The sequence below is a fragment of the Mytilus galloprovincialis genome, chromosome 3 (genome assembly GCF_965363235.1).
Source record: "Mytilus galloprovincialis chromosome 3, xbMytGall1.hap1.1, whole genome shotgun sequence".
NCBI classification, from domain to species: Eukaryota; Metazoa; Mollusca; class Bivalvia; order Mytilida; family Mytilidae; genus Mytilus; species Mytilus galloprovincialis.
The window spans coordinates 94682199-94804094 of record NC_134840.1 but is presented as its reverse complement, the minus strand read 5'-3'; the positions used below and the strand labels follow the sequence as shown (position 1 = coordinate 94804094).

General features: G+C 32.0%; 5 protein-coding genes and 1 long non-coding RNA gene across 9 annotated transcripts in view; 4 read left to right on the top strand and 2 right to left on the bottom strand.

The window, feature by feature from the left end:
• The first annotated feature begins 22389 nt into the window (after positions 1 to 22389).
• On the top strand, positions 22390 to 26560 carry LOC143069442 (GPI-N-acetylgalactosamine transferase PGAP4-like). 2 transcript variants are annotated; one of them, XM_076244078.1, is made up of 2 exons: positions 22390 to 22490; positions 25122 to 26560. In XM_076244078.1, the coding sequence occupies exon 2, from the start codon at positions 25189 to 25191 to the stop codon at positions 26407 to 26409; it is 1221 nt and encodes a 406-aa protein (XP_076100193.1). In that variant the 5' UTR covers positions 22390 to 22490; positions 25122 to 25188; the 3' UTR covers positions 26410 to 26560. The 2 variants fall into 2 exon arrangements, with proteins under 2 accessions (XP_076100193.1, XP_076100192.1); XM_076244077.1 differs by lacking the exon at positions 22390 to 22490 and adding an exon at positions 22759 to 22899.
• Positions 26561 to 27566: 1006 nt separating this feature from the next.
• LOC143069441 (histone acetyltransferase KAT5-like) lies at positions 27567 to 52647 on the bottom strand. The gene is made up of 12 exons (XM_076244075.1): positions 52609 to 52647; positions 52449 to 52506; positions 47522 to 47590; positions 46293 to 46456; positions 44968 to 45042; positions 41286 to 41438; positions 38331 to 38414; positions 34686 to 34775; positions 33712 to 33852; positions 29615 to 29708; positions 28941 to 29103; positions 27567 to 28049 (listed from the first exon to the last, which is right to left on the bottom strand). Exons 1-12 carry the CDS (start codon positions 52645 to 52647, stop codon positions 27833 to 27835), a joined length of 1347 nt encoding a protein of 448 aa, XP_076100190.1. The 3' UTR covers positions 27567 to 27832.
• Positions 52648 to 52814: 167 nt separating this feature from the next.
• Positions 52815 to 67227, top strand: LOC143069440 (DNA-directed RNA polymerase III subunit RPC6-like). Its single transcript, XM_076244074.1, has 9 exons — positions 52815 to 52969; positions 55971 to 56088; positions 56732 to 56799; positions 58646 to 58713; positions 59122 to 59234; positions 60440 to 60583; positions 65226 to 65333; positions 65928 to 66113; positions 66815 to 67227. The coding sequence occupies exons 1-9, from the start codon at positions 52911 to 52913 to the stop codon at positions 66890 to 66892; spliced, it is 942 nt and encodes a 313-aa protein (XP_076100189.1). The 5' UTR covers positions 52815 to 52910; the 3' UTR covers positions 66893 to 67227.
• A 4451-nt stretch (positions 67228 to 71678) lies between these two features.
• On the bottom strand, positions 71679 to 80179 carry LOC143069439 (solute carrier family 25 member 45-like). Of its 2 annotated transcripts, none has more exons than XM_076244072.1 (6): positions 80080 to 80179; positions 78289 to 78391; positions 77805 to 77848; positions 76144 to 76224; positions 75102 to 75354; positions 71679 to 73861 (listed from the first exon to the last, which is right to left on the bottom strand). In XM_076244072.1, exons 2-6 carry the CDS (start codon positions 78332 to 78334, stop codon positions 73398 to 73400), a joined length of 888 nt encoding a protein of 295 aa, XP_076100187.1. In that variant the 5' UTR covers positions 78335 to 78391; positions 80080 to 80179; the 3' UTR covers positions 71679 to 73397. The 2 variants fall into 2 exon arrangements, with proteins under 2 accessions (XP_076100187.1, XP_076100188.1); XM_076244073.1 differs by lacking the exon at positions 80080 to 80179 and adding an exon at positions 79445 to 80066.
• A 70-nt stretch (positions 80180 to 80249) lies between these two features.
• LOC143069438 (uncharacterized) lies at positions 80250 to 112476 on the top strand. Of its 2 annotated transcripts, XM_076244070.1 has the most exons (25): positions 80250 to 80424; positions 81567 to 81677; positions 81971 to 82036; positions 82447 to 82540; positions 82756 to 82835; positions 84271 to 84365; positions 84790 to 85014; positions 85333 to 85412; positions 85715 to 85821; positions 87259 to 87276; positions 88681 to 88753; positions 90736 to 90830; positions 94676 to 94770; positions 96380 to 96515; positions 97006 to 97791; positions 98314 to 98504; positions 99198 to 99291; positions 99688 to 99755; positions 100353 to 100512; positions 101671 to 101839; positions 102948 to 103010; positions 103833 to 105377; positions 108563 to 108664; positions 109209 to 109355; positions 109775 to 112476. In XM_076244070.1, the coding sequence occupies exons 1-25, from the start codon at positions 80422 to 80424 to the stop codon at positions 109804 to 109806; spliced, it is 4635 nt and encodes a 1544-aa protein (XP_076100185.1). In that variant the 5' UTR covers positions 80250 to 80421; the 3' UTR covers positions 109807 to 112476. The 2 variants fall into 2 exon arrangements, with proteins under 2 accessions (XP_076100185.1, XP_076100186.1); XM_076244071.1 differs by lacking the exon at positions 87259 to 87276.
• A 9120-nt stretch (positions 112477 to 121596) lies between these two features.
• The window catches only part of LOC143069437 (uncharacterized), a 3175-nt gene continuing 2875 nt past the window's right edge, over positions 121597 to 121896 (top strand). Inside the window, exon 1 of the long non-coding RNA XR_012976396.1 lies at positions 121597 to 121849. This is a non-coding gene — a long non-coding RNA (uncharacterized LOC143069437). The remainder of the gene's footprint in view (positions 121850 to 121896) is intronic.

The following is a 121896-nucleotide window of genomic DNA, read 5'->3' as shown; positions in this document are numbered from 1 at the left end:
ATGCCAATGTTTTAAAAGGTGTTTTCGTAATTTGCTTATGCAAGGATTATATTTAGTAGCCATTACAAGAGGAATTTCCTCTTTACGTTTCCCTTCCTTAGTTGAAAACAAATGTTTTCTCTCTTTGGTTAAGGCTTCATTGAAGCTAGACATGATTTCAGTGTCAGTGTAACCCCTATTTATCAAATTCTGTTTGAACTTTAAGAGAATTTCTCTAAGGTCATTATCATTGTTTGTTGATCTTCTGTAACGAATTACTTCTCCCCGGATAAATGCTTTAAACACGTGCTCCGTATGAGAGCTATTTCTGTGCAAATATAGAAAAGAATTCGTAGGTTTGAAATGGGTTTTCATGTCTAATATATTATCTGCTATAAATCTTCTGCCCTTGAATAAATGAACGTCTAGAAATGTTGTGTCAGATTCTGAAATTTCATATGTGAATTTGAGAAATTTGTGATGGCTATTAGCCAATTTAAAAAATTCTTCAAGTTCAGGTCTTTTACCGTGGTGTATTATTATTCCATCATCCATGTATCTGGCATAATAAAATATGTTTGTCTTGTAAGGAAATGACGAAATAATTTCTTTCATTATTTGATATAATAAAATATTACAACATTCCGGTGCACAGCAGGCCCCAATTGCAGAACCTAGACATTGTTGATATAATTGATCATTAAATTCAAAGATATTATGTTGCAGAACATATCCCAAGAGGGAAACTAAATCATCTGTAGAGGGATATTTTATAGTGTAATGCGATTTATCAAATGCATCATATGCTGCTCTTACTGCTAAAAGAATTTCTTCAATTGGACAGTTGGTAAACATCTGACTTATGTCAAAACTACATAATAGGCAATTGTCTAATGGTTTGATTGTTTCTATTTTTTGTATAAAATCAGATGAATCTCTGATGAAAGTATGGTGTTTCTTAACTATTGGCACAAGAAAATAATCAACATAACGACCTATGTATTCAGTGATCGTACCAATCTGGGAAATGATAGGTCTCCCTGGAGGAACTATTAAATCAATATTAAATCCTTTTCTCATGACATTGTCATAATCTACAAAATTTATTTTGTGTATTTTCGGTAATATATGCATTTGTCCCGGTCCGTAATTTTTCTGATTGCCATTTATCATGTATTTGAATGAAATTTCGTCAATTTCATTATGAATGTGCATTCTAGTGACATAATCATTGATATTATTTCTGAGAACCTTGAAGTCAAAACCGTCAAGACTTGTGTAGTGATGCGATTGTAATTGCCGATAAGCTTCGGATAAGTAAATACTCTTATCAAGAACAACAACATTGTTGCTTTTATCAGCTTTCTTAATAAGAATTGATTTGTCTCGCAAAAGTGAAGATATGCTTGACCTCTCACCAGGTTTCAGATTGTCTCTAAATCTCCGAGGCTGCATTGACGACAACTCATGTTTTGTTTGGAAAATATAATTTTCAAGTGCATCACAGCTGTAGTGAGGTTCATATTTGCTATTCTCCCTGAATGGGTGTATATTTTCATTCTTTGAATAAAATAGAAATTTACATCTTAATTTTCTAGCAAATTCATTAAAGTCTCTCATTAAATCATTTTTTGCCCCTTTCAATGCGGGAGCAGGTATGAATTTCAACCCTTTTGAAAGCAGCAAATATTCATTGTCAGTTAAAGTTTTCATTGACAGATTAACCACATGCTGTTTAGCCTGTTTTATTTGGAATTTTATTTTTGATTGTTGCATTGCAACTTTGTTTCTTTGGCGCTTGCCATACTTTTTCTTTTTCATATGAACATTAAAGCGTCTAGCCATGACTGCCGCAATATCGCAGAGATGAAATTGTCTTGTGTGTCAATGCAGACTGGGAAACTCAATGGGGTGTGGCTGGATAGCATAGCTATTATCTGATTGGTCATTGATATAAATTTACTGATTGACAGGAAGTAACGAAAACATTGGAAGTTTAACACATTTTTATATTGATAATTATCCCATATGAAAAATATCAAAACAATAAAATATTTACTGTTCATCATGCGTTATGGAATACAAAAAGCGACTAAATAATGTCTGATAAAAAAGAATAACATACCATTAAATAGAAAATTAATCTCAATGTGAAAAAAACAGGGCAACAACAGGAGAGGAAGACCATACTAAATAACTGTGTAATAAACATTATACTGTGTAAACATGAACATATTGGTTATACCTACTGGATGAGTGCGTAAAATTTTGAACGTGATTATTTGACAGACTATATGTTTTTTTCACATTGAGATTAATTTTCTATTTAATGGTATGTTATTCTTTTTTATCAGACATTATTTAGTCGCTTTTTGTATTCCATAACGCATGATGAACAGTAAATATTTTATTGTTTTGATATTTTTCATATGGGATAATTATCAATATAAAAATGTGTTAAACTTCCAATGTTTTCGTTACTTCCTGTCAATCAGTAAATTTATATCAATGACCAATCAGATAATAGCTATGCTATCCAGCCACACCCCATTGAGTTTCCCAGTCTGCATTGACACACAAGACAATTTCATCTCTGCGATATTGCGGCAGTCATGGCTAGACGCTTTAATGTTCATATGAAAAAGAAAAAGTATGGCAAGCGCCAAAGAAACAAAGTTGCAATGCAACAATCAAAAATAAAATTCCAAATAAAACAGGCTAAACAGCATGTGGTTAATCTGTCAATGAAAACTTTAACTGACAATGAATATTTGCTGCTTTCAAAAGGGTTGAAATTCATACCTGCTCCCGCATTGAAAGGGGCAAAAAAATGATTTAATGAGAGACTTTAATGAATTTGCTAGAAAATTAAGATGTAAATTTCTATTTTATTCAAAGAATGAAAATATACACCCATTCAGGGAGAATAGCAAATATGAACCTCACTACAGCTGTGATGCACTTGAAAATTATATTTTCCAAACAAAACATGAGTTGTCGTCAATGCAGCCTCGGAGATTTAGAGACAATCTGAAACCTGGTGAGAGGTCAAGCATATCTTCACTTTTGCGAGACAAATCAATTCTTATTAAGAAAGCTGATAAAAGCAACAATGTTGTTGTTCTTGATAAGAGTATTTACTTATCCGAAGCTTATCGGCAATTACAATCGCATCACTACACAAGTCTTGACGGTTTTGACTTCAAGGTTCTCAGAAATAATATCAATGATTATGTCACTAGAATGCACATTCATAATGAAATTGACGAAATTTCATTCAAATACATGATAAATGGCAATCAGAAAAATTACGGACCGGGACAAATGCATATATTACCGAAAATACACAAAATAAATTTTGTAGATTATGACAATGTCATGAGAAAAGGATTTAATATTGATTTAATAGTTCCTCCAGGGAGACCTATCATTTCCCAGATTGGTACGATCACTGAATACATAGGTCGTTATGTTGATTATTTTCTTGTGCCAATAGTTAAGAAACACCATACTTTCATCAGAGATTCATCTGATTTTATACAAAAAATAGAAACAATCAAACCATTAGACAATTGCCTATTATGTAGTTTTGACATAAGTCAGATGTTTACCAACTGTCCAATTGAAGAAATTCTTTTAGCAGTAAGAGCAGCATATGATGCATTTGATAAATCGCATTACACTATAAAATATCCCTCTACAGATGATTTAGTTTCCCTCTTGGGATATGTTCTGCAACATAATATCTTTGAATTTAATGATCAATTATATCAACAATGTCTAGGTTCTGCAATTGGGGCCTGCTGTGCACCGGAATGTTGTAATATTTTATTATATCAAATAATGAAAGAAATTATTTCGTCATTTCCTTACAAGACAAACATATTTTATTATGCCAGATACATGGATGATGGAATAATAATACACCACGGTAAAAGACCTGAACTTGAAGAATTTTTTAAATTGGCTAATAGCCATCACAAATTTCTCAAATTCACATATGAAATTTCAGAATCTGACACAACATTTCTAGACGTTCATTTATTCAAGGGCAGAAGATTTATAGCAGATAATATATTAGACATGAAAACCCATTTCAAACCTACGAATTCTTTTCTATATTTGCACAGAAATAGCTCTCATACGGAGCACGTGTTTAAAGCATTTATCCGGGGAGAAGTAATTCGTTACAGAAGATCAACAAACAATGATAATGACCTTAGAGAAATTCTCTTAAAGTTCAAACAGAATTTGATAAATAGGGGTTACACTGACACTGAAATCATGTCTAGCTTCAATGAAGCCTTAACCAAAGAGAGAAAACATTTGTTTTCAACTAAGGAAGGGAAACGTAAAGAGGAAATTCCTCTTGTAATGGCTACTAAATATAATCCTTGCATAAGCAAATTACGAAAACACCTTTTAAAACATTGGCATCTCATAAGAGATAATGTGGTTTGCAATGAAGTATTCACAAAAACACCGATAATTGCTTATAAAAGGCACAGAAATTTATCAGATATTCTGACATCGACCAAGGTAAAGAAACCATAATTTTTTAAACATATAGGACAATCCCTGATGATGGCGGACCTATATAACAATATTTTATTTATCATAAAAAAATACCGCCGAAACGCTATATTAGTGTAGGATTGATTGCAAACATATAAAATTTATAAATAGCATATATAATACAAACCTGATAATTTCTTATCAGAAGGAATCTATCTCTATATAAACATAATTATAGATTATGTGATATAATTATTGCAAAACATTAGTGAAACCAATATATTTCGATTTGGTTCCGAACATGAACCTTGCAATGTTCTATGAAAACAATGATAGTAATTGTGTGAAGATGAAGAGGGAAGCCATGGACGTTGGGTTTCGCTTTTTCTTAATTGTTTATGTTGGGTTTTTGCCCACCGGAACTTACCCGAGAATAATCATTTAGTTGATTATCCGGTTTTCCCATACTTCACTCAATTAATGTCATTGCATTGTAATATTTACAAAGAGATCATAATACATATATAAACCATGTTATAAGCTCTATTGTTTTAACAAAGACTCCATGACTGTATTTTATTACAGTCAATTGTTTGCTCAAACCAGCCTGATAGTGCTTCGGTGGCCTTTGAAAATTTCAACCGTAACAAATTTATAATTACCAACAAGTAGCAAAATTTGTCGATTTTGCCGGTCCCCCTTTCACCCTCATAAGATTTATGAGATCCTATAAGACAATGTACTTCCTGCCATTCTAGTGATCTTTGACACTAGTAGACTTTGGTCATTTATACTTTGAACGTTTAATGTACTGCACGCCATTTCTAGTAAAGATGAGTAAGCTGTCTCTAAATAAATCCAAAAAGGAGGAAATTCCACCAACACAGGATGACTTCAAGGACCCTATTGATACGGAGGATTTTGACCTATCTCTTCCCCTGACAAATATTTCGTCGGCATCGAAGAAGGAGGAGGACAAAACTGAAAGTGATTTCTCGGATGTGGTATCTGGCGCCGTCAGGGATTTGAGGACTATTATGAACAGCAAACTGGCCATAGCTAAGGCCAGAGAGGGATTGGCCTATGGCCTGCAAGAGGATGGGAACATTCCTCCATTCTGCAAAATCCTTCTTGATTGTAGACCGGACCTCCTGAATAGAGATTATTCAAAGGAACTGGTTGAAATATGGACAACCAAGCTGAAGGAAACCAAAACAACCCTCCTTACAGAGTCCGTTAAATTCCTAGACAATAAAATTTCTGACATTGATGGGGAAATTAAGAAAAAACTAGATAACACCAAAACTATCATTGGTGCAGCAACTAAATGTGCTGGCCTGGCTCGATCCGATTTGGCTAAGAGATTCTTGGACATGAAGGAACGCCAGGAGAAGGATCTAGCAGAGTTCAAAACCGACATACGTGCCAAACAACCCATCCCTACATGGAAGAGATCCAACATCCATTTCAAAAAGGGCAACAACAGGAGAGGAAGACCATACTAAATAACTGTGTAATAAACATTATACTGTGTAAACATGAACATATTGGTTATACCTACTGGATGAGTGCGTAAAATTTTGAACGTGATTATTTGACAGACTATATGTTTTTTTCACATTGAGATTAATTTTCTATTTAATGGTATGTTATTCTTTTTTATCAGACATTATTTAGTCGCTTTTTGTATTCCATAACGCATGATGAACAGTAAATATTTTATTGTTTTGATATTTTTCATATGGGATAATTATCAATATAAAAATGTGTTAAACTTCCAATGTTTTCGTTACTTCCTGTCAATCAGTAAATTTATATCAATGACCAATCAGATAATAGCTATGCTATCCAGCCACACCCCATTGAGTTTCCCAGTCTGCATTGACACACAAGACAATTTCATCTCTGCGATATTGCGGCAGTCATGGCTAGACGCTTTAATGTTCATATGAAAAAGAAAAAGTATGGCAAGCGCCAAAGAAACAAAGTTGCAATGCAACAATCAAAAATAAAATTCCAAATAAAACAGGCTAAACAGCATGTGGTTAATCTGTCAATGAAAACTTTAACTGACAATGAATATTTGCTGCTTTCAAAAGGGTTGAAATTCATACCTGCTCCCGCATTGAAAGGGGCAAAAAATGATTTAATGAGAGACTTTAATGAATTTGCTAGAAAATTAAGATGTAAATTTCTATTTTATTCAAAGAATGAAAATATACACCCATTCAGGGAGAATAGCAAATATGAACCTCACTACAGCTGTGATGCACTTGAAAATTATATTTTCCAAACAAAACATGAGTTGTCGTCAATGCAGCCTCGGAGATTTAGAGACAATCTGAAACCTGGTGAGAGGTCAAGCATATCTTCACTTTTGCGAGACAAATCAATTCTTATTAAGAAAGCTGATAAAAGCAACAATGTTGTTGTTCTTGATAAGAGTATTTACTTATCCGAAGCTTATCGGCAATTACAATCGCATCACTACACAAGTCTTGACGGTTTTGACTTCAAGGTTCTCAGAAATAATATCAATGATTATGTCACTAGAATGCACATTCATAATGAAATTGACGAAATTTCATTCAAATACATGATAAATGGCAATCAGAAAAATTACGGACCGGGACAAATGCATATATTACCGAAAATACACAAAATAAATTTTGTAGATTATGACAATGTCATGAGAAAAGGATTTAATATTGATTTAATAGTTCCTCCAGGGAGACCTATCATTTCCCAGATTGGTACGATCACTGAATACATAGGTCGTTATGTTGATTATTTTCTTGTGCCAATAGTTAAGAAACACCATACTTTCATCAGAGATTCATCTGATTTTATACAAAAAATAGAAACAATCAAACCATTAGACAATTGCCTATTATGTAGTTTTGACATAAGTCAGATGTTTACCAACTGTCCAATTGAAGAAATTCTTTTAGCAGTAAGAGCAGCATATGATGCATTTGATAAATCGCATTACACTATAAAATATCCCTCTACAGATGATTTAGTTTCCCTCTTGGGATATGTTCTGCAACATAATATCTTTGAATTTAATGATCAATTATATCAACAATGTCTAGGTTCTGCAATTGGGGCCTGCTGTGCACCGGAATGTTGTAATATTTTATTATATCAAATAATGAAAGAAATTATTTCGTCATTTCCTTACAAGACAAACATATTTTATTATGCCAGATACATGGATGATGGAATAATAATACACCACGGTAAAAGACCTGAACTTGAAGAATTTTTTAAATTGGCTAATAGCCATCACAAATTTCTCAAATTCACATATGAAATTTCAGAATCTGACACAACATTTCTAGACGTTCATTTATTCAAGGGCAGAAGATTTATAGCAGATAATATATTAGACATGAAAACCCATTTCAAACCTACGAATTCTTTTCTATATTTGCACAGAAATAGCTCTCATACGGAGCACGTGTTTAAAGCATTTATCCGGGGAGAAGTAATTCGTTACAGAAGATCAACAAACAATGATAATGACCTTAGAGAAATTCTCTTAAAGTTCAAACAGAATTTGATAAATAGGGGTTACACTGACACTGAAATCATGTCTAGCTTCAATGAAGCCTTAACCAAAGAGAGAAAACATTTGTTTTCAACTAAGGAAGGGAAACGTAAAGAGGAAATTCCTCTTGTAATGGCTACTAAATATAATCCTTGCATAAGCAAATTACGAAAACACCTTTTAAAACATTGGCATCTCATAAGAGATAATGTGGTTTGCAATGAAGTATTCACAAAAACACCGATAATTGCTTATAAAAGGCACAGAAATTTATCAGATATTCTGACATCGACCAAGGTAAAGAAACCATAATTTTTTAAACATATAGGACAATCCCTGATGATGGCGGACCTATATAACAATATTTTATTTATCATAAAAAAATACCGCCGAAACGCTATATTAGTGTAGGATTGATTGCAAACATATAAAATTTATAAATAGCATATATAATACAAACCTGATAATTTCTTATCAGAAGGAATCTATCTCTATATAAACATAATTATAGATTATGTGATATAATTATTGCAAAACATTAGTGAAACCAATATATTTCGATTTGGTTCCGAACATGAACCTTGCAATGTTCTATGAAAACAATGATAGTAATTGTGTGAAGATGAAGAGGGAAGCCGTGGACGTTGGGTTTCGCTTTTTCTTAATTGTTTATGTTGGGTTTTTGCCCACCGGAACTTACCCGAGAATAATCATTTAGTTGATTATCCGGTTTTCCCATACTTCACTCAATTAATGTCATTGCATTGTAATATTTACAAAGAGATCATAATACATATATAAACCATGTTATAAGCTCTATTGTTTTAACAAAGACTCCATGACTGTATTTTATTACAGTCAATTGTTTGCTCAAACCAGCCTGATAGTGCTTCGGTGGCCTTTGAAAATTTCAACCGTAACAAATTTATAATTACCAACAAGTAGCAAAATTTGTCGATTTTGCCGGTCCCCCTTTCACCCTCATAAGATTTATGAGATCCTATAAGACAATGTACTTCCTGCCATTCTAGTGATCTTTGACACTAGTAGACTTTGGTCATTTATACTTTGAACGTTTAATGTACTGCACGCCATTTCTAGTAAAGATGAGTAAGCTGTCTCTAAATAAATCCAAAAAGGAGGAAATTCCACCAACACAGGATGACTTCAAGGACCCTATTGATACGGAGGATTTTGACCTATCTCTTCCCCTGACAAATATTTCGTCGGCATCGAAGAAGGAGGAGGACAAAACTGAAAGTGATTTCTCGGATGTGGTATCTGGCGCCGTCAGGGATTTGAGGACTATTATGAACAGCAAACTGGCCATAGCTAAGGCCAGAGAGGGATTGGCCTATGGCCTGCAAGAGGATGGGAACATTCCTCCATTCTGCAAAATCCTTCTTGATTGTAGACCGGACCTCCTGAATAGAGATTATTCAAAGGAACTGGTTGAAATATGGACAACCAAGCTGAAGGAAACCAAAACAACCCTCCTTACAGAGTCCGTTAAATTCCTAGACAATAAAATTTCTGACATTGATGGGGAAATTAAGAAAAAACTAGATAACACCAAAACTATCATTGGTGCAGCAACTAAATGTGCTGGCCTGGCTCGATCCGATTTGGCTAAGAGATTCTTGGACATGAAGGAACGCCAGGAGAAGGATCTAGCAGAGTTCAAAACCGACATACGTGCCAAACAACCCATCCCTACATGGAAGAGATCCAACATCCATTTCAAAAAGGGCAACAACAGGAGAGGAAGACCATACTAAATAACTGTGTAATAAACATTATACTGTGTAAACATGAACATATTGGTTATACCTACTGGATGAGTGCGTAAAATTTTGAACGTGATTATTTGACAGACTATATGTTTTTTTCACATTGAGATTAATTTTCTATTTAATGGTATGTTATTCTTTTTTATCAGACATTATTTAGTCGCTTTTTGTATTCCATAACGCATGATGAACAGTAAATATTTTATTGTTTTGATATTTTTCATATGGGATAATTATCAATATAAAAATGTGTTAAACTTCCAATGTTTTCGTTACTTCCTGTCAATCAGTAAATTTATATCAATGACCAATCAGATAATAGCTATGCTATCCAGCCACACCCCATTGAGTTTCCCAGTCTGCATTGACACACAAGACAATTTCATCTCTGCGATATTGCGGCAGTCATGGCTAGACGCTTTAATGTTCATATGAAAAAGAAAAAGTATGGCAAGCGCCAAAGAAACAAAGTTGCAATGCAACAATCAAAAATAAAATTCCAAATAAAACAGGCTAAACAGCATGTGGTTAATCTGTCAATGAAAACTTTAACTGACAATGAATATTTGCTGCTTTCAAAAGGGTTGAAATTCATACCTGCTCCCGCATTGAAAGGGGCAAAAAATGATTTAATGAGAGACTTTAATGAATTTGCTAGAAAATTAAGATGTAAATTTCTATTTTATTCAAAGAATGAAAATATACACCCATTCAGGGAGAATAGCAAATATGAACCTCACTACAGCTGTGATGCACTTGAAAATTATATTTTCCAAACAAAACATGAGTTGTCGTCAATGCAGCCTCGGAGATTTAGAGACAATCTGAAACCTGGTGAGAGGTCAAGCATATCTTCACTTTTGCGAGACAAATCAATTCTTATTAAGAAAGCTGATAAAAGCAACAATGTTGTTGTTCTTGATAAGAGTATTTACTTATCCGAAGCTTATCGGCAATTACAATCGCATCACTACACAAGTCTTGACGGTTTTGACTTCAAGGTTCTCAGAAATAATATCAATGATTATGTCACTAGAATGCACATTCATAATGAAATTGACGAAATTTCATTCAAATACATGATAAATGGCAATCAGAAAAATTACGGACCGGGACAAATGCATATATTACCGAAAATACACAAAATAAATTTTGTAGATTATGACAATGTCATGAGAAAAGGATTTAATATTGATTTAATAGTTCCTCCAGGGAGACCTATCATTTCCCAGATTGGTACGATCACTGAATACATAGGTCGTTATGTTGATTATTTTCTTGTGCCAATAGTTAAGAAACACCATACTTTCATCAGAGATTCATCTGATTTTATACAAAAAATAGAAACAATCAAACCATTAGACAATTGCCTATTATGTAGTTTTGACATAAGTCAGATGTTTACCAACTGTCCAATTGAAGAAATTCTTTTAGCAGTAAGAGCAGCATATGATGCATTTGATAAATCGCATTACACTATAAAATATCCCTCTACAGATGATTTAGTTTCCCTCTTGGGATATGTTCTGCAACATAATATCTTTGAATTTAATGATCAATTATATCAACAATGTCTAGGTTCTGCAATTGGGGCCTGCTGTGCACCGGAATGTTGTAATATTTTATTATATCAAATAATGAAAGAAATTATTTCGTCATTTCCTTACAAGACAAACATATTTTATTATGCCAGATACATGGATGATGGAATAATAATACACCACGGTAAAAGACCTGAACTTGAAGAATTTTTTAAATTGGCTAATAGCCATCACAAATTTCTCAAATTCACATATGAAATTTCAGAATCTGACACAACATTTCTAGACGTTCATTTATTCAAGGGCAGAAGATTTATAGCAGATAATATATTAGACATGAAAACCCATTTCAAACCTACGAATTCTTTTCTATATTTGCACAGAAATAGCTCTCATACGGAGCACGTGTTTAAAGCATTTATCCGGGGAGAAGTAATTCGTTACAGAAGATCAACAAACAATGATAATGACCTTAGAGAAATTCTCTTAAAGTTCAAACAGAATTTGATAAATAGGGGTTACACTGACACTGAAATCATGTCTAGCTTCAATGAAGCCTTAACCAAAGAGAGAAAACATTTGTTTTCAACTAAGGAAGGGAAACGTAAAGAGGAAATTCCTCTTGTAATGGCTACTAAATATAATCCTTGCATAAGCAAATTACGAAAACACCTTTTAAAACATTGGCATCTCATAAGAGATAATGTGGTTTGCAATGAAGTATTCACAAAAACACCGATAATTGCTTATAAAAGGCACAGAAATTTATCAGATATTCTGACATCGACCAAGGTAAAGAAACCATAATTTTTTAAACATATAGGACAATCCCTGATGATGGCGGACCTATATAACAATATTTTATTTATCATAAAAAAATACCGCCGAAACGCTATATTAGTGTAGGATTGATTGCAAACATATAAAATTTATAAATAGCATATATAATACAAACCTGATAATTTCTTATCAGAAGGAATCTATCTCTATATAAACATAATTATAGATTATGTGATATAATTATTGCAAAACATTAGTGAAACCAATATATTTCGATTTGGTTCCGAACATGAACCTTGCAATGTTCTATGAAAACAATGATAGTAATTGTGTGAAGATGAAGAGGGAAGCCGTGGACGTTGGGTTTCGCTTTTTCTTAATTGTTTATGTTGGGTTTTTGCCCACCGGAACTTACCCGAGAATAATCATTTAGTTGATTATCCGGTTTTCCCATACTTCACTCAATTAATGTCATTGCATTGTAATATTTACAAAGAGATCATAATACATATATAAACCATGTTATAAGCTCTATTGTTTTAACAAAGACTCCATGACTGTATTTTATTACAGTCAATTGTTTGCTCAAACCAGCCTGATAGTGCTTCGGTGGCCTTTGAAAATTTCAACCGTAACAAATTTATAATTACCAACAAGTAGCAAAATTTGTCGATTTTGCCGGTCCCCCTTTCACCCTCATAAGATTTATGAGATCCTATAAGACAATGTACTTCCTGCCATTCTAGTGATCTTTGACACTAGTAGACTTTGGTCATTTATACTTTGAACGTTTAATGTACTGCACGCCATTTCTAGTAAAGATGAGTAAGCTGTCTCTAAATAAATCCAAAAAGGAGGAAATTCCACCAACACAGGATGACTTCAAGGACCCTATTGATACGGAGGATTTTGACCTATCTCTTCCCCTGACAAATATTTCGTCGGCATCGAAGAAGGAGGAGGACAAAACTGAAAGTGATTTCTCGGATGTGGTATCTGGCGCCGTCAGGGATTTGAGGACTATTATGAACAGCAAACTGGCCATAGCTAAGGCCAGAGAGGGATTGGCCTATGGCCTGCAAGAGGATGGGAACATTCCTCCATTCTGCAAAATCCTTCTTGATTGTAGACCGGACCTCCTGAATAGAGATTATTCAAAGGAACTGGTTGAAATATGGACAACCAAGCTGAAGGAAACCAAAACAACCCTCCTTACAGAGTCCGTTAAATTCCTAGACAATAAAATTTCTGACATTGATGGGGAAATTAAGAAAAAACTAGATAACACCAAAACTATCATTGGTGCAGCAACTAAATGTGCTGGCCTGGCTCGATCCGATTTGGCTAAGAGATTCTTGGACATGAAGGAACGCCAGGAGAAGGATCTAGCAGAGTTCAAAACCGACATACGTGCCAAACAACCCATCCCTACATGGAAGAGATCCAACATCCATTTCAAAAAGGGCAACAACAGGAGAGGAAGACCATACTAAATAACTGTGTAATAAACATTATACTGTGTAAACATGAACATATTGGTTATACCTACTGGATGAGTGCGTAAAATTTTGAACGTGATTATTTGACAGACTATATGTTTTTTTCACATTGAGATTAATTTTCTATTTAATGGTATGTTATTCTTTTTTATCAGACATTATTTAGTCGCTTTTTGTATTCCATAACGCATGATGAACAGTAAATATTTTATTGTTTTGATATTTTTCATATGGGATAATTATCAATATAAAAATGTGTTAAACTTCCAATGTTTTCGTTACTTCCTGTCAATCAGTAAATTTATATCAATGACCAATCAGATAATAGCTATGCTATCCAGCCACACCCCATTGAGTTTCCCAGTCTGCATTGACACACAAGACAATTTCATCTCTGCGATATTGCGGCAGTCATGGCTAGACGCTTTAATGTTCATATGAAAAAGAAAAAGTATGGCAAGCGCCAAAGAAACAAAGTTGCAATGCAACAATCAAAAATAAAATTCCAAATAAAACAGGCTAAACAGCATGTGGTTAATCTGTCAATGAAAACTTTAACTGACAATGAATATTTGCTGCTTTCAAAAGGGTTGAAATTCATACCTGCTCCCGCATTGAAAGGGGCAAAAAATGATTTAATGAGAGACTTTAATGAATTTGCTAGAAAATTAAGATGTAAATTTCTATTTTATTCAAAGAATGAAAATATACACCCATTCAGGGAGAATAGCAAATATGAACCTCACTACAGCTGTGATGCACTTGAAAATTATATTTTCCAAACAAAACATGAGTTGTCGTCAATGCAGCCTCGGAGATTTAGAGACAATCTGAAACCTGGTGAGAGGTCAAGCATATCTTCACTTTTGCGAGACAAATCAATTCTTATTAAGAAAGCTGATAAAAGCAACAATGTTGTTGTTCTTGATAAGAGTATTTACTTATCCGAAGCTTATCGGCAATTACAATCGCATCACTACACAAGTCTTGACGGTTTTGACTTCAAGGTTCTCAGAAATAATATCAATGATTATGTCACTAGAATGCACATTCATAATGAAATTGACGAAATTTCATTCAAATACATGATAAATGGCAATCAGAAAAATTACGGACCGGGACAAATGCATATATTACCGAAAATACACAAAATAAATTTTGTAGATTATGACAATGTCATGAGAAAAGGATTTAATATTGATTTAATAGTTCCTCCAGGGAGACCTATCATTTCCCAGATTGGTACGATCACTGAATACATAGGTCGTTATGTTGATTATTTTCTTGTGCCAATAGTTAAGAAACACCATACTTTCATCAGAGATTCATCTGATTTTATACAAAAAATAGAAACAATCAAACCATTAGACAATTGCCTATTATGTAGTTTTGACATAAGTCAGATGTTTACCAACTGTCCAATTGAAGAAATTCTTTTAGCAGTAAGAGCAGCATATGATGCATTTGATAAATCGCATTACACTATAAAATATCCCTCTACAGATGATTTAGTTTCCCTCTTGGGATATGTTCTGCAACATAATATCTTTGAATTTAATGATCAATTATATCAACAATGTCTAGGTTCTGCAATTGGGGCCTGCTGTGCACCGGAATGTTGTAATATTTTATTATATCAAATAATGAAAGAAATTATTTCGTCATTTCCTTACAAGACAAACATATTTTATTATGCCAGATACATGGATGATGGAATAATAATACACCACGGTAAAAGACCTGAACTTGAAGAATTTTTTAAATTGGCTAATAGCCATCACAAATTTCTCAAATTCACATATGAAATTTCAGAATCTGACACAACATTTCTAGACGTTCATTTATTCAAGGGCAGAAGATTTATAGCAGATAATATATTAGACATGAAAACCCATTTCAAACCTACGAATTCTTTTCTATATTTGCACAGAAATAGCTCTCATACGGAGCACGTGTTTAAAGCATTTATCCGGGGAGAAGTAATTCGTTACAGAAGATCAACAAACAATGATAATGACCTTAGAGAAATTCTCTTAAAGTTCAAACAGAATTTGATAAATAGGGGTTACACTGACACTGAAATCATGTCTAGCTTCAATGAAGCCTTAACCAAAGAGAGAAAACATTTGTTTTCAACTAAGGAAGGGAAACGTAAAGAGGAAATTCCTCTTGTAATGGCTACTAAATATAATCCTTGCATAAGCAAATTACGAAAACACCTTTTAAAACATTGGCATCTCATAAGAGATAATGTGGTTTGCAATGAAGTATTCACAAAAACACCGATAATTGCTTATAAAAGGCACAGAAATTTATCAGATATTCTGACATCGACCAAGGTAAAGAAACCATAATTTTTTAAACATATAGGACAATCCCTGATGATGGCGGACCTATATAACAATATTTTATTTATCATAAAAAAATACCGCCGAAACGCTATATTAGTGTAGGATTGATTGCAAACATATAAAATTTATAAATAGCATATATAATACAAACCTGATAATTTCTTATCAGAAGGAATCTATCTCTATATAAACATAATTATAGATTATGTGATATAATTATTGCAAAACATTAGTGAAACCAATATATTTCGATTTGGTTCCGAACATGAACCTTGCAATGTTCTATGAAAACAATGATAGTAATTGTGTGAAGATGAAGAGGGAAGCCGTGGACGTTGGGTTTCGCTTTTTCTTAATTGTTTATGTTGGGTTTTTGCCCACCGGAACTTACCCGAGAATAATCATTTAGTTGATTATCCGGTTTTCCCATACTTCACTCAATTAATGTCATTGCATTGTAATATTTACAAAGAGATCATAATACATATATAAACCATGTTATAAGCTCTATTGTTTTAACAAAGACTCCATGACTGTATTTTATTACAGTCAATTGTTTGCTCAAACCAGCCTGATAGTGCTTCGGTGGCCTTTGAAAATTTCAACCGTAACAAATTTATAATTACCAACAAGTAGCAAAATTTGTCGATTTTGCCGGTCCCCCTTTCACCCTCATAAGATTTATGAGATCCTATAAGACAATGTACTTCCTGCCATTCTAGTGATCTTTGACACTAGTAGACTTTGGTCATTTATACTTTGAACGTTTAATGTACTGCACGCCATTTCTAGTAAAGATGAGTAAGCTGTCTCTAAATAAATCCAAAAAGGAGGAAATTCCACCAACACAGGATGACTTCAAGGACCCTATTGATACGGAGGATTTTGACCTATCTCTTCCCCTGACAAATATTTCGTCGGCATCGAAGAAGGAGGAGGACAAAACTGAAAGTGATTTCTCGGATGTGGTATCTGGCGCCGTCAGGGATTTGAGGACTATTATGAACAGCAAACTGGCCATAGCTAAGGCCAGAGAGGGATTGGCCTATGGCCTGCAAGAGGATGGGAACATTCCTCCATTCTGCAAAATCCTTCTTGATTGTAGACCGGACCTCTTGAATAGAGATTATTCAAAGGAACTGGTTGAAATATGGACAACCAAGCTGAAGGAAACCAAAACAACCCTCCTTACAGAGTCCGTTAAATTCCTAGACAATAAAATTTCTGACATTGATGGGGAAATTAAGAAAAAACTAGATAACACCAAAACTATCATTGGTGCAGCAACTAAATGTGCTGGCCTGGCTCGATCCGATTTGGCTAAGAGATTCTTGGACATGAAGGAACGCCAGGAGAAGGATCTAGCAGAGTTCAAAACCGACATACGTGCCAAACAACCCATCCCTACATGGAAGAGATCCAACATCCATTTCAAAAAGGGCAACAACAGGAGAGGAAGACCATACTAAATAACTGTGTAATAAACATTATACTGTGTAAACATGAACATATTGGTTATACCTACTGGATGAGTGCGTAAAATTTTGAACGTGATTATTTGACAGACTATATGTTTTTTTCACATTGAGATTAATTTTCTATTTAATGGTATGTTATTCTTTTTTATCAGACATTATTTAGTCGCTTTTTGTATTCCATAACGCATGATGAACAGTAAATATTTTATTGTTTTGATATTTTTCATATGGGATAATTATCAATATAAAAATGTGTTAAACTTCCAATGTTTTCGTTACTTCCTGTCAATCAGTAAATTTATATCAATGACCAATCAGATAATAGCTATGCTATCCAGCCACACCCCATTGAGTTTCCCAGTCTGCATTGACACACAAGACAATTTCATCTCTGCGATATTGCGGCAGTCATGGCTAGACGCTTTAATGTTCATATGAAAAAGAAAAAGTATGGCAAGCGCCAAAGAAACAAAGTTGCAATGCAACAATCAAAAATAAAATTCCAAATAAAACAGGCTAAACAGCATGTGGTTAATCTGTCAATGAAAACTTTAACTGACAATGAATATTTGCTGCTTTCAAAAGGGTTGAAATTCATACCTGCTCCCGCATTGAAAGGGGCAAAAAATGATTTAATGAGAGACTTTAATGAATTTGCTAGAAAATTAAGATGTAAATTTCTATTTTATTCAAAGAATGAAAATATACACCCATTCAGGGAGAATAGCAAATATGAACCTCACTACAGCTGTGATGCACTTGAAAATTATATTTTCCAAACAAAACATGAGTTGTCGTCAATGCAGCCTCGGAGATTTAGAGACAATCTGAAACCTGGTGAGAGGTCAAGCATATCTTCACTTTTGCGAGACAAATCAATTCTTATTAAGAAAGCTGATAAAAGCAACAATGTTGTTGTTCTTGATAAGAGTATTTACTTATCCGAAGCTTATCGGCAATTACAATCGCATCACTACACAAGTCTTGACGGTTTTGACTTCAAGGTTCTCAGAAATAATATCAATGATTATGTCACTAGAATGCACATTCATAATGAAATTGACGAAATTTCATTCAAATACATGATAAATGGCAATCAGAAAAATTACGGACCGGGACAAATGCATATATTACCGAAAATACACAAAATAAATTTTGTAGATTATGACAATGTCATGAGAAAAGGATTTAATATTGATTTAATAGTTCCTCCAGGGAGACCTATCATTTCCCAGATTGGTACGATCACTGAATACATAGGTCGTTATGTTGATTATTTTCTTGTGCCAATAGTTAAGAAACACCATACTTTCATCAGAGATTCATCTGATTTTATACAAAAAATAGAAACAATCAAACCATTAGACAATTGCCTATTATGTAGTTTTGACATAAGTCAGATGTTTACCAACTGTCCAATTGAAGAAATTCTTTTAGCAGTAAGAGCAGCATATGATGCATTTGATAAATCGCATTACACTATAAAATATCCCTCTACAGATGATTTAGTTTCCCTCTTGGGATATGTTCTGCAACATAATATCTTTGAATTTAATGATCAATTATATCAACAATGTCTAGGTTCTGCAATTGGGGCCTGCTGTGCACCGGAATGTTGTAATATTTTATTATATCAAATAATGAAAGAAATTATTTCGTCATTTCCTTACAAGACAAACATATTTTATTATGCCAGATACATGGATGATGGAATAATAATACACCACGGTAAAAGACCTGAACTTGAAGAATTTTTTAAATTGGCTAATAGCCATCACAAATTTCTCAAATTCACATATGAAATTTCAGAATCTGACACAACATTTCTAGACGTTCATTTATTCAAGGGCAGAAGATTTATAGCAGATAATATATTAGACATGAAAACCCATTTCAAACCTACGAATTCTTTTCTATATTTGCACAGAAATAGCTCTCATACGGAGCACGTGTTTAAAGCATTTATCCGGGGAGAAGTAATTCGTTACAGAAGATCAACAAACAATGATAATGACCTTAGAGAAATTCTCTTAAAGTTCAAACAGAATTTGATAAATAGGGGTTACACTGACACTGAAATCATGTCTAGCTTCAATGAAGCCTTAACCAAAGAGAGAAAACATTTGTTTTCAACTAAGGAAGGGAAACGTAAAGAGGAAATTCCTCTTGTAATGGCTACTAAATATAATCCTTGCATAAGCAAATTACGAAAACACCTTTTAAAACATTGGCATCTCATAAGAGATAATGTGGTTTGCAATGAAGTATTCACAAAAACACCGATAATTGCTTATAAAAGGCACAGAAATTTATCAGATATTCTGACATCGACCAAGGTAAAGAAACCATAATTTTTTAAACATATAGGACAATCCCTGATGATGGCGGACCTATATAACAATATTTTATTTATCATAAAAAAATACCGCCGAAACGCTATATTAGTGTAGGATTGATTGCAAACATATAAAATTTATAAATAGCATATATAATACAAACCTGATAATTTCTTATCAGAAGGAATCTATCTCTATATAAACATAATTATAGATTATGTGATATAATTATTGCAAAACATTAGTGAAACCAATATATTTCGATTTGGTTCCGAACATGAACCTTGCAATGTTCTATGAAAACAATGATAGTAATTGTGTGAAGATGAAGAGGGAAGCCGTGGACGTTGGGTTTCGCTTTTTCTTAATGGCGGTAGTTGCTTGCAGATCGTTTCTTTCTAGCTACGCCCCTGTTTGATTTGATCTAAGATGATCAACCGAAAATAAGTTAATCTGACTTGAAATTTTGTAAAGTATAGTGCTGTTTTGCAAAAACTGAAATTTTCTTCAAAACACTGCAAAGTGCTTGACTAATGAGGGCCCTCATGGGGTTTTTGATTATGTGATTACTTGGCCGTTTTTTTAATGATTATTTGATTATTAAGCCAAATATTTCATGATTATTTGATTACCTAGGACTGTATTTTTAGTTTATGATTATTTGATTACTAAAGATAAGCAAATATTTAATGATTATGTGATTATATTGGCAAAAAAATGGTGATTATGTGATTACTAGGACCCCCCCATGAGGGGCCTCACTAATTGAATAGCACAAAACTTCCTTAGGACGTGACGTGATCATCATTATGACGTTACGTCATGTCATATAAATAACGTTATTTTTTGAAAAAAAATAAACATCTATACTTTATGTTTCGTAATTCTTCAATTATTTGAGTTAACATGCTGTTATACAAGACTGAATAACAATTTATTGTTTTTGGTATTTTTTACTGAAATTGACCCGTTTCTGGACAATGTTTTGAAATTTAGCTACGCACTAAGAGGGGTATTCCTTCCGTGTTATTTTTTGGAACTGAAATAAATCATAAAAGGCAATGTATTATCGTCATGCAATCGATAAAAAAGAAAACAAAACGTTTAAAGTTGCATGAAACCGAATTTTTCTGGATCTACCTTCATCAGGAACGTCAAAAGGCGAATAATACTATTTGGTTTACTGCGAGTTGGTCAGTTCTCACTGTTACTTCTAAATATTGGGCACTGGGAACACCAAATAGCTCTGAATTATTTATCTCAAACGTTAACATTATATATAAGAGATTTAAATCAACTTATTCAATTCCGGTTTAAAAAGGTTTAACAATTTTTTTTTGATAGATGCACAACCTTAAAATTTCAGGATACTGTTATCCCATGTGATGTCTAATATTTTTTATATAAAAAAAGGCTTCTTCTTTCCATTATTTATTTTGTAATTAAAAATGATTTGATATATTTCGTGCTATTTATTTATAACTAAGAATTATTGTTATCAGAGCCGTGCTTACATCAGTGTTTACAGGTACCCCTCTTTTCGCCCCTTTTCTATTTTTAATATTTTAATCAAAAATTTAAAAAATCAAACTTTCAAAAAGTGAAATAATCAAAATTGCACGTTAGGTTTAGTATTTTAAAAGTTAGATCAAATTCCTAAACTATCAAATTTATAAACGATATTTAGAATTTTATTATTTTAATAATTTGGTAAAAATTTCCAAATTTAAAAACTTTTACACAATTTTGAAATTTTGATATTTTAAAACTTTGATCAAAATTCCAAAAATCTAAAGTTTCAAAACTTTTTAAAACTTTGAATTGATAAGTGTTACACGGACCATATGGAAATGTTGCATCAAATCAAGGATTTGTATAGTACGACCTTCCTTTGATTTCAATATAAAAGTCCCAAATAGTTACATTATAGAATCAACCTTACAGAGTCTAATTACCGAGAGTAGAGTCATTTTCTAAAACCAAAAGTCATTGGTAATACAGACAACGCATGTATCAAAGAAAATGAAATAATTAAAATCCACGAAACACTAGGGTTTTAGCAACATTATTCCATACAAAGGAAGACAAATTATAACAGGGGGAAATCAAAAATGCTATCAAGTTCTGAAAATTCAGTTTAATTAAAAGTGCGTACTTAGTGCTCAAGTGTATTTCAAATACAAATTGAAAACCTGCTTTCGATTGTCCTAAACTGAAATATTTCAAAATATGCAAAGGTTCTACGGTATAAATTGAAGTTTCAGTGGCGGATTTGTTAGAGGGGCCATATTTCAAAATATGTCAAGGTTCTACGGTATAAATTGAAGTTTCAGTGGCGGATTTGTTAGAGGGGCCAGGGTGACTCTCCCTTTTTAGGACAACATTTGATTGATTATATAGGAAATCACTGGAGCAGGACTGAAGCGGGCTCCCCTTAGGCAGTCAGTGTCCCTACTTCAACGAAAAATTTTGGATCCGCCACCGAGTATTTCATAGTTCTCATTACGAAAACTAATATTTTCTTTTTCGTTTTATGTAAAATGTATTCATACTGGGATTAATTACATAATGACATGAATAATATGGTATTAACTTTGAAATACCATACATAGCTTATGTAATTATGTATCTTCACCGGTATAAGAGCAGAAATATCAGAAATTTACAGGTAAGAAATATACATGAAGTATCAGATTTTAACTAGAACTTGTCAAAACAACAATAAAAAAAATTGACCACAAAATTTGAAATTCATGATTTTAACCCTCAATCGACGTCATGCAGTTCTTAGACCGTAACGGAGACGAACAATTAAAATGTCGCGAGTGGTTCTTCGTATCTCAAAGTACTCAGTCGTTTTGTAAAATATGGAGTCAGGACTTAATAATTCAAATGTATTCTTTATTTACATTAACGAAAACAGTAAATGGCTCATAGGTCACGTCGCATAAATGACCTTACTAACTTTATTCATTTTGACAAATTAAATTATAAATGTATAATTTAGCGGATAGTTTCGTGTTACATAGCTATACACCATTTAAGATTGATGTAAAGTCAAAGTAATAGACGACCAGGTAAGACAGTCTAAATTAATTTCCATGTTTATAACAAATTAATTATTCTTTAAAAGTCTCAGTCTATTTATAGAATGTTTGCTATTAACACAGTCTTATTCGCAGGTTTTAAGAAAACTTATCAAGGGATATACACATATATGTATATACATGTCTCGGGTTTAAGTCAATTTTTAAAATATTTTAGTTGCTGAAAGAGCAAATCTGTAGGATCAGACAAGTTTTAACAAAGTCTGAATACTTTTCCATCACATATTAGGATCAATACCTATACAGATCTAGAGTAAGGGCATTTGAGAAGAAATATATAAAGATAAAATTAATGTAATTAGATGCAACTACACATAATCTGAATGCAAAAAATAACACACCAAACACACATTTTAATAATTATGTCTTTAAATATCATACGATGATTATGTTGGTTTATATATAGTTTGATTGTTTTCGACAAAGTTCTGCGTGCTCTTATGCTTACATATGCTATTATAAAAAAATAACTTGGGGAATGAATCCCTTTATTATTATTATAGACTGTCCCTGTTTTTATATTAATATTGTCAATACAAATATCGTCGTGATCTTTGATTTCAGCTTATTAGCGCTGAACTTGCTTAGCATCCAGTCGCAAATATTAGATGCATATTTAAAACGAAAAAAGGTATTAAAAGAGGTGTCGTATATCTATAAACGGTCCACAATGTAAAATTGTGCTAGTAATAGCAAGAAAACCATAAATAATGGAAAATTAAGTTATGTTGAAACATTAAAGAAATTATATGAACATATCTGCAACAAAGAAAAAGGGGTCACATCTTCCAAGCACTCGTGATTAAATCACAACAACCTGCCGCAGTATCGTAGAACCTGGAAAATGCTTTAAAACCATAACAATCTGCTAACGTAGATCTTGAAAAACACATAAAACCATAACAACCTGCTATCGTTGAACTTGGAAAACACATAAAATCAGAACAACTTACTATCGTAGAACATGGAAAACGCATACAACCATAACAACCTGCACATTCTCTTGGAAAACACACATGAAAACCATAACATATTATAATTGGTTTTAATCAAAGTTTTTCAAGAAGAAGAAACACCACTACTTTAAATTGCAGTACTCTACTTGCTTTCGGCGTGATTGGCACATGTTAAGCTTAGTCTTATTAATCTGGCTTCGATATGTCCTTGACGTAGAACCAGCAACTGTCGATTTTTAAGTCACTACGAAACCCCTGCACTGCAGGCGAGTTTTAAGTATAGATACAAAACTTAGTTAGTGCTCGTTTATTGTTTTATAATTACATAAGATGTATGTTTCATTATGATACTTTATTCTGATTGGCTAACTGCACATCACATGTTATTCCGTAAGCAATTGCATTGCTCAATAAAACTTTTCATTCATGATAACACGTGGTCCCACAATAAAGTGCACAGGTGAATTAAATAAAACAATAATAAAATTCGTGTTTTCATGATCATTGCTAAAAAAATGTAATTATAAGTATTGAATGCTTCTTTTAGTAACTTCATAGGGTTGTAAAAGCGTTGACCGTGCGCACATATTTAGTATGAAGCGCTTCCGCGCTTCATACAAAATGTACTTCGTTCAACGCTTTTACACCCCAATGGAGTTACAAAAAGAAGCATTCAATTCTTAAGTACAATACGGCGCCAAAATAATTGTTTTTTTTTTGGTTTGGCAAAATAAGCGGTTGAAGAGTGGGTTTCATAGAGTTCTAGTGTTTTTGTGATGTCTCATTAACCAAACATCTATTACATCATGTGCATGTACTAGTATTCATACAAGAGGATTAGAGCAAAAGGTCAAGCTTTTAAAGCCAGCATTTTTTTTACTTTGAAAAGTGTTTATTGATGCATGTGTGAGCCTCGATTCCTTGAGCAACAATCAAAATCTACCATACTCTTTTCACTACAAACCATATCCAATAGGGATATCAATAGCAAACCATAAATCAAACATCTGAATTCCTAACTTAGAAGACTCATTATCAGAAGATATCGTTTGAGTAAACACGTTTAATCGTCCCATATAAATGACAGTTTTGAAATTCCACAATTTGTATATTTCATTAATAATGGACACACCAGAAGTCTTTCATATTTTGCTCTTGAAAAGAATACCATATATGTTCTCAATTTTAGTAGGATAAAATGTTTACTGCATGTTCAGATTTTTTTTATTTTTGCAGATTTTCCTTCAATACTTAATATGGATTAGACAACTGGTTTTAAAGTAATGGAAGGGAGGAAAATACAATGGCTGCTTCATCAAAACTTCTACCACACATGATATTGTTTCTGCTAAGTTTTTCCATCATTCTACCTGTTGTGGTATTCTATAGCCGGAATAAACCATTTTCAATGGTATTTACTTTATTCCATGGAGAAGATTCAATAAAAACATGGGCCAATACACTGAACAATCAACGTCTGGCAAAGGCAATGCAATATTTGGCAACAATCAATGAAACCTCATTGCCTGAATATATTGGAGAACCTGAACTAGCTGTTGTCATAGTGACCGTAAACAGAACAAATCAAGAGTACGATAAATCTGGATACATATTGCAGACCGTAGCAGCTACTCATAAAATGTTTGTTCAGGATAAAATCTTTCCAAATAAAATTATGATGATATGTAACGTAGATGTGTTTCCTCAGAATTACACCGAAGTTGTCAAATTAAAGTCCAGCATTCCGGTAATTCAAAGATATGGGTTGTCTTCTTTGCCAATTACATATGATTTTGAGCGGAGATTTTTATACGGTACTAAAATTTATCCAAACAATTACTACAAAGAAACAGTTGATTACATGTTCTGTTTGGAAACTGCACATTCTCTTCGACCAAAATATGTGTTGATGATTGAAGATGATTCAATGCCAAGGTCAAATGCTTTAGAAATAATTCATAATAAATTACAATATTTGAAAAGGAAATCTAGGAGTACCCTGCAAGAAGAATTTGCATACATAAAACTGTTCTACCCTCCAAAATGGCAAGGATATGGTGTTGAATTGACAAGATTATCAGAAATAATATGTATAGGATGCATAGGGGGCAGCACTTTGGTTGCTATAAATTTAATGACGTGTAAATCTAGATCTAATTTTATACGAGATGCCTATTTTTTATATGGTGTTTGGTTATTTGTATTAGTAGTTTTAACAATAGGAAGACAAAATGTAATGGAGTTTTTCAGTTCATCTAAACATTTTTATACTTTGAGACCTTCCCCTGGCTGCTGTACACCAGCCATGTTGTTTTCTAGTCAATTCATACCTGAAGTGGTCAACTTTCTTGAAAGCAATTACAAAGATTTGCATACAGATTTGGCTCTCCATACTTTTATTAAACAATCTGGTATACCTGCATATCAAATTGAACCAAATTTGTTTAATCACATTGGGATGTATACGTCATTATCATCAAACACACATAAAAGTGCAGAAGAGTTTATATTTGACGATTCTTAATGAAAATTGATACAGAGAAATCAGAAAGTAATATAAATGGGTGATCCTGCATATAATTTAAAAGTACTGTTTTCTAAAATGATATGTTGAATATTATTCAAGTTAAAATTATGATATAAACAGAAATAAATATTTGCCTTCAAATTGCCATGGAAACTTTTGTTGCACATTTTGCTTATTAAAAAAATGCAGAATTTAGTTTTAAATACATTAATAGTTACAAAGGTCTTATTTTGTCTACTTTTATGGCCATTAAAAAATGTTCAATGTTAGAAATATAGTAACTAATTCAAGAATAAAATGTCGAAAAAATTTAAACTCCAAAAACAAACTATACATACATGTTTCATACACTGACTCATTTGGTACTTGTAATTGTGAGTTTATGTATTGTTCTGTCTCTTTTTAAATTCTTTTCAAAATTTGAATTTTAGATCAGTTATTTTATAATTTTATCTTTTATTCAATCATCTAACCAAGTACATCCATTCTGTGAAAATTAATATTATGCAATTTTTTCTTGTTACAGTAATTTTGTTGTTTTTTCTTATGTATTTGTGTGATAACATTTTTGTACACAGATGCCTATAAAGAGTCTCCAGGGAATGTTGTGTATCATACATAATATACTGATGATTATTTTTTTCAGTTTTTATTTCCTTTGATTTTGTCTTCATCATTCATATTCTGACTATGAAAGTATTCTTATACAGTAACATTTTCTTTAATATTTTGATGTAATCAAAACTTCAAATATTAGTATCCAAGATATGAATTTTCCACAAATTTAAAACCAACACACAAATGATCTTTCCGTTAACCATAAAAATTGGAACCTACAAAATAAGAATATGTGTCCATAGGCCTAGAACACTATGCCCCACATGAACTCACATTTCTATGTATAGTGACCTGTAAAAGCTACGTCAAAACTCTAATTTGAAATATACATGTATTTATACATGTTCTTTACAGAAATTTCATAATGAATATCTGTACCTATTAGTTTTAAGTTGATGTGACCAAAAACATGACAAACTATCTTAAACCAAACCCTTAACCTAATAAAGTACATATGCATAGACCAGAGCAATATAATGACCATACTACTGTAGGCAAGCCATACACACAATATTAACAGTCACATAGAATAACAGTTTTATCATTCATTTTTATTAGTTATTGTGTCACAAGAATATTCTCTCCCAACACTTGTTTTAACTAATACCAGACTGTATCCATGGAAACAGCCATTCGAAAAAATCGTCTGTCTTTACAAATCTATTGCTGCCTTCATCTGACAAATCACATCTTTTAAGTATACTACAAATCTTCTCACTTCAATGACACTCTCAGATCTAAATAATTTGTTCTCTATGCTTGCCATACAATATTGAACACAATACATGGGAGATAACTCTATTCACCACTTGCCCCGCTTACTCCAGTCTTTCGGTTGCCAATGTAAACATTTAGAATCAATCCTAATTTTGCGTTTCTGTAATGCTTTGTTATGAGTGTCCATGTGTTCCTTAGCTAAAGTCACAATATATTGTCCTTTGTAATAGTTTATGAGGTTTAAATGTTGTAACGTTGATATCACATCTTCTTTCTTTATACTGGTTAATTCTGAGATCTCACTGTAATAAAAAAAAAAACAATATCATCATATTGAATAATCTTCTTATTAAGTTCTTAACTTCTTTTCAGTAGGTCCTAAGCAAAATGTTGGAATCTATGTTTTGTCTAGAAACAAAATGCCTTTGGAAGAAGAAATCGCCATACCATTATTAGGCAGCAAATGATTGCAGTTATATAAAAAAATTTGATAGAATATCTTAAATAAGTCTTAAACAATTTTTATAAAAATTAAATGAATATTCTGAATTACAACAAGTCTGAAAGAAACAATTAACAATGCATGAACTTGATGTAATGTATTAGGATTTCATGTGTTTTTAAGTCATGAACAGAGGCGGATTTAGGGGGGGGGCCCAGGGGGCCTGGGCCCCCCTTTTGGGAAAAAAATTGGTTGCTCATATAGGGAATCATTGAAGCGTGACTGGAGTGGGCCCCCTCTTAGGTCAGTCAGTGGGCCCCCACGTATGTAAATTTCTGGATCCGCCACTGATGAAGCAATCAAATTACCCCAAATGAATGCTGACTGTTACGTAACCCGATAAAACATAAATGCAAATACATTTTTAGTAAGCGACAACCACATGCAATCTTATGCTGATAATCTTCTAGGTCTGCTTGATTTCATGTTTATATAGGTTAAAAATATATGTAAATCATTCCTTTACATGGATTAGAATTATTTTGTAAATCAAATCAGTCAACAAAATGAGTATTCCTCGTGTCTCCCTTGTCTCACTATCCAAAGTTTGCATTCTTTTCTTTTTAAAGAATGAACTTGCTGACTAAATGCACAAAATTTAGATTTTTTGTTTAATTTGTAGCTTATGTCCCTTTGAGAACTTGCTGTTTGCAGCAAACCAACACAACCCTAGGTTTTCTTATCTACTTACTTTATTGTAATAATAGGAGTTTCATTTCCTTCTGTTGGTTTCAGACCTATGAGTATTTCTAAAATTGTCTGGGACCAGTAACTTCTGTATGATAGCAAACCGAGATCAGACAAAGGTTTCTCTGGGGAACCAGTTTTTCCTTCACACTTTGATAATTCATAACCTGTAAAACACAAAGAATATCTAATCCTAAAAGTCTGACAATTAAAACATAAACAGAATTTTTTAACATGACACACTTAATTTGATGTTTAACCTCCTGGTCATTTTTGCTGGTGCTTAACCTGATAGGCTAAAAGACTGTTTAGATTGCTTTATTTGAGTCAATAGTAAAATCGATGATGATGTGTTTTTGTTTTCTAGTACTTTACAAAATATATTACTGAAAATTTTATAAGACATGAGCAGGACCATATTGTATATGATTTATAATATAATATGAAATAATACATAGTTTTTAAATTGAAATAATATGCTAAAATAAAATAGTACCCTAGGCAAAAATGCAGTTAAAATCAAAATATTGTTAAATTTGCTTGAGTTGTATTAACTGTATTCTTCAAGTCAGAATTTTTGTATCCTAAATTAAAACACTACAAAATTGACTGAAATTTATAGTACAAAGCCTCAAATTGGCCAACACTTTTTGCACAAAGATAAAATGTTTGACTTACTAAATTCTATAAGGAGTTTACCATAACCTTTCCGCTGGTATGGAGGTAGTGATAAAATACAGGCTACGTTGTAGTCTTCTGATGATTCTTTCTCCTAAAACACAAAGAATTTCATATATCTATACAAGGAGATGTAGTGTATATGGAGCTGAGAAAACATCACAACATTAAACAACAAAAATACAAATGTTCAATTATTAAGCATACCCCTGTTTGTAATTCAAAGTACTAGAAAACATGAGGTTGTTGTTCGGACAGATCCTTAAAGCATTTGAATGTTACAACTAATTCTAATATGACGTGCTTCTTTCGCTTTGTAAACAACAATGTGATCAAATTCTTAATATATCGATACAAAGCACAGAGATATATATAATAATGGATGTTACAATATACCTCCCACGTAAATCCACATGTATTCGAACCTATTTCACTATTCCGATTTTATGTTAAATAAATTGCATTTATAAAAAGACTACAAAACTTTTATTCTCATTTAGATGCATAACAAAAAGAACAAATGCACAAATGCTTGTCAGAAGAAATCTACGAAATCCAAATAAAACAAAATTCCGTGAAGTCTATTCATGCCTCTTGTGCATTTAAATCCTTTCAAAACATGACGTCATACAAATAATTACGCTAAAGCAGAAGGTTTTTTAATGAATGGCTATTATTTATTTTTAATTTATTGAACCATAAAATTAATTTTTGACTCTTCACATTGAATAATCCGCGATGCGGATTATGTAAAATGTGAAGAGTCAAAAATTAATTTTATGGTTCAATAAATTCAAAATAAATTATTGCCATTCATTATAAATAAATTTCTATCAAAAATAAAGCTCAAAGAACTTTTTATATTATTTATATTAACAATAACAACGTACACACATGTTGGCGTATGAATACACAACGTCAGCGGAGTGGGCGTGTCGCCATAAAAATTGAAAACATCGAAAATAAAACTAATAATTTTAACCAATCAGAAGACAGTAAATACACCAAATTTATTTATTCCTTAATGTTAACTATCAAAATTTGTATAATATTGCATTACGGTAGGTTTTGTTTTGTTTTCTATTCTATTACATTATTGGCATATTTTCAGCAAGTCAAAATGGCGGCTCCTTAGTTACGAAATGTCAACTCTGGATTTGACGTTAGCTTACGAAAAAAACATGTAAAGTAAAAATGGCAAATGGTTTGAAAATTTAAAGAACAAGAATGTGTCCATAGTACACGGATGCCCCAATCGCACTATCATTTTCTATGTTCAGTGGACCGTGAAATTGGGGTCAAAACTTTAATTTGAAATTAAAATTAGAAAGATCACATCATAGGGAACATGTGTACTAAGTTTCAAGTTGATGTAACTTTAACTTCATCAAAAACTACCTTGACCAAATACTTTAACCTGAACTTCGCACTATCATTTTCTATGTTCAGTGGACCATGAAATTGGGGTGAAACTATAATTTGGCATTAAAATTAGAAAGATCATATCATGGGGAACATGTGTACTAAGTTTCAAGTTGATTGGACTTCAACTTCTTCAAAAACTACCTTGACCAAAAACTTTAACCTAAAGCGAACGGACGCACGGACGAACGGACAGACGAACAAACAAACAGAGGCACAGACCAGAAAATATAATGCCCCTCTACTATCGTAGGTGGGGCATAAAAAACTAGATACTATTGAGATGGGAGCCATCTCTGTGGGCCCCGCTGTCAATAATGTGGGGTAAATAAGTTGTATGGATAATCTGATATGAAGCATGAAATATTAACGGTTCTCGAGAGGTAGAGCGGACACAATTTGTCAAGAACAACGAACGGATGGACAGACCGACGGACTGACCTTTGACCTAGGATGCATACATTATGACACATTCTCTGGTGTTGGTTAATATATATGTTAAGTTGAAAATGTTTGTCAGGTATAAAGAATGAAATAATAACAGCTGTCCTCTCAAAATATAGTGTGGATCAAATTTGTTAGCGATGGACAGACCAACAGACAGACAGACCTTTGACCTAGGAAGTTGTACATACATCATGACACACCCTCTGGTGTTGGTTAAAATGGGTGTCAAGTATAATATTTGAAATCATAACGGTTCTCAAGATATAGAGCGGACACGATCTTCACCACAGGACACAGGGTTGTCAGCTGAAACCAAAGTTTTTTTTTACCTTGACCTTTGACCTAAGAAATTGTACATACATCATGACACACCCTCTGGTGGTGGTTAAAATGGATGTCAAGTATAAACTTTGAAATCATAACGGTTCTCAAGATATAGAGCGGACACGATCTTCACCACAGGACACGGGACAACCGAAACCAAAGTTTTTTTGACCTTGACCTTTGACCTAGGAAGTTGTACATACATCATGACACGCCCTCTGGTGGTGGTTAAAATGGATGTCAAGTATAAACTTTGAAATCATAACGGTTCTCAAGATATAGAGCGGACACGGTCTTCACCAAAGGACACAGGGTTGTCAACTGAAACCAAAGTTTTTGACCTTGACCTTTGACCTAGGAAGTTGTACATACATCATGACACACCCTCTGGTGTTGGTTAAAATGGATGTCAAGTATAAACTTTGAAATCATAACGGTTCTCAAGATATAGAGCAGACACAAAGTTAAAGTGTTACGGACGGATGGACGGACAGACGGACGGACAGACGGACGGACGGACGGACGGACGGACAGACTGATCACTATAGGGCGACCCGCCTGAGGCGGGGCCCTAATAATGTGTCTGAGCAGGGTTTCCCCTGGGTCAATTATTTTTTTCGCCACCTCTTTAGCCAAATCAATATATTTTTCGCCACTTCATTATTTTTTTCGCCAAGTATCATAAATAAATTTTTCGTTTAAAATTTACCTTTTTTTCTACCCCTCTCTTAAATACGATGATTTTGCCCTATTGTGTCTATGATTATTCTCTCAAACTTATTTTAGAGTCTACATTTTAAGGAATAAACACTAGCCATTAACTTTAAAACAACAGAATTTTTTTAACTTAACAGGGAAAAATATTCATTGTAATTTAAACAACTTTTCTGAATGAGGGAGGCCACTATACTTTTAATAATAAAGAAGATACAAGTCTTGGAATATAACAAAATTAATGGACATGCTTTCATCATATAATACCAGTATAGTTCGTAGGGAAAGTTTCTTTAAAAGAATAATACTGATGTGCCCTTTTGTACTAAGAAGTAGTTTTTACAACAAAACAAAAGCTTTTATCACATGAAATTGATCCGTCGTTTCCTGTTGAGTCATTACATTGAAGGGTTACTCTCATTCGAGGGGTTGTTCCCAACCTTTCACAACCTTTTGGATAGATTTCTTCATAACAACAGTTTTCTTTTCTTGACCATCGTAAATGAAAAAGTTGAGACGTAAAACTATGCTTGTGTGTCACTCAAACGACTTTAAAGTAGTCTCCCTAATCAATTACCTAAAGTCAAAGGATAATTAAAGTTTTAAAGTTTTAAATCGGAGATTTTTCTTGCTTTTGAACATTTTTCGTCACAAAAACAGCTTTCTTTTCTAAACTATCTTTAAAAGGAGAGGAGACGTCAAAAGTTTGCATCAAACATGTGCGTCGCAAAGTGGTAAATAAATTCTGTATGTGACATTTAGCGGAAGCCATTTAACCATATCATTTTGTCAAACAATTCAATCAACAACTTTATTAATTAGTCCTTTGTTGTCGATAGCTATAAAATGCAATCAGCTGATTATTGATTTTCTGTCCAAATCTTAATGAGGTCAAGGTGAATTCCGAGTATTGTCTGATCGGCTAAAGTCAGAGAAACTCGAAAAAAGTAGATAACAAGATGGAGTAAAATAAATCGCTATATATATATTTCTTTCGCCAAATTCTTTCGCAAATGCTGAATTTTTATCGCCACAATTATTATTTTTTCGCAAATTGCGAAAATGGCGCCGTCAGCGGAAACCCTGTGTCTGAGGATACGAATGTCTCTGCTCATGTTACAGATAGAATGTTATAAGCTCTCAACCTGCAACCTTTGGAAATGTTTATGTTCTATATATGCAAATCTTACCTTTGAAAAATATCCTACTATATGGTATCCTTTGATATCTATTTCACACATACAATAAAACAGGAATGGATCTGTGTCGTAATACAATGTTTTGTGGTCCAAAAATAACTTGGCTAGCAGACATAAATTTTGAGCATATGCCTGTAAAATAATATGTTATCATAAACTCAAAATAACATTTCACTGAATACTTTATCTTAGTTATACTGAAATAAAAATATAAATCAAATCCAATTGATTTTACTGAATCTTGTTGAATCCAAATCAATCACCATCAAGCCAGAACAATAATGTTTACGACTTATATGAAAACAAATTTCTCCAAAACTATTCATTTTTTTATATAAATAAGGCTGTTAGTTTTCTCGTTTGAATTGTTTTACATTGTCTTATCAGGGCCTTTTATAGCTGACTATGCGGTATGGACTTTGCTCATTGTTGAAGGCTGTACAATGACCTATAGTTGTTAATGTCTGTGTCATTTTGGTCTCTTGTGGACAGTTGTCTCATTGGCAATTATACCACATCTTCTTTTTCATATTTGGGTTTACAGTGAGCACACAAAATTTTGGAGTTGAAAAATTCCAGATGTTATAGAATTGGATGTGTCTTTATTGATTGGTTTCTTTATGACCTGATACCGAAACATATCAATCAATATAATAAAAGTGGTGTATTGGGATGTTGTTTTTCTTGTCCTTTAATCAATGTTTTAATGTATCAACCGTGAATACATTCGATATCCAATTCAGGGTTTAAAAGAACCGCATTATTTCACTGTTTAAATTTCATTCTTGGTTTTAAAATTTGCTGAGATACCACACATTTTTTGTAAAATCTTAACACCAAAAATAGTGAGAATTCTTTACTATCTAAAGTGTTAAAAGTATGTTTTTTTTTGTTTAAACCAACAAGACTCAACCGAATGTACCATAAGGGAGGTAATTCATGCAAGTATAGTTTAAAAGTCTTACTTTATTTTTCCGACCATCTATTTCAAAGAATGATATGTGTCCTTTTCTGTAAATTTCATTTCCTGGCGGATGCTTCAATAAACATTTCGACTGTAAAAAATAAAAGTCAAACAAAATAACAACTTGCATTTCACCTTCTTTGATTATTTGTTCAGATTAAATATCGCTTTCTATATATTCACACAGTGTGTAAAAAGGTAACCAGTTTTATATATCAAGAATTTACATAGAAAAAAGACTTTCCTAAAGAAACCCCTAACAAATTTATCAAATATAAGTGACTGAGTGCTACTTGCCATTTTGAATATAAGACTAAGATGGTCTAAAAAGAAATCAAGTATCTATATTCTAAAACCAGGTGCTCCGCAGGGCACAGCTTTATACGACCGCAGAGGTCGAACCCTGAACAGTTGGGGCAAGTATGGACAAAACATTCAAGCGTGATACAGCTCTGAATTTGGATTGTGATCAAATTTTTGACATTACATGGTTTTTTTTAACACAAAACAAATGTCAAGATTTTACAAATCAATTAAAGATTTCTTCTTCAAACTTTTTAAATCTAAAATTAAATAGTTGATCATGACACAGCATAGGTTTCTGACACAGAACGAATGTGGTCTAATGAACTTAAAAGTTTATTTTTGCCTTTGAGCAATTCACTATGCTGTTGAATATTAATCCTCTCAAAAAAAATGTTTGAAGAAATTTTCTTTTTATTTATGAAATCTGAAATGAGAAAAATTTAACCCCCCCCCCCCCCTTTTTTTTCACATCCCCGTTTCCCTTTTTCCAAAACTGATATCAATTCAAATTTCTAATGGAATTTGCAACAATAACTACTCTTTTAAATACATCATAAAATATTAAAATGTAAAATATAGTGCTTGTTATCACTGAATGGTAAAGATTGGTTGGTAGTAAAAGTGAATATACATTGTTTATTGTATAAAACAATAAAAAAAACTTCATCAGCAACATTTTATATTGGCAAATTTCCAATGAAGTTATTTACATAAAATTATTGGCAAATAAAAATAGAAAATTACATCATAGTCATGTCTGGCAAATGTCCAACATACAATATCTAAAAACATTTTAGATAAGATAAGGAAAAAAAAGCTTCATCAGCAACATTTTATATTGGCAAATTTCCAATGAAGTTATTTACATAAAGTTATTGGCAAATAAAAATAGAAAATGACATCATAGTCATGTCTGGCAAATTTCCAACATATATTATCAACTACTATTCTATACAAAGAAAGATAACTCCAATTGAAAATTAATTGCTATTGCACAATATTGTGCAATTAGATATTTCTTGCTATAGTGCAATACTGTGCAATTGAAAATTTCTTGCTATTGCACAATACTTGATATGGAATCCTGATTTGGACCAACTTGAAAACTGGGCCCATAATCAAAAATCAAAGTACATATTTAGATAAAGCATATCAAATAAGCCCAAGAATTTAATTTTTTTTAAAATCAAACTTAGTTTAATTTTGGACCCTTTGGACCTTAATGTAGACCAATTTGAAAACTGGACCAAAAATTAAGAATCTACATACACAGTTAGATTTGGCATATCAAAGAACCCATTTATTCAATTTTTGATGAAATCAAACAAAGTTTAATTTTGGACCCCCATTTGGACCAACTTGAAAACTAGGCCAATAATTAAAAATCTAAGTACATTTTTAAATTCAGCATATCAAAGAACCCCAAGGATTCAATTTTTGTTAAAATCAAACTAAGTTTAATTTTGGACCCTTTGGACCTTAATGTAGACCAATTTGAAAACGGGACCAAAAATTAAGAATCTACATACATAGTTAGATTCGGAATATCAAAGAACCCCAATTATTCAATTTTTGATGAAATCACACAAAGTTCAATTTTGGACCCTTTGGGCCCCTTATTCCTAAACTGTTAGGACCAAAAATCCCAAAATCAAACCCAACCTTCCTTTTATGGTCATAAACCTTGTGTTTAAATTTCATAGATTTCTATTTACTTATACTAAAGTTATGGTGCAAAAACCAAGAATAATGCTTATTTGGGCCATTTTTTGGCCCTTATTTCCTAAACTGTTGGAACCAAAACTCCCAAAATCAATCCCAACCTTCCTTTTGTGGTCATAAACCTTGTGTTAAAATTTCATTGATTTCTATTCACTTTTACTAAAGTTAGAGTGCGAAAACTAAAAGTATTCGGACGACGATGACGACGACGACGACGACGCCAACGTGATAGCAATATACGACCAAAAAATTAAAATTTTTGCGGTCGTATAAAAAATTAAGTTATAAGCAAATAATAAAATTCTTCTTTATTGAATAAGAACAGTTTCAGAAATCTTTTGTAACTGTTTTGTGTGTTAAAACTTCATTTAAAATTGATCACAAGGGGTATGAGTTGAATTTCTCAAACTCAAAGTCAACTACATTTAAAGTATATATATATAAGATCTCTAAATTGATTGTTTTTAAACAAATTTGTAACAACATACTGTATTGTTTTTTAATGTTTGCATTAAATTTATATCTGTCAACCAAATTAAAGCTAATTGTGGTGTAATTCAAGATAAATGAGATATGATACCAAGAAGAAATCTTAAATCACAAACAAGGGAGACAGAAAAAGTAGGAATCATAGTAGGAATCATGGCAAAATAACAATTCTAATGCAACAACGTTTGTAACGTTCATTTTAATTGGAACGTCACTTTCTTACATGACATCAATTGACAATTGATGCTATGGGACGTACGCGCAAGTGCAGACAGCATATGACAGATTTTAAATACATGTTTTAACGTTGTTTTCTGTCAGTTTCATTAGAATGGAGATAACAATATTGTATTTTAAGCTCCGATGGCATCAATTTGGGATTTGATGGTCACAAATACCGGTTTACTGTCTCCGCTAACGCGTCGCCAGTAAACTTAATTTGCGACAATCAAATCCCCAATTGATGCCGTCAACATCAGGCACAATCCTTCCCGTTAGGGGTTTAGTATCATACCATCATAACATATATGAGAAGAACATAACCCGTGTCATGCCAACAACTGGTTTTTGAATAAATGTGTTTAGTTCCGATGCAAAGACCCTATAAGTGAATCAATATTAACGCCAAAATATGCAATCTTTAATGACCTGACAACAGTATCGTAACTATATCCCTTCTTAATAAGTCTATTCAAAGGTTTTGTTAGTTTTTGAGGTGAATACTGACACCTTTGTGCTTTATAAAAAAATATTTTCAAAAAAAATTGGATGTGAAATACCTGAACGTATAAGAAGTCTGCATGTTGAGCTATATTTACGAATGATGTCCTTATACCGATGATAAAATTTAGTAAATGTTTTGACTAGTTTGTGATATCGAAAACCCTGGTGTAATAATTTTTCAGTAATACATAAATTTCTCTCGTTAAAATCTAAAACATTGTTACATACACGAGCGAATCGTACTAGTTGAGATATATAAACCCCGTAAGATGGTGACACCCTGAACCTCAATAAAAACCAGATGTGAAAATGATGTTCTCTGGAAGGAAAAGATTTTTTTTCAAAGTTGATATTTATTACATTTTACTTCAAAAACAATCTTAAAGATACATTAAACATTACTTACCAGATGTCGCTCTAAGCACTTTTTACTTTTCACATACTTTAAACAATATTCACATATATACACTATTGATGCGGATGTTAATTCCTGAAAAAGATATCTAATTGATTTTAAAAAATTAACATTGTTTTTATTTTTCACCTAAATGTGTATTGCTTAGTTCTAATGTCTTTACAGAGAATGAAACGTTTCAAATGACACTGAATTATTATATGATTAGTTGATGACAGAGCTTTGGAAGTAATCTAGTATGACATATTGTGAAAGACATGTCTAAAATTGAGGAACATATGTATATTGGTTTGTTGGTGTTGCAGCTATCTGTATCACTCTGCTAAGCCCTTCTCAAAATTACATATCACATCTGGGCACTCGACAAAAAAATTCAGATTGTGACTCACATATGATATTTTAAGATATAAATATGTAGACAACCTGACGTTAGGTTAAACGAATACCTTATATTTCAGTGTTGTCATGCAACATAATTTATTCTTCCTCTTTCTATTTCTTTTTTAAAACAGCATTTGTAATAATCTTTTATAATGGCAATAAAGTGTGCAATTTTAAATTGAAATATTTGAACTTAAACATGGTGCTCCACAGGGGCAGCTTTATACAACTGCAGAAGTTGAACCCTGAACAGTTGGGGCAAGTATGGACACAACATTCAAGCTGGATTCAGCTCTAAATTTGGATTGTGATTAAATAGTTGACACAGCATAGGTTTCTGACACAGAATGAATGTGTTCTAATGAACTTCAAATTTTTGTTTCTCTTAGAGCAATTCACTATGCTGTTGAATATTAATCCTCTCAAAAAAATGTTTGAAGAAATTTTCTTTTTTATTTATGAAATTTCAAATGAGAAAAATTGAACCCAATTTTTTTAATCACATCCCCCTTTCCCTTATTCCAAAACTAATCTCAATTAAAATTTCTAATGGAGTTTGCAACAATAACTACTCATTTAAATACATCATAAAATATTAAGATGTAAAAAAACTGCTTGTTATCACTGAATGGTAAAGATTATTTTAATTTATCAGTTGGTAGTAAAAAGTGAATAAACATTGTATATTGTATATAACAAAGATTTAAGTTGATTCTGGACAAAGAAAGATAACTCCAATTAAAAAAAAATCTTGCTATTGCACAATATTTTGCAATTAGATATTTCTTGCTTACTATTCTGGACAAAGAAAGATAACTCTAATTAAAAAAAAAATTGATATTTCACAATATTGTGCAATTAGATATTTCTTGCCATTGCTTGATACAGCTCTGAATTTGGATTGCAATCAAATTTTTGATATAATATGAGTTTCTGACACAAAAAAAAATGTCAAGATCTTACAAATCTGTTGAGCAATATTGTGCAATTAAAGATTTCTTCTTTTAACTTTTCAAAAATTTGTAATTTGAGAAATTTGAAAGAAGAAAAATTGAAAACAACTACCAACCCCATTTTTTTGGAATTAGTCCAAAATCTGACATATCTTTATACATACATTGTAATATACAAGTAGTGTAAGGGAGGTAAATCCGAACATAATCAACATTGTATGTTAAATGTTTTAAAATTACCTCCCTTACCCTGCTTTTAAATTGTTTTAATTGTCCATTGACCAGAAATACTTAGTTTTTCCCCTCCCCCCCCCCCCCCCCCAAAAAAAAAGTCAATACTAACCATCCCTTCATGGTATGGAAACTTGTGATTTAATTTCAGAGAGATTCATAACCTTAAACATAAGTTATTGTTTAAAAACTACAAAAATGATTATTTTGGGACCCCTTTTTGGCCCCTAATTCCTAAACTATTGGGACAATAACCCCCAAAATCAATCCCAACCTTTCTATAGTAATATGGAACCTTCTTCAAAAAAGAGATCCATGCACTTAAACACGAATTATTGTCTGTAAACTATAAAAAATGTAAAAATGCTTCTTTTTGGCCCCTTATTCCTATATATTCGGGAAAATTAACCCCAAACTGAATCCCAGCCTTCCCTGTGTTATATGGAAATTTGTGGTACAATGTCAGAGAGATCCATACAGTTACACACAAGTTATTGTCTTGAAACTAGAAAAATGCTTGTTTTTGCCCCTTTTTTGGTCTATTTGCCCAATAACCCCTTAAAATAAATCCCAACATTCTACTTATGGTATTTAAGATTGCTGTACAATTTCAGAACAATTGAAATAATAATACACAACTTTTTGTCCTGAAACTAAATAAATGCTATTTTTGGCCCCCTTAGGGCCCCTAATTCCTAAACCTTTGGGACCATAACCCCAAAAATCAATCCTAAGCTTCCTTTTGTGATTATAAACATTGCGTTCAAATTTTATTGATTCGATTTTACTTATTCAAAAGTTATTATCTGAAAACAATTCAGAATCAGAAGCCGCCGACATGATACCAATATATGACCAAATTTTTTTTAATTTTTGCGGTCGTACAAAAAGCAGAATACAGTGGAGGATCAAGAACTTTTCAAAAGAGGGGACCCACTGACTGACCTAAAAGAGATACGCTCCAGTCATGCTTCAGTGATTCCCTTTAAAATCAACCAAATTTTTCCCACGAAAAAGGGGGGGCCAGGCCCCACTCCATTATCTGCCTATGGAATAAAATATTTAAAGCAACACAGGACCCTATAATATTTTAATTAGAGACCCAGTTGGCTACCAAGATTTTGGTTGCAATTTCCATTTAGTGAGGTGAAATTCTTGAATCACAGCATTTCATGTATCATAAGACTTCATCATCATAGAATGTTAAAATTGTATGAATGAATCTATTGCAAAAGCATGGACATACTATGGCAAAATTAACAACATATATTACATAATATCAAACATGAATAAACAGGGAGAACAATAATATATACAATGACATATAAAGTTATGAGAATATATTAGATCAAATATATGGGAGACAACTCCTATCAATTACCTGTGGATAAGGTGAGAAGTACCATGGTTTAATTCGATTTTGTCCTAATTCTATTAATTCTACATTTTTCATTCGAGTGACGATATCATCATTATGGGCAACCATACTTCCTGTCTGTCTTGGCTTCTTTTCTGGTGGAACAGCTTCATCTAGCTATATTTAAGAAAGAAATAAAGTTAATAACAAATATGTATTTGATCTGAAACAAAGTATTTCCTCAATTTATCATATTAATTTTTTGAGGAATCCTTTTTTTCAGTTTTGTTTGTAAAAAGAAATTTTATTATCTTTATATTGGAAATTGTTTATACATGCAGCAGTAAAATCTTCCATGGATTATTTATTATGTGTTGAAACAAACTTAATGGCACATATATATACAACTCGTCTAAAAATCAACCCAACAATGTTAGATCTGTAAATTTGCTTTCGCAAATTTTTGGTTCTTCCCTCGCCGGGATTCGAACCCATGCTACTGTGATATCGTGACACCAAATCGCCTGCACTGCAGCCGTCGTGCTAGACCACACGACCACCTGGGCTCTCAAAAAAAGAGCTTTCGCTGGCCGTGTGTTACCTTTCATCGTCAGTTTTAATCTAGCGGCGTACTACAGTACATGATATATAAGGCATGAAGATGTTATTGTTGCAGATCAGCTAAATTATCTATAGTAAAGGATCCTACAAATTAATGTAATATACAGTCACAGAAAATAATTATATTTATAAGTACGTCTGAGTCAGTGACAACTCTACAACAGATGATTCCATCGGATCGCCATCAATGATGGTGATACATGGCTGTGTACATAATGTATATACAACTCGTCTAAAAATCAACCCAACAATGTTAGATCTGTAAATTTGCTTTCGCAAATTTTTGGTTCTTCCCTCGCCATGATTCGAACCCATGCTACTGTGATATCGTGACACCAAATCGCCTGCACTGCAGCCGTCGTGCTAGACCACACGACCACCTGGGCTCTCAAAAAAAGAGCTTTCGCTGGCCGTGTGTTACCTTTCATCGTCAGTTTTAATCTAGCGACGTACTACAGTACATGATATATAAGGCATGAAGATGTTATTGTTACAGATTAGCTAAATTATCTATAGTAAAGGATCCTACAAATTAATGTAATATACAGTCACAGAAAATAATTATATTTATAAGTACGTCTGAGTCAGTGACAACTCTACAACAGATGTATCCATCGGATCGCCATCAATGATGGTGATACATGGCTGTGTACATAATGTATATACAACTCGTCTAAAAATCAACCCAACAATGTTAGATCTGTAAATTTGCTTTCGCAAATTTTTAGTTCTTCCCTCGCCGGGATTCGAACCCATGCTACTGTGATATCGTGACACCAAATCGCCTGCACTGCAGCCGTCCCGCTAGACCACACGACCACCTGGGCTCTCAATATATATATATCAATTTTAAAACTTCAAATCAACAGGAAACTATTATCCCTGTCTTGTATAACTTTGCTGAAGGTTGAACTTGTGTTATAATAAGATATGGTGTTAGTTTATTTCGGTGTAGGTTACATGTGTGCAATTTCTTTATTTACTTAAAGCAAGTATGCACTTCGGGAAATTCAATCTTTGTGGCTTCCTTAAACCCATATGGAAATATGAATGGATAAAATTAAATCAAAGCCTTAAAGGCTGTAAAAGCAATTGCTGCCATGTTAATGTTTGGGGACTTTTATTTTTCATCCACATATATACAAGAATTAAACCTGACATGAGTGTTGTCTAGTTAAAAGTAAGAAGGTTTTAACTTTATATAAATAAAAGACTTTAGCAGAAAGTCATTTTTAATATGTTTTATATTTCACAAGGAGACAACACGTTTCCCAGGCTAAAGTTGGGGTCAAATATACATGTGCTGAAACATATAACTCAAAAAGAAATCATCATGGATTATCCCCTGGTAGTGTTTGTAACTTCCTTGGCAATAATTTCCTTTATTGATTTAATTTTAACAATTTTCATTATTAATTTATATTTAACCATTAACACAAATGATTAAGTTAAAACATTTCAACTTTCCAGACGCAAATGTTAAAAAACGGGAAAGAAATAAAATATCTTACAAGACATAAACATGTAAAGAATAAATGTATATTTCAGCTTAATAAAAATATTTTCATAATGTTACTTTGTCATCATTTTTAAAACTAAGTTCCAAACATTATTGCTCAGTTGATATGTGTCCTTCTGATGCGGTACGAGCACAGGCACTTGTTTCTATCCATAGGAAGGTCGATTATCCATATAAATAGTTTTATATGGATAGTCGACCTTCCTATGGATAGAAACAAGTGCATGTGGGTACGAGATAACTACAATTCTCATGCAATCCCGAAAAGGGGGGTCATCACAGAAAAACATGACATTAAATCGTTATCACTGAACTAGTATATATATTGTATAGGGGCCAGCTGAAGGACGCCTCCGGGTGCGGGAATTTTTCGCTGCATTGAAGACCTGTTGGTGACCTTAATTCTGCTGTTGTATGTTTTTCTATGGTCGGGTTGTTGTCTCTTTGACAAATTCCCCATTTCCATTCTCAATTTTATTATACGAACAAGAACAAACAGCTCTACGTTGCTTTGATATTTATCAATTTTCAGGAAACATTGCGAAAAATGATCTTCAATATTTCGAAAACATGTGAAATAAAATTGCTAACAGGGTGGACCTTCGAGTGTCAACAAACGTAGTAGACTTGTTCACTGAAAAGACGAGGATAATGGTTTCATCTGACATTTGTTATGCAAACCCAGTTTTGATCATGATATTTAAAAAGACGTACTTTTTTTCAATCTATGTATTAATAAACTAGAAAATTCCAAATTGTAAATATCTCTTCATCTGGACCGACTTGGCATCTACTACGTTTGGACGGGTCCATTTCATTAGTAAGGTGATCGATAAATATTACGGAGTTCTTACAGAAAAGGAAAACGAACTTATTGTTATGTGTTTTCAACAAGGGTTTCGTTCCGCTAAATTATTTGCGCAAATAAAGTTTGTCTATTTTTAGATTACAGGTAATAATTTGACACTACGCATTAACCTGTGTAGTGATTTTGATTTTACGATAAATGTATGAATGAACGATAATTTTATGAATGAACAAGAGCACCTGACCTCTTAAAGAAACACAAATTAAACATAAAAAAACGTATTTATTAGGAGATAATTCAGTTAAATTTTCAATACTAAATCAACAACTGAAATGAATCCATATTTTGTTGAAACATCGTACGAACGGCGGAAAACGGAATCGCATTTATAAAAATGTACTTTTTTTCACTCGGACTTCTATGTTATTTGATAGTCAAACGGTTGACCCTTTAAATACAAAAATACATCTACAAGAACATATTCTGAAACTTCTTAAATCCACTAACTTTTTTTTAAAGTTTCAAGCTATGTATTGCATTAGAAAACATACATAGGTGTTAAAGAATGACTGACCAGGAGCCTGTTTAACAAAATACTATGGCTTGATCTGGGCGGAGTCTCTGATCTGGGTCACAAAGATGGCCATACGCGACGGCATAAAAGCAATTGCTTTAAAAACACAGGTATTTAAGTTTTGGATTAAGTGCATGAAAGCAGTGTATCATTATATTCCTATTGACAGAAATTTAATTTTTACCAGTATATCTTCTTCAGGTCTTGGCCTTTTTCTGTTGACTATTGGGGCCTTTTTATTGGTGGTTGAGTTACCATTCTGTAAAAAGTAATACAAGAAACTTAAATTTTATTTAAAAAGAAGATGTCTTAGTATCATGGTAAATAGATTGTATGAAAGTATTTAACAAATTGTCAACAAACCCTGAGATTTGAAATAAATCCACAAATTAACAGCAAATCAAGGTTTTCTGTAATTTGAAAACATTTCAGTCTTGTTTGACGTACCACATGCTGTGCCTTTTTTCAATTTATCAAGGACCATAACACCTGAACAGCACAAGTGAACATCATAAACTTGAACATCATACATGTATAAAAATTTGCAATGATCAAACATTTCATAGATTGTTACACAGAAACGACATAAAAGTTTAATTTAAACATCTATTAACGACCATAACTCCTGAGTGATAAAAGTGAAATGCATTAATATTGAACCTGACCTCCATTTTGTAATCACTAACAAAAAAATTTAAAAAGCATTGGTTGAACAGTTCTTAAGTTATTGTACAGAACCAACATAAATTGTCATTTTCCAATCTATCAAGGACCATTATTCCTGAACCATAAAAGGGTAAAGTGTCAATATCAAATGATTTGAAAGTTTTTGCATAGAAACTGTTGGCAGTCTCCTGTCCTAACACCAATTTGATAACCACATTTTTTTCTTCATAAAACCTTATTTTAAATGAGAAGAATCAAATTTGATTGAGTAACCAAGACCTTTTAAATTCTAATATTTTTATCTTCAGATACACATTCACTGGGGTAAAGCTGATGACTGTAATCAGATTCACGGTCATCTCAAGATAACGGATGAAAAATTAGGTCAGTATCTGTATTGTCTATTAAAGTGTTTCTATATTATTTCTATACAACACACACATTGGTATGACGTAAATTTATACAAGATTCACAAGGAAATCATAAATTACTACAGAGAAATGTGTATGAAACAGGAAATTCCTAACCCCACAACTTTAACCTGAAGCGGGACAGATGGACGCACAAACCCCAAAACGTAACGCCCCTAGGTAGGGCATAAAAACAACAGTTAAATATTTGGTGTGGTGACTCCCCAATACAAATGGCATTCTTCCTATTTTCCTTGAAAAGCAAAAATATGTATAATGAATTAACTAAAATTTTGAAATTCCATTTGGCTCAACAATTACATTCCATAGAAGGAAACTAATTTTTTCATATGTCTACAGAATATGAATCTTTTTATGTATAAAATATAAGCCGACAAAGCCTACAATTTATCATGCCCTCAAAAATTCTTACAACTATAACTATTTCCCTTTCTGGACTGGAAGGTCTTGATCCTGGACCAGATCCTAATTTACTGGCAGCTTCTTTCTTGGGAGTTTTCTGGTCTTTCCTTGGTGGTTCTAACTTGTTCATGTCCATCCTTTCCTCTGGAACCCATTCGTCCAAACGTTTGTTGACTAAAAATAAACAAAGAATAGAGGATCGTCATATAACTGTTTTAACAATAATTCGTTTATTAAATACACAAAAGAGGCAATGAAAATAGACCGATTGTAATTTCAACCAACTAATTAATACAAACAAAATTTAGGTTCTGCAGTTTGTTTTGAACTTTATGTTGTCACTTTAATATTAGATTATTATATTGGTATCTAAATATAAACAACCTCCTTCAGTCAAGGGACACTATGACAATGCAACTGAGACAGTTAGGTACGATAAGAAAACACAATTCCCAAAAAGTAATTACTGTACAAACATTCATTTTCGTGGGGTCAAAATTTCATGGTTAAGTCCCTATATAAGATTTCATGGGGATTTAATTCCATGGTTTCCATTAAATAGAAATTTGAAGTGTTATATTATATTATTACATTGGTTGCAATGAATTACATTGATTTCCCAGTCAAATAAAAACCGATAATTTCACATGTGAAATAAACGTGGTTATTTCACTCTCTGACGTCATACAACAATAGGCGTTGTCAAGACATCGATAACGTCGGATCAAAACATGCGTAGGAAAAACATATAGTTCCTTATATTTTCTACATTAATTTCATAAAAAGAGCCATTTGCCAATGTAATAAAAAGATTAACTAATCAAAGAATTCAAATATCGAAAAATATTCAACTCGTGACCGAACAACACTGATAATTAACTCATGCGCTACGCGCATTCGTGAATTAATGTGTTGTTCAGTCACTCTTTGAATATTTTTCTCTATTTGAATTCTTCGATTAGTTATTCTATAATGAAGATTAAATTTTGTGGGGTTTTTAATTTCGCTGATATATTCTTTCCAGGAAATAAACGAAATTAAATCCTCAATGAAAATTTCTACTTTTACAGTAGTAAAACCTCATTTTTCTGTTGTTGCTGGTGTTGAGTTATGTACTCAGATTTACGACCATGTCATATGTAGCACATGTACAAACATATGCCAAAGTGAATCACTCATGATCACCATCAAGACTGACTTTTAATTGAATAACCTTCCGTGCACTGCAAATATACTTACAATCTTCATAATGAATATAGAACATGTGCTTTCCATTGACTTCTTTTTTTCCAAGTATCTCAGCAAAATCTATAAAATATGTAAAAATCTTTTATAAATTTCAATGCAACACCAAAATGTTTTCTGACATACTACTGTCAGATTTCTCCCTTATGGACACATAAAGCCAAAATAAACAATAGGATTTCTACATGAAGAACCAGGTGCTCCGCAGGGCGTAGCTTTATACGACCGCAGAGGTTGAACCCTGAACGGTTAGGGCAAGTATGGACACAACATTCAAGCTGGATTCAGCTCTAAATTTGGATTGTGATTAAATAGTTGACACAGCATAGGTTTCTGACACAGAATGAATGTGTTCTAATGAACTTCAAATTTTTGTTTCTCTTAGAGCAATTCACTATGCTGTTGAATATTAATCCTCTCAAAAAAATGTTTGAAGAAATTTTCTTTTTTATTTATGAAATTTCAAATGAGAAAAATTGAACCCAATTTTTTTAATCACATCCCCCTTTCCCTTATTCCAAAACTAATCTCAATTAAAATTTCTAATGGAGTTTGCAACAATAACTACTCATTTAAATACATCATAAAATATTAAGATGTAAAAAAACTGCTTGTTATCACTGAATGGTAAAGATTATTTTAATTTATCAGTTGGTAGTAAAAAGTGAATAAACATTGTATATTGTATATAACAAAGATTTAAGTTGATTCTGGACAAAGAAAGATAACTCCAATTAAAAAAAAATCTTGCTATTGCACAATATTTTGCAATTAGATATTTCTTGCTTTCTATTCTGGACAAAGAAAGATAACTCTAATTAAAAAAAAAATTGATATTTCACAATATTGTGCAATTAGATATTTCTTGCCATTGCGCAATACTGTGCAATTGAAAAGACTTGCTATTGCACAATACTTAATATAATAATTTTAGATCCTGATTTGGACCAACTTGAAAACTGGGCCCATAATAAAAAATCTAAGTACATTTTTGGATTCAGCATATCAAAGAACTTCAACATTTCAATTTTTGTTAAAATCAGACTAAGTTTAATTTTGGACCCTTTGGACTTTAGTGTAGACCAATTTGAAAACAGGACCAAAAATGAAGAATCTACATACACAGTTAGATTTGGTATATCAAAGAACCCCATTTATTCAATTTTTGATGAAATCAAACAAAGTTTAATTTTGGACCCTGATTTGGACCAACTTGAAAACTGGGCCAATAATCAAGAATCTAAGTACATTTTTAGATTCAGCATATCAAAGAACCTAACTGATTCATTTTTTGTCAAAATCAAACTAAGTTTAATTTTGGACCCTTTGGACCTTAATGTAGACCAATTTGAAAACGGGACCAAAAGTTAAGAATCTACATACACAGTCATGACAGTTAGATTCAGCATATCAAAGAACCCCAATTATTCAATTTTGATGAAATCAAACAAAAGTTTAATTTTGGACCCTTTGGGCCCCTTATTATGTTGGGACCAAAACTCCCAAAATCAAACCCAACCTTTCTTTTATGGTCATAAACCTTGTGTTTAAATTTCATAGATTTCTATTTACTTATACTAACGTTATGGTGCGAAAACCAAGAAAAATGCTTATTTGGGTCCCTTTTTGGCCCCTAATTCCTAAACTGTTGGGACCTAAACTCCCAAAATCAATACCAACCTTCCTTTTGTAGTCATTAACATTGTGTTTAAATTTCATTGATTTCTATTTACTTAAACTAATGTTATTGTGCGAAAACCAAGAATAATGCTTATTTGGGCCCTTTTTTGGCCCCTAATTCCTAAACTGTTGAGACCAAAACTCCCAAAATCAATCCCAACCGTTCTTTTGTGGTCATAAACCTTGTGTCAAAATTTCATAGATTTCTATTAACTTAAACTAAAGTTATAGTGCGAAAACCAAGAAAATGCTTATTTGGGCCCTTTTTGGCCCCTAATTCCTAAAATGTTGGGACCAAAACTCCCAAAATCAATACCAACCTTCCTTTTGTGGTCATAAACCTTGTGTTAAAATTTCATAGATTTCCATTCACTTTTACTAAAGTTAGAGTGCGAAAACTAAAAGTGTTCGGACGCCGGACGACGACGACGACGACGACGCCAACGTGATAGCAATATACGACGAAAATTTTTTCTAAATTTGCGGTCGTATAAAAACATTTTATAAGGATAGATATTAGAAAACTCATTTTTCAATTTCCTATAAGGTGAATATACCAAACAGAGCTCAAAATGGTTAAATATAGACCTAATTACCCTTTTTAGTGATCAGCTGAATTGTCCACGAATGACCAAATATCTATCTTTAAATAATTTTCTGACGTCATGCAACAATTTCAATTCTGTTTTTTTTTATATGGTGTTTATTCAAGTTTTGAAATATTTGAATCAATTGAATAATGTAGTAAAATGTTGAAACTTTTCGATTAAGTTGAGAGGTGGATGTGTTTTGAGCTCTTACAGTGGCTTTTCAATGCAGATTCTCTGTTGTTTGAAACGTCTTACTCTTTCACTTTCAGACAAAGGCTGGATTTGCCTTTGCATTGCTACTCCCCCTCACAAGCCATTTTTTGTACTTTGCCTCTCTGGGTTTTCCAACCATTTTAACTGAAAATGGCAGTAACCTGGCATTTTTCTCTTGTATCAACTGATCAATGACAAGACTTTTTAAAAAATATTCCGATAACTGGTATCTTACACTGATAATGTTATTGAATGAAGCAAACTGCAACAATTTTTGGCATACAGGGAACCAGATTAAGTCATATATTTTTACCAAAAATTATGAAGAAACGAATTTTAAAATCCTCATTTTACATTTACCAAGACTGGCTATCAAACATGGACATTGTTTGTAGCTCTATTGAGGAAACAGTTTTGACAAAAACTACGTAAAATGTTTATAGAAACCTAATAAAGTTAACAGTTCAAACAATAATAACTTTCCAGGACTTTTCACTAAAATAAAGCTTTCCATGACTTTTAAAGGCCTTTTTCCCCAAAAAATAAAAATCCATGACTTTTCCAGGATTCAAGGACCCATACAGACCCGGCTATACATCTTATCGCTATTTGTCCGCCATTCCTGGACATCACACAGGTTCCAGTAATATGGGATAAAAAAAATTAAATCAAAATTTAAAAAATTCGGGAAATTTTCCAAAATTTTCTTTCTACTAATGAGCTCAAAATTATTTTCAGACTTTTTTAAATTCCTGCATTTGCTCAGAAATCTACTTCCTTTTCCGGTCTAGTTGTCAGGAGAATTTGAGTAAAATATTTATTTATCAGTCTAGTAAATTATAAGAAGGAACACAATACCAATTTCATTTTTAATAATTCTTTGATATGAAAAAACATTACCTGGTGATAGGATTTCTTTGTTTACATTGAATATGACGTCATAACATAAAAAACATCACAACTAAAATCACTAACAACAGAATTAAAATCTGAAACGTTACGACAAAAAAAAATATGCATACAGACTTTGTCCCTTTTACAGGTAATGCCTGCCTCATATTATTTTGACTTCTGAATACAAAATATCTGATACCACAATGAAAAAGTGATTGTTATATGGGGACGAAGTCCCCAATAACAGTAGAAAATTCAATAAAAAAAAAATCGGGAAAATTTTCACGATATTTTCATTGTACTAATGAACTCAAAATCATTCAATTTTTTTTTGTCCCGTTTTTGAATTTCCGGATCTGCGCAGAAATCTACTTCCATTTCCGGTCTTGTTTGCATGAGACTTTGAATAAAATGTATATTTATCAGTCTAAGAAAGGAACTCAATACTAATTCATTTTTAAAAATTGTTTGTTATAAAAAAAAAACGTTACTTGATGACAGCGTTTCTTTGTTTACATTGAATATGGCGTCATAACTTAAATAACGTCACAACTAAAATCCCTAACAACAGAACCAAAATCGGAAACATTACGGTATTTCCGTTTCTTTTTTTTTAACAAATATTTAAGTTACAAAAAAATAATTCATTCGTCCCCATTTACAGGTACTGCCTGCCTCATATTATAATGTCAATAGTTAAAGCTGGACAGATTCTCGGGTCAGCCTGGATTAGCGATAAAAGGTGTATACAGCTTTACTATAGTCGCCGTCAGCTGAAATTCGTAGCGGTTATCGGTAAAAATAATCTAAACTATCAATCGCGTTCACTCGAGATATAGTTTTTCACATTCCATTCATAAATCGCATAAAGAAAAACCACTACTGACCTACCTTTTAAGTGATCACACTGTAATAATCCTGACCTTCACTTTTTCATAGACGATTTTGAATGGTGGAATCAGCCATTGTTTTTACCGGAAGTGTTTCCGTGGAGTTCAATTTCATAAAATTTGCATAAAGCGCGGGAAACCTTATCACATCAATGAAAGGAACATTTCAGGAATCTGCGTACAGTGACGAATGTCATATGTAAACAAATGATCCTCATAGAAACGAAGATGGCGGAATTACAATGGAAAATATTCTGGAAAATGTGAAGGTCAGGATTATTACAGTGTGATCACTTAAAAGGTAGGTCAGTAGTGGTTTTTCTTTATGCGATTTATGAATGGAATATGAAAAACTATATCTTGAGTGAACGCGATTGATAGTTTAGATTATTTTTACCGATAACCGCTACGAATTTCAGCTGACGGCGACTATAGCATGATGGATAATCTGAGAAAAAATGGTCACATAAATCAGAATGATTTCCATGTCATTATGGAAGGATTTGGTTTTAAAAACTATATTTTTTAAACAGACAAAGCATAAATATTTTAATTACTATAATGCATTAAATATTTGCACACATTTGAATGTTCCATATTATGACCCCAGTGTAGTGTTTACATGATTTGATTGTCTCCCTTAGCATAACTTACGCCATCCATCGCCATTCTTCAATAAAACTGGCACTCTACACCCTTCTACTATTTCAGTCTGAAAAATATAAATAAAAATAATTTCAAAGATATAACTTGACATGACAAAATAGGTCAAAATAAGGGTTAAAGGCTTCAAAATTGAAAAAATATAAGGGACCTGCACTTCCGTCATCACGGTCATATTGTAGCTCTGCATTGAATGCACAAAACAATTTTTACGCATGGCTTCTTTTAAAAAAATTAAAAGTAATAATTGTAATAATGAAATGAATATTTATACCTTCATTCGATTGTTTTTATTGACAAATTTCCATTTTATTAAAAGTTTAAACAATATTAGTTAGAATTATTGCGTGCGAGTCTGGAATTACACATAACTTCCTGTTTGTACTTTCACTTTGTCCACATGCCTTTCGACTTATTATTTTTGATTTTCGTACATAAATAAAGGACCAAATTATGGCATCAGCTGTGGGTGTGAAGGAAGAACCGGCTGAAACTTTGGATTTTGAAAACAGGTTAAATTTTGCCTAAAATCTTTAAAATGAAATCAGTTTAAAACTTTTTATAAGCTTGCATTAAAGTTGAAAGTTGCATAGACCAAGGATTTGTATAGTCAGATCTTACTATACAAATCCTTGCATAGATCATAGTATAACCATGAGGGTAGTAATGCCCTTTAACGTCAGGCTTCTGTAACCCTAGAGCATGAATTTCATTACAAAATTGCTCGTCTCCAACGGGACTCAAACCCTGGACGTGTTACTAGCCAGCGCGTTAACCGACTGAGCTAAAGAAGTACTTCCCTAGCTCAACCACTTATGGTTGACTAAGTATCGAATAAGTTTTCTAAGGGAAGCAATCCCGTCACACTTCCCCCACCTCAAGAGTCATTATACTCTATAATGATGATGTCTTCATCTTTTTCATATTTATTTTTTACCTGACTAGGTATTTCTTCTAACCGTGGGTTTTTATTGTTGGGCGCCAATGTAACAGGAGAGCATGAATTTCATTACAAAATTTCTTGTCTCCACCGGGACTCGAACCCGGGACCTCTGTGTTACTAGCCAGCGTGTTAACCGACTGAGCTAAAGAAGTACTTCCCTAGCTCAACTGCTTATGGCTGACTAAGTATCTACTAAGTTTTCTAAGGGAAGCAATCCCGTCACACTTCAAACAGTAATTTTTGGATACAGTTAGCATCAAATTCATTGTGTTTAGATTTTTATGGGCTATTATCGTGAAAAAAATCACAGCTCCAAAATTAAACTTTTTTTCATACTTTCTTTAAAGATGAAGTGGACCAATCTGAATAAATTTTACTTGAAAAACTATAGGTAGGTGTTAATATAAGAAAGTTTTATCATATTTTGATGCTTTTTTGTGTTAAATTTCTGTCTATTTTGTATTTTTGTGATGTTTCTTAGTTTTAAGAACAAAATGCATATTATTTCAACTTTTTTGTTATAAATGATTGAAAAATACATATTTCAGAAATTTGAAAACACCAAAATATTATGGGATGTACATGATTCTTGTAAAATCATTTTTTGTATCCCTAACCCATTTTCTCAAAATTTTGGCTAAAAATACTGACTTGATTGGTTGTAAAATTTGAAAACTGGATTACTCAAAAACCATTCATTGTAAATACACACTTTTTTCACAGAGTTATGTTTGATTATAATATTTTTAAAATTCATTGATATTTTCCCCTTGTATCACATATGTTTTGGAAATAATTCAAGAACGAGATTTCAACGAGACTGAACGAGACTGAAAAGTCAGAGGAATACATCCTGAAGGTCATTTGTTAAGAATTTTTACGGTTATTGATCATGAAGGTACCCCATTACAAGTTACAACCCCCAGCCATAGACACACATCTTATTTCTGAACTATGACACAATTCATAAAGTATGTGAAGCAGGAACTTCATGATGAGTAGTTGGTTCTTCATTAATAGATATTGAAAGTCTGTTTTTTTTTAAACTTTTTTCAATCATTTTAACAACTGTGCAGAAAATTATAGGCACTCTTTTGGTGTAATCAGATCTATACAAATACTTTTGTTTTAAGATAGTCTTTTCCTGGCACCACAATTTCCAATGAACCAGAGAACTGATAGATATTACCTGATAATTTTACCAATATTGTAGTCGTACTCAAATAATAACAATGTACTAAGGGGATCATACATTTTTTGTTTTTATTCAAGTGAAATGTTAAAGTACCGTATATGGCCGTGTAAGGTATGCATTTATGTATAGTCTGCATCCCCTCTTCGAGAATTTTTTTTTTTTTTTTTATAAAAGTCTAGTTCACTGTCATTGAAATGGACCTATTCTCAATGTATTTTAAAAAAAATAAATTTTGTTTTATTCATTTCATGAAAAATAATGAATGATGAGCTTTACATCAGGTAATTAATATTTAATAATTTTATAAAGTAGTTATTAATCAAAAGATCCCTTTTAACATCATCTGTCTATGTATGTCCAAACTGTATAATTGATTACCTATGCAGGATGTCACACTATTAATTTAAACGATCAATTTTGAAGAGAACAGTTAAAAAAGAATAAAAGAATAAGAATTAAATGAAATAACTTTTATAAACGTCTCCAATATACATTATTAAATCAGAAAAAAACGAAATTTAAAAAAAAATAAAAAAATTATAAATTTCGAAAACCATCTATAGTTGTGTATAGTCCACACCCTCTGACTATACATGCCCAAATACGGTATGTCAAGCTTGAGCATGTTACACTGTTGTAAATTTTCTTAATTAAGATTATAACTTTTTTTTATATTTCATTAAATTCATTATTAGAAATTACATATAGATAATAGTTATCTACTCTAGAATAATTATATCGGCCATATTGCATGTGTTGTTTACAATGAATATGATTACAAGACACTCATATCAAATTTAGGAAGCTAAATTAAACTTTTATTGTCAGAGTAAAATAACAAATATCTCAAATTTACAAATACATTATAACAGATATTTGTCATGTGTATATTAACAATACAAAGTGGATTTGTCACTTTTCATATCAAATACTACATCTAAAACTAAAGACTGAGCAACATGCAGCAGACCAGATCAAGAAGGGACTTAGGTGCTGCAAAAGGGTTATCAGATCTTGTGACATGTAGTGAATGTACCACCAGTCCTGTTACTTCTATGATCATGATGATAAGATATTTCAAGTGATTAGATATCCCACAATACCTGATAATAGTCATGGTAGTTGACTTATATTTAACCAGAAATCATTACTAAATTTTCCGACAAATTTGTTTTTAACAAGGGATACACAAGTCAGTTACCAATATAAACAACACAGACATTAGAAAAATAAACAAGCACAACGTAAAACACTAAAAATTAAATCAAGAGCAGCATGAATTCCTTTTTAACAAAACTTTTGGTAATTCTCTACATCTGATATAGTTTTATTCTGGTACTTAATTAGTATTAACTGACTTTTATTTTTTATTTAGGATTATAGAATTATGTCAAGAACAGCCAGATGGAATAACTGATGCTATAATTATGAAAGATTTACCATTATGTAGTCCACAACAGCGTGTTACTTGTATAAATAAACTATTGTCAACAGTAAGTTATTCAAGTAATAGTGTTGTGATAGTGTTGCAACTTTCAATGACTGACAGACATTATAAGCCTAAGATATACATGATATATACTCCAACTTTAAATCAAACATTAGCATATTAATTGTTTAAAAAGACTAAGACTTTTCTGTGGTTGCTGTTTGAAATCTATTAACCAGTTCAGCAGCTGATTTTATAATGTAAAATGTCACATCATTTCAATTTTTTTTTTCTTTTTCATTTTATGAAATAAAATTGAGAATGGAAGCTTTTATAATTTTATTATATTGAGAATCAAAATGGGGAATGTGTCAAGGAGACAACAACCTAATCAGAGAGCAAAAACCAGCACAAGGTCACCAATGAGTATAGTCAGCTAAAAAAATTTCCCAGACATGGAAAAGATGAAACATTCCTTTGTTAAAACTTGGCCCTTATTTATAACAAGACAATTTACGAAAAAACAAAAATGACAAGCATGAAGTAACGACATATATACTGCAACCACTAAACTGCAGACATCTGACTTGGGACAGTAAAAGTTATTTTTACATAATCTGCCTAAACAATCAGATATCAGATAAATTTATATATTTGTAAGGTGTTGGCTATCTGTACAAAATAAAACAATTTCATTTTTCTTGCAGGGTAAAATAGACTTACTGAGAAGTGGGAACAAATTGATCTACAAACTGAAGGATGCTGATGCTGCAAGGTATGGTACTAATAGAAAAATGTTATTAATAGATTTTCCACTGTTAGTCCAGTCAAGCTAAGGTTTACAATTATATACAGAAAAAAATTCCCATAAAATCTGACTTGAGGAAAACTCAAAATCAGAAATTTTAATTTCCTATGGAAGATAACATTGGAAAGGGAAGATGAGTCTTTTTTTGTCAGTTTTTGGGTTGATTTTCTCAAAATTCATGTAAAGTATGATATTGTAATGGGGTAATAAGTTCTTATTTGACTATATTATATCATCTTCCACTCATGAAATGTACAAAACCGAAGTATTATGGGTATTTTTACTCTTTTTGGACATTTTTCATTGAAGAAATTACAAATTTTGGCTTTGTGACCATTTTGAAAAAGTAATTTGAAAATTATAGAATTGCTTATATCTGTAAATTATATTTGTTCAGCATCTACCTTGTTTAAAGAAGCTTTAAACCACAAAATGAAAAATATATGCTGAATATATTGTTTTTATCAAATTTGAGATTCTTTACCTTGACATGTTGAAAAATTAAATACAGGGGCGTAGCTACCTAAGGCTCGACTAGGCACATGCCTATACATAAATTTGCCGATTATACCCCTTTTGGAAAAAAATAATAAAAAAAATAAACAATTTAATTCTAATCCATATTATTGCCAAATTAGGGAACTTGACTCCAGAAATAGCAGACAAAATTTACAACTTGTACCGTTCGGATTTAGGTGAAAAAACAATTTGAAGCCATGATGAGATAGCATGATGGAAAGTCTGTTGGCGTATTAAGACAACAGAACAGATAGACTTTTTGGTGTCCTTAACGTAACAAACACCGATCTGTACCCTTCAGTGTATAGGATTATTTGGATTTTATTGACAATGCCTGTTTCATCGGCAACTAGTGAAAGATCCTTCAGCGCGATATGAGACGCGTCAAATCATACCTGAGATCGACAATGGGAGACGAGCGACTTTCAAATCTATCTCTTTTTCATATCCACTGACACCTAGCTCAATGTTGATGCGAGTATAACTGATTTTATCGGCAGAAAAAAAACGTCCACTTGACTTTGAGTAAATGTATCATTGTCTTTGTGTATAAAACTGTATCTAGACTAAAAGTTATTCCTAAAAGTTCAGAAATATTAAATTTGTTTAACCAATTTTTGCCCAAATTTGAGTTAAAAGATTCGTTCAAAAAAGTTGAAAATCTTTTTCTTTGACCCTCTGTGGGCCTTAATCTAAAACTAATCTGATCTACAGTGGGCATATTGTAAATATTTGGGTTTTTTCAGATTTTTGTTTGTACAAGTTACGTTAATTCAGGTGTTAATGTAATATTATTCATAATTCTTCGAACTTTTCTTCATGAATATTATCATGATAAAAACCAGTAAATATGATATTTTTGTACACAAAATTATGCAACTAAAAGCTGAAAACCGTTCCTGAAACCCCTACCATGGCTCCGCCTTGAACGGCCCACAGACCCCCTGCCAATTTGTGCCTAAAGTTGATCTGGAACCTAGCTACGCCCCTGAAATAGATGGTCAACTAATGAATTACCAAATCTAGGTTGAAGCTTGATAAAAGATATGAAAACACTTTTACAGTTGATTGTTATAGTGAAAAGAGTTATCTCCCTTTTCAATGCAAATCTCCATTGGAATTTATAAATCGTTACTTTTAAGTCTTCCTCAAGTTACATTTTGTTGAATTTATATTAGATAATTTTGAATTTTATAATTAAGGCCTAAATCATAAAGTTGAAAAATTCTTGTCTATTTATACAAGACCATAAAGTGTATAAAGAGTATAACACATTTTGACTTATTTATTGTAGCCAAGCCAAAGGAGGAGATCACCAAGAGAAAGTAGTATATCAAATCATTAAAGAAGCTAACAATAAAGGTACAACATGTTTATTTTATTTAACTATGCACTTCATATGGGCACACTATGTGTACATAATATTCATACTATTTGCATATTTAGACACCATATATATTCTTATGTGATACAAGCACTTAGTTGTAATTTTTGTGACAGTGTCATTTTTTTGATACATCATTTCACTCTAAGGTCTTGACAAAAACATTATGTAATGTTTTTAATTAAGAAAAATCATGTTGTTGAATTGATAAATATCATGAAAAAGTATTGTGACCCATCCAGACCATCATTAAGTAAGCCTGTCTAAGTGTTACTTTGTATCATTCATTTGTTTTAGGAATCTGGATAAGAGATATTAGATATAAATCCAACTTATTACTGACTCAAGTCAACAATCACTAACTTTATATCATTCCAATGTTGTAGGGATCTGGATAAGAGATATTAGATATAAATCCAACTTATTACTGACTCAAGTCAACAAAATATTGAAGAATTTGGAAAGTAAAAAATTGATTAAAGCAGTTAAATCTGTAGCGGTAAGTATGTATTTTGTTAAGGTGGTACCTAACACTACAGGGAGATAACTCTGTAAAGTCAGCTAAACGTTTTAATTACATTGTGTTGTAAAAGGAACATTAAGCTTCTCAATGATCAAAATTGGTGTTTGTCAAATTGCTATATAACCAGTGTATTTTTTCTGACAAAACGGTTGGTTCAAAAAAATTTAAATTGCAATATTTTTATTAAAGTCTCAAAGTAAATACTTTGTCAAAATTTTATGAAAATTAAACGAGCCAAATTAATTTTAGTGAAAGTGTTGGGTACCACCTTAATTAGGTTTTTAAGATAAATTCTAGGTTTAATGTTGACTTGCAGTGCAAATCATGTGAGAGTAAAATGACTTTGTAAAGCAGATTGTTATTCCCAAGAAAGGGTAGAAAATTTAATTGAGAAACTTGCATTTCATGCTGAAAATCTATTCAAATTAAGTAGAAAATGGAAATGGGGAATATGTCAATGAGACAACAACCCTACCAAAGAGCAGATAACTTCCAAAGCCACCAATGGGTCTTCATTCAGCTAGAAAATCCTGCACCTGGAGGTTGGCCTCAGCTGGCCCCTAAATAAAAATGTGTACTAGTTCAATGAAAATATATTTGAATACTAAGTATTTACAGTAACAAAACATTCTTTTAGGTAGATTTCCAAATTTGAATAACATTTTAGACCAACTGACTCAAAACATAGAAATATAAAACATCCTTTTAAATATATATTTTTTACATTTAATTTTCTTTCATTCATTTTTGTAGTTTAAGGCATTAACTATCCACATTTCATACTTCTTCTGATAGAAATGATTAGTAATACAAAAATAGAAATGGATTTTATTTTATGTTCATTTTTTAACATAAATAAGGCCGTTAGTTTTCTTGTTAGAATTGTTTTACATTGTCTTATCTGGGCATTTTATAGCTTACTATGCGGTATAGGCTTTGCTCATTGTTGAAGGTCTACGGTGACCTGTAGTTGTTAATGTCTGTGTCATTTTGGTCTTTTGTGGATAGTTGTCTCATTGGCAATCATACCACATCTTCTTTTTTATATTTAGTCTGTCTATATGATTCTATAGAATGGTCCTATAAGAAAATTATAATTCAGCAGGTCCTATAAGAAAATTATAATTCACCAGTAATAATTCTAGTAGAACTTACTTATATAATGTGTATATTCTATTCAGGCTTCAAAGAAGAAGGTATACATGTTATATGACTTAGAACCAGCCCAGTCTGTCACTGGAGGAGCTTGGTATAGTGATCAAGATTTTGAATCAGAATTTGTAGAAGTATTGAATCAACAATGCTTCAAATTTTTAGAGCAAAAGGTATGTACTTGTTTAAAAATGAGAAAAACACAGAATAAGTTATAGTCAAAACTATATTCACCAAGATATATAAATGATATTTAGAAATGTGGAACTTGTTTAAGATTCAGAGTGTGGCCAAAAGTATTCGTAACTTAAGATTTTTTCCTATATATTGTATATAAAACTAATTTTTTTTCAAAAAAATATTTTGGGGTCATTTTTTGTCTGATTTTAAACAACTTGGTACCAATAAAAGCAGAATTACTTACTTACTTAGTCCTTGTTATGCCTTTTGGCACATAGGGCAAGGACAAGTTGCCGCCACTCCTCTCTGTTTTCTGCTTTTTTCTCAATAGTTCCCCAGGTGTAACCTCTCTCTTTCATCTCTGTTTCTATTGTTCTACACCATGTTGTTTTTGGTCGTCCTCTCTTCCTTTTTCCCTCTGGTGTCCATCTTAATGCAACTTTGGTCATATCTCCTTGTGGTTTTCTTAGGACATGACCAAGCCATCTCCATCTTTTCTGTAGCAGAGTGGTTTCAATATCTTGGCTTTTTGTTTTCTTATGAAGATCTTCATTTGTTATCTTGTTTGGCCAGTATATCTTCATGATTCTACGTAGGCAGGTGTTATGAAAGCTGGATAACCTGTTAATGTCTTTTTCGGTCATTCTCCAGCATTCAGCTCCATAAAGTAAAACTGATGTTACACAGCTGTTATAGATTTTCAGTTTGGTCTTTTTTCTGATTGATGGTGTTTTCCAGATGTTTCTTAGTCTGTGAAAGGCTGATCTTGCCTTGCCAATTCTAGTTTTGATGTCCTGTTCAGCTCCACCTTCTGATGTTACAACACTACCTAGGTAAGTGAAGGACTGTACCAATTCCAGTTGTTCTCCATTTACTTTGATGTCTGGTGTATTAAGCATGTTTACTGTCATTATTTGTGTTTTCTTAGAGTTGATTTTCAAACCAATCATTCTGGCATTCTGTTCTAATCTCTCCGTTTTTTCTTTCATATGATTTTCAGTATGGGATACTAATGCTAGATCATCTGCATAGTCTATATCCTCTAGGTTTGAAGTGAGTGTCCACCTTATTCCGTTGTTGGTATTTGACATTGTTGATTTCATCACCCAGTCGACTGCAATGATAAACAAGAGAGATGACATCACACATCCTTGCCTCACTCCAGATTTTACCAAAAAACTAGTGTCTTGGTCAGAGTCTACAGTGCATTTAAAGTTGTCGTAGAAGGCTTTAATGAGTTGTTTTATTTTTTCAGGAATTCCATAGCTTTTTAAGATGGTCCATAATCCCTGTCTGTGTAAGCTGTCAAAAGCCTTTTCAAAATCTACAAAGTTGATGATTATTTTTCTTTGCCATTCTGCACATTGTTCGAGTATGTTTCTGAGGACAAATATGTGGTCAATACAGCTTCGTCCTTGTCTAAAACCTGCCTGTTCTTGTCGCAGTGTTCTGTCTAATGCTGTTTTAATTCTTGAAATTAGGATTTTGCAAAATACTTTGCTAGGAATAGAGAGAAGAGTGATACCTCTCCAGTTATTGCAATTAGTAAGATCACCTTTCTTTGGTATCCTTATGATGTCACCTTCGGACCAGTTGTCTGGTATGATGTTGTTCTCCCAAATTTCTTTAAAAACTGGGTAAAGGATATCTGATGTTTGCTTAACATCAGCTTTAAAGAGTTCAGCATTTAATTGGTCAATGCCTGGTGCCTTTCTATTCCTTAAACTTTTTAGTGCTCTCTGGATTTCTAGTTTGGTTGGCGCATAAAGATCTATATCTAATTCTAATGGTGTTTCTGTGATATCGATGCTAACTGTATTTTCTGGTTCTTTTCTATTGAGAACTTCTTGAAAATGTTCTTTCCATCTTTCCTTTTGTTCTTTTTCGGATGATAATGTGTTGTTTTGTTTGTCTTTAATTGGCATGCTCTTATTAGTTTTCTTGTTGCATAGCTGTTTTACAACTTGGTAAACCTGTCCCATTCTCTGGTTGGATGCAGCATTTTCTGCTTCTTTTGCAAGGTCTTCTGTATACTTTCTTTTGTCACTTCGTGTTGCTTTCTTCACTTTCTTATTGCATTCTGAGTATTCCTTCCTCAACTTATCTTTTATTCTTTCTGAATAAGTCTGACAGAGTTTGTTGTTTATTTCTTTTCTTTCATCAATCAATTTCCATGTTCCTTGTGTAATCCATTCTTTATGTATTTGTCTTTTATAGCCAAGAACTTTTTCACTGGTTTCTTTGTATATGTCTTCTACTTTTAGCCATTTGTTGTTTATCGATGCTGGTTCTGATGTTTCTTCTATTGTGTCTTCTAGGACCTGAAATCTGTTCTTTATCTGCAGGTTGAATTCTTGTTTTACTTTGGTGTCTTGCAATTTATTTATATCAAATTTTCTTTTAATGGTTGTTGGTGAAGACATCTTTTTAAGTTTCAACTTTATATTGGCTGTTATTAGAAAGTGATCACTTGCAATGTCAGCTCCTCTCTTTACTCTGACATCTTGTAAGGATCTTTTCCATTTTCCGTTGATCATAATGTGGTCTATTTGATTTTTGTCTCTTCCATTTGGCGAGTTCCAAGTTAGCTTGTGAATGTCTTTATGTGGGAAGATGGTTCCACCAATTACTAAGTTGTTAATTCCACAAAAGTCAACCAGAAGTTCTCCATTTTCATTCATTTGCCCACATCCATATTTACCCATTACTCTTTCATTTCCTGTATTATCGTTGCCAACCTTTGCATTTAAATCACCCATTACAATTGTCAAATCATGTGTTGGTACTTTTCTGATCTCAGCAGAATTGTCACAGGTTTATTTGTTTATTTGGTTATATATTGTTTTGTGGATCATTTTTATTTTTTCACAAGATAAACACAAAATATTTTTTTATGTTCAAAAATTCGATATATATTCAACTAAATTAAATTATAAAAATTTAGTGTATGTGTTTATATCAAGAGAAAACAAAAACACCTGAGGACAAAACTATAACCAAATAAACAAACATACTTTAGACAATTCTATGTCTTTTAAGGCCTTGTTGATCAAAACCCAACCATAAATGCCCTCAAAACAATTTTTTGAAAAAATGTGTTTTTATATAAATAGATAGCAAAAAAATGAAGGTGATGAAAACTTTTGGCCAGGTACTGTATTTGTAATATATTCACCATGTATCAAGATTAAAGAATAACAGTTTGTCAGATATTGTAACAGAATTTGTCAGAACCTTGCAAATTTTTTTAAATTAGCATAGTGAAAATTTTACTTATATAATGTGATGAAGTTGACTTTTAATTCTTTTTATAGCTGACTATTGGGTATGGGCTTTGATCATTGTTGAAGGCCGTACGGTGACCTATAGTTCTTAATGACTGTGTCATTTTGGTCTCTTGTGGACAGTTGTCTCATTGGCAATCATACCACATCTTCTTTTTTATATTTTTATTCTGTTTGCTCATGTAGTTTATATTAATGGTAATTGAAAATACAACAATGGACTGTTCAAGCAGCGATACATGTAATCTTTATATTGTAGCATTATTGAATTTAGCAATTGATCAAACTATTACGTTTTTACTGTAACTAGACTTTGACACCTTCACTACAATTAATTTAGCTTGTTTAATTTTCATAAAATTTGACAAAATATATAAGAATTTCAAAAATTTCAAAAACTTGGAACCACACACTTTATTGAAAAACATTCATTGGATATATAGCAGTTTGACAAACACGTATTTGATCATCAAAAAGCTTAATATTTCCTAAATAAGAGAACGTGATTAAAATGTTCAGCTGATATTTACAGAGTTATTTCCCTGTAGTGCTATGTTTCACATTAAAAGCACATAATGTTTCCGTATGCTAGTAAATGATAATTTTATATATTGAACAATATTGAATAACAGCTCTTCAATAAAAAAACCATACATGAGACCCAAGAAGGCACATTGAAATCTCATCAATGGCTTGTGTTTTTGTACTGTAAAAGTGTAAGAGAAATTAATATTGGCTCCACAGACAGTAATCTTATTTTCAAAATGCTTTCCCTTAGGGTTAGGGTTAGATACCATGTATATTTTATTGAAAACAGCTCCAAATACCAAAATGATGTAACAAGATATTTTTTTTAAAAGAGACAAAGGATACCAAAGAGACATTTAATTCTATAAGTCGAAAATAAATTGACAAAGCCATGGCTTAAGGTAGTACCTAACACTACAGGGAGATAACTCTGTAAAGTCAGCTTTACGTTTTAATTACGTTGTGTTGTACAAGGAATATGAAGCTTCTCAATGATCAAAATTGGTGTTTGTCAAATTGCTATATAACCAGTGTATTTTTTCTGACAAAACGGTTGGTTCAAATTTTTAAAAATTTTAATATTTTTGTTTAAGTGTCAAAGTAAATACTTTGACCAAATTTTATGAAAATTAAACGAGCCAAATTTATTTTAGTGAAAGTGTTGGGTACCACCTTAAAAAGAAAAAGACAGACAAATAACAGTACACATAACACAACATAGAAAACAAAAGATTGAGTAACACAACATTTGCATGATCAGATATTAGAAAATTTACATGAATTGTTTTTGGAAAAAAGATGGTAGCATTTTATTGTATTACAGGCAGCCATTGCACGAGACACCAAAAATGATCCAATGGCTCAAAGAAACGCTTCATTTACTCCTTTACATGATATTTGGAAGTTCATATCAGAGTTAGGGATTAGTAAGGTGAGTAGTTTTACCTAGAACTGTTTAATATTTCAATTTTTTTGGGCCTATAATAGATAAATCTAAAGGACTGTGTAAGCTGAAAAAATAAAGAAACAGTTGTACCAAGAGCCCATGAAACCACAGACTTGTGCATATTCAAATTGTTGTCAGAATAAAATGGAATATTTTGAAAGATACTATAGTTATGGTACAGCATGTGAAACATTTACTTTCAAAATCAATCTTGATGAGGTGTTATGAGAATTGGTTTGAGCAAAACTAGTTATTTAGTTTTGAAATACACCATATTGCTATTTGTCCGCCATTACTGGACATCACAAAGGTTCTCATAAATTTTTGACATCATAATTGAAAATATCTGACCCCACAATGGAGAAGTGATAGTTGTATGATATCATTAGTTCAAGCAGCGGAGATTCTTTAGTCAACCTGTGCAGTTTTCCAAATAATGATAAGGTGTATTGATAGATGAAATGCAGTATACTATAACATGTCAAGTTAAAGATGGCAGTATAAAAATCAAATGCCTTCCTGGATATGCAATGATCTGTGAAAATTTGTTTATTTATTAGTACTTTTTTTCTATTTCAGGTTCAGTTAACCAAAGAGGACATAGAAACAATTTTGAATACTCTGATATTTGATGGGAAATTGGAATGTACCATTGTAGCCTCAGCAGGGGGGTCAGGAGATTCTGGGAGATCTAAGCTTTACAGAGCTATAAATCCATTGGTGGAGACTACAGGACTAATGAGAATGCCATGTGGTTCATGTCCTGTAAGTTTTATCCAACAAACTTATTACAGTGAAAAATGTTAAAACCGAACCTCTTTGGGACTGAAGATTTTGTTCAGTTTTAGTTGATGTTCGGTTTTATTAGGTTCACAAAGCACATAATTTGATATAACGGTGCTTACGAACATGTTTGGTTTATACAGGTTAGGTTTTCGGTTTATACAGGATTTAGTTTAGTCAGGTTTCACTGTACATGTATTGACAGGACAGTGTTCAATCTGTCCAATAGTCAGTATCTATTAGTAGTGGCATGTTATATAAATGATACATTTGTACTTATTATTTAATTTAAAGAAACTCCAATTGTACTCCAACAGTCTCTATTTGAAACTTTTTTACCTTTCAGCCAAAAGCTTATTTCTAAATATTTTCACATGTGTCTCCAATTTTTTCTATTTCAGTTTCTATAGTGCAACTAGGTAGGGGTTTAAGGTAGTTTTTTTAGCACATACTGCAGACAAACTTCATCTTAGGTAGTTTTTGCTATACAGTAGCTTACATGACGGATTGAATTGTTTTCCAATTTTTGAGTCCCATGCTGATAACTATAGATCTATGTTTTTTTTGCGGACTTTGAAAATTTAAGTTCTTCTTTAAGGTCACATATGTTTAATCCAGGTGGTTTAATTTATTGGGATTTGAAAGTAATTTGAAAATAATAATATTTTTTTTTGTTTTTGCAGGTGTTTGACAAATGCTATGAAGGAGGAGCGGTGTCACCAACTACGTGTATTTATATGAAAGAATGGCTGGATAGTTGATCAAAATTGAGAAGATTTTGTTTTAATATACTAAACTATGCCAGTACTCTTGGCTGAGTTGGCTCATATGTGTAAACTAGATTCAAAGCTGACAGTTAATGTTATTTGTAGAATCATAACTATGTGGAGTTCTAGATATAGATGAAATCCAATATAAAGTTATTGGATAATTCAATATTAAGCAGTGTATTGAAATAGTGTTGGGAGAATATTGTCATTTGTATGTTAGACAGTAATATTGATATAGTTTGAATAACAGGTAGAGTGCTGTTATTTAATTTTTTTGTATAAAGTGTGTGGTTAAACATCATGAATAATAAATAAAGGAAGTAAAAGTGTTTTTTTTTCTCACTCAAATCATTGTTGATTCACATATTATTATCTCCCCTTCTTTGTAGAGGGGACTATATGAAATTTTGAGTATTTGCTCACCAATCCGTTCATACTTTGTTTTCATGCACCAATGACAACATGTCAAAATGTGGAGGGGCATATTGTTTTACCATCTATATCTAGTTTATTAAATTATGTTAGTGAAAATTATGTAGATTCGGAATGATTGTCAATGAGACAACTATCCACCAGATTTCAAATGAAGTGAATATAAGCAATTATAGGCCACCATTTGTTTTAGCATCATAGTTCATTTGTAAATATTGGAATTAACATGATGAAAATACACTGCTGTGATCATAGATTATCCCATTTTACAATACTGTACATGTATTCTCATGACAATAAAAGGACAAGAGTGCACACACTGAAATGTCTTGCCTTCTTTACTAATTATTGATGTTATGTTATTGAGGAAAATGAGGTCAAGGTCCTATAAACCAAACAAGAAATACATTTACACCTAAAAATCATTCAATACACTAAATATGTATAAAAAAGAAGATGCGGTATGATTGCCAATGAGACAACTGTCCACTAGAGACCAAAATGACATAGACAATATCTATCGGTCACTATACGGCCTTCAACAATGAGCAAAGCCCATACCGCATAGTCAGCTATAAAAGGCCCCGATAAGACAATGTAAAACAATTCAAACGAGAAAACTAATGCCCTTATTTATGTAAAAAAATATGAACGAAAAGCAAATATGTAACACATAAACAAACGACAACCACTGAATTACAGGCTCCTGACTTGGGACAGGCACATACATAAATAATGTGGCGGGGTTAAACATGTTAGCGGCATTCCAACCCTCCCCCTAACCTGGGACAGTGGTATAACACTACAACATATTGTTGACCTAATGCTTATACATGTTGCTCTAATATATAGACTTAACCAAGAAAACTAAATATTGACCAATGAACCATGAAAATGAGGTCAAGGTCAGATGAACCATGACAGGCAGACATATACAGCTTACAGTAATTCCAAATAACAAATGTAGTTGACCTATTGCTTATAGTTTAAGAAAAAACAGACCAAAACACAAAATCTTAACACTGAGCAATGGACCGTGAAAATGAAGATCAAGGTCAAATAAAACCTGCAAGACTGACTTTTTATCACATTTAGTATGAGAAAAAAAGACCACAACTCAAAAACTTAACTTTGAACACTGAACTATGAAAATGAGGTCAAGGCCAGATGACACCTGCCAGCTAGACATGTACACCTTACAATCATTCCATACATCAAATATAGAAGACATATTGCATTCAGTATAAGAAAAACTGACCAAAACACAAAAACTTAACTATAACCACTGAACCATGAAAATGAGGTCAAGGTCAGATAGCACCTGCCAGTCAAACATGTACACCTTACACTCCTTCCATACACCAAATATACAAGATTTATTGCTTATACTATCTGAGATATGGACTTGACCACCAAAACTTAACCTTGTTCACTGATCCATTAAATGAGTTCGAGGTCAAGTGACAACTGCTTATGGGCATGAGGACCTTGCAAGGTACACACTTACCAAAAATAGTTATCCTGTTACTCAGAATAAGAGAGAAATTAACATTACAAAAAAACTTTCTTTTCAAGTAGTCACTGAACAATGAAAATGTGGTCAAGATCAATGGAAATATGACAGACGGAAACTTCGTAACATGAGGCATCTTTATACAAAGTATAAGCATCCAGGTCTTCCACCTTATAAAACATTTATTTAAGGCTTTTAAAAAGTTGGCAAACATCACTGCCGCTGGATCACTATCCCAATTTCAACTTTCTGCCACAAAAGTTTCAGGCTCAACAAAAACCCAGGACAAAATTTACCACAATCTTGTTTTTTAACACTATTAATATATCACAATCTCATATCATGGTCCTCATGGAAAAACAATTGCCTTACAAGACATTAAAATTCCCAGTATAGACACAAATAAAATTAAGAGCTGTGGTATGATTGCCAATGAAACAACTCTCCACAAGAGACCAAATGACCTTACACAGCCTTGAAATGACAAAGTGAAAATGGAATCTTGAATGTCCTCCAACTGCATATATGACAGAAAAATATGTATAGATAAATAACCTTTGTTCACTTGAAATATAAGTGTATCACAGTCATATTTCAGGTTCACATAAAAACAAGCAGACCCGTTTAATACTGTTCCAATCTTTATATGCCTGTCTCAAGGCTGAAGCCTGTAGTTCAGTGGTTGCCTTTGGTTCATGTCTTGTAATATTTGTTTTGAGTAAATTGTTTTGTTACCGGTGCCTTATTTTTCTCGATTAAATTCTTTATCATATTTCATGTCGGCCATTTATAAATTTAAAAACTATACAGCAAGTGTTTTTCTCATTGTTGAAGGCAATGTGGTTTATACTTATAATTGTATATATCAAATTCATTTCGAACTCTGGTTAATTTTTGACTCATTGGCAATCATACCACTTCTCCATATTTTTATACTGATATTTAAAACAAGAGTTTAGTTCACATGAGTAGAACATCTTTATAGACCAAGTGTATCACAACCTCATGCTCACACAACATCTGACCACAAAATGTTTTGATACAGGAGTGTGAATACAAACAAGAGGCTCTCAAGAGCCTGAATCACTCATCTGTCATTTTTGCTTTATCTTTCATCAATGATTATTTTTGCTTTTCAGTATCATATGAATGAGTGGCTTAAAAATATCATTTACAGGTTCTGTATATCTGTAATATTATTTAAAAGCAATAAATGCATTTAACCATTACGTTTCATTTTAGCATATGTTTCAATGGAGTCCCTGTTCAATTTGTTCACAACTTGTCTTGGGTCTAATTTCCCACCTTTAACCTTTAAGGTTAAAATAATTGTCTAATGTTGAATACTGTATGTTGACTTGTAGATGATCTTGTTTTGAGTTGCTGCAATTTCAGAGTTTAAACAATATATGACGTACATTTTCACTGAACTAATACACATTTTTGTTTAGTTGCCAGCTTAAGTCCACCTGTGGGTGGGGGATTTTCTCGCTGTGTTGGAGACCCATTGGTGGCCAGTGGCGGCCCACTGACTGACCTAAGAGGGGGCCCGCTCCAGTCACGCTTCAGTGATTCCCTATATAAGCAACCAAATTTTTTCGCAAAAAGGGGGGGCCCGGGCTCCCTGGGCCCCCCCCCTAAATCCGCCTCTGGTGGCCTCCAGCTGTTCTTTGGTCAGGTTCTCTTTTTTGTCACATTCCCCATTACTATTCTCGATTATACAGACCATTTGTCTTAGGGAGCATAAAATAAACATACTAAAAGAAAATACTTTAATCAGTAAATATAAACCAATACAAAATTGATCACTAACCATATAAAACTCTAAACAGTTTAACAAATAACAATTTATATGATTGAATCAATAAAACAATCATTATATTTATATAGTCATAAAAAATAACTAACTATTGGATATACTCTATATAAATGTGTGACACGATAATTTTATATGGTGAGCTGAAATTTTTTGGATCTAATTATAGGTGAGTGGTGATGATGAAGAAGGGGCAGACAATTTGGTGGAAAATCAGAATTTGGCTGTAAAAAATAACACTTAATGACTGTTTTACAGAATATTTTGGTGTTTTAAAAATTTGTTTAGATAATGACACTCTTCCTTCAGGTGTCTTGAACTCAATTAAAGAGTTTGGATTTCCAAATAATCAGTGAAAAAAAGGAAATTAAAAGCTAACCTGAATTTAAGTAATCCACATTGCTGTTCATTGAATTGACATCGAGTAAAAAATCTCAAAGTAAGTCAAAGGAAACATTACTTTATTCTCCTGAAAATAACTTATATATCCAAAACAGATTCTAATAAAAATTCCTTTATTTATAGAATAACTAATCGAAGAATTTAAATAGAGAAAAATATTCAACGAGTGACCGAACAACACATTAATTCACGAATGCGCGTCAGTGGCGTAGCTTGCATGTATGCTCAGATGCTCAAGCATCCACATCATTTTGACAAAAAATTTTTTTTTTTTAATAATTATATAATGCAAGAGTTGTCAGCATATACACATTATGGTATCCGAATGTATATAAGAATATGAGAACAGCTTCCAATCATTTCCGATGCCGTATGCGTGGTTTTTCCTTCATGTGAACAAGATGGATAAAAAAATCTGAAAAATCATATCCTGATATCGTTTTCTGTGGCACGAAAGACAACGACTCTATTTGTAATGAAGTGTTTTTATTCCAGGACACACGAATACCCTTTTCCATCTAGGTACAAATATTAATGTTGTTTTCAATAAAAGATCAGAGATCCGATGTCCCCCGCATCCAAGATACATTTTACATACAAGAGGGCAAAAACTAAACCAAGCACTTTTACTTTTTTTTAATTTATATCTCGAGAGAAAAAGCTTCCAAACAAATACAATGAGATTTGCATTTATAATTTATATTTCCAAGGGGCATATATTGGTTAAAAATATTTGATCAGGATTTATATTCGCATGTGTGAAAGACATTGCTGCATGATGATATAAGTTTCACAAAAATCTGGCAAGAATTGTACAAATGACAGCGCTAACAAGACTGGACGGACGGACGCCAGGTATTTCCATATCCTCTCGCAGCAATGAGTTAAGACAAGTTATCAAAAACCCCATTGGGAGGCTCAAATTCCAGGAAAGGACGGGGGGGGGTCACTTCGGTTCCTATATTCCGAAGTTCCATATACAGAAGTGCCGCTGTAATGGGTTTGTTTTTGAGATGTCAAATATAAGATTTGGTGTGAAACTTTTACATTAAATATTTCTGAATTTTATGAAGGTAGACAAGTTCATAAATTCTGTTGGAAATATAATGTATACTGGTGGGTGTTTTGAAACTAAACGAAAATCTAACCAGTGTCGGATTCTAGGGGAATACACTGACATGCATACAGGAAAAATTTAATTTTTTGCATTAAAAAGTCCCAAAAATTCGCATCCACATCGTTTCTACCCTGGCTACGCCACTGCGCGTAGCACATGAGTTAATTATCAGTGTTGTTCGGTCACGAGTTGAATATTTTTCGATATTTGAATTCTTTGATTAGTTATTCTATTTATTACATTGGCAAATGGCTCTTTTTTATGAAATGAATGTAGAAAATGTAAGGAACTATATGTTTTTCCTACGCATGTTTTGATCCGACGTTTTCGACGTCTTGACAACGCCTATTGTTGTATGACGTCAGAGAGTGAAATAACCACGTTTATTTCACATGTGAAATTATCGGTTTTTATTTGACTGGGAAATCAATGTAATTCATTGCAACCAATGTTATAATTTTTTTTATCTCAAAAAGTCAAAAACTAACCTTGTGTAAAAAAGGAAAGTGTAGCCTTTAAAACAAATTATTTTAAATATAAGTATACAAATGGATGGTTCATATAAAAAACAGTTCTATTATTTACAAAATAATAAAATTTGCTATGAATATAGAGTCAAAAGTCAAATTACATGACAAATTTGCTCTGAATACAAAAATACAATAAAAAAAAGTCACTTTTACTGAAATTGGTTCAGCTGTGAGCAGGCCACACTTAAATGTGAAAATAACCGAGGCCTTTATAAAAATTTAAGTAAATATCAAAATACAACCATGACAACTGAGTCGTTCCTATTTCTTAAAATATCTTGGTAAAATCCATGAATAATTACCCGATCAAAACTTTTGAAAAAGCTGGAAGAGTCTCGTAGACATTTTATGAAAATGGCTTAGGCATCTTTGTATAAGACATATTGGACAACAAAAAAAAAAACCTGTTTGGAATAAGTTTCTAAATCTTAGCTGGTCTTTTGTTTTTAATAATTGAACTTTCAAAGAATATTAGAATTTAGAAATTTATTTTTGTAATAACTACCCTTCTTTCATTTTAAAATATTACAGGGTAGTAAACAGTTATCTACTGGCATACAATGTACATTACATAATTCTAATTTTGTATTTGAATTGAAAGGATATAGCATAATCTGGAATAATATATTTAAAATAAAAAGTTGGATTTCCTATAACATTTGGATTTCCGATCATTAAAAAAAAATTTATGGCAAAAATTTTGCATCAAATAATTTCATGTATTCAGCATAAACCATCAAGGTTACAGCATTGACAGGAAATCCACGTAAACATATCACACCTATTCCACGGTAAAATATCTTAACACCACCTTCCTGATAAGTTTTAGCAACACAATCCATTAAATTATTGTACAGTTTTTTGTCGACGTCAGCTTGCATCCGACTCTTCAGGACATCAAATGGAACAATAGTTGCCCAGCTTACAACACCAGCCAACCCTCCTGCCATGAAGTTTATAACTGGATGTGGAATATTCTTTAGATGTCTGTTACCTTCATAAGATGTGAATTCAAACACTGTAAAATATATGGAGCTAGCAATAACATCTCTTGGTAACTGTGATGACAGTCCTCGAAACATTCCTGAAAATCCTCTGTGTTTTATTATGTCAACCACACCTTCAACTGGTCCTTTGTAGAATTTTAAACCTAAAATAATCACATAAATGTTTGCTACATGTATTTAGGAGAAAATTGAAGTGATTTTCATTTTATGCACATACAATTAAAACTCAAATTCACATTCTACAACAGTGTTTTCCCAAGAAAAGAATTGGGCTAATGAAGAGACTTGTGGATTTAAACATTGTTTTCAAGATAATGGAATTCAATGGGACTGTCATACAAGTGAGAGGTTTAGCTAGTTTTAAAAGCAGGTTTAGTCCACCATTTTCTACATAAGAAAATGTCTGTACTAAGGCAGCAACCATTTGATTTTCTGGGGGGGATGGGGCTATGGTTTTTTTTGGAAAAAAAAAGTTTGTTTCCAGTTTTTGGAGAAAAAAATAATTTGTTTTTGATTCTGAGAAAAAAAAATTGTTTGTTTCACCCTCAGCTGCCACTATATGTAATGCTAAAATTGAAAGAAAAAAATAGATTGTTTTTCGCCACAGGCGAAAAAAAAAATTTGTCCAGAAAAAAACACCATAGTCCCCCCCCCAGAAAATCAAATGGTTGCTGCCTAAGTCAGGAATATGACAGTTGTGATTCATTCTTTTGATCTGTTTGAGCTATTGATTTTGCCATTCGATTAGGGACTTTCCATTTTGAATTTTCCTCAGAGTTCAGTATTTTTGTGATTTTACTTTTTAATGGATGGGGGCTAAGTTAATGGTGGATTATCATTACGGTATGCCTAAACATTCCAGGGAAAACACCGTGCTATACAATCGAAATTTTTAGTTAAGCCTTCTTCTACTGAGGATTTTTTTTTTGTGATTACAAATTTTCTTGGATGGGGGAAAAAGTTTTTCAGTATATATTTGATAACATGGTTTTTGCCCAAAATGAGGATACCAGCTTATAGAAAATCTGTACTTCGCTGAACATTTTAATTCAAGGTTTACCTTTACGAACGAAACAGAATAAAAGTAGTATTTGGTATGTACACAAATGTAGTTGTGACCAGTAGTCTTTTATATAATAATAATAAATTCTTTATTTAAAGAGGGTAAACTCAGTCAGTTACAATAAACTAATCTTCCCTGAGGCCCTCACATACAAATTACAATACAATCAAAACAGATATTTACACATAGTTAATTTACAGTCATGTATTTCAATGTCATTAACATTTTGATGACCATTTCAATTTTGTGTTAAGTTACAGCTGACTGTCTGAAATAGAATTACTACACTTTGGTGTAAAAATTCCTCAAAACTAAATTACCTTTGTTGTTGCCATGCGGTATCTGTGACTGTAAGACAACTTTAATGACCTCAATAGGACAAGCTATCATTAGCTGGAAAACCCCTGCCATTCCACTAGCAATAACTATTTTTAGATAATCTGGATGGTCATGTTGTTTGTCTGCACTAGTACCCATGACTTTCAGTATCTGGTTGTATGATCCAAAAAATACAGAGTTGATAACTCCTGCTGATAACATAGGCCAGGACAGACCTCTGAAAAAGCCCTTTGACTGAAAGAAAAGTTCTTTGTCTATTAAATTGACTTTATGTGGTTTGTTTTAAGTTAATAGACAACTTTCAAGTTCAATACATTTATGTCAAAAACTTTGGTTTTAGTGAACATCATTTGTTCGTTGAAGGCATCGTCACTCCTGTTCCAATGTTGAGCAAGTGGTTGGAAAACTATAATGCTATATTGTACAAATTATTCGGCAAATTGACTTCTTTAATTGACAATCAGCACTGCTGTCATAAGGGAATTGTGATTAAGTACTACAGAACAACCATCATTTCTAGTTTATCCTATGCCATGATGAACACTATGATACTTGATGAACATTAATAGTGCAGGAATACAGACAATCACCTCTATCTGGTAAATTGATGAGGTTTTTTTCAGGTGAAGGACAAACTTAATAGTGGTCTATTGTTAGCTGTACAGAACTAAATACAATAGATTCAAAATTTGTGTTTGCAGTTATTATAGTAATTGTTGACCAACTAACATAAATATGAGAAAAAATATTGCAATTTCAGGATATTCTTACAAATAATCCTATCAATATTGAAAATATGAATCTCTTTTTTTGTGACATCTATGCAGTAGAAATTTTCACAATGATAAAAACATCACTAAATTTCTGAATTTACTGCAACTTTGATTTTGAACATTTTTAGAAATTGAAAACTTGAATCCTTTTCAAATTCATTCTAGAGGTGAAGGTAGAATAAATATTTATGTGACAGATAAAGCTCATACTATCAAACTGAACATAATAATGTCAACATGAAATACGAACCCATGATTGTTTCTTTATAGTATCAATACAATCCCAAACATTCTTGTAACTATTGCCTTTAGCTTGAACTTGCAGCTGGACCTAAAATAATAAAATACTTGTTTATGATCCAAACTAACTATGAACGTTATATAAATAACACAAATGATGTAATGAGTAAAAACATCACAATTCAATGATAAGAAATCTACCAACCCTTTTTAGGAGTTTGTATTTTTTGCTAAGTATTTTCATGGAAACAAATGCTTTCTTAATGGTAACTTGTGTTTTTCTTGCTTAACTGTCACAGGCACTCGTCCGATATACCTTTATATTACACATAAAGGTATATAGGAAATTTGTTTCTGAGACGAGTGCCTGTGTTAACTGTGGTGAAATTTAGATAGATTCTTAGTTCAATATGTCAATCCAAGGCCACCGTTACTATAGTATAGTATAAAACATATTATGAAATTTTCAAAATCTTGGTTTCTAAATGAAGTTTCTTAAGTATATATGGTAGACCATATATGCATTTTTGATTTCTCAAGTAATATGTGTGAGAAGTACTATAGTGTGTGATAACATTTTGTGACGGAATTCGATGTTTGCTATACCACTGTTCATTTTAACGCAATTTATGACAATACCTTTATATCAATCAGAATGAAATGTTTTGCAGTGTTTTATGAAATGATTTTACTTTGTTGTCACGTATTATTCGTGATATATTCAATTTTTTAAAAAGGCAAATTGTCTGTGTTAAGTCAATAATTATGTAGACCTTTGAAGCCCAAACTTTTTAAAGCCTTAAAAACGCAAACAAAAGATCCAAAAACTATACCAAAACAGAACGACATGTTAATGAAATTATAGCAAATCTTTTGGTTTACAAATTTTTAATTGTTATTGCAAAATAATGAACTTAAAATATCTGACAAATTCTCTCTACTAAGTTTACCCGTATTACTTTTTATTATGTGGACTGGTCATTGTTTTTGAATTGTAGGCAAATTGATTGAATTAACTTGTTATTAGTTCACCTTCAAACTTGTTTATACTTTTCATACATGATTATTGATTAATAAAAACGTGCATGAATGTGTACGGTAACTAAAATGACCTTCAAACTGGACACTGGACAAGTAGATATTATGTTTTATCAATGAAAGTTAAGGTAAGAAAGGAAAGAATTGCCGCTTCTTCTATTTTCACAAAATTTTCCGAATACACAGTTGGGAGATTTTTTTTTAAAAGCCTATTGTGGAGACAAAAGTGAAAGTTTACAAATAAGACAATTTGTTCCATTAAACAAGTTATTTTCTTGAGAGAAATGCCGAAATACATTTTACGCATGGCAACGGCAGGTAAAACTATTATTCATCTTTACAAAAAAAGCAGTTTTCAGTCTCATTAGAATCAATTAATCTCAAACTTATGTAGTCAGTAAATAAAGTCAAAATATGTCTGATCTGCCTATTTTTGGACATCAAAAGTCAATACGATCTTTTTAAGATCAATTTCGTCTACCTCATAAAATCTTGTTAGGCACTATAGTGAGACAGCACAATTAAAGAAACTTTTTTAAGGCTAAACTATTCAAGACCATTATTCTATGCTCACCAAGGACTATTCTAGGACAAAGGGACATGTAAATGAAAAAAAAAAATATACCTCAGTACCTTAACTGTATCAAATGGATGCCCAACTAAAACTCCTGCAGACCCTACAAATAAATATATCCCTATAAATATTATATGTGAGGACTGTTCTTGGCATATTTTTTTTAATAAATCATTCCTAAAATTCTTAAAACACAAACAACTCTTGTTAAATTTGACAGGTGTACCTTCTTTACTTCCTACATTGCAGTTATTTCTGGAACTTAGGAAAAATCCAGGTTACATTGAGCATTATTGAGATAATGAACTTTCAATGGTATTTTTTTTTATTTGTCAAAACAAAGAGCTATGAAATTTCTTGTAAGAGCTGATAACTGTTTGTTTGGCAGGTCTTTTTTTTTTAACTCACATGAACTGCATGTTCTCAGAAATTAAAATAATTACATGAAAAAGTTATATAGAAGTTCTCCAGTTTTGCTATTGTAATAGCATAAAGAATAGAAAATTGGATTAAGAGTTAGAACTCCTTTAATTGCTTTCTCACCAGAAATTAATCCACCAAAGAAATCATGGAAGATACCATCTGCCATATTGATTTCAGTTCTGTTATTTCATTCAAATTATACTGTCATCATTAATATCATTGTCTGAAAAGAAAAACAATACTTATCATTATTTCCTAAATCTAGGACATAAATTAATATATTACATTTAGTAGATGTAGTACTATTACACTAGATATAGATGTACACAATAGTTAGGCACTGTTAAAACTAAGAAGATGTGGTACTATTGTCAATGAGATAACTATCCAACAAGGCCTAAAGGATGTTGATATATGATGCCATGAACAATTAAATACATGTAACAAACCTCATAATATATACTGCATGTACTGTAAGGCAATTGGTCCTAATCTGAAAAATGTGAATCAATTCAAAGAAGAAAACCAACAACATGATTAAATTAACGACAAAACAAAACACCAATATGCCAGAGAACAATCAACAATAACCACTTTTAAACTTTGGATAGGCATAGAAAGATTTCGCCTAAAAATGTGATCAGGAGTGCCTGTAAAGTGAGAAAAGAAACACGAATAAATGATTAAACAAACAAAAGGAAATGATTAAATAGGGGACATAGTCTTTTAACAACAAAAGTTGTACATCTATCAGGGAATCTCAATCTATACTGTGTTTATTGGTCCCTGATTATGACAACATTTCTAAATTTTTAAATGTTTGGCAAAGGTTTTGTGTAAAAGTTCATATTTAAGATACATTTGTAGATCGCTCCTTTTACCGATTTCCATATTTCAAGTATATAATATAGTAGAATCTTACTCAAGTTTAACAAAAAATGTTTTGATGCACGAATATGTATGTACAGAATTGTGTCTATAAGTTATAACATTGTACAAGATTCAACTTTTAACCCAACACCTCATGTCCAGGCTCTTTGAAATCACTAAAATAGGAAAAAAGTAATAACATGAGATAAATAAACTCTATATACTGCTGTTTATCTACTTCATTTATAAGTGGCTGATGGCAGATAGGTGTTTCACTATGAAGTTTATATTGGTTGCTGAAGAATATGCTAAGAAATGTAGACTTTACAAGAGAAAATGTATGTTGGACGGACCAAAAGAAAGAAAGGAGAATGTTTTAAATGTGAAGGGCTTTAAGAAGACCAACTGTTATGCCTGACACTGCACAAGATTTCCCAGGACCATATATATGAATTCTGTCATGGGATTTTCCAAGATGAGATAGTGCAAATTCTAAGATAGGGAGGCATATTGATACTGGGACTATACACCTTATCCATAATCCCGTCAATATTTAACAGGAACCTATGTGATATCCAGCAATGGCGGACAAATAGCGATAAGATGTATTACACATTACATAACAGATATCTAAGTCCCAGATTGATTAGCCTCCATGAGGAAAATAAAAGTTATGGTCTAAATTTGATTTTTTTTCTGTTTGTATTTTTTTTAAATAAAAAAAATAAATGCAGGATAGTTCACTGTAAACCACATGTCATTTATTTCAAAGAAAACGATTCTTTCTGTGTAATTAGTCGTTGTCTAGCAATAATGTTTTTGTTTGTACTTTCATTTTCTACTTTCAAATTCGCAGCGCGAAATAAAATTATGTTTCGAAGCGCCACCTTTTGTTTTGCTTTTGAAGAAAATGCCCGGATGTTTTCAAAATTGGCACAACTTGGCCGATATTGACTAAAGAATATATCGACAATAAAGGCAAAGTAAAATTACATCTTTAAATTTGTGAATAAAGGAATAACTAAAGTTTATTATGCGCACATGGAAAAATAAAGTTCTTATGGGCTTTCACTATAAATTAGGTAGTTTTTCAGGTTAGGTCCAAACAAAATCGTCATGTGTTTCCGCCAATTTCCTTTGACTACGCATGCGCTGGAGCGGAAGTATGGGAAAAAAATGTACGCCCACGTGATTTTTAACCAATCATTTTGCAGGATTTCTTGATGACAAGTTGTTGTTTCATTTAGTCGTGGTAGCCAAATTTCTGTTTAATGTTTCCAAAATGACTTTTCCTAAATAACTCGACGAAGAAAGCAGAAGATCATCACGAAGTAGTGAGGGAAGTGTTTTTCTTCAACAGGGAGGAAACAGATTGTTTTCAAAATGGTAATTATGTGTGTAAATTATCAAAGAAACGTGCTGTTCAAAACGCGTCGGCCTGAATCTTGTAAACAATTTTGATGTCCCGGCTCCAAATATTTGTCCTCCTTAGTATTTATCAGATTATTGTTACTTCTTAAAAGATGATACGCATGTATGGTGATTAGAAACTCCCTTTTTTGATTCCATTGAAGAATAAACTGCCGTGAAACAATATCTGAGAAAAGGGGGGTTTCAATGCTTGTAACTGTAAGTGTCCTAGGAAATTATCGTAACACCATTTGGCATTTGAAAGCAAAACAATCTTGGGGTCACAAATACACCAATTATACACAATAAAATTTCTGCATTTAAGAGCCAAACATAACATTGATGACACAATTTCTTGCACACATTCAGTTGATGGCCATTTATTGATGAAAACAAACAAAAAACAGATAAAATGAATCACAGTACTGACTACTGTACAAGAGTCACCTCATCAACCACTTGTCCATATAAAAAAAATGTCTGGGTAGGCTGTTTTGATTTTTTGCTTTGACATCTACGTCGAGGAAACAGAATAGGGAATAGAAAATTCAAAATACTCTCCAAAGATGACGTGATAATGTGGACAACTAACCACAAGCACCCTGTACTCTTATTCCGGGGTTTGAAGACTTACTCGATTAGTCACATTCTGGTTTGTGTCATTCATTAGAAAATTACAATAACAATCTTCCTAACAATTTAAAAGAATTTTGACAACCTTAAATACTTAAATTACACATTTGATATATAAAAGTATAATAACAGATGTTTCAGAAAATAAAGTTTGAACATTTCCTGATAATTCTTTACATTTTAATACTTTAATAGTAAATACAAATGATGTTTTTTTCTTAAAATGTCAGTCAAAGTGTTATGTTGAGAGAAAGATTAAAGTAGAGTTTAAAATCAGACTGTAATGACTCATAAATCCATTAAGGAACATCTTGGTAGAACATTTCAGTGCTTTTAAAAAAATACTCTACAACCAACAACACAGGGTCAAGATAAGCAATATTGGTTCAAACAGAAAACAGGAATCAAAGTCTTCTATAAACATGATAGATGAGACATATAATGAAATTCTCTTGATTAATAAAATTGTCACATTTTCCTTTCAGACTGGTGATGAGCCACCATACTTAGCTGTTGGCACTGAAGTTAGTGCCAAATATAGAGGTGCATTTTGTGAAGCTAAAGTGAAGAAGCTTGTTCGATCTGTAAAATGCAAGGTATGCTTAATAACAGACCTAATCGTTATAAGACAGCTCTGGACCAATGTTTATTCACTTTAAAACTTTCATTGTCCAAAATTTGTGGAATAGAAACATGTAAAATACCTAAAGGGTATATCAGACATCAACCCAACAATACAATTAACTTGAGACTATGAAAAAAACCTTGAGCAGACTGAAGTTCACTTAAACCTGGTATTTTACTATCACAAAAAAGTTTGATTAGCAATGGATTAAAATTGTTCTTTTGTCTGTCTAAAATAAAAAATACATATATTTTTCTTTTATAGGTAATACTGAAAGACTCGCAAATATCAATGATGGTAACAGATGACCAGCTGAAAGGAATTTTAAAGGTAATTGGTTGTTCAGTCTTTCTCATAATTATGACAGAATTTCGGTATAAAATTTGTTATGAAAATTTCATAAGCATTCTTTATGTAAACAGTAAGTGATGTCCTCAGTTAATGTGAAAACAGATGCCTGCTGTATACGAGCTTAAAATTGGGAATGGAAATGGGGAATGTGCCAAAGAGACAACAACCCGACCATAGAGCAGACAAAAGCAGAAGGTCACCAATAGGTCTTCAATGCAACGAGAAATTCCCACACCCGGAGGGGTCTCATAGGCTTTTAAATCTAAACAAAATTCAAATGCAGTTTGACGAATTGTCTGAATTGCAGACTAAATAAAAAAAATAAGTTTGATGTTAAAATAATTTTATGTTTTGGATAAAAATGCAGGAAGTATGATGATTGATTTCAGATTGGTGAAGTGGTAGAACTAAAGGATCCAGATTCTGGTCAGATGGTTAATGGTACCATCCACAAGATGACTGATTCTAGCATGTATACTGTTGGTGAGTACTCTCATGTTTTACTTGTCAGTGAATTTGAACCTATTTTAACTAACAGCCTACTTTGCTACAGTCATTGTTTGATGTCTGATGTCAATGGAAGTACTCAAACTTGAGAAAGTGTTTTATTATATGTTAAGCATACAATAATTTTAAATCTTTAGTATGAATAATATCTCACATGTTACTCATTGATCTTATTCTTATTTCAATTTCAGTTTTTAATGACGGAGATGAAAGAACTCTGCGTAGAACCCAGTTATGCCTGAAAGGAGAAAAACATTTTATTGAAAGTGAGGTAAGTCATTGATAAAAAATATTAAACAGATTTATCCCTATATGTTATGAAAAGAATTGAGAATTATACTATTGCGTTATTATATGTCTAAGTAACTGATAGTTAAAACATGACTGAAATATTTCTCCTTGACCTTGTTTCTGTTGGTGCAAGCAAATCCATAAAAAAAAATCTTGTGTAGGCGCAATCTATTATCATTGGTGATATCTACTTAAAGTTTCCAGGGCAGCACTGTCCATGTAAAGCTACTAATGAAAGTGTAGATGTAGCCCAGGGAAAGCTCCTTGGTGCAGACAAAAAATATGTAAAAACTATGAAGTTCAGACACAATCCACGTGAAAGCTTTTTACTGCAGACACAGTCTACATAAAAGCTACTTACTGCACACACAGTCCATGTAAAATGTACTTAGTACTGCCACAGTCCATGTAAAAGACATGGTGCAGCCAAAGTTCATGTGAACGTTACTTGGTCCAGACAATATCCATTAGAATGCTTGGTAGTGCAGACAAAGTCCAACTCAAAGCAACCTATTGCAGACAGAGTTCAAGTAAAGTTGCTTTGTGCAGACAAAATTCATTTGAAAGCTTGGTAGTGCAGACAAAGTCCACGTAAAAGCATCCTATTGCAGACAAAGTTCAAGTAAAGTTGCTTGGTGCAGACAAAATTCATTTGAAAGCTTGGTAGTGCAGACAAAGTCCATGTAAAAGCATCCTATTGCAGACTAAGTTCAAGTAAAGTTGCTTGGTGCAGACAAAATTCATTTGAAAGCTTGGTAGTGCAGACAAAGTCCATGTAAAAGCATCCTATTGCAGACAAAGTTCAAGTAAAGTTGCTTGGTGCAGACAAAATCCATTTGAAAGCTTGCTAGTGCAGACAAAGTCCACGTAAAAGCATCCTATTGCAGACAAAGTTCAAGTAAAGTTGCTTGGTGCAGACAAAATCCATTTGAAAGCTTGCTAGTGCAGACAAAGTCCACGTAAAAGCATCCTATTGCAGACAGAGTTCGAGTAAAGTTAATAATATAAAACATACCTGGGTGCAGGAATCATCCATGTGAAAGTTACTTTGTGCAGACAGAATGCATGTAATAGCTACTTGATGCGGACACAGTCCATGTGAAAGCAACCTATTCATAGAGAGTTAAAGTAAAGCTTAAAAAATATACTTGGTGCAGACACAGTCCATATACAACTGGAGAAACAATCCATCTTAAGGCTACTCAGCATGGGCACAGAAAATGGTGAATTTGGCATGTAAAATTATGGTAAATGTATTTAAGCATATATGCGTCTGTGATATGGGATTTCACATGTATCTTTCATGTATAAATTATTTGCCTGTTTTGCCACAGAACATGAACCATTAATCTGTTCATCTTCTGATTGAAAGGGAAAATTATTACAGTTAATTAGATGTAAACATTTTTTTACAGACTTTGGATAACCTACCTCTATCCCATCCTGAACATTTTGGTACACCAGTAATGCATGGAAAGAAGTCAAAGAGAGGCAGATATAGTGGAGGAGGGTAAGTCTGACAGATATATACTACATAAAAAAGTTAATATAAAACAATGAATATATTTGCACTAGAGCAGATACAATAAAGCATTCTAGATACATCTTGCATTGTACCAAAATCTTGATCATTCTGGTAAAATTAATTCAAAGGAAATATTTATAGTAAAAACGAGCTCACTGATTATTCACTTTTTCAAAAATCCTGCACTCAAGTTGACTACAGCCAAATTTAAAAATAAGTTATCATTAACAATTTACATGTATGCAAGTCTCATGAAAATTTTACAATTTCGTTTTGTAGTCTCATGTCAAAATAATGTGCAAATTTGATTGTTGGTTAAATGATATAAGTTATCTAAGTCTACTTTAAAACAAGTAAAGATTTTCTGTATTACTTTGATAACGTTTGTAAATAAAATATTTTAATGTAGAATGAATGAGGATGAATTAGATGAAACAAGTTCAGAAGATGGTATCTCAAAGAGAGCAAGTTACAAAGGTCGTTTGAAGGACCTGGTTGGCAAGGTGATGGTTTTAGACTTCGGAGATAAGAGAAAACAGCAAGCTCCTGTCTTAGTCGTTCTACCAGACGCTCAACCACCTGATCCTAAGAAAAAAGATCATATATTGGTCAAATCATTCAAGGATGGAAAATTGTAAGTATATTTAGATTGAAATAAACATGTGCAATAACTCAAGTCTATTTATGTTTTTAATTTCCATTATCTTTATATGACAATTCAAATTGCTAAACTGATTTCAACATTTGCATTATCAAAATTACAAAAAAGACGAGACATACCTCTGTGATAGCAGTTTATGTTCTCTCAGGTAAAATAACATAAAATATTGTTGTGTTTTTTCATTCGAGTTCAAGAACATAATTTGTTCATTAAACATTGAGTTCAAGAACATAATTTGTTCCTTAAACATCAAAAACTTTGCTTATGTTTGTAATCCTTTTTATTTTACAGTATACATGCACAGAGAAAGGAGTTGAAGGAATTTGCCAGAGAAGCTGCCATTAAGAATGAAGATAAAGCATTAAAAGCAGGTATGTTTTTACCAAAAAACTTAAATATTTTCTATTATGCATTTCGCCAAGAAGTTTATCTAGCAGTACAGATTTTGAGGCTGACATAAGATGAGAATACAGCCTAATTTTGTTGTTTCTCAGTCTTTGCATCTGTCCTTCCTGGTAAATGTGAAATTTTGAAAAACTAAGTTGTTTCTAGAAATTATAGAATATGATCGCATATAGAATGCTTCATAAGATTAAAGGAAAACGTTAGCAACCAAAAAAAACATTTTGGATACATGAAATTTATATAGTGTTGTTTCCCTTATTTATTGCAGCCTTTGAAAAGACCTTGATGTATTATGACACCCAGGATTTACCGGTCGACTGGGATCATGATGAATTACTTGGTACAGATGAGGATGAAGATTTTAATGAGGAAGAGGTAGGTATTGTGTTGCTATGGTTTCCAAACCTTTGTTGATATCATGGTCGCTTAATGTTATAGTTATGAAATAGGAATATACAATGAATAAAATATTAAGGAGATTCCACTTGTGATGACTTTTTTCTTCTTGTCTGATCTCAATTCTTTAAATACTTGGTCGTACCTTTTCATTCAGTGAAATGATTTATTGTTTGAAATGCAGTTTCAATGTGTCATGCATATTCAGCATTTTCATAGCAATACAAGAAACCAAAGAATATCTTAAGTTCAAGGATCCGGAAATTTTTTCACCTAATTTCGGTCATTTTCATATAACTTAAAAGTTGGTGCCCCTTTTCAAAAACAGATTGTCAAAATCTCATTACTGCATGAGTATGCTCCTACTCGTAGCATCAACGAACTTGTTTAACTGTTGCATCGCGTTTACTTCAGGATTTATCCTACCATTTTCCTAAAATTGATCAAGAGCAATTAAGGGAAGGCAACAGTTTAAGAATAAAATGATTTTAATGACTCAAAATCGCTTGAGATTTAGCAAGAAGTCATTTTATATTTACGATTTAGTGTCAAATCTGAAGAAGAGAATTTTAGGCTTGCGTATCATAATAAACAAAGCACGTGTGTTAGTAGTGAAAAAAGTCTTTTTTCTATGTAAATTAAATCAAGTTTTAATTTAATTTTAAATCATAATTGACAATTGTCTTAGCTGAAAAGTAATTAAATAATGAAGACAGTTGGTATTGAATTTTAATTTCTTTATAATATTAGTTCGGAGCTTGTGATTAATAGCCAGGTGTGAATTAAAAACACAGGTAAAGAGATTAGCGATCATTAGCCAATAGCTCCCCGAGGCATCTCAACGAAATGACCGAAATTATTTCTGATGAAAAATAAAATTTGACCTAAATCCCAATAAATGATTTAGGACTTTTGAGTTTCCAAATCGGTCATGTCTGGCATATATGACCGTTTCCGGACCCTTGCTTAAGTTGTATATTCTGTAAAAGGTTAGGCTGTCAAAAGTTGTTCAAACTTTTTTTTTTTCATTCATTGATATCACAGCTGTTTTGAATACTATTGGTCAGAAATTTTTTTAACTTCTTGGACTGAAAGATGTATGAATCCAATAGTTGCATCAATCTTTGTCATTTTGGACACTACTGTAGTTGTATATTGGAAGTTCATAATATGGTCAGTCCATTAGGTATAATCAGGAGGGATTTGTTTTCACAGAAGAAACCTATATTTTTTTATCATTCCTCTCTCAGTTAACTTAGTTTAATTAATCTAAATTTCACTTAATGATCCCAGAATGATAGTATTTTAAAGTTGTTTTTGTTGCACAATGAATAGGGCATTAGTTTTGTGCATTGATAAACATAAATTTTTATAAATAGAAGCTACATGTATGTGTTTATTTTTGCTTTATATTAGTTTCAGCCCCTGAAACAGGTATTACAGTTATATTTTCTGTGCACATTTTCACTCCTTGAATAACAAGGTGGTTTGTTAACATGCTGAATTATAAATGTATAATAAAATAGGTTTCTCATTGAATTATAAAGCACCTATTTATGTTCAAAATTGTGTTGTGTTGTATTTCATAGTCATCTAGATAAGTGCTTCATATTTCAATATGAAAATGTTTTTGGTAAGATGTATTCTGGTTCCTTGTTAAATTCATCAAATTACTTGAGGACAAAAGCTTAAAACTTTATTTTGAAAAGGGAGATAACTGAAATCTTCGAAACTTTTTATACCATTTGGTCTTTTTTTTTTACGGAATCAGAATGCATTAAAAGTGACAAAGTTATCCTTCACAATAATCTAATCTTCAGTTTATACTAATATAAGATCTGGATAACAGTGTTGTTAAGTTCTGTAAGTCTTACTTGTTGGAATTGACAGTACTTGTGTAAAATAAATGAAATTCATTCTCCATTACTCTTTGACTGAGCTGTGTTACATCAATGTGCCCTAGTTTTAGTGTGAATTTATTTGGGCTAATGTCTCAATTATTTAATAGATTCAGGCCTGTGACATCAAGTATGTTTCATACTATTAAACAATAGTTGTTTGAAATGCTGTTTTTGTGCTATTTAAATGTATCATTAAGGTTGACAAATTTTGCCTTGGCTGAGGCCATAAAAAAGAATAGGTTTGTTTGCCCAAACCCTACCTACCCAGAAAAAAGCTGCCTACTCAAATTCTTTTATTGTCCTGATTTGAAGAAATTTTTTTTAATCAGATAGGCATGAAGATTAATAAACATCCGATACTTCAATTTCTTTAAAAAAAAACAAAAAAAAACCTACCTACGGTACCTACCCACTGTCTCAACCTTGGGTAGGGTTTGGGCAAACCAAAATATTTTTTAATTGTGGCCTGATAAATGTAAATTATTCATCACAAACTTATTAAGTAGTAGTAACTGGTTAATATATCTGTAAAATTATTTAAAAACTTTGATCAATTCATGTATATTATTGTCTCTTTGTTCAGTCAGGGTCTTCTCATTGAGAAACCAAAAACACATGTTTATTTCTGGGACTAAGACAATTACCTGGTCTTATGACAAATTTAAACTGCTTTTTACTACCAAATGAGTTAATTAAATGTATATTCTTTATATTGTAAAATCTGTAGAAAAGTAGCTCCTGTTAACATGTATTGTTGAAACCAAAAGGTAATGGTGAAAAAAGGTATGCTGTATTCTTAATAGTCTTGTCTTAGATGTGAAAGAAATTAATGTGAATGTATTTCCTATGACAGCTTATAATTAAAAGATTGCCAGTGTCAAATTTGGGTATGAATATATTGTGCCATTGAAAATTTTTTTGTTATTTTATGTTTTAGTCATCAGATGATGAACCTAATGAAGCCAAAGACTGTTTTGTAGCACAGCTTTACAAGTTTATGGACGATAGAGGTAAAAATGCTTATGCACAAATTATCTGTTAAGGTGGTACCAAACACTACAGGGAGATAACTCAGTAAAATCAGCTAAACGTTTTGATTACGTCGTGTTGTTAAGGGAATATCAAGCTTCTCAATGATCAAAATAAGTGTTCATCAAACTGCTATATAACCAGTGTAATTTTTCTTATAAAACAGTTGGTTCAAATTTTTTGAAATTTTTATATTTTTGTCAAAGGGTCAAAGTAAATACTTTGTCAAAATTTTAAGAAAATTAAACGAGCCAAATAAATTTTAGTCAGAGTGTTTGGTACCACCTTAATATTATTTATAAATCAAATTGTCTTGATGATGTATTTTGTTTATGTAATTATTTAGTCAGGTACTTCATTAACAAAAAGAGTGTACAAGTTGGTGCATGGCTGCAAGAATATTACACACAATGATGTTATGTTTGTGATCTGCATTTAATTTTCATGAGAAAACGGGTATTATTTCAATGAATCAAATAAAAAGCAGTGTTCTAGCTACACCAATTGAACAGGGTGCAGCGCCCGCCCTTTTTCATTGATGCCCATGCTATTTTTCTGTTGTACCGCGAACGCCCTGCTGTTTTTATCACCGAAAAGTCAGCATTTTTCTGCCTTTAAAATACCGGTAAAATCATAACTGTTCCATGAACAGGAAGTTCAGCTACCTGTGCAAGCTGTCAAATTAAGTGACCCATTAAGTGTATGGCTTTACCTGACTGCTTTGGTGTCTAACACATTGTTAATTAACACCAATTACCTTAAACTTAGCTCATAAATTATTTTATGAATTTCAAAAAAGTTTGACAAACAAATTGATTACTTCCCCTTATTTATCACCTATTCAAAATATATTACTTAAATTAATGTTTCTTTTCGTGAAAAGATTAAAAATAAAACAAATTGAATGCAAATGCATATTAGAATATTAATTTAAATTATTTTCACTCGAATACACTTCAAAAATAAATGTTTTGAAAATTATATTTTGCATTTTTACTTCCATTAATTGATATATCAAGTGCAATGAAGAATTCCCAATGTTAAAAATTAGTAATTGGTCTGAAAGCTATGGTATCTACAAGACATCTTAATATTCACAGCAAGTTAAAAGTTTCTCAAAGAGGGTTTCAGCATGATGACTATAGATTTATGAAAAAAAATGTGCCAAAAGAATAAAATTACATAACTCCCATTTTATCAGAAACTTGATGTTTCAATAATGCATGATAAAAATTATGTGCTAATTCATTATGAGGCGTAATTGCCATTTTTTCAATAATATAAATTTAATCGTAAAATTGCCCTTTTTTCAATGACATTCACACGTAAAATTGCCCTATTTCTGACTAACACCCTGCCCTCTTCAAATCCTGGTTAGATAAAGTTTCGAATATAAATTTGAATTTCTAAATGGCTTTTCACAGTAAACAATTTTCTATACCATGATATATATCTAAGTCTTAGATTTCCCTTAGTGGAATATGTTTAGCAGAGGTAACAGTAATTACTCAGTGGTGTAGTGAAACTAGCCTGTGAACACTTCACTGCACATGGCAGGTGTTTGACTCAAATCATTGTCAGTATTCCTAACAAAGATCGGTGGTTTAATCAAGGCATTCTGGCTTCCTCCAAAATGGTTGTCATGAAACATGTGAAATAGTCAACAGTGATGAAAGTGGTGTTAAACACTTATCAATCAATCAGAGATTACTAATGATGTGACAGGAAAACAAAATTCTTTAAAATAAAACAATATTCCAGCCTTTTGGTTTACTATAACACTTATGAATATTCTCACATTGGTGCTCAGAGTCCTGTATCAAATGCTGTAATTATGATGATAAAATGGTCCCAGATTTTACTACATTTGTTTATGTTGAACCCTTCATGATGGCATTCATGTATAATATTGTTAAGAATTTTCTTCAAAATATGTGAAATTTTCCTCTTTTTTTCCCCCCAGGTACTCCCATAAATAAAGCACCTGCTATTGTTAACAAAGACCTGAATCTCTACAGACTGTTTAAAGTTGTACAGAATATTGGTGGTTATAATAAGGTATGTATTGCCTCTGTTTCAATGTCATATTTGTTCCACGTAAATGTTGAGAAATACCACACTAAAATATACGTACTATGTTGATGTTCAAATTTTTAAAGTAGATGATAAATGTTGATAATTTTAAATGTACAAAGTCATGTTATAGGTTAGCTCAGAAAATACAAAACTCAGAATTCCACCATTTTAAAATTCTTTAAATTTTCATTTTCTTTAGAATATTGAAATCATTTCCTGTATTGAAAATATGTTTCAGCATAACTGACAAGTTTAATCTCCTTGATATTTTCTATTTTCACTCAGCCTTAAAGAGAAGCTGGTCCTAAAGACAATTTTCTAGACTAATGATAGGATTATTTGTTAATTTGTAAAAATTTGTCAGACATTTTCTAGAGAAAACAAATGTACTTAGCCTATCTAATAAGCCTTCTAACAAGTCCATCAAAGGAGTAGGTTCAGTAAGACCCCTTTTTGGCCCCAAAACATAGCAGTTTTAGAAAATTGTGAAAATGTAATCTTTATCCCTTTCACCGATTGCTGCCCAGAGAGAAGCTACTCTGAGACGATGGCTTCCCTGGCTACTATTACTCAAGTGGGAGATCTTCATAATAAATGTCAATAAAAACTTGTTTGTAGTTATTTGTGTATTTATTTCATTCACTAACACCATGTTTACAGTTTTGTTCATGTTTTGATAATTTTTATACGACCGCAAAATTTGAAAAATTTTTCGTCGTATATTGCTATCACGTTGGCGTCGTCGTCGTCGTCGTCCGAATACTTTTAGTTTTCGCACTCTAACTTTAGTAAAAGTGAATGGAAATCTATGAAATTTTAACACAAGGTTTATGACCACAAAAGGAAGGTTGGTATTGATTTTGGGAGTTTTGGTCCCAACATTTTAGGAATTAGGGGCCATAAAGGGCCCAAATAAGCATTTTCTTGGTTTTCGCACTATAACTTTAGTTTAAGTTAATAGAAATCTATGAAATTTTGACACAAGGTTTATGACCACAAAAGAACGGTTGGGATTGATTTTGGGAGTTTTGGTTTCAACAGTTTAGGAATTAGGGGCCAAAAAAGGGCCCAAATAAGCATTATTCTTGGTTTTCGCACAATAACTTTAGTTTAAGTAAATAGAAATCAATGAAATTTAAACACAATGTTAATGACTACAAAAGGAAGGTTGGTATTGATTTTGGGAGTTTAGGTCCCAACAGTTTAGGAATTAGGGGCCAAAAAGGGACCCAAATAAGCATTTTTCTTGGTTTTCACACCATAACGTTAGTATAAGTAAATAGAAATCTATGAAATTTAAACACAAGGTTTATGACCATAAAAGGAAGGTTGGTATTGATTTTGGGAGTTTTGGTCCCAACAGAATAAGGGGCCCAAAGGGTCCAAAATTAAACTTTGTTTGATTTCATCAAAATTGAATAATTGGGGTTCTTTGATATGCCGAATCTAACTGTCATGACTGTGTATGTAGATTCTTAACTTTTGATCCCGTTTTCAAATTGGTCTACATTAAGGTCCAAAGGGTCCAAAATTAAACTTAGTTTGATTTTGACAAAAAATGAATCAGTTAGGTTCTTTGATATGCTGAATCTAAAAATGTACTTAGATTCTTGATTATTGGCCCAGTTTTCAAGTTGGTCCAAATCGGGGTCCAAAATTAAACTTTGTTTGATTTCATCAAAAATTGAATAAATGGGGTTCTTTGATATACCAAATCTAACTGTGTATGTAGATTCTTCATTTTTGGTCCTGTTTTCAAATTGGTCTACACTAAAGTCCAAAGGGTCCAAAATTAAACTTAGTCTGATTTTAACAAAAATTGAAATCTTGGGGTTCTTTGATATGCTGAATCCAAAAATGTACTTAGATTTTTTATTATGGGCCCAGTTTTCAAGTTGGTCCAAATCAGGATCTAAAATTATTATATTAAGTATTGTGCAATAGCAAGTCTTTTCAATTGCACAGTATTGCGCAATGGCAAGAAATATCTAATTGCACAATATTGTGAAATAGCAAATTTTTTTTTAATTAAAGTTATCTTTCTTTGTCCAGAATAGTAAGCAAGAAATATCTAATTGCAAAATATTGTGCAATAGCAAGATTTTTTTTTAATTGGAGTTATCTTTCTTTGTCCAGAATCAACTTAAATCTTTGTTATATACAATATACAATGTATATTCACTTTTTACTACCAACTGATAAATTAAAATAATCTTTACCATTCAGTGATAACAAGCAGTTTTTTTACATCTTAATATTTTATGATGTATTTAAATGAGTAGTTATTGTTGCAAACTCCATTAGAAATTTTAATTGAGATTAGTTTTGGAATAAGGGAAAGGGGGATGTGATTAAAAAAATTGGGTTCAATTTTTCTCATTTGAAATTTCATAAATAAAAAAGAAAATTTCTTCAAACATTTTTTTGAGAGGATTAATATTCAACAGCATAGTGAATTGCTCTAAGAGAAAACAAAAATTTTAAGTTCATTAGAACACATTCATTCTGTGTCAGAAACCTATGCTGTGTCAACTATTTAATCACAATCCAAATTTAGAGCTGAATCCAGCTTGAATGTTGTGTCCATACTTGCCCCAACCGTTCAGGGTTCAACCTCTGCGGTCGTATAAAGCTACGCCCTGCGGAGCATCTGGTTTCTTCATAAAATATTCAAATTTTCAAATTTTCGGCATTATCTAGGTGAAATTCTCAAAATTCTGCTTTTAGACCCCAAATCGTAATTTTTAAACCCAAAACGGCAAAATTTTGAAAATTTTTATGAGGCTGTACAAATTCCTCACACTGAACGATGTCCATTCCAAGTGTTTTGTACATAAAACGACATTTTACGTCAAAAAAGTATACTTGTTTGGCTTCAATTCTTCCATATTCTTTCAAAAAAAATGTTCCCTCATTTTAAATTCCGTAAATTTCGTCTGATTTTGACACGGTTTTCAACAAACAGAAGCGCCATGTTTACACTTTCATCCGGGTATTCATCAAAGAAAGATAACTCATGTTTGCACTGTTTTGAGCGGGAAACATAAAAGATGTATTCCCATCCCGGTAAAACGGGACTCATCGTCAGTTGTCTGAAGCGTGAATCCCGGTAAACCGGGACTCATCGGCGAAAGGGTTAAGCTATATTTTGGAAAGTAAAATGCTTCTGCTACATAAATATGAGCTGTTTTTGCCACATACAATGCACAAATATCGCGTTCTAGTATCATTAAGTCATGCTAAATTACTGAAATCTTCAAAATTTTAGCATTTTGGTTAATTTTTAGACGGTTGTCGTCTAAAATGAAAGTGGCCGCATTCGTGTTCATTCATAATATTGAAATGTAAGTTGTATTTGATGATAATACAAAACGTATATAAAGGTTGAGGATGAACACGGATGCGGCCACTTTCATTTTTGACAAAAACCATATGAAAAGTGATGTTTTTTGGCATATTTGATAGATTTTTCATATTTAAGCTTGAATCAGAGCGTTTTTAATGACTAAATCAGTTAAAATCTTTCACATAAACTAATCGAATCAATTGAAATAGACACTTAAGTGTTTAAAAAGTGTCCAAAAACTTTCGTTAGATGAACCTGAAATGTGAGGCCAAAATCGGCCCTTACCGGACCTACTCCTTTAGGATTTTGTGTTCTTAAAATTTAAATCAGCTGAAATTGCATGATGAGACAACTATCTACCAGAAATTGCTTGATGAAGATGTATATAAAGATTTGTAGGGCTATAGATTGCAAACACAATTGTGACAATGATAAAACCTTTCAAGTTTATGTATATCGTTATTTCCTATATTCATTACAGGTAACCAATCAGATGAAATGGAGAATGGTTTATACTAAGATGAATCTACCACCAATTAATACAGCTTCTCATCAAATCAAAAATGCTTATAAAAAGTAAGTTTTGTCAGACAAGAAGACAATGATCAATTCAACCAAGATATTTACAAGTGTTTATTTAGAAAAAACTTGTGTCTGTTAAAGTGATCAGTCATAACTGCTCTGAAAGATTTCTGGTTTCTATGGTCATGATGGTATTTATAAGAATAACCTGAATCTGTTTTTTCTTGTTGAAGCGTTTTAGATTTCTACTATCAATTTTGTAAAATTAAATAGAATCAACCACTTATAAGACAATTTTGTACACACTAGACTGAAAAAAAATAAAAAATCTGCACACAAACTCAAAATATATGAAAAATGTGTGTTAACTGTTGGGTTTTTTTTTCAACCTTTAGAATTAAGCTGACTTCAATTGTTTTTTGTCGAGCCTTCGACTTTAGTCGAAAAAGCGAGACTAAGCGATCCTACATTCCGTCGGCGTCGTCGTCGGCGTCGTCGGCGGCGTCAACAAATATTCACTCTGTGGTTAAAGTTTTTGAAATTTTAATAACTTTCTTAAACTATACTAGATTTCTACCAAACTTTGACAGAAGCTTGTTTATGATCATAAGATAGTATCCAGAAGTAAATTTTGTAAAAATAAAATTCCATTTTTTCCGTATTTTACTATAAATGGACTTAGTTTTTTCTGCGGGGAAACAAAACATTCACTCTGTGGTTAAAGTTTTTAGAATTTTAATAACTTTCTCAAACTATCCTGGGTTTGTACCAAACTTGGACAGAAGCTTGTTTATGATCATAAGATAATATCCAGAAGTAAATTTTGTAAAAATAAAATTCCATTTTTTCCGTATTTTACTTATAAATGGACTTAGTTTTTTCTGCGGGGAAACATTACATTCACTCTGTGGTTAAAGTTTTTAGAATTTTAATAACTTTCTTTAACTATCCTGGGTTTGTACCAAACTTGGACAGAAGCTTGTTTATGATCATAAGATAGTATCCAGAAGAAAATTTTGTAAAAATAAAATTCAATTTTTTCCGTATTTTACTTATAAATGGACTTAGTTTTTTCTGCAGGGAACCATTACATTCACTCTGTGGTTAAAGTTTTTAAAATTTAAATAACTTTCTTAAACTATCCTGGGTTTGTACCAAACTTGGAAATAACCTTATTTATGATCATAAGATTGTATCCAGAAGTAAAGTTTGTAAAAAGATTACTCTGTTTTTTTCTGTAATTTACTTTCAAATGGACTTAGATTTTCTTACAATCATAAAATAGTAACAAGAGGAATATTTTTATTGATTTTTTTCCTCATTGTTGTTGAGCCTGCGATTTACAGCAAAAATAGGCGAGACACTGGGTTCCGCGGAACCCTTACAAATTTTTTGTCTGTACGATATTGATAAATTTAAAATAAGAACATGCTACACAACTTATATTTACTATTGGAGCTTGCAGCATTGGTAAAAGCAAGACCTTTAAGCAAAACTAAAATCTGTTAGTCCAAATTTAAAAAAATATATACTGGACTTTCTATGTTTTCATCATTAAAGACATAGTTTAAGAAAAAATTATGTATTAAATCTTGCAATAGGTAGAATTGAATGACTATCGAGTTGAAGTGATGTGTATGTTTAATTGTCTGTGGTATTGTAGGTACCTTCATGCCTTTGAGGATTTCTATAGAAAGTTAGGAAGTTCTATGGGAACCATTAGTCGGCCTGGTAGGAGTAGAAACAACTCTGGACGAGGGATAGTACAGTTCCGTGGTAAAGACAAACAAGAAGATAAGGTAAGATCAAGCTTTTATTATTGTGGTGCTTTTCAAGTGATTTAGTGAAAAAGTGTGCTTGAAATTAGAATGAAAGAAAAAAGACCCTTTATAGAAGTTATTGATTTTATTTTGGACAAATGGGATGTTCCAGATTACTATAGGAAAACTAACATCTGATACATGATATAAAGAAAACAATATCAACAGCCTCAGTTATATGCTAACCTTGAGTTCTAAAAGTCTTAGATTCTATTATCTCTTGCCTGGTCAAACTAAAAATGAAATTCTAGTAATATGGATGCTCTGCTGAGCAAGCAGTATTGCAGAAAAATATCAAAAAATGGTTGGATCAGAATATAATGAGTCTACAAAATACTTTTGAATACAACATTTACTAGAATCTACATTTATAGATGTGGCCTTTCCAATTCTACAACCATGCTGTACAGTTTGTCTCTTCAAGGCAAAGTAAGTTTAATATTTCTGAAAATAATTTTGATATCTTCAGGATTCTGAAAGTGTTACTGATGAGGTAAAAGATGAGAAACCTAAAGAAGAGGAAGTTTCACCAACAAAAGATCGGCAAACTCCAAAAAGAGTTACACGACAAGATGTCAGTGAGGATTCGGGAAAGAAAGAAAGTCAAACTGATGCGAAGAAAGCAGTCAAAAAGGAAGAACCAGAAGATAGTAAGAAGAAAACAAATAAGAAAGAGGAAAATGAAAGCAAAAAAGAAGTTGAAACAAAGAAAAATCAAAAGAAAGAGGAAGTGGATGTGAAAAAAGGCAAGGAGGAAGAGGGGAAGAAAGGAAAAGAGGAAAATGAGGCAAAGAAAGAGAAAGAAGAAAAGACTATCAAAAAGGAAGATGAGAAAAAAGCTAAGAAAGAAGAAAATGTTAATAAAAAGGCTTCCAAAAATGAGGATTCAAAGAAAGAAAAGAAAGAAGAAATAGTCTTGAAGAAAGCAAAAATTGTGGTGAAAAAGGAAAAGGATGATACAACAAAAGTAAAGAAAGAAACTGAAACAGAAGGGGCGGAGAAAAAGACAGCCAATCAAACAGCTGATAAAAAGACGGCTCAACCTGCTGAAAAGAAAACTGCTTCACAGGCAGCTGATAAAAAGGCTGCTCAACAAACCCCTGACAAGAAAGTTACTAAAGAGACCAATGAAAAGAAGACTCCTCAGCAGACAGGGGATAAGAAGGTAACACAGACTACTGGAGAAAAAACAAAAGCTGCCACTACGCCAAAAACTGTAGATGGCGATGATAAACCAAAGGGGTCCCCTAAAAAGGTAAATACTTATTAGTACTCAGCCTTGTAGAATTCACTATTGTTTAAGATGCATCTGTCAATTTGAGTCTTGAAAATATTGAGAAAGATATATGAATAATCTGCTCAATGGATTAATCATAGATACTAACAATTAGAGATTCAATTTCCTAGGGATTCAATTTCAATCGTTTGTTGTTGATTTCAAATTTCCATCTGAGTCTCCTTCCCAATCATTTGAGTGAAGTTTACATAATGAGGGCTGGCTAAATAATTTGCTTTTAAAAAAGAGTTGATGGTGCTGTACAAAGCATCAGTACTAGTGTTAAACATGGTAGGTCCTTGATTTTTGTACATAAAGAATAATTCCTTCCCAAGAATAGACAGGTGCCTAATCTAAAACCCACTCTTATTTCATGGATATGTTTGCTTTAAATTGAGTATTTTAAGCATAAGATTTTCTTTAAATTCTCTGGTAACAAAATCAATATCAAAAAGTTTTGTAAAAAATATTAATTCTATACGTTTTTTTTTTCTTTTCTAGCTTGTCCGAAGGCGATCTATGAGAAAAGATGAAGTTAAAGAAGAAACCACTGCAGCAGCAACAGCTAAACTTGTGATGCAGAAAGAGGTCAAGGTTAATCTTATTAAAAAAGATTTCAAACCAGCAGAAGTCATTAAAAGAATCAAAAAGCCAAAGGTTGAAGGTCAAACTGATGAGAAGGAAAAGAAAAAGTGAGTTATATAGTTAAATGTTTGCCTTATAAATATAATGGTTACCAATTGATTGTGTCAGGCATGTAATAGTTAAATGTTTGCCTTATAAATATAATGGTTACCAATTGATTGTGTCAGGCATGTAATAGTTAAATGTTTGCCTTATAAATATAATGGTTACCAATTGATTGTGTCAGGCATGTAATAGTTAAATGTTTGCCTTATAAATATAATGGTTACCAATTGATTGTGTCAGGCATGTAATAGTTAAATGTTTGCCTTATAAATATAATGGTTACCAATTGATTGTGTCAGGCATGTAATAGTTAAATGTTTGCCTTATAAATATAATGCTTACCAATTGATTGTGTCGGGCATGTTTTGAAGTTCACACACTCTACAATCAAAACCATAAAAACACAGATGGTCATTGATATTTGATTTTTCTATATCTATAATAGTGACTATTAAACCAATTTTTTTTAGGTATTGAATCAATAGGTTCTACACAAACTTAGGTTAATCAAAGTTCTATAAATGCAGTTTTAGTTTCTCAACTGGGCAATCAAAATTATAATAGAAAGTATACTCCTTTACAAAACACAGAAACTGATACTATTATAAAATTCACTATAGTTTGAAGAATTTAAGAATGAAAATCATTGTTTCTCTTTAATTTTGTTATCTTTAATAAATGTCTTATATTTTCAGTGTTAGTCAGAAAGATACACATAACTGTCCAATGGGATCACGTCTGAAGGTCAGATATGGTGGAGGTCAGACACAAAAGATTTATGATGCAAAGGTAATGACATGGTTCAAGCAACTAATTTGGCTGTCTCCATACAAGCATTTCATGATCAGGTGCATTGCAACAGGGAATTGTTTGATAAGAAACATTTACAATTGCATAAAACTAAACGAAGAAAGATCGTTTTGAATCATTTAAGACATATGTTTCAAGCACTAATACAAATATATAAAAACATATCTGAAGAAGAGTGAAGGGGAAAAATCAGTCAAGTTTTCCATTAGGATAAAATATATCAGTTCCTCAAAAAAACATCCAGGTTGATTGATTGAATTTCGTTCTTTCTTTGACATGTAGTAGCAAATGTTTGGTCTTTATTCAGGACAATTGTAAATTGTCCTAGTTTTATTTCTCTGATTTAAACCCAATACAATTTCTATTTTATGACAGGTTGTAGAGGCAAAGAATGATGGTTCAGGATTACAGTATTTAGTTCACTATGCAGGCTGGAATAATCGGTAAGTGTCATGTAAGGGTAAATAATTTTAAAATATGGATTGGCAAAAATCCCCTAAAAGCCAACAGAAATAGTAATTTTGGGTACATCAAGTATACAGACTGTCATAATTAACTAATGTCAAAAATCAAACTTCCTTTACCCTTTTACATTCATTTTAATTGAATAGCTCTAAAATGGGATTCAAAATTCAAGAAAGAGAACATTTATCGAGCTATTTCAATTTTTGAAAAGCTGATCTTGGCAGCTCTACTCAAATATATTTTAGGGTGATTAAAAGCATTCTGAACATAAGAAAGTATGTAATATACAAGTTATCTGATTTGATATTTGTATGCGAGAAAACAATGTCTTACAGGTTTGAAGTAATTACATTTAAAAGAAAAAGACTAAAGGATATTGGGTATCCATCCATGATATTACTACATGCACAGAAAAAAACATAAAAAGCAATTGAACAGCGATTTTATTGCTTTTCTTCATCTCGAAGTGACAGTGAGACAGTGAGACCTTCAAAGTGCTCGTTTAAAAATTTCTTAAGAAATTTATAATGCTTAATTTTAAAAACATACATGTAATTATGGTAAAACTATTACAGATATGATGAATGGATTCAGCCAGAGAGAATAGTCAGTATTGTAGAGAAACCAGCTTCAGATCTGGTTGTCAAGAAAATAGAGAAGAAGATGAAAGATGCCAGTTCACCTAAAACTCAAAAACAATCTCCAGCTCAACCAGTACTTACCCCTCAACAACAGGTTAGTAACTCTTGTAAAATACAGAAAGCTGCCCAAGCTCAAGTTTAAAGTAGTCACTTTCTAGGAAACAAAAGTTGTTGAAATACTGGGTTAATATCATAAACAAGAAACCAGATATTGTATATGAAATATATCAAGTTCTAGTTGCTGTCTGTAATAATGGTTAAGAAAATTGGGCCACAAATGTTCGTAATTTTCTTTTTCAACTTGGATTTAATTATTTATGGTATGCACAAGAGAAAGTTAATGAAAACTTTGATATTTTGAATGAACGTCTGTTAGATCAATTTTATCAGAGCTGGCGCGAGTCTGTAGAGAGCTCTGAAAAACTAATATTGTACAAAATGATAAAAACAGATTTTAAGATGGAACAATATATATTGAAAAATATCAATGTTAAAATGTTGTCTTTATTAAAATTTGGTGCATTAAAACTAAATATGGAAACTGGACGTTACATAAAACAACAAAGGGAGGATAGAATTTGTAAATGTTGTACTATGCAATGTATAGAGAACGAATATCATTTTATTATGGTTTGTCCAGCATATAGACAGTTTAGACTTAAATACTTCTCAAAATATAATCATACATGGCCAAATATCAACAAACTGTATTCACTACTACAAGTTCAAATAAAAACTGTTATTTACAATTTACAAAATTAGCTTTTTGTGTCAGAGGATAAAAAGTTATTAAAAAAACTTTGATATTGCAATATACAATGTAATCATAAGTAATTTAAAGTAATCATGATTACTTTAAAGAAAAGTAATCTAATGTAATCGATTACATATGAAATAGGGTTTAATTGTAATGTAATCGATTACATTTTATTAGCAAAGTAATTGTAATTTAATCGATTACATTTTAAAGTAATTGACCCCATCCCTGGTTTAATTATTCTTTCGATATTCAGAAACCTGCTTCAGTGCAGCCAATGTTTACACCTCAAAAGCCGTTTGTCTAGTTATTCTCTTATAAAACCTTGGCAACTTGCTACTTCAGTAGTGCTTACTTTAATCAAAGAGTTATTATATAGACTGAACACACAGAAAAGTAGAAGAATAAATGTAAAACCTTATTCTGTGTGTTTCACTACAAGAAAGAAAACAAATTCTATTTCCTTTTGACTGAATTGAAAATGTTGTGTTTCAGGTGATAAAGAAAAGAGCTCGCTCAGGACCAACAGAATCACCATCATCAAGTCCTGCCAGGTCTGAGAAAGCTAGATCCCCAGCTTCCAGTGTTGTTGGTTCAGACAAGAAAAAGTCCAGGCCTACAAGGTCAAACAGTGTAGAGTTCAAATGCTTTGAAGGATTACAAGGTAATTTTGTATGATGCCACAGTCTATATATGACTTTATAAAGAAGATGATATTACAGGAGATATTTTACCCAGGATGCATTATACTTAGTTATTAAACGAACTGGTAAAGAAAGAAGTTACTGTACCAATTGTTTAAATGCTGTTTATTATAAGTAAAACAAGAATGTGTCTAAGTACACGGATGCCCCACTCGCATTATCATTTCCAATGTTCAGTGGACCATGGGGTCAAAATTTTGATTTGGAATTAAATTAGAAAGATCTTATCATAGGGGACATGTGTACTAAGTTTCAAGTTGATGTGAATTCAACTTCATCCTAAACTACCTTGACCAAAAACTTTAAACAAAACTTTCACCTGAACTTCGCACTATCATTTTCTATGGTCAGTGAACCGTGAAATTGGTGTCAAAACTTTAATTTGGCATTAAAATTAGAAAGATCATATCATTGGGAACATGTATACTAAGTTTCAAATCGATTGGACTTCAACTTAATCAAAAACTACCTTGACCTTTAACCTGAAGCGGGACAAACGGACTCACAGACCAGAAAACATAATGCCCCTTTACTATCGTAGGTGGGACATGGAGCATAAAAATGGCTGTACGAATTAAAATTCAAACCATAGAAAAATATTATTGAGATACCAAGGGAGTTAATTAGAAACAGTTAAAATTAAGGGCAGACGGTACATTAAAGGGAAAAAAAGATAATAATTTAATACGAAAATGTTACTGAAAACAGTTTTTTCCCTAATAAGCCATAGCATTCTTTTAAACTATAAGAAATGAAAAAAAAGAACTCATTAAGAATTTAAATTTTGGGTGTTGATCTCAGCAGAATGTTTATTTATTGTTACATATGTCCTTAATTATGAGTTCTAACAGATGTTGCATGTATTTTGAATAGTTTGTAGTAAAAGAGTATCAAGATTTCAAACATATTACAATAATGATGAATCTTAATACAGCCAACCAACCACTAGCTGATATATAAACTGAAATTACAAAAAAAAATATTTCTTTTATTATAAAAAACATGATTTTGATTAAAATAAACTATCATTATCAATGTTTTTATGTTTATTTATAATATTCTTTACAGTAAAACACAAGAGGACACGAAGAAATTCTGGTGTAACTGAATCTTCAGATATCATCTCACATGGTATGTTTTAAAAATATCACTTTATTTAGACCTTACCTGATCGTCTGGTCACTATTTTTTTACAAAAGTTATTTATATGCCCCCTATGAAGACGAGTAAAACAATGAATATGGATGTCAGGTGAGCTTGACTTTGAAAATTTTCACCAAGAAATATTATATTTCTTGAAACGGTATACAAACTTGAAATTCATGTAAAGATTTCTGACAAGTCAAAAATCTGTTTCCAGTGGTAGAAGATTCCTTTCTGGTTCTGAAATAATCATGCTATATGTCAAATTTGATCTCTTGAATTACATGATTAAATTGCCTTTGTTTTGAAACTACATTCTCAATATTTTGGTATTGTAAACATGATAAAATAAACATTGAACAGTACTTGTTGTAACATTAGATAAGAAAACTATACAGGGTAAGGCCACAATTAAAAATATTTTGGTTTGCCCAAACCCTACCCAAAGGTTGAGACAGTGAGTAGGTAGGTAGGTAGGCATTTTCTTTATTTTTTTCAAAGAGAGAAATTGAAGTATCGGGTGTTTATTAGTCTTCATGCCTTTCTGATTAAAAAAAACTTTTTCAAATCAGGACAATAAAAGAATTTGAGTAGGCAGCTTTTTTCTGGGTAAGGTAGCGTTTGGGCAAACAAACCTATTCTTTTTTATGGCCTAATAAAGGTATCAGTAATACTGCCTAATCTAACAAGTTGATAATAAATAGCAAAAAAAAAAAAACATTGGCAATATTATTATTGGGTAACAATTGCATATAATTCTTTAAGGAATATATTTTTTTCAGGACTTAATATTGATAGTTTACATTTCAGCTTCCTTCACTGATGACACAGACAATTCGGATGAAGAAACGGACAAGGCAGAGGAAATGGAGTCATCTGACTGTCAATCAATCACTGAGCCGTCAAAACCTGTTATATCAGATAGCGAATCAAAGACAAAAGAAGAAACAAAATCAGAAGAAAACGAGGATAAAGGGTCAGTAGACATTGTGGAAGTTAAGGTTATGTATGATGGCGACTCCCCTGTTAACGTGGAATCAGAAGAGTGTGACAATAAAAATAATGAAGACAGTGAGGAAATAGATGAGCCTAAAATAGAACCAGAGATTGCAGTGCAGTCAGAGGAAAAGCCATTGGAATCAGTAAGCAAGGATATATCTGAAAGTGTGAATACCACAGAACAGGAAGTTACTGAGAACAAAATGCCAGAGATTCCCGAAGTTAAGGATGTTCCTATAGTGGAAGTTGTTTCAGATGTTTTGGAAAGTAAGTCTGATTGTAAACAAGAAGAGGTTGTTAAGACAGAGGAAGAGGAGAAGGAGGAGGAGAGTGTTGACATTAAATGTAACGAGGACTCCTCAAGTCTTGATAGATACGAATTCAAAGACGAGGAAGAGGAAATAAGTTTACCAGAATGGAAGGCTGAAAGACATGTAGAGTCTGAGGATTGGAAACCAAGAGAACGTGGAAGACCAAGGAAAGCTCAGGGTAAAGATAAAATTGAACCGAAGAAGGAACAGCCTTCAAGAGAGAAAAAAGAAGTGAAGAAGACTAAAATGACAATGGCTGAGAGGAAATATATGGGTCAGAATCCTCCATCAATGGCAGACTTGGAACCCCCAGTTAAGAAAATGAAGGAAGAAGAAATTGTGGAAAAGCCAGAGATCAAAGACACCAATGATGAAGATACGGAGGAAGATAATGAAATGGAGAAGAAAAAAGTGAAAAAGAAAACAAAGAAGAAAGAAACTTTTGATAGTGATAGTAGTGATATAGATCATAAAAAAGTCAAAACCTCCAACAAACCGGTGACAAAATCAAAAAAGAGGTTGAAGGATGGTGATGACCTTGATAGAAGGTCGCTCATGTCCGATGACGATTCTAGTGTTACAAGTGAAAAGTGTGACACAGACAATCCTTCTGTTTCGACAGAAGTTAATAATTCAAATACTGTGATAAATACTAATGAATCCAAAACTAGTGCTGACACTATAGAAATCTCTGAGCAAACAGACACTGCTACCACAGGTGCGTTTGAAAATACTCCCCCCACATCTCCAGAGCAAGAAACAAACACATGTGACATTCAATCTCAAGATCATTCCCATGATTCTCATAAAAACATTGTTGTCATGTCAACGGAACAACATCAGTATGAATCTCAGGCAGGCAACACTAGTCCGTCTTCGTCAAACGAAGGCAGTGTTGGCAGTGGCAATGTAGCTGGATCAGACAGCAGTGCTGATGCTGTCATTCTGGGCAAGAGGAAGAAAGAATCTGAGGAGGTTACTCCAGCCAAAAAGAAGAGGCGAGGAAAATCAAAGTCTACTGGAGAAAAGAAATCAAAGCCTAATGGTAAGTTCACAATTATAGATGTATAGTAAAAATCATAATTCAAAGATAGACAATTAATACCTTGACAAAAATAAGGATTGAGAAACACAGGCTCAAGAGGGTTAATAATAATAGCCAATCCTGCTCTGGTGACACTCATACATTTTCATTGCTTGCATGGTATACGTTTTACATTGTAGCCACTGATGTAAGCCAACAAAATTTCAACTTTTTCATTGCTCTGAATTGCACAAATCTTTAAGATGATTTGGTTTTTGACTGAATGCATGCATGAAGTTTTTCAGGAATTTGCCAGATTTCTGGATTTTCACTATTTTGCGCCGACAGATATTTTCCTACAAATGATTAAATTTTATCATTTACCTAACCTCAGGGATCTCCATGGCCTGTTTAACGATGGCGCCCCGCCATCGTTCAAATGTCTTGCGCCATCGTCAAATGACTTGCCCCATCGTTAAATTACCTGGCGCCATCGTTAAATTGTCTTCCGCCATCGTTCAAAACTTCATCATTTTTGTAGCCCGACGCCATTTTTTTTATCAATTATAATCAAATGCATGTAATTGCATAACCCTTAAGCTTTTTATGTTATAATCCAACACAGTTCTAACGCCTGAGGGATATCCGGATTAAGATCGCTAGTCACTTGTACCTGAGCTTGCACAGGTAGATCAACAAACCAGACAGGAGAATACTAGGCCCTATCTGAGGATAGACGATCCATTTGTCGAATTAATCAACTAAGTTCAGCAAATGATTATGATAATTTATATTAAATAAATAAATTAATAATCCAGTTACAAAGAAAATAGTTTAACAAGTCGAACACGTGCTTTATTTTGACTTACGCAATCAGCATCCCCCTTTTTTAAGAAGTACAAAATAAGACGCAAAACAGTAAATATTATTTCATCACAAATAACTCGAGTACTGCTGTAACAATAATTTAGAATGACTTTAAAAGTTTAAAAGTAAAAACTTATAAATATTTCCTGTAAAGAAATATCGTATCGTAATTCCAAATTCATTTCGTATATTACAATCAAATTGATACATCCGCGTTTCCGGTTTCTATTCAGACTCGAAAGATGCATGTTGCACAGCATCAATTTGTCAGATAAAGTCATTAAAAACCTTTTCAGTTGCTTTACAAATCTCTTTAACCTTTTACATAACCCGTACGAATCGTTTTGTTGTTGCTGCAAATCAGCCATACCGGTAATGAGTTCTGAATTTGACAGTGTCCACGAAAAATAAGCTCCACATCATATGATTTTTAACCCCCATAACAATTACCAAAAATACAAGAAATCTACATGGGGACCTTCATGACAGCTTTGGTCATTCTCGACTAAGGGGGGGACCATGAAGACTTGGCATTTGAATGGTTAAAAACGGCAATAAATGAACATATTGATACTTTAATTCTAGAATGAAAATCAAATAAATATAATTTAAATAAGCAATGAATTAGCATGTTCACCATTCCTTGTACGGAGGGATAAAATACTTCCGATCGCGCTACACTGTACAGCGTAGACACGGTTTGTAATGGTGAAAGTTCCTCCATGGTTCAATTTTCATCCATGGAGATCCCTGTAACCTATTATGCATAATGAATTGACAGACACTTTATTTAATGTACCATTAGTTTCCCATGGGGAAGGGTTTTAGACGACAACTACCATGGGATATTGTGTTTAAGTTATCTTTCAGACACATTTTAGATGTATTTAATGATATACCGATCTCATTATATTACATACTAATTAAACTAATTTATAATTTACTTTCTGGTGAAAACTGACAAATAAATGTAAAAAAAACAAACTTTGTGAATCTCAAGATGTAGAGAAGATGTGTCCCTTGACGGATTAAATTTATTACAGCTTTTTGTTTAGTCTGCAAATTTTTCCAGCTTCTTGAAAATTCAAATAACCATTTTTATTTTTTTTTAGAGTTAAGGGTTTGGAATTCATGAGTATTAATTTTACCCTTGATAAAGTATTTTTGCTACAAAATTAATCAAAATCCCATAAATCTTGGTCATTTTGTTCTTTTGATATCACAACCATGACAACATAAAAAGATTGACAATACAGTGAAAGTTCTTTAATTCGTGGGTATCAATTTTCGTGATTTGAGCAATTATTTACATGTTCGTTGGTTTTTAAATTCTAGGATTTTTCGATTTAAAAAAAAAAAAAAATTAAAAATTAAAGCCTTTAGAAAATGTAGAAACGAAGGTTACAAATAGTTTGGATTGAAGGAAATTGCAAAGTAAACATTGACCCCTGTAAATCGTAGTGATAACACTTACATGACTTATTAACCCATGATAAAGTGATCAACAGATTAAAGACCATTAAAGGTCTGAATTAGGCCATAAACATGTCCCCTACAAATGCTATAAACAATGATAAACGTTTCTTGTATTGTCAAATAAATCTTATCGAAATCAAGACCAGCATGAAAGTATTATTCCCATATGTCATGTATGTACCAGAACTATGAGGATATAAAATGAACACTTAATCATACTAACAAATCAATTCTGGAAATCTGACTTTCATCGATCAAAAATATTTTTTATGAGAAATAATAGATCAAAAGTTGTACAGTTTAGGTTATTAAAGATTAAATGGGTATAATCCTGCATGCGGTTGTAGTTCTGTGACTGCTATTAAAGTATTCTCAGATTTGGCGTTATTCAATACATTCTCTAGATCATATCAGTAGTCAAACCTACTGATGGGGATCTTTCCATGTCTTGATTTGGACAATGGTTGTTTTATTTTGTTGGACACTTAAATTCGTGGATAAAGTCATCCACGAAAATTGGTACCCCAATAAAAGTACTTTCACAGTACATTTTGTTCTGCAATAAACATGATTAAAGTTGGTGAATATAGCCTTTGCAAACATATTTTCAAGACTGTGCCAAAAAAAATTTGACCCACCAACCATACAATATTTTGACAAAACCTTGAACACACATTTATAAAAAAAAAAAAAAAACATGGTTCATTTGTTTGCAGTTTGAGGGTTGTTTTGTGCTTCCTGTACTTATTATATGCATAAAATATAAGGATTCTTAAGTTTGGATTTGGAAAAAAAACCAAAATGCTGTGTTATTGCTTTGATTACATGTACATGTGTTATAACAACGTTTCTTCTGTTTGTAGGAAGTGATAGTGATGAAAGCTACAATCAAACTTCAGGATCCTCGTCTCCTACTAAATCCCGTCCACGTTCTCCTAGAACGCCAAAATATAATCTCAATCTAGGTAAGTAAATTTTAAACAAATATTGTACAAAAATGTTTGATTTAGTTTTGTCTCAGTGAGAAATGTGACTTTGTGTAAACCCCATTCATGCTACCCTACAATGCCAAATGCCCAAAAATATTTTCAATCATGGTGATTTTTCTCATAGTTAATACAGACAAGAAGATGAAAGATTAGTGCCAATGAGTCAACTGTCCATCCGAGTCGCAATGTGTAAGAAGTTAACAATTATAGGTCAAAGTACAGCCTTCAACAATGGGCATTGGCTCACACCGAAAAGCAAGCTTTGAATAACCCCAAAATTTACTAAAGTAAAACAATTCAAACAGAAAAACCAAAGGTCAAATTTATATAAAAAATGAGAAATGACAACCATTAAACAGCAGGCTCTTAATGTCAATTTTCTAAACATTCATTACCCGTCTCATTGAGATATATCCTTTTCATATGATGCATAAGATCAGTCCCAGTTAGCTATTTATAAAATTAATTATAAAAACTTTCAAGTAACAAGTAATTTTTTGGATTTTTTGGATTTTTTTAGAGGAAGGCAAATACTTAGAAGGAGAAGAGAGAATTACTTTCCTTATGGAAAAAGCACAGGAAATACGCAAAATCTATATGGACTTGAAAGCTGAAGTAGCAACAATTGATAGGCGAAGGAAACGAGCCAAACGCAAAGACAGAGAGAGTAAGTCATGTTACTAATGCAAAGGAAACATTTTTAAGAAAAAGAATTTCACTTCTTTGTATGTAGAATGAACATTTGTCAATAAATATATCATGATATTTTGGAAATGAATAATTGATAAAAAAAAAAAAAAAATATGCAGTCATATAATGCTATGAGGTTGTCGCCGTCCGAAGACACAATTGGTTTCCAGACAATTTTTTTAGTTGAAGTTAATGGATTTCTGTGAAATTTTACCAGCAGGTTCAGTACCACAAAAGGAAGGTTGGAATTGATTTTGATGGTTGTGAACCTTTTACAAATTTGTATTTGTTTCTGCTTTGTTTACAGATAGGTATATGATAGGTCCTTATTATGTTTTATATGAATAATCCCAGGTTATCTAGAGATGATCTAATTGGTCTTTATTACTATTTCAGGTTTCCAGGGAACAGATCAGGAACATGTGTAGTATTAAGTCACATGACACAGAAAGTATTAGGTCAGCTGACCAAGCAGCATTGGTGCATAATAGATGATCATTTCATAGGGTATCTTCCATGAGAAATACTTGTTTTGTTATTGACAGACAGCATTATGAAGTATTTTTTTAAAGAGTTATGTATAAAATAGTTTAAAAGGCATAGGTTCAGGATTATTTGTTTTGGAAGGGTTGGGCATGAAAACATAACTATTTGCAATGTAAACATTTGATTTTTGTTCAGATGTATAAAACCTGATCAGGTTTACTAAAACAGAGAGTCAAGTTCATGATTTTAATGTGTTTACATCATATAGACATATTTATCATAAAATGAAAAACTTCAGTTCAAACTAATGGTCTGCATTTTTATTACATGCAGGAAAACTGTCAGCTTATTGCTGGAAATTTTTATTAATACAGCATGTAGTGAATGATATAAGAAACCATTAATTTATGACTGATATCTGTTTGTATGTTTTTAACATTATTTTTAAATATAAAATAAACCAGGCAGAAGATATTGGTCTGTGATACACATTTTTTGTAATCCTGGTAAATTTTATTGATCAAAAAAGCAAAATATTCACTTCTTTTTGCAGAAAAGTTGCATTTTTCTTTGTCAAAGTCTTTACTGCCCATGAGCACAGGTTATTACGGAAGGGTTTAATCAGTAGATACTATTTATGCACGGAAAGACACTTTGCACTTCTTTTTTGGTCATTATCTTATTCAAAATTTTACAGAATGGCGTGTTATGCTATGTATTCCTATGTATGATATATTGGAATAGCCCATTGGAGAAAATGATAAGTAATGATATATATATATGAAGAACAGGTCTGTTGTTTAATGTACTAAACATTTTATAAGGTTGTGCAAAAATACTTTGTTTGGGCATAAAATTTGTTTGTTGTTGGTTAAAGGATTCTGTAAAGAGATCAGGATCTTTTCTTAAAAGAAATTTCAATATAATACTGAAATAGTCTTTACTTTATGTATGACAAATAGTTTTTTCCCATAATAATTTTGTGAAGAGGGCTGCAGATTTGCTTTTTGTCTGAAAACAATAATCATCAATTACTGAATTAAATTATGAAATATTGTTGAACCTATCTGTTAAGTTATGGGTCAAATTTTTAGAAGCAGAATTTGAAAGTCGCCTTGAACATGAAGAAATGTTTTGTAACTGTTTTTAAGAGTGTGCAGAGGTGTAATACTGACAAAGCAAATATGGAAAAGTTTTGTAAATGGTCAAACATTTATGTTATTAAATTACAGTGTATCACTGTTATATACATGATATATGATAAATGTAAACCAACTGATTTTAACATACACTTTATTTTGGTGACTTATTGAAAAATATTGCCTCAAATTTGTTCTTCTCTTGTATGAAAATATCATGAAATTTAGAACTTAACTTAACAATAATTTGCTACAAAATAAGCTAGAAATTTTTAAACTGAAAAAGGGTGTCTGTGGAACACAGTTGGTTTATAGTTGTGATTTATCGTTTAGAATTTCCAGTCTCAGAATTTTGTCGATTTATTTTTTGCCACCTAGTCATTGGTTAACGCAAAACATTTTGTCTTGTCTTCATTTAAATCATAATTATTTTGTTTCCCTGCCATTTTATCCATTCAGTTTTGTTCAGTCATATCTATAGGTAAATTGAATGGAACAATCGTAAAATAAAAAAAGCCATGTTGTTTTTGTTTAAGACTTGCAATACTTATGATATTTATTAGAGTGCTATCATTGTTGTCGTAAAGTTTATTTTTTTATCAGTGGCAAAGTTTATTTGTCCTAGATTGTTATGTAGATATGTACATTTTCATAGATTTGTTTTTTTTTTTTTATTTATACTGATCTTGAATGTTTTAGAACAGTTTGACAGTCTCCACTTTATCATATCATGTCATAAAGATTTTATGTGCCAGTATTCTTACAGTAGAAATATGTCATGTGTTCACCAGGCCACTTCTAACTAGTAGATAGAAAATTGTGTGGTTTTGAAATAGAAATTTGTAAGGTAGATGTTGTAATCCATCCATTTTTGCCCAGGTGAAAGAATTTGGTACCGGTGACTTAACCATATATATAATTACCTAATTTTATTTCAGCAATATGGTTTTAACACCTACACAGCTACTTTTGCATAGATACTAATTCTGTACCTAAAATCTGTAGTACTGGAAATCTACTTTCAAAAATCAGTACTATTTTGTTTTTTTTTAAATTATTGTAATATTTAGGTACCTGTAATTTACAGTACTTGACTTGTACTTAAAATAAGTACTACAGTACTTAAAATAAGTACTACATATTCTGGGTTACACCATCAAATTTTCAGCATTTTGAAAGTATGTCTATTTCAAATATCTTAAAGTTATTATTTTTAAACACGGAATATTGTGATCCCTTTTGGTATTATTTTTGTACCAAAATATTGAGTACAAATCAAGTACTGTGAAATACAGGTACGTAAATACATTGTAGTACAATAATTTTAAAGTAAAGAATTAGTACTAATTATTATATGACTATAAATTTTTTGTTTTCTCATTGGCTAAAAGCATAGGAAATCCTCTTTGGTAAAACATTATATTCACCGCGGCAAAAATCACGAGAGGTTAATATAAGATTTGGAACAGCGTCCGTGTACCTAAATATAGAAACGGGGAATTCGTGTTAGCTATTTAAGGGATGTATAAATAAAATGGTTTTTAATTGGACGACCGAATAAATATCAACCAATCAGCGCTCTCGACATAAAATCGTTTCGATCTAACAGACGACAGTTACATGTTTCCGGCAACAAAGTATGGCTGGAGCAGCAGAAGTAGCTACTGAAAAACGCTTTCCATCGTTAAATAATGAGGAAATTAAGAAGATTTTGATAGAAAAGGATTCTAAAAATAATGTAACAATCAATTTCAATTTAAAGTGAAATTCTAAGTGAAAATTTACTATATACATGTACATGTATCTAATTTTTTATTCTGTTGTATTCAATATTGTTCATGCTTTGGTCTTTAAAAATTGAAATGATACAATATTCTTCTAGTTTTAATTATGCAGAATTAAATATGCCTAAAAATCAAACCCAAGCATAAAATAAAAACAGTCTAGGCAAAATACCATCTAACCAAGGATATATTTCACAATCTAAAAATATGAAAATGACACTGAGAACTAAAGAGTCATATAATAAAGCAATTGTTGACTTTTGATATCAGTTGATAGATGATTTATCAACCCCAGATGTGATATTCACCTCGGCCGTTGGCCTTGGTGAATATCACATCTCTGGGGTTGATAAATCATTGTATCAACCTCATCAAAAGTCAAAAATTGTATAATATTAAAAGTAAAGAAATAGTACTAAATATTAAAAGTAAAGAAATAGTACTAAATATTAAAAGTAAAGAAATAGTACTAAATATTAAAAGTAAATTTTCAGTACTACAGAATTTGAGTACAGAAATAGTACCTATGCAAAAATAGCAGTGTATTAGTCTTATTTTTAACAGCTCCTTTTAACACATATTGGTATTGGTGCTATTACTCACCCTTGTTATTTGACCAATGCCAATGGGACTTCTTCATTCCCATTTACTGTACACATATCCATTGAAATTTGCAAAGAGTTTCCGTTTTGAAAAATACAATCTAAACATATATCCTTATACAATTCTACTGTAAATTACTGAGTGTAACTAATGCTAACTAGGCCTAAGTCATATGTCAAAATAGGTAAATGTTTAAATGAATGATGTTCCAAAGGAGTAGGTCCGGTAAGACCCCTTTTTGGCCCCAAAATTTATTGGACAGTAGAATGCTTCTGCTACATAAATATGGGCTGTTTTCGACAATACAATGCACATATATCGGGTACTAGCACCATTAAGTCGTGCTAAATTACTGAAATCTTCACATTTCTAGCATTTTAGTTAAATTTTAGACTGTTTTCGTGTAAAACGAAAGTGGCTGCATTCGTGTTCATCCTTACTATTGAAATGTAAGTTGTATTTTATGATAATACATAACATATATAAAGGTTGAGGATGAACACGGATGCGGCCACTTTCATTTTTGACAAAAACCATCTGAAAAGTGACATTTTTCAGCATATTTGGTAGATTTTTCATATTTAAGCTTGAATCAGATCGTTTTTAATTACTAAATCATTTAAAATCGTTCACATAAACTAATTGATTCAAATGAAATAGACACTTAAGTGTTTAAAAAGTGGTCAAAATCTTTCGTCAGATGAACCTGAAATTTGAGGCCAAAATCGGTCCTTACCGGACCTACTCCTTTAATATATTTTAGTATTATAAATTATAAATGGGTGAAATCTTGACACCAAAATATAATTTTCTTTTGAGGGGACAAAAATTGTTAGTGGTAACATGAACATAAATTTGTCATTATCCACACAAATAAAGTCAATGCACATGTATTCATATCAAGTGTCTGTGAACATGCAATTTTCAGTTGTACTTTTAAGTTTTGGGGAAGATTATTTTGTATTAAGAATCATATTTCTCAAATATTTGTGTTTTGAATATAAAAAAGTTGAAGCTAAGTCAAGAATCAGAATGCTATGTTCTTGCCACCATAACATGTTCTTAATAGATTTAATTCCCAGCTTGATTTAGAACTCTGCATTCTCATTGAGCTAAATGGTTCAGTTAGATATCTGTCATTTAGGACAATAACAGCTGGACTGTTTTAAACGTTTTTACAGTGTAAAATTATGTTGGAAAAACATTGGTTAAATCATATTAAAATCAGAACTAAAAGAATTCTAATTTAAATCATTGATTATATTTTGATTATTTTAAATTTCTAGCTAAGAAATGTTCATGTAGTGCTCATGTGTAAGTTTTTTTTTGGAATTAATCAACTCTGGCTTGAATTTTTTTTAAATAAAGTGCATTGAAAAGATTTTTTACTGCAAATGTATGACTAGATATCTGCATTATCTGTGGTACACTAATACTGTATATTCATTATTGTTATCATGCCACTTACAGGGGTTTCGTTATCTTTCATGTTGAGCGGTACTTCAATATATTCCATGAATAACTTATATAAAATTTCTACATTTACCTGGTATTTGTCGTTGGCATAGGAGGGTAAAAGTAGTTGGTACCTCCTCCTTATGAATGGCCAGCACTTATATTTATTATGTTAAGGGGAGAGCTGTTAAACAGTCAGTTGTAATGTGCTGTTTTGTACTATATTTAACTTGTTCTGTCATCTTTGATCCTAACCTTTGATCTTTTATATGTTTGTAACAATCTTATTTGTTGTATAATGGCTACCATCATGTAAAATTTTACAGAAATGAAGCATTTTGTATTTTATCAAGTTAATGAAATTTTATAAAAGTGATAGTCAAAATGTTAATTTCTCATGTATCTATTTATAGAATTTGTAAATACCATTGTACATTAGTCATTCAATCATCCTACATAACTTATTAAAGCCATCAGGATAGAATTTGTTTTGTTTTAATGCATATTTTGTCTCAGCTGCTGGAAATCAGAAATTCATCATAGATGGGGAAGAACATTAGGATCTGCTCCTCAGTCATGTTATCAGATTTCAGTGTGTTTGTCTTGGTCATGTGTTCAGTAGTCTCATTAGGTATTAATGGGTCTTAATCAACAAGGAGAAAAAAGTAAAATCATGAAAATACTGAACTCAGGAAAATCAAATTGGAAAGTCCCTAATCACATGGCAAAATTAAATGACAAAACACATAAAAAACGAATGGACAACAACTGTCATATTCCTGACTTGGTACAGGCATTTTCAAATGTAGAAAAGGGTGGAATAAACCTTTTTATAGCGCTAAACCTCTCACTTTGTACGACAGACTCATCAAATTCTGTTACATTTACAATGATGCGTGAACTAAACAGACATAATAAATAAAATAGTCAAATTGTGGGAACAGCAGTCATCATCGTGTTAAAATTTAAAGAAACAATTTCGCGTCTGATGTCAGAAAATCTATACGTCACATATTTTTGTCATTCAATGTTTATACAAACAATTTTAGAATTTCACATGGGCAATGTTAGCAAGCAAAAGTATGTAAGAATTAATTTCAGAAATAGACCGAGATTTAAAATAGTCTTAAAGTTCTATAGAATTTATAAGAATCCACAAATAGTTCATTTCACTTTGTAATTTTAATAATTTTGACGTTTGTAGTGCAACGTATATTCTAATATATAATAGAAATATAACATAATGACATATTATTACATGAGATTAGTTGTATGTCTACATCAATCAATAACTTTTCAACAAGACTCCAATCTTAACTGACAAAAAATACCTGTTTTCTAATCTTTATAGAAGGTTGTGGTTTTCTGCAGGTACTTCAGCGTTCTACAACAAGAATAAACTTGATGCAATGACCTATTGGAATGATTCTTTTTAAATGAACGTTATTTTATAAATAACAAATACAATAGAAATGAACACCGTTCACATTTATTTTATAAATTCTATTTTGCATCGTCAGGTGTTAAAATAATCAATTCATTTAACTTCAATGTTTGGTGCTTCAGAGTAAAGGGATTAGACAGGGTCGTAAATTTCACCTGATTAAGTAATTGACTCTAATCAAATAGGTGATTATAATCAGGTAACAAGTGTCAACAATTTTAATCTGTTGTCTTAATGAAGTGTGTGTATAAAGAATTCAACAAAATGGCGACGATATGAGGAAAAAAGATCGTTTTTTAAACTTTTTTTCAAAAGGGCACAAAGGGGCGCAGGGGCGCTTAAAAAAGGCAGAGGGGCGCAAAATTTCGGGGGCGGGGCGCGGCGCCCCTCCATTTCATGCTAGCTGGAACACTGGACATAGCCAAAATACCATCTAAACAAATCAAGAGGATATTATATATCATATTATGCCAATCTTCCTCTTTTGAGAAATGAATCTGGTGTAATATACTAGTCAACAAAAGAAACGATACACAACTTATTTTCGAATTAAAGTTAAAGTCTGTTTATAGGACCAATATTGAAGGTAGTAATACTTAATGACCACGGAAATATAAATCCGATTATAAAAAAATATATTTTGCTTTCATCACGTCATTTGGCGTAATTTAATTTTTTGGACAAAATTTACATAAAGGTAAAGACAATGTTTGCCATCAATTCTTTTTTAAAAATCATACAGTTTCTTCGTTTATTTGTAAAGCAAAGTTCGGCCCCACAAGAAATCATTTAAAAGTAACATTATCAATTGATTTACCATAGACAGTGTATGTAAAGTGAAATTCAAAATACTGTAACAATCTTAAACTGACCCGAAAGGTTCCAAATTTACAGTGTGTTGTTTTCATAACTAAAACATTGATTTGAAAAAAAAATTTGAGATTTCAAAAAAACACTTTTTACCAAAATTTTTAATAAATAAATTATTTCAATCCATTATTTACAACATGAACATTTTTCCTTTTGAGGGTAGATAGGATTTCATCTACATGAAAAGTTTTACTGTATAAAAATGTTAACTAGAGGCTCCCTCATAACTGGCTTGCATGAGGATTTTTGGATTATTCAATTTTATCTTGTCAGGTGTAAAATAAATGTACACACCTATGGAATGTAAGCAGATGTTTGGGTATAGAGCAATGCCTTTTTAATGAGATAGTTATTTGGTTCAACCTTTTTTATTGGTCGTATATTGGTATCACGTTGGCGTCGTCGTCTGCGTCGTCGTTGTCCGAATACTTTTAGTTTTTGCACTTAACTTTAGTAAAAGTGAATAGAAATCTATGAAATTTTAACACAAGGTTTATGACCACAAAAGGCAGGTTGGGATTGATTTTGGGAGTTTTGGTTCCAACAGTTTAGGAATTAGGGGCCAAAATGGCCCAAATAAGCATTATTCTTGGTTTTCGCACAATAAATTTAGTATAAGTAAATAGAAATAAATGAAATTTAAACACAAAGATTATGACCACAAAAGGAAGGTTGGGGTTTGATTTTGGGAGTTGAGGTCCCAACAGTTTAGGAATTAGGGGGAAAAAGTGGGCCTAAATAAGCATTATTCTTGGTTTTCGCACCATAACTTTAGTATAAGTAAATAGAAATCTATGAAATTTAAACTCAAGGTTTATGACCATAAAAGGAAGGTTGGTATTGATTTTGGGAGTTTTGGTCCCAACAGTTTAGGGATAAGGGGCCCAAAGGGTCCAAAATTGAACTTTGTTTGATTTCATCAAAAATTGAATAATTGGGGTTCTTTGATATGCCGAATCTAACTGTGTATGTAGATTCTTAATTTTTGGTCCATTTTCAAATTGGTCTACATTAAGGTCCAAAGGGTCCAAAATTAAACTTCGTTTGATTTTAACAAAAATTGAATCCTTGGGGTTCTTTGATATGCTGAATCTAAAAATGTACATAGATTTTTTATTATTGGCCCAATTTTCAAGTTGGTCCAAATCGGGGTCCAAAATTAAACTTTGTTTAATTTGATTTCATCAAAAATTGAATAATTGGGGTTCTTTGATATGCCAAATCTAACTGTGTATGTTGATTCTTAATATTTTGTTCCGTTTTCAAATTGGTCTACATTAAAGTCCAAAGGGTCCAAAATTAAACTAAGTTTGATTTTAACAAAAATTGAATTCTTGGGTTTCTTTGATATATATGCTGAACCAAAAACATGTACTTAGATTTTTGATTATGGGCCCAGTTTTCAAGTTGGTTCAAATCAGGATCCAAAATTATTATATTAAGTATTGTGCAATAGTAAGAAATTTTCAATTGCACAGTATTCAGCAATAGCAAAAAATTTTCAATTGCACAGTATTGCGCAATAGCAAGAAATCTTCAATTGCACAGTATTGTGCAATAGCAAATATTTTCAATTGCACAGTATTGCACAATAGCAAAAAATATCTAATTGCACAATATTGTGCAATAGCAAGAAATTTTCAATTGGAGTTATCTTTCTTTGTCCAGAATAGTAGTTGAATCAACTTAAATCATTGTTTTATACAATATACAATGTATATTCACTTTTACTACCAACTGATGAATTAAAACAATCGATTTTACAATTCAGTGATAAAGCACTTTATTTTACATTTTAATATTTTATGATGTATTTAAATGAGTAGTTATTGTTGCAAACTCCATTAGAAATTTGAATTGAGATCAGTTTTGGAAAAAGGGAAAGGGGGATGTGAAAAAAAATGGGGGGGGGGGGGTTAAATTTTTCTCATTTCAGATTTCATAAATAAAAAGAAAATTTCTTCAAACATTTTTTTGAGAGGATTAATATTCAACAGCATAGTGAATTGCTCAAAGGCAAAAAAAATATTTTAAGTTCATTAGACCACATTCTGTGTCAGAAACCTATGCTGTGTCAACTATTTAATCACAATCCAAATTTAGAGCTGAATCCAGCTTGAATGTTGTGTCCATACTTGCCCCAACCGTTCATGGTTCAACCTCTGCGATCATATAAAGCTGCGCCCTGCGGAGCATCTGGTTGCATAATAACTTTAGTATAAGTTAATAGAAATCTATGAAATTTTAACACAAGGTTTATGACTACAAAAGGAAGGTTAGGATTGATTTTGGGAGTTTGGTCCCAACGAATTAGGGGCCAAAAGAGCCCAAAATTGAACTTTGTTTGATTTCATCAAAAAATGAATTATTGGGTTCTTTGTTATGCCAAATCTAACTGTGTATGTTGATTCTTAATTTTTGGTCCTGTTTTCAAATTGGTCTACATTAAGGTCCAAAGGGTCCAAAATTAAACTTAGCTTGATTTTAACAAAAATTGAATTCTTGGGTTTCTTTGATATATATGCTGAACCAAAAACATGTACTTAGATTTTTGATTATGGGCCCAGTTTTCAAGTTGGTCCTAATTATTATATTAAGTATTGTGCAATAGCAAGAAATTTTCAATTGCACAGTATTCTGCAATAGCAAGAAATCTTCAATTGCACAGTATTGTGCAATAGCAAGAAATTTTCAATTGCACAGTATTGCGCAATAGCAAGAAATCTTCAATTGCACAGTATTGTGCAATAGCAAGAAATCTTCAATTGCACAGTATTGTGCAATAGCAAGAAATATCTAATTGCCCAACTGTTCAAGGTTTCGACCTCTGCGGTCGTATAAAGCTGCGCCCTGCGAAGCATCTGGTTTAATGTTACAATACTTGATGAAAGCTTCTACATGATCAAGAAATACTATATGAAAAAGTTACATTTTATTTTGCTATTTTGTATTTTTACTGATACTGAAATAATGGGCTTGTGTTTTTTACTCAATTATACTCATTTACACTGAGATCAACAATCACATAATTCAACAAAAACTTCTTACTGTGACTTGTATACTATAGCTGTAAATTTACAGTATGAAAACTTTATAATCCGTATAAATAGGTGATTCAGTAGGTCATATTCGGGGAAAAGGTGGGATTTTTGCCACAACCATAATAGGATATGTTGCCACAACCATGATGGGAACATATCCGCTATCAGATATCTGTGAAACAGATATTCCCAAACGGTCATCTAACTTGTGATGGCGTCTGTATACTTTTCGTAAGAAGGACTTCAACTTCAAAACTTGGAACTTGGAACTCTTAGTTTATTAGCTTCCTTATGAGAAGCAACTATCTATCGAGGAAATCATGACGGGTAAAACCAATCCCTTGAACATTGTATCAATACGGAGATATGTACTTCATAAAGTGCATGTTGCTCCTTCAAAATCATCTCTTTTGACGTAAATTTTTATCTTAACCGACCCTCATTGTCAATTTGTAGATGTTTGTCAAGACTTTTGGGCAGATTACTATATATGTATCTGTCAACTGTACATTTCAAGTTCGATATGATTAGACACGTTTATCATAGTCACCAAATTTAAATTATTTAGTGAGAAGACATCATCTTTATAGTGGAAAGTGAAGTTAAAGGATCATGCTAACTTCTTTTCATTCTGCATAAGAAGCTCATATATGAAGAAAGCCTTGTATGAATAAAGAAACAAGTCGTCAGGAAGAGAACACTTGAAAATTATGCCGATCGTGTGTTTAAAAATACGTTATTTATACAGTAGAAATATGTTGTCAATCAAGACACAAAAGCATCTTGATAATTAATTTAGTTTTCCGAGAATGTTTTGTTTAAATCAGAAAGATTTTTACAAAGTACGATTTGTCCCTCCCCTAGACAAGCTACTTGTATCTACGTTGACCATTTTTTTCTGAAACAAACAGGCCCATCCCTCTGATTCATTCTGTCTCTATAATTATTTTTTAAAGGCGTAGGCAATAACTGTTTTCGAATATAAAATACATTACGAATATCAGTTGCAGTTGAAAATATGTGAGGAAGTTTAAGATTTTTAAATGTATCTTTTGAATATACCATTGCATGCAACAATCGAAAACCAATCTGTTTGAAAAAGAAAATGCATGTATCGTGACATGGTATTTTCTATAGATTCGCGTGTGTATATCAATATCTTCAATATCATCATAGGTATAGGACAACTAAAAAGTTAATGTAAGCTTTCCAACATTATGAAATTTAAATTAATTCATTAGTATTGAATAGTGAAGTCGAAGTAAAAAGGGTTATATATCACTTCAAGGAGTTTAAAGTATGGCGATATGTCAATGCAAAGTTTTATCTGAATAATAAAGTTATGTCTGAAATTACATTAACTTTTTATTGATGTTATTTTGACTAAATCATTCAAGGGATGAATTGTCAAAATGACAAACATAAATTTACACTATTCATGTAGAGTCAATTGAAAACATCTGTCTTTATTGCACACACAATTGCAGTGAATTTAAATATTTGTATAAGAGACGAGTATCATTTAAGGAAGAGAATTTCCATCTTGATTCTGTACACAAGTAAATATGGATTACAAAGTAAAAGAGAAAACAACAGTAAAGACAAAAACAATGGACACAGTGTTTGTTAATGACACGCCAGTAACGAAGGTAAATACTAAAACATTTCTACTCCATTGATCATGGTACTTACATTG

Excerpts from the sequence above, each read along its gene's own strand:
- LOC143069440 (XM_076244074.1), top strand. The coding sequence starts at position 52,911 with ATGGCATCAGCTGTGGGTGTGAAGGAAGAACCGGCTGAAACTTTGGAT. Across the intron at positions 52,970-55,970 it reads ACTTTGGATTTTGAAAACAG|GATTATAGAATTATGTCAAG; the intron begins GTTAAATTTTGC and ends TTTTTTATTTAG. Across the intron at positions 58,714-59,121 it reads TAAAGAAGCTAACAATAAAG|GGATCTGGATAAGAGATATT; the intron begins GTACAACATGTT and ends CCAATGTTGTAG.
- LOC143069442 (XM_076244078.1), top strand. The coding sequence starts at position 25,189 with ATGGCTGCTTCATCAAAACTTCTACCACACATGATATTGTTTCTGCTA.
- LOC143069441 (XM_076244075.1), bottom strand. The coding sequence starts at position 52,647 with ATGCAGAGCTACAATATGACCGTGATGACGGAAGTGCAG. Across the intron at positions 34,776-38,330 it reads AGTGCTTAGAGCGACATCTG|TCGAAATGTTTATTGAAGCA; the intron begins GTAAGTAATGTT and ends TATTTTTTACAG. Across the intron at positions 28,050-28,940 it reads ACTCCTATTATTACAATAAA|TGAGATCTCAGAATTAACCA; the intron begins GTAAGTAGATAA and ends TTTTTATTACAG.
- LOC143069438 (XM_076244070.1), top strand. Across the intron at positions 81,678-81,970 it reads TTCGATCTGTAAAATGCAAG|GTAATACTGAAAGACTCGCA; the intron begins GTATGCTTAATA and ends TTTCTTTTATAG. Across the intron at positions 96,516-97,005 it reads AAGACAAACAAGAAGATAAG|GATTCTGAAAGTGTTACTGA; the intron begins GTAAGATCAAGC and ends TGATATCTTCAG.
- LOC143069439 (XM_076244072.1), bottom strand. The coding sequence starts at position 78,334 with ATGGCAGATGGTATCTTCCATGATTTCTTTGGTGGATTAATTTCTG. Across the intron at positions 77,849-78,288 it reads CTTTGGTGGATTAATTTCTG|GGTCTGCAGGAGTTTTAGTT; the intron begins GTGAGAAAGCAA and ends ATTTATTTGTAG. Across the intron at positions 73,862-75,101 it reads ACCGCATGGCAACAACAAAG|GTTTAAAATTCTACAAAGGA; the intron begins GTAATTTAGTTT and ends TGATTATTTTAG.